The 144,179-nt window shown below is 36.3% G+C and overlaps 1 protein-coding gene, 2 long non-coding RNA genes and 1 pseudogene across 4 annotated transcripts; 2 read left to right on the forward strand and 2 right to left on the reverse strand.

The window, feature by feature from the left end:
- Nucleotides 1-16,338: 16,338 nt before the first annotated feature.
- On the reverse strand, nt 16,339-22,664 carry LOC140497000 (glyceraldehyde-3-phosphate dehydrogenase-like; annotated as a pseudogene).
- On the forward strand, nt 18,467-93,139 carry LOC140497001 (uncharacterized). The gene is made up of 4 exons (XR_011964496.1): nt 18,467-18,505; nt 40,030-40,125; nt 81,949-82,088; nt 88,247-93,139. It is a non-coding gene; the product is annotated as an uncharacterized lncRNA (long non-coding RNA).
- Nucleotides 47,585-70,719, reverse strand: LOC140531684 (uncharacterized). The gene is made up of 5 exons (XR_011976400.1): nt 70,676-70,719; nt 69,247-69,414; nt 68,835-68,935; nt 62,154-62,339; nt 47,585-47,689 (listed from the first exon to the last, which is right to left on the reverse strand). It is a non-coding gene; the product is annotated as an uncharacterized lncRNA (long non-coding RNA).
- Nucleotides 93,140-119,114: 25,975 nt separating the features above from the next.
- On the forward strand, nt 119,115-139,866 carry ANXA1 (annexin A1). Of its 2 annotated transcripts, none has more exons than XM_072597459.1 (13): nt 119,115-119,369; nt 124,515-124,594; nt 124,879-124,987; nt 126,137-126,231; nt 128,409-128,522; nt 129,459-129,549; nt 131,451-131,530; nt 131,734-131,790; nt 133,014-133,107; nt 133,635-133,730; nt 136,088-136,146; nt 138,044-138,166; nt 139,493-139,866. In XM_072597459.1, exons 2-13 carry the CDS (start codon nt 124,529-124,531, stop codon nt 139,547-139,549), a joined length of 1,041 nt encoding a protein of 346 aa, XP_072453560.1. In that variant the 5' UTR covers nt 119,115-119,369; nt 124,515-124,528; the 3' UTR covers nt 139,550-139,866. The 2 variants fall into 2 exon arrangements, with proteins under 2 accessions (XP_072453560.1, XP_072453561.1); XM_072597460.1 differs by lacking the exon at nt 119,115-119,369 and adding an exon at nt 121,703-121,812.
- Nucleotides 139,867-144,179: the final 4,313 nt, after the last annotated feature.

Genomic DNA, 144,179 nt, shown 5'->3' on the forward strand with positions numbered 1-144,179 from the left:
TGGAGAAGTTTTGAATGCTGTGGGTAAGTTCAGTTACCTTGGTAGTGTGTTTTCCAGGGGTATGCACATTGACAATGAGTTTGACGCACACGTTACCAAAACTAGCTCAGTGTCTGGGAAGCTCCAAAGAAAAGTATGGGAGAGAACAGGTATTAGGCTGACTACCAAACTGAAAGTCTATAGAGCTGTTGTGCTGATCTCCTTGTTTTACGCTTATGAAACATGGACAGTCTACCAGGGCCATGCCAGAAAACTGAATCGCTTCCATTTGGACTGTCTTAGGAAGATTCTGAAGATCACCTGGCAGGATAAGGTACCAGACACTGAGGTCCTTGCTCAAACTGAACTGCCAAGCATTCAAATTACAGTTCAGAGAGTGCAACTCTGATGGGCTGGCCACGTTGCTTGAGTGCAAAATGTCAAAATTGTCAAAAAGACTGTTTTATGGAGAACTCACATGGGGCAGGTGATCACATGGTGATCAGAAGAAGCAATACAAGGACACTCTCAAGGTCTCCCTCAAGAACTTTGAATTTGATTGTGCAACGTGGGAGACACTAGCACAGCACCACTCAGCATGGCGTGTCCACATCAGAAAGGGTGCAGTGCTTTATGACCAAAGCAGAATTGAAGCAGCACAAAGGAAACGCAGGATGCACAAATATGGAGTACCCACTCCAAATCACACCGACTATCTGTGCTCAATCTGTGGTAGAGCATTCCTAGGCCTTATTGGTCTGATCAGCCACTTCACTTTATCATGGTGATGACATTTTGGTCCTCTTTGAGAATGAAGGACAACAACCAACCAACCAACCATTCTGGCATATCCTAATTTGTATAACTTCTCTGATTTCTTTTTGCACTTTACTTGAGGAAGTGGGTTTCTTCACAATTTGCTATTTGGGATGGTTTTTTGTATAACAAATATTTAGTGGGAAGTAGCCAGGGCATGGCCCCTTTAATGAGGCAGAGAAAAGAAAGACATCAAGTTAGGAGGGAAACAGCAACAGTTACTATTGATAATCACTCTAAAGCCAGGAGGTCCCAGAAGAGCCCTCAGGCAGGGGTCCATTGACATCCCAGCTTCAGAGTGCAGTAGGTTTAAGGCTTTGGGGAAGGCAAGGAAGGAAAGGGGAGGCGAGGGGAGGGGAGGAGAGGGAAGGGAAAGGAAGGGAAGGGAAGGGTAGGGAAGGGAAGGGAAGGGAAGGGAAGGGAAGGGAAGGGAAGGGAAGGGAAGGGAAGGGAAGGGAAGGGAAGGGAAGGGAAGGGAAGGGAAGAAATTTCCTCACAAGATTGATAGCTCTGGAGGAGAAGTGAGGCTGGTGACCTGCACAGCCCTCCCTCACTCAAAATAAAGTCAAGTGTAAGTCATGTCATCATTTCTCTGGTGGCATGGTCTTTGGGCAGAGAAGGATGAATGAAATTTTGCGAGAAGTAATCAAACTAACAACTGTGAGTTAACACCGTGTGGGCAAGCAGGTAGCTTTTATTTTGAACCAAAATTATGCTTTTATATCAGCAATATTTAGGAAAAAGACTGATATAATTTTATTCCGGTGCTCCTTTTAGAATTAGTGGCCAGCCTTATGGCGTTTTGTCTACTTTCTTCAGTAGGAATTATAGTCTCTCTTGAAGACAAGTAGAAGATATCTATCAATGCTTCCCTCAAGTTGCATTTAGACAATGTGAATAATTATTTTTTTACATAGGCATACATATGCATATTACAATCCTGTGATACAATCTCAATCAGTGGAGTATACTAGTATGGACACATAGATTTCATACTTCCTCCATTTCCTTGTTCAAAGTGTAAAGACAGTAGCCCTTAATTACCTGATCCTCATTCTGAAAAATAATCTCCCTTACTCTTCTGTCTGGGTATCTTCCTTGCCTTTATTACCTTCTTCTGTTATAGCTCACTTATTTGAGAAAGGAAAGACAGCAAAGGGAAAGGAAACAAAAAGAAATGTGAAAAGAATATAATAATTTGAGTTGAGATGAGTTCAAATTACTAGCTGTGTGAACACTTTGTCTCTCAGCTTGTTTTCTCATAAGTAAAATGAGGTTAATAATATTTGTACTTCTGATATTTTAAGAACAGTATAAGAAGAGTTTTTAAACATTAAAACTATATAAATGTGAACTAATTTTTCATTGTTGTAGTCCCCAAGCTGAGCATAGTACCTTGCATATAACAGAAAATTGATACATAATTTAGAATTGCATTGAACTGAATGGGTAGAAAGCTAAGGCTCTTGTGGTTCCAGCAATCAATCAATAAGGACTTATTAAGTAGTTACTACATGCTGGGCACTATGCTAAATTATGGGGATATAAAGAGGAATCTAAAAAAATGCAGACTGAAGAGTTTTTTTAAAAATTTTATTATTCTTGGAGAAGGGTGGTTTGGTTTGCATTTTTTGGAAACATGACTCTTATGAAAATGTTTTGTATGACTGCACATGTATAATCTATATCAAATTGTTTGCCTTCTCAAGGAGAAATGAGGAACAGAAAGGAAGAAGAAAATTTGGAGCTCAAAATTTAAGAAAAAAGGTAATTTTTTTTGTTTTCATGTAATTGAGAAAAATGGAATAAACAAATGTAAAAAATAAAACAAAATAAATTTTAAAAAGAGAAGCACACAAGGAAGCACTTTTATAATGGTAGGGGAGATATAGTTAAGGCTTGAATCTCATTCACATCTAAATTGGTTTAAAGAGGGAATATATATACATATATGTGTATTTACATACACATATATGTATATACATACTCAATTGGTGATAGAAATCTATCTTACCCAATAAATAAGAGGGCAAGGAGATAGAGCAAAGGAGGGGATATAAAAAGTAGGGCAAATACAAGAAGGCAGTGGTTAGAAGCAAAACAGACTTTACAAGAGGAGCAGGACAAAAAGAGAGAGAGAGAGAAGGATAAACAGAAAAAAAAATAGAATAGAGAGAAACGTGCAGTTAGGAACCATAACAATGATTGTGAATGGGATGAGCTCACCCATAAAAGGGAAGCAGAGAGCAGTATGAATTAGAAACCAGAACCCAATAATATGTCATTCACAAGAAACACACTTGAATAAGAGAGACATAAAGAGAGTTAAAAAAAGGAGCTGGATTAGAATCTATTATGTTTCAGCTGAAGTAAAAACAGCAGGGGTAGCAATCATGATCTCAGACAAAGCAAAATCAAAAAAAAAAAAAGACCTAAGTAAAAGAGAGAATCAGGGAAAATGATATCTTGCTAAATGGAACTGCAGACAATGAAATCATATCAATCCTAAATATATATGAACCAAATAGCACAGTATCCAAATTCTTAGAAGAAAAATTGAGTGAGTTACAGGAGAAAATAGACAGTAAAACTGTATTGGTGTGGTACCTTAATTTTCCCCTCTCAGAGCTAGATAAATAAAATCATAAAGTAAATAAGAAATCAAGGAGATGAATAGAATCCTAGAAAAGTTAGATAGATCTTTGAAGAAAACTGAAGTGGAATAGAAAGGAATTTAGTTTTTCTTAACTATATATGGCACCTTCCACAAAAATTTATTAAAAAATGCGATAAACAAATGTTGAAAAAATAATACACCCTTTTCAGATCATAATGTAATAAAAGTTACATTTAGTAATAGGTCATGGAAGCATAGGTTAAAAAAATAATTGGAAACTAAATAATCTAATCCTAAAGAATGAGTAGATCAAAGAACAAATCATAGAAACAAATAATAAATTTGTTAAAGAGAATGACAATGATGAGACAACATTCCAAAATTTGTGGGATGCAGCTAAAACAGGACTGAGCAGAAAATTTGTATCTTTAAATGCATAAATAAAAAAAAAGAGAAAGAATAGATCAAAGAATTGGGCATGCAACTAAAAAAAACCTAGAAAAAGAACAAATAAAAATTCTCCAATTAAATACCAAAATGTTAATCCTGAATATCAAAAGAGAGATTAATAAAAATTAGCTTTAAAAAAACTGAACAAATAAATAAAACTAGGAATGGAATTTATGAAAAAAATTAATAAAATAGATAATTGGATAATTCAATATTTAAAAAGAGAAGAAAGTCAAATTACTAGAACCAAAAATGAATAGAGTGAAATCACCACCAATGAAGAAGAAATTAAGGCAATTATTGGGTGTAATTTTGACCAGTTATATGCCAGCAAAACTGACAATCTAAGTGAAATTGACGGATGATTACAAAAGCATTAATTGCCTAGTTTAACAAAAAGAAGTAATAAAATACTTAAATAACCCCACTTTAGAAAAAAAAATTGAGCAAGTGATCACTGAGCTCCATAGGAAAAAATCCCCAAGACTAGATGGATTTACAAGTGAATCCTATCAAACCTTTAAGGAACAATCAATGCCAATAGCATGTAAACTATTTGCAAAAATAAGTAAAGAAGAGTCCTACCAAATTCATTTTATGACACAAACATGGTTTTGATACCCAAATCCAGGCAGGAAAAAATATAGAAAGGAAACTATAGACTAATTTCCTTTATGAATGCAAGAAATTTAAATAAAATGTTAGCAAGGAAATTGCAATAATGTATCACTAATGTCATATACTATGACCAGGTGGGATTTGCACTAGAAATACAGAGCTGGTTCAATATTAGGAAAATCCCAAAATTCCCAAAAGGAAAATTAGCAGTGTAATTGACCATATTAATAGTAAAAATCATACAATCATGTCAATAGATGAAGAAAAAAATCTTTGAAAAAATAAAAATCATTGCCAAGATGGCAGAGTAGAAGGATGGACCTACTGTAGCTCTGTCCCCCATAGACCATAAAATATGTGTAAAAAATGACTCTAAACAAATTCTGGAGCAGCAGAAGCCACAAAATGACAGAGTGAAAGAGATTTCCAGCCCAAGACAGCCTGGAAGGACAACAAGAAATGTCTATCACACCAAGCTCAGAGCTGAGCACAACCCAGCCTTGGCCACAAGGTATGGCACAGACAGGACTGGAACAGGCTTCAGAGTACAGAATCATGGGTAGCAACTGCGGTTCTCAGATTTCTCAATCTTAAATGCCAAAGACAGCTTCAAAGGTCAGTGAGAAATCTCTTTCATCTGGGTGACAAGGGAGTGGTGTTGGCCCCAGCCTTAATCTCAGGGTGGCAGCAGCATCCATTTTTGGAGTGCTCTACCTAAAGACCCTGGGGTAATTGAGCAGCAGATTTGAGTCTCAGACCTGAGTGGCAGTGGTGGGATGAGGAGGAGCACTGGCATGGTGGAGCTGGTAGAGGCTCTGGAGAGGGAATCCTACTCACAGATCCCGGGCAGCAAGTGCTTGTGGTTACTTCTAGATCAGAGTGCAGGCCAAGAGAGGAGTAAACTCCTCTCCCTTGATTGTGCCACCTTGGAGGAACTGAGAATTTGTAGGTTCCTAGAGTATACCCTCTACTTGACAAAGGACTCAAAAGTCAAGTAACTGGCTGGGAAAATGCTCAAAATAAGGGGAAAAAAATAAGACTATAGAAGGTTACCTTATTGGTGAAAAGGTATTTTCTTCCACCATTTTGGATGAGGTAGAACAAAACATACCATCAGAGGAAGACATTAAAGTCAAGGATTCTGCATCCAAAACCTCCAAAAAAAATATGCAATTGTCTCAGGTCATAGAAGAGCTCAAAAAGTATTTTGAAAGTCAAATTAGAGAGTTGGAGGAAAAATTGGGAAGAGAAATGAGAGTGATGCAAGAAAATCATGAAAAGCCAGTCAACAACTTGCTAAAGGAGACCCCAAAAATGTTGAAGAAAATAACACCTTTAAAAATAGGCTAACCCAAACAGCAAAAGAGGTCCAAAAAGCCAATGAGGAGAAGAATGCTTTGAAAAGCAGAATTAGCCAACTGGAAAAGGAGGTTCAAAAAGTCAAAGAAAATAATTCTTTAAAAATTAGAATGGAGCAAATGGAAGCTAATGACTTTATGAGAAACCAAGAAACTATAAAACAAAACCCAAAGAATGAAAAAATAGAAGACAATGTGAAATATCTTATTGGAAAAACAACTGACCTGGAAAATAGATCCAGGAGAGATAATTTAAAAATTATTGGACTACCTGAAAGGCATGATCAAAAAAAGAGCCTAGACAACATCTTCCAAAAAATTATCAAGGAAAACTGCCCTGATAGACTAAAACCTGAGGGTAAGATAGATATTGAAAGAATCCACCATTCACCTCTTGAAAGAGATCCCAAAAGGAAAACTCCTAGGAATATTGTAGCCAAATTCAAGAGTTTCCAGGCCAAGGAGAAAATATTACAAGTGCCCAGAAAGAAACAATTCAGGTGTTGTGGAAATACTATCAGGATAACATAGGATTTAGCAGCTTCTACACTACGGGATCAAAGGGCTTGGAATATGATATTCCAGAGATAAAAGGAAAAAGGATTAAAACCAAGAATCAACTACCCAGAAAAACTGAGTATAATACTTTGGGGGAAAAGTGGAATTTCAATGAAGTGGAGGACTTCCAAACATTCTTGTTCAAAAGGCCAGAGCTGAATAGAAAATTTGACTTTCAAATACAAGAATCAAGAGAAACATGAAAGGGTAAATGGGAAAGAGAATTCTTAAGGTACTCATTAAAATTGAACTGCTTGCATTTTTACATGGAAAGATGTTACTTGTAACTCATGAGACCATTTTCAGTATTAGGGTAATTAGAGGGAATATATGCACACACATACACACATGTAGGTGTGTATGGATATGTATGTAGGTGTGTATTATATATGTATAGATATATATGTACATGTATGCATGCATATATGTGTGTGTTTATATACTTAGAGGGTATTAGGTGAGCTGAATATGAAGGGAGAATACCTAAAAAAATAAAATTTGCTTTTGAATGGAATGTACTAAGAGTAAGAGAAAGGGAGAGGTAGAATGTAGGAAATCATCTCACATACAACAGGAAAGAAAGAGCTTCTACAATGGGGGGGGGAAGAAGGGGAAGATGAAAGAAAATAATTGAGTCTTACTCTCATGCAATTTGACTTAAGGAGGAATAACACATGCTTAATTGGATATGGGAATCTATTTTACCCTGCAGAAGGCAAAGGGGAAGGGGATAGGAAAGGGAAGATAATAGAAGGGACAGCAAGTTGGGGAAAGGGATAATCAAAAGGAAACACAAGTCAAGGGAGAAAATGGAATAAATGAAGGGCAGGATAGGACAGGGGGAAATGTGCTTAGTCTTTTACAATATAAATATTATGGAAGTGCTTTTCATTGTAACACATGTATGACCTATATGGAATCGCTTGTTTTCTCAATGAAGGTGGGTGAGGAGGGAGGGAGAGAATATGGAACTCAAAGCCTTAAGAATGAATGTTAAAAATTGTTTTAGCATGCAACTGGAATGTTAAAAAAAAGAAGAAAAAAGAAAAAGTAAAAATACAAGTCATTTCTATTAAAAAAAAACACTAAGAAGCATAGTAATAAATGAATCCTTTCTTAAAATATGCACTATCTATCTAAAATCAAGAGGAAGCATTATCTGTAATAGGAATGAGCTTGAAACTTCCCAATAAATGAAAGAGGAAGGAAAAATGTTTATTATCACTATTATTCTATATGGTACTAGAAATGTTAGCTACAGGAAAAAGATGAGAAAAAGAATTTGTAGGGTCTTTGAGTGCAAGTAGCATGCCTTCTACATTTCTGTTCCCAATGGCACAATCACAATGCTTGCAAATAATCATGTCAGCTGTAGAGTAGTGAAAATGGCTGGTTTTTGATTAAGAAGATCAAGGCTAAATTCCTAACTTATTTACTAACTATGGCACTGGGCAAAACCTTTCATCCTTCTGAGGCTCAGTTTCTTTATCTGTAAAATGGAGATAGTGATAATTATTGCTATAGAGCTCAAATGAGATCATGTAGGCAGAGTATTTGATAAGCCTTAAAGTACAGTATGTATACACACACATATATGTTATTATCATGATTTGGCAGCTAGGTAGCACAATTGATGGAGTGTGGATTCTGGAATCAGGCTGACTTATCTTCATGAATTCAAATGTGACTCCAGATACTTACTAGCTATGGTACCCTGGCCTGACTATTTAACCTTCTTTACCTCAGTTTCCTGATCTGTAAAATGAGGTGAAGATACCACAGTATCTCTGCCAAGAAAATCCTAACTGGGTCATGAAGAGTTGGACACCACTGGAAAACAACTGTACATCATCATTATTATGAAAAGTATCTTCCCAAATATTTTTGATTGGCTAAACCTGAGTTCTTTATGTGAACACATGACTTCCATTTTAATTATGGATGCATCTGTATTTATAGGTTGTGAGCAGAGAAAAAGTAGTAAAAAATCAGTTAATAGTCAAGATCTATGTTATTAATAGGGCAGCTAAGTGGCTCAGTGAGTAGAACACCAGGCTTGGAGTCAGGAAAACCTGAAATAAAATCTTGGACACTAGTTACGTGTTTGTGGACAGATCCCTTAAGCTTGGTGGCCTCAGTTTCCTCATCTGTAAAGTGATCTGGAGAAGGAAATGGCAAACCACTCAAAAACTCTGCTAAGAAAAACAAATGGGGTTTCATGACTCACCACCCTCACCATCAACAATATAATTAATAGGTTTGTTCCAAATGAACTCAATGACATACCGAGGAATGAAAACATTAGTGTTTCATTCATTAGCAAGTTTATTACTTAATATTGGCAAAAATATTTAAAAATTGAATTTTCTAGGCCATCTAGGGTCTATAATGCTTCCTGGAAATATGTGAGACTTGTCTAGGAAACATACTAACTCTAGGATATTTCCAAAGTATTAGTGCAGTTTTAAGCTGGGTCTTCTTGTGTATCAAAACATTAAGGTATCATTCAGCATACTGGAGCTATTCAGTTTTAAAAAATAGCTAAATTACAACCAGGGAGAATTTTTTTCTCATTATGGACTGATTAGAATGAACTCAACCTGAATATTTTACCCTATAAGCTGCTGCAAAGATTAATTTGAAATTGAATATGTCTTGACAATTTTTTGCAGGTAGAGTGGTATTTATAGGATGTCAAAAGTCACCTGTCTATTTGAATTGATATGATGAATTCAGGCAAGTAACTGGTCAATTCAGTAAGGGAGAAAAAGGTTAAACCTCTGGCTTAGCCGAATTGATAGATCATTTTAATGTCATTCAGTCAGCTAATATTTTTTAAGTATTTCCTATGTGCCAGGGGCAGTGCTAAGTGGTAAGAAATACACAAATACATTATCTCCACCTTTAAAGGGCTCACATTCTAATGGAAACAACTAGGTACATATAAGAGGACGATCAAATGCCAATTTAGTGGCCATATATACAGGGCAGTCAAACAGCTTGGCCAACTAGTCCAGTGAGGCCTGAATCTCAGCAATCACTTCATTGGTGATAATGTCTCTATATGTTCTAGGAGAAGATTTTGAGGGATTTGTATTTTGAATAGTGATAGAACAAAGATTCTATGCTTCATTGTATCATGGTCCCCTTTGGAAGTTTGCTGAAGCTTACGTGGACCTTTCTCAGAATATTTTAAAATACATAAAGGACATACTATTACAAAGAAAAGCAATTAGTTGAAATTACTCAAAATATGAAAAAAAGTTTACAGATCCAAGTTAAAAACTCTTACCGTAAAAGCTTGTCTTTTAATGAATAAGTAGATTAGGTTTTAAAAAGCTTATTTTTAAACCAATTTATTATTTACTTCCCATACCCTAAATTGTGCATGAAATATATATTTAAAATTTATATACTATTGATCTGTTTTAACTAAGAAGAGACAAACATAATATGACCAAGGCATGATATTTATTCACTGTTCATTTCCAATCATATCCATGAAATGCACACATATTTCAAAAGTTTAAACCAGATTATCCCCAGTATTTTGAGAAGCTCCTCTTTGGAGAATTCTTAGATGCCATGGACAGGAATTACACAGGATTGAAATTCATGGGTTATTTGCAATCTCCACCAGCAGGGGGAGGCTTCACTTGCCTATAATCATGAATTGAGAGTTTTGATGTATCCTGTACTTGTTTAAAGAAAAAAAAGCTACTGATTCATTTTGACAGGTCTTATGAAACTCCTTGGGTTCTCATGCCCTCTGTTTCTATAAACTGTAGACAGTTCCTTGAAGTATTGAGATTCATGTGACAATTCTGTTGTATATATCAACTGGCTTGCTGAAAAGATACTAAATAACAGTTCAAGAAAGAGAAAAACATCTCTCACTTGTCAGAGAAGGTGGTAAACTCTCTGTGATGATCCATTCAGGGATTTTGTCATTTCTAGTGCAATCCAGGGATATTTTCTCAATTTCATTGTGATTCAGCTTAGATTTCGTTGTCATAAAATTTCTAAAAAAAGATTTAGCAAAAAGCCAGGGTTAAGTGACTTGTCCAGGGTCACACAGCTAATGTCAGAAACAAGACTTGAACCCAGGTCTTTCTGACCTGACAAGCTCTCTAACCATCATACCACACTGTCCTGTGAATTTAAGCAGTAAAGGAATATGATAAGTAATTATCATATTCATTCTAATTAAAACATACTGAACTCTAATTTTTTTAAGTGAGGTTAAAATGTCAGAGACATAATGCTTACGTAGAATCAAAATGAATATCAAAATTTAGAGAACTGGACAAATTTCTATATACAAATCTATAATCAGGTCCAAAGTCCTTAACATGCCCTTTGCTTACAGAATCAAAGATTTAATATCTATAAGGAATTGTAGAAGCCATTGGTACATTCTTTGAATTAGTCAAGATCAGATTGTAGATTTCTTGATGAGAGGCATTACTTTTGCCCTTTTTTTGTATCCCAACATTTAGCAGAGTGTCTGTCACATATTAAGTACTTACTAACCACTTGATGACTTAATGATTTAAAGGTAAAGTAAATATCAGGGTACTGAAATAATTGACATCTATGATTGCTGAGTCATCGTCAAAAATCTCTAAAAGACTGAGAATGGGAGAGTTGCTGCAGTATTGGAAAATGACACTATGCTGTCCCTAGTTTCCGAAAAGGGAAAGGTATAGAGTCTTTAAGATAAAGACATTTGAGCTGGACATCGATTCCTGGCAAAATAATATAATGTGTTACTGAGGAGATAGTCTTGAACATTTTCCTGACTTACATTTTTGATCCCATGGTCTAAAAATGTAAGTGTTGATCACAAAAACCATCATGTCTTCAACAACAGGTAGTGGCAGTTTAACTTCATTTACTTCTTTAAAAAAAGGTTATTAGAGTAACATTAAGAAATAATACCAGACATTAATTTTACTTAAACATTAAGAAAATATTCAGCAAAGTCCTTCTTTCTATTCTTGTAGAACATGTGGAGAGATGAAAGATAGATGACAGTGTAATTAGGCAAATTTGGATCTGGGATGAATGATTAGAAGAAAGACATGGTGTGCAAAACCAATGAGGTGGTGGGACCTTTATCCTTTGCTTTGGCTGAAATATCTGAAGTATTATGTTCAATTCTTGAGATCACATTGAAGAAACACATCTATAGACTAGAGAGCTTCCAAAGGAGAGTAGTCAAAATGGAGATGGATCTCTAGATCATGATATATAAGGATTGCTTGAAGAAATTAGTAATGTTTAAGACTTGATTGGAGGTGAAGAAAATATTTATAGCTACCTTCAAGGGTCAGAGGGGCAACTTGTGGTGCAATAGATGGAGTGTTAGACCTGGAGTCAGGAAGACCTGAATTCAACTCTGGTCTCAGACACTTACTAGCTATGTGACCCAAAGCAAATCACTTACTCCTATTTGCCTCCGTTTCCTTATCTATAAAATGAGCTAGAGAAGGAAATGGCAAAACACTCCAGAATCTCTGCCAAGAAAACCCCCCAAAGGGTCACAAAGAACTGAATGCAACTGACCAACAAAAATATCAAGGGTCAGAAGGGCTATTATATGTAAGAAGGACTAAGTGTATTTCACTTGATCCCAGAAGGAAGAGCTAGAGGCAATGTTTAGTTTGAAAAAGGAAAATTTAGACTTGATTTCAGAAAAATATTACATTTATATTAAATATGTTTGTATTAGATATCTATATTTATATTAATGTTATTCAAAATGGAATGAACTTCTTTAGGAGATAATGGGATCCTCTTCATTGGAGGTGTTTAAACCAAGGTTGAATCACCACTTGTCAAGCATGTTCTAGATGGGATTTTTAGGTATAAATATGGCTACATGACCTTTGAATTCTATTTCATTTTTTAGGTTCTATAATTCTTTTATTACTCATACTCAAATTCAAAGTGGGATTAGTTAGAAACTTAACTTTAAAACTCTGAAGTTGGGAACTGCTTATGCTTTAGTTCATTTTGAAAATGTCTATATAAAATTCTATATAAATGTCTATATAAAAATTCAAATTCTAGAATAAGGAATTGCTTGTTCTAAATACTTTTCATGGTCTTCTGGCTTATGCCTACAGATTGCTTCACAGGAAAAGGTGCTTTTCTGTTCATTCTTAAATGTTTCTTGATGGTCAATTCTTTCTTCATCATTTATTTGGAGTAACTGTTGAATACTTTCCTGAACAAGCAATATATTACAGTACATAATACAGATCTAAAGTTGACTATAAATAAATTATTGTTATAGGAAATTTGGAACATTTTAAAAATATTATTTCATAAGATCACAGAATTATATAGATCTGAGAGAGATCCTAAGGGTAATCTAGTCCAACCCCCTCATTTTACAATAGAAGAAACTGAGGCACAGTGTAAGTGTGTAGGAGTAGGGATTATATAAATTATTGTATTTATATTCTCAGTGCTTAGTATAGTGCTTGGCATATAGTGGATGATTAAGAAATATCTGTCAATTGTCTGCAGAAATTTATATAAACAGTAGCTATAAGAACCAGACCTCAAACTCAGGTCTGCTGAATCCAAATCCAGTCCTCTTTTCACTGCACTGTGGAACTTTCTTCATTTTTAGTATACATTTTCATTAACTTGTTTCTGTTGCTCATTTTTCAGTTGCAAAGAATAAATATGACTTAGTAGACCTCTAATGAGGACAATATTGTACTTATATAGATCAAATAATGTTGCTATTGTACTAAAAAAACAAAGTGGCTCACTATTGCCAGGCAATTCCCTTGCCTGATATGCAAGGCCCTCCACAATCTGTAGTCTTCTCTTCTTTTTTCATGCTATTACCTTCCATATACTGTCTGGTCTAATCTCCAGCCTCACCTCTGTATCTCTTCTGTACCCTTGTGCTTTCTTGTCTCTCTGTCTTTTGGTCATGTTATTTCTTTGTATGTCATATTTTTACTGCTTCTCTTTGCCTACAAAACTGTAACCTATCTCAAGCCCATCTTGAATTTACCTCCTATTTAAAGCAATTTCTAATATTCTCTCGAGAAGGCATTCCTTGACTTCTGCTCAGTCATCTTACCAATAACATTTCTTCCTTCTGCTGGTCTAGGTTTCACTCTTGAGTTTCCTCCTAGACTTTTTCTACAACGACCCAGAAGCCTCTCCACCTTGTGGTCCTTCTCTCTGATAGGCTGTTTCCATTTAGAACCTCCATTTTAAGGATGATGTCCAGGCCACTTATATCTTCAATCCTTTCTAGTCTGCACTATTGACTCTCCTCTTGAACATTCTCTAAAATGCCACATAGGTACCTTCATCTCCCCCACCTCCAGTTTCCTTTTCTGTGTTGTCTTCCTGGACTAGAAAGCAAACTCGTTGGGGCAGACTATTGTTCTTCATGTTTTTCCTTGTACTCCTAGCACTTTGTGTATGGCACATAGTACATGCTTATTAAATTCTTATTGTTTGTGGCCATTGATAGCTCTCTATTTTTATCATCTATTCATTTGTTTTTATTTTTCAGCATTCATTTCCTCAAGATTTTGAGTTCCAAATGTTCTCCCCATCTCTCCTCGTCCCCATCCCGAGATGGCATGCATTCTTATTACCCCTTCCTTGAGCCTGTTCCCTTTTATCATCCCCCTCTCTTATCCCCTTAACCTTTACTTTCTTGAAGAGCAAGATGGATCTGTACACTCCATGATCATATTCCCATTTGTGTGTAAAAACAATTTTTAACACTTGTTTTTAAAACTTTGAGTTTCAAATTCTTTCCCTTCTTCCCTCCCTATGCACCCCCATTGAGAAGGCAAACAATTCAATATAGGTTATACATGTGTGTTTATGCAAAATACTTCCATGATAGTCATGTTGTGAAAGACTAACTATATTTCCCTCCATCCTATCCCACCCCCACTTATTCTATTTTCTCCTTTGACCCTGTCCCTTTTTAAAAGTGTTTGCTTCTGACTATCCCCTCCTCCAATATACCCTCCCTTCTATCATCCCCCTCTCTTATCCCTTTCCCTTCTACTTTGCTGTAGGGTAAGATACCCAATTGAGTGTTTTTGTTATTCCATCCTTAAGCCAAATTCGATGAAAGTAAGGTTCACTCATTCCTTCTCACCCCCCTCCTCTTCTCCTCCATTGTGAAACGATTTTTTTTGCCTCTTTTATGTGAGATAATTCATCTCATTCTATCTCTCCCTGTCTCTTTCTCCTAATATATTTCTCTTTCACCCCTTAATTTTATTTCTTAGATATCATCCCTTCGTATTCAACTCACCCAGTGCCATCTATCTATCTATCTATCTATCTATCTATCTATCTATCTATCTATCTCTCTCTCTCTCTCTCTCTCTATCTATCTATCTGTCTGTCTGTCTGTCTGTCTGTCTCTTTGTCTCTCTGTCTCTCTGTCTATCTATCTCCTCCAACTACCCTAATACTGAGAATGGTCTCATGGTTACAAATATCATCTTTGCATACATCAGTGTAAACAGTTCAATGTCAATAAGTCTCTTATGATTTCTCTTTCCTGTTTACCTTTTCATGCTTCTTTTGATTCTTGTATTTGAAAGTCAAATTGTCTATTTACCTCTGGTATTTTCAAAAAGAACGTTTTAAAGTCTTCTATTTCATTGAATATCTATTTTTCCCCTGAAAGAGTATACTCAGTTTTTCTAGGCAGATGATTCTTGGTTTTAATTCTAGCTCCTCTCTCCTCCAGAATATTATCTTCCAAGCCCTTTGATCCCTTCATGTAGAAACTGCTAGATCTTGTGTTATACGGACTATATTTCCACAATTCTCAGATTGTTTCTTTCTGGCGGCATGCAATATTTTCTCCTTGGCCTGGGACATCTGGAATTCTCCTAGGAGCTTTCCTTTTAGGATCTCTTTCCAGAGGCAATTGATGAAGTCTTTTCATTTCTATTTTACCCTGTGGTTCCAGGATATCAGGGCAGTTATCTTTGATAATTTCTTGGAAACTGATGTCTAGGTTCTTTTTTCGATCATGGCTTTCAGGTGGTCTGAAAATGTTTAAATTATCACTCCAGGATCTATTTTTCAGGTCAGTGATTTTTTCAGTGAGTTATTTCAGATTGTCTTCTATTTTTTCATTCTTTTGGTTCTGTTTTATAATTTCTTGATTTTTCATAAATCCATTAGCTTCCATTTTCTCCATTCTAATTTTGAAGGAATTATTTTCTTCAATAAGCTTTTGGACCACCTTTTTAATTTGGCCAATTCTACTTTTATTTATTTTTTGTTACATTAACTGTTGATTTATTTATTTGGTTTTTCTTTTTCATTTACATTGTTGTTATTGTGCATATTTTAGGGAATTTATTTAATTCATCTTGTATCAGTTCATATAGATCTTTTTATGCTTCTCTCTGTTCATCACACTTATCATGTCTTCAAATTTTTAATATGTAATTTATTTATTTTTCAGTTTTCAACATGATTGAATGTACTTTTTTCCCTCCTGAAGTATTATACTCAGTTTTGCTGGGTAAGTGATTCTTGGTTTTATTCTTAGCTCCTTTGACCTTCAGAATATCATATTTCAAGCCCTTTGATCCCTTAGTGCAGAAGCTTCTAGATCTGGTACTATGCTGATTGTGTTTCCACAATACTTGAATTGATTCTTTCTGAATGATTGCAATATTTTCTCCTTGAACTGGAAACTCTTGAATCTGGCTACAATATTCCTAGGAGTTTTCCTTTAGGTAACTCTTTCAAGAGGTGACCAGTGAATTATTTCCATTTCTATTTTACCCTGTGGTATCAGGGCAGTTTTCATTGATAATTTCTTGAAAGCTGCCTTCTAGGTTCTTTTTTGATCATAGTTTTCAGGTAGAGCAATAATTTTAAAATTATCTCTCCAGGATCTATTTCCAGGTCAGTTGTTCATTTTGAGGGTTCTGTATGAGTATGGTTATAGCAACAGCTTCTCCTCCCTATTACAGGGATTCTCTGGAACAAGGATGTGAACGGGACATGGGATTCCCAGTATGGGAATATGGGATCCCCAGTAGTGAATCTCCTTTATCTTTGTCTGTGGATGAAGGTTCATGGCTTTCCACTTTACTCCTTGGAGGCTATGTAGACCATGAGGTCTACCATGCTGTTGCTGTAATCATACACATTGTCATTCAAAGAAATGAGTTTGACAAAATGGTTGTTGAGGGCAATACCAGTGCCAACATCAAAGGTAGAAGAGTGAGTGTTGCTGCTAAAGTCACATGATACAACCAGGTCCTCTGTGTAGCCTCAAATGCCCTTCAAGGTTCCCTCTGATGTTTGCTTCACCACTTTCTTGATATCATCATATTTGGCAGATTTCTCTGGGCATCGGGTCAGATCCACAACAGGTACAGTGAGAGTAGGAACATGCAAGGCCATGACTGTGAGCTTCCCATTCAGCTTCAGTATAACCTTGCCTGCAACATTAGTAGCACCAGTGGAAGCAGGGATTTTGTTTTAGGCAGCACCATGTCCTGCATCATGCCACAGCTTACCACAGGGGCTGTGTATTGTCTTCTGGGTAGCAGTAATGGCATGGAATGTAGTCATGAGTTCTTCCACAATGCCAAATTTGCCATGAATGATCTTGACCAAAGGGGCTAAGCAGTTGGTTGTACAGCAGGCATTACTGACAATCTTAAGGGAATTATCATAATTCTCATGGTTCATTCCCATCATGAACATTGAGGCATTAACAGATGGGCAGGGATGATGTTGTGATTGACTCCACCCTTCAAATGAACCCGAGCCTTTTTCATAGTGGTAAAGACTCCAGTGAACTTGATAACATACTCGGCTCTAGCATCTCCCCAATTAATATTGGTTGGATCCTGCTCCTGGAAGATGATAATGGCTTTTCCATTGATCACCAGCTTCCCATTTTCAGTGCCCTTGAATTTGCCATGAGTAGAATGATATTGAAACATATCAACCATGTAGTTGAGTTCAATGAAAGGGTCTTTGATAGCCATGATGTCTATTCCACCTGAGGTGAATGCAACCCTAGTCACCAGGTGTCAGATCCATTGACTCCAGTCTTCACCATCTTGTTTCAGAGATGTGATTGAATGAAGCAGCAGGACCTGGCACCAAGCTTGGGAGCAAAGTAGCATTTTGCATTGTTGAGAGTATGCTTGTTAAATTATATTAGCTGTGCATTTCTTTTATCTCCTACTAGACTATTTGTACCTAAAAGGCAAGGCCTCTATTTAAAATTAGTATTTCTACCAATATCCATAGTAGTTTTGCAAACAAGAGGGGCTTATTCAATGTTTGTTAAATTTGCTGAATCTAGCATATGTCCTTTTTTCATTCATTCCTCACCAAATTTAAAATGTGTGTGGTATGGCAGATTGCCATGCCTGTTAGGCCATATTGCATTGCTTTTAAATTGCTCCATTTTAAGGGGAATTCTGATCTCCACAAAATTCTGAACTATTCAATGATTTGTTTTACTCCATGTTCCATGCTCATGACAGATCCAGAAATGAAACAGATAACTGTATTTTAGATTCCTTACATTTGTGTCTAAGTCATTAAAAAGTCTTTATCTGCTTGGGAAAATCCTCATTCACATTGTTTACCTTGTTCACTAAAATATTTACCATCCTGGTGGTTGAGACTTGAGGGATGTCCACTCCTCTACATTCATTTCCATTTTTAATAATATCATAAATCTCACTTTCCTGTTTTTGTAATGACTGTTTGACTTTTTCCAGTAGCTCCAATGTTCTTCTTATTTTTTCCTCTAGTAGCAAGTTTCCTTGATCCTCTGTTTTGCTAATTCCCTGTAAGAAAATAACATAGACTTAGTTTTTATTTACAAGGAAAAACTAATAACTTTCTTTTCTTTTTTAAAGAGATGGAGAAACAGCAAAGTTGAGACATTTTTGGGCAAAAGAGCAATTGTGAAATGTTCACAACAAAGAAATATTCTAATTATGTAAGATGTAAAATATTTAAGCCCTTAGAAATATGTTACAGATTGAAGGGAAAAAAAGTTGTGCCAGTAATATTTTGTGAAGTAGCGTGGGATCTTAAAATGAATGTAAGTTTGAGTTTGAATTCATTTTGGGGAGGGGGAGGGCTTTTCATGGAAATTTCATTTAAAATATAAAAATAATTCTTTAAAGGATGTTCCAAAGTTGGTCCATCACTCTCTTTAGAGAATTAAACTGGATTGAGAGACAATTTATAGTTTCTTTTCCATTTCAAAAGCTGTCAATGGTCAAAAAATTAATTGACTGATGGCTCACTTTATGCTAATGATTCTGATCACATTTGGCTAGGTCTCTTCTTGAAAGACAAAGACAATCCAATGCTTGGCACAGTGTCATACACACAATAAGGACTTTATGTTTATTGACTGAATAAGAATGAGAAAAACTTGAAAATGACTTATCGAGACTTTATTTTGATAGCAATATATATTTTTTTAAATAACAGTCTTTGCCTAGGAGTTGGCATTCTAATGAGAGCTTTCAAGTAGGAAAGTAATGAATTTTGAATTCTTGCATTTATACATGATTTAAAAATATAAATATATCATATGGAAAAAAATATCATGCTATTTCAATTATTATGCAATAATATTATAGGAAGGTTACTCTAAATTTTGTTCTTTGACATTATCATCTATCAAGACTACTGCAGTAGCTAGCATTTATTTAATAGATCACTGTTTACAAAGTGCTTTACATATAATGTCGTTTGATCGTCACAACAAATCTGTAAAGTAAATACTGTGATTATCCCAATTTACAGATCAGACAAAATTATGTTATCTCTAAGCTTCAGACATTAAATTTTTTAAAGCTATTTCACAACTTTCAGTGTACCAAAAATTCTGCTGGATAAGAAAGTGTGGAAGGACCAGTATTGGTGGTGATAAAGGAGGTAGGGACCAGAACTGCCCACCCTGATAAAATCATGGAATTATCAAAGAAGTTCAAAAAGTCTCCATCTTTCCAGCATCTTCCTATGCCTGATTTTCCTTTGGCAGAGATAAGCCAGTGTAATGCAGCAAAGAGTCTGCTGTCCTCAGAGTCCAGAAGATCTGGTCAATTACCCCTAGATATTTATGAACTGTGAGACCCTAGACAACTCTCTTAAACACTGCGAACCTCAGTTGCATCTGTAAAATGGGAATAATAATAGTACTAACTTTACAGGATTGTTAGGAAAAAAGAATCATGTATATAGAGCTCTTTTTAAACTTTAAATAATTCTATATAATAGGATATTATTATCTTTAGCAACATAAAAAGGAAGTACTGAACTGATGCTTTGGAAAAAGCATTAATGGACATAAAAAGTCTGTCAATTTTTTTTCCTAATCATAAACATTCCTCTTAGTGTTTGTGCTAACGTTAATATTTTCAAAGGGATACACACCAGAAGTTTGTGTGGAAAGTATCTCTGATTTTTCTATGTGCTTCATCTGCCACAAAAAGAATTATTACCTGGTGCTTCCACCAGGTTAGCAGTTCATTTGTAATTTTATTACAATATATAGGATCACAGATCTAGATCTGGAAGGAACTTCACAGGTCATTTGTGAGTTCACAACCCCTCATTTTACAGATGAGGAAACTGAGGCAAATAAGATTAAGTGACTTATCCAAGGTCACACAGCTAGTGTCTGAGGTGAATTTTGAACTCAGGCCTTCCTGACTCCAGGTCTCGTGCTCTACTCACTGTACTTCTAGCTGCCCTAACTACTATAGGGTTTCCATAAGGTGGAGAAATGATTTAGGAAATTGGACAAGTATTGATTTGGTGCCTGTTAGGTACTAAGCATCTAAGGCAGAAAAGAAGTCTGACCAAAAATATTGTTCACAACAGGACATTCGTTTGAGTAAGTAACAATTTCAGAACTTGTGTTGAACATGGAACAAAGGGGATGTGATGAATAGAAGTTAAGCTGCTTGAGAGCAAGGACTGTTTTTGCTTGCCTTACATTCCCAGAGCTTAGCACCTCATCTGTTTTTTTGGAAGTGCTTCATAAGTGGTTACTAAATTGAACTGGAAAAGAGTAAATAAGCAATTACTGAATATTTCTACAGAAGCCCATTGCCACAATCTCATTTGTAATCCAAATCCCTTACTGATTTTGCCTTTTTCATTGTTGTTATTTAACATCAGATTTGTCACAGACGACTTTGTAAATAATGTCACTCTTTGACCCACTTGTCAAAAGTGCATCTTGGCAACATTAGACTTTTCAACTTGGATTTTACTCCTCTTTTTACGAAGATACCGATACAATAATGGACGAAGACAAGGAAATAAACTGATGTAATAGCATTGATTGAGTAACTAATATGTGCTTAGAGTCATGCTTCATGATTGGTTAGAAAACTCAAGCTCCCAAAGAGCTTCTAATTAAGTTGGGCAACCAAGAATTGTCAGTAATTAATTATCCAAGAACGTTTAATTAAGTTACTGCTATAAGCTATTATAGAGTGAAAGACTTTTTCTTTTTTGAGTGGAAAGAGGCTCTACCTCTGACTAACCATCAGACCACACTCAATAATCCTGATGCCCTTAATTCCTGACCTGACCAGCCCTCTTTCCCCACCCATGCCAACCCTGCCTGATTGGCAGCTACCTCAGTTCCCTACGACATGTAATCTCCTATGGTCGTTCCTCACTTTATTCTCCCCTACCACTAGCCACCAAACTATTCTCCTTCTCTCCCCAAAGTTAACACTTTCCCATTCTATAAAAAGAACCAAATTAATTATCATTGCTATTGGAAAAGATGTGTCTCTGTTCACCATTCTCCTAACTTTCAAAACCAAAACATCCCTCCTTGGCCACCACTCCCTGTGTGTGTTCGGTTTTCAAAATTTACATACGTTAAAGACAGTCTGGACTGTCTTTTAGTTTTCCAGTTTGTATCTCCAGTGTTTAACATAATGCCAGGCACATAGGAAATGCTTAATAAATGACTTTCATTCATTCATCCATTCCAAAAAGTTCTAAGCTATAGTTTTATAACTTTGAACAAAGATGTTAAAACCCTATAAACAAGAAGATCAAGTGAGGTCGACAGAAGGCTAGACTTGGAATCACTTGTGTTGGAGTCAGGAAGACTTGCGTCTAAGTCCTACTCACTATATACTTATTAATTGTGTGATCCTGGCTGAGTTGCTTAAACTTTCTGAGACTCAGTTTACTCATTTACAAAATAACATCAATATCATAAAGTTGTTCTAAGGATCAAATCATTATTAAGTTAAAAACAAAAAGCATTTATTAAATACTTACTATGTGCCAGTCACTATACTAGGCAATGAAGATGCAAAAACAAATAAAAAAGAAAACAAAGCAATACTTGTTCTCAAGGAGCTTATAGTTTAATGGAGGAAATAACACGGAAACAACTAAGTACCAACAGGTTTTATATATATGTAATACATACACACATATGTATGCATATATTTGTACATGTGAAAATTGGAGATGATATCAGAGGGAATATACTAATATTAAGGGAGAATGAGAAAGGTTTCTTGTGGAGGATAAAATTTTAGCTGGGATTTGAAGGAAGTCAAGGAAGAAAGGAGATGGTCTGAGAAGGGAGATAATTTCAGGTGTGTGAGACAGCCAGTAAAAATTCAGAGTTTTGGGAGCTGGAGGGGCCTCCTGATAGGAAAAGCAGCAAGGTCAGTGTCACTGGATTTCAGCATATATAGAGGTAAGTAAGGTGTAAGGATAGAAAGACAGAAAAGAACCATGTTGTGAAAGGTTTTATAAAACTGAGTAGAGGATGTAACTTTTGATCCTGTAGGTAAGAAGGAACCATGGAAGTTTAATGAGTGGGAGATAGTCAGGATCAAATGTGATAGCATTTCTAAAGTACTTTACAAGTCTCGAAGTATTGTTACCTGCACATTTTGTTGTTAATAGTCTCACTTTCAGTATACACCATTAATTACATTCTATTAAAAACCCTAACACCACAAGGATACTTAAATGATGTGGGCCTGGCCTCAAAGCCCCTTTAACTTATTTGGATTATTTGCAAGACTATAAAAAAAAAATTACTTTTTCAAAACCATCTGCTAATTCTGGCTCTGCTTCAGTGCTGGAAATCCAGGATATAACTTTTTCTGATGATAGGCTTTCATTTTTCTGGACATTTGGAAATTTCAAAATCTCCTGGATATTTTCAAGTGCCAGTCTGGTCGCCTTGATTTTTTGTACAGCTAAATTGAAAGGAAAGAAGCAAAATAAAATGGAAGAAATAATCAGATGAAAAATTTGCATAGCATTTAGAGGTTTGCCATTCATGAAAATGTCTCCATCTAGAATTTAGTCACACATACTGATGTCTGGCACATAGAAGGTGCTTAATGAGTACTTATTAACATTGGCTTATTTCTAAGGCTAAAAAAATTCAATAAATTTAATTCACTACATATTTATCAAGTACTTACTATGTGTCAGGCATTGTGCTAAATGCTGGGGAAACAAATAGGAAAAAGGGACCGTTTCTGTCTTCAAAGATCTTACTGTCTAATGGGAGAAAACAATCAACAACTGGAAGCTGAAAAAGGGTTGGGGGTAGATGCTACCAGGGAGTACCCTACACAGGGCCATGCTGTTCTATGGTGTGGAGCCAAAGCCAAATAAAGATGCTGATGAAAAATGGGGTTACCAGGAAGGTTATGAGCATTCTATAAAGAAAGGCTTTGGGAGGAGTTCAGTGCTGAGCCCTTGAGCTCTCCAAGCAGAGTGTACAGACAGCTAAGGGTGAACTGAGAAGATGTTGGACATCAAAACCTGAGTCAGTCTTTTTGTGATGATGAGATTTCAGGCAATTAGCTTATATCCTGGGCAGGGCATGTAGTTCCCTGGAGTTGAAGTCATATTTGAAAAAGATGGCAATGATAATTTACTTTACATTGAGACTGCTCTCTAAATACCTCTCTCATGCAGAGAGTTTATTCTCTATTGTCATAGAATATAAAACAGGGAAAGACTGTATTATAAGGAAAAATAAGAATTATGTCTATTATTATTTATTAACACAACACATTATTTATTAACATGCTGACATATTCTATTGTCATAGAATGTAAAATGGGGAAAGACATGGAAATGTCATGTAAAGAAGAAGAAGAATCATACCTATTATCATTATTTATTGATTTATTACTTGATAAGGTTAAAACATCTGGTTTAAAAAAGGCTATATTCCCTGTCCTCTAGGAGTTTATGCTCCTGGGAGAAACAGTGAAGGACACCTTCCCTTCCCCATCCCCAATACAGAAATTACTTTGTGTTCCTTTTTTTACTCCTCTGTTTTATACAATATGTTCCAACCTTACTTTCTAGCCTTACTATATTATTCTCTGTGCACAATGTGGTTCAGTTAAACTGACCTACTTACTATGGACCTACATACTTGCTTCAAATATGACATGACATCAAAGGGTCAGTAAACTCAGATAAGTATACTACGAAGCTGGAAGCAGTGGAGACAAAAGAGAGATCCAGACAAAATCCATCCCCAGCTACAGGGAAATAAGAGGAGAAAGTATCTAAGACTACTAAACACTTTCAGACTTACTAATTTTTTACCTGACTTCCCATTATTTCTTTAAAATATTACTTAGCACCTTAAGTTCTGTGAGTAAGAGAACACACAGCAAAACAAAAATTAATATTATAAAACTTACTAAATAAAAGCTTTTAATAGAGGAGGCTATGGTGTAGTTGGGAATACAGTACAATTGAATTCAAGTCTCACCTCTGAAACTTTTTAGTTCTGTGATCTCAGCAAAGCATATAATTTCTCTGAACTTCAGTTTCCTCATGTGACAAGTGAAAATAATGCTACATGTACAATTTACCTCCTCCCAGGGCTGTTGTGAGGATGACGTGAGCTCATATATGTGGTATGCTATATATACGTCAGGTATTACTATTACGTTATTATGCAATATTAAATTGTTGTGCAGTTCTAAGGGATAAGGAATGTAGATGAACCACTAAAAATAGTCCTTCAATGGTGGGAAAAATCATAGGTTTGGTACAAAGAACTCATTGAAGAAATTGCAACGTATAGACTTTACTTACTCACAGCATGGTGAGTATGTAGAAGATCCAGTTTCTGAGCAAAAGTTTCCAGCAGCCAACTCTGTAGAAGACATATTTCAAAAGAATGTAGTTGAAATGTAATTATGTTACTGCTCCTTCCAGATGAAATTCTTAGCATCATAATTTTTAAACCACACTCAAATCTAATTTTGAAATCGAATTCTACTTGAATATAATGTATCATATTTTATCTTAGCATTCTTTAGGTCAGAGTTTCAACTGATTTTTTTGCTTTCTGGTTTTAAGCCAATCCATATCTAAATACTATACAATGATTGCTTTTTGCCCCTGGCTAGAATATTGTGTGCTGAGATTTTGAGTAGAGTGACAAGTTGATGGTAACGTTTCTACTAGTTTTATTTTTAGTCAAGGTAAAGAAGGGATAGAGGGTGATCAATCATTCCTCACAAGCTCTTGCACATAGAGAAGCTTTGATTCTCACTACAAAATCCCCTTTGACTGGGTTTTGATTGTCACTGTTTAGGCATTTTTAAATCCTATTGAAAATACTGTACTAAACCCAATAGGCCCTTTAGTATCTGAAAACAAATGAATAAAAAGATGAATATCTTGGCTGTGTATGGCTACGTTAATCCTTCTCAGATGCTTTTTTTCAGGGCCAGTCCTAGGCAAATTACAAAGTAAAACATAGTCATCTTTAAAAGTCCTGACTTCCTATTTTCTGGTCCCTATCATGTTTTTTGGAATTCTTTTTCTTTTCTCATTCCACTACTCACTGGCATGCCTAATGCCCTGATGCTTTGACTATTACTTTCCTTGTACATCAGATAAATCACTAAAACAGGTTTGGTTTTTTTCCCATACCTATAATTATATGTGTGAAGAACTCCTAGCGTGGAAACTCTCCTCTTCAATGCAGATCAGGAGCGCATCTGTTATTTAGATTGTTTCATGCACTTACAGGTTAAATAACTTGCCCACGGTCAAAAACATAGTATGCATTCAAGGCAGGACTTGAACCTAGATCTTCCTGACATGTGAGCCAGAGTCAGCCCTTTGTCTGTTATTCCATGTTGATTCTTACTAGAAACTTAATGTAATTTAATATGCTTAGCCAGTTAGGAGTAAATATATTTTTGGAAAAAAGAATATTCTTTAATAGTGAAATTTCTGCCACTGTACCACTCAAGAAAGTCTGTCTTCACAGCGCCACTGAAGTCACAGCATGCATACGACCACCTATTCTACCTACACATAAAAAAGTAGATTTGTCACATACTTATTTTAAAAAATACTTACTAGAGGAAAATATTTGTGGAATTATTTTATTATAGCACTATAGAAGAATATTATGTTCACATGTGCATTATGTTCTAATGAAATATCAAATCATAAATACCTCTTTTTTTCTTTCTCTTTCTTTCTTTTTCTTTCTCTTTCTTTCTTTTTCTTTCTCTTTCTTTCTTTTTCTTCCTTCCTTCCTTCCTTCCTTCCTTCCTTCCTTCCTTCCTTCCTTCCTTCCTTCCTTCCTTCCTTTTTTCTTTTCTTTCTTTCTTCCTTTCTTTCTTTCCCTCCTTTTTACTGTGATAGGATAACTGAGTTTTGAAAGCAGTATCTTTTAAACTTAAGACCCATTTGAAAATTCTATGAAAGGATTTTTTTCAATCAATATGGGTTTCTAAGTTGGAAACATGCAAAATAGCCTGTGGAATTCTTGAAGAGTGTATGTGAGAAGCAAGCTACAATGCAATGATCACAGTCTTTTAAAATGCAGTTTCATGATTCTATTTCTCAACTCTTTCTAAATAGTGAATAGGGAAAAGTAAATTTTTGAGGCAACCCAATTCTGTTTTGTAATATGTTACAAACAACGTTACTTGCAAAAGTATTTTGCCTGGCAGCTTGATAAAAATAGAGTCAGAAGATCTTCATTTGAGTCCTGAATTCTTATTTTTCCTTATTATTATTGTATGTGTATCTTTGGCAAGTGATATCATCTTCTGAATTGTAGTTTCTTCTCTACAAAATGGAGACTTTATGTTTGCTGTTTCTAGGGTTATTTTGAGGACCAAATTAGACCATATATGTAAATAAGGGATTATATAAATTTAAATTAATAGTAAGAGTAGTGATAACATTCAGCTCTCTAAGACTGGGTTTTCTGATCTGTAACATGGATATTTGCACTATCACCTTCATAAAGTAATATGAGGAAAGCTCCCTATAGATACTATAGTGATAACAGAAATATAAATTATTATTGCCATCAACCATCATGATATTTCTTATAAATATCCCAGTGAGTCTGTCTTATTTCATGTGATTCAGTTGTTAAAGACAAGTTTTAAAATATATCTTTCTGCTGTACAATTTGTCCTCAGCTCCCTGTCAGATTCTGCACTGATCAAATCTAGCAGTGCTGGTAACAACTTAGAATAAACCAATAAACACAAAATATGTATTCCTAAAGATTTTATTAGGTAGCAAAGTTCTCTTAACTAAGAAGTTTCTTCTATTCTAGCAACCTCTCCATCACACGCATGCACACATGCTCACACATACCCCATTACATACACTCATTCATCAGATAGAGGGAGGGAAGGAAGGCATTCAAGAGAGGGAACAGTTCGTTCATTATGATGTCAGTGTTCAAAAAGACACCTTAATGAAGAAAGGACACATTTTCAAATTCTCCTTAATGCTTCTAATAAGGTGTTCCAAGTTCATTTGGCTACTTCTTTCCAGGTATGCATCTCAACAAATGGTAGTTAATAGCTGAGGCCACTTTCTTCCATACCTGTTCCTCTTCTAAATCTCAGGTTCAATCCATTGGTGAGATCACACAGCAAAGTCAAATCCTGAATCTGAGGACTGCCAGTAGCTGGTGAGACTAAATAGACATATTTGCACAGTCTTTTACAGTTAATAGAATTCAGTCAGCTCTCTTGCAATCTTGTCTCTTTGAGATGTCTTCTATCTTATCCTTTTTTCTGGGCCTCAACATCTAGCTGTCATAGTCTGACTGCAGTTTTTCTGTCTTTATCTGTTCACTTATTAAGGTTACTTCCACAGATCTTTCACAACCATAGCCACATACACACCCCACCCCTCCTACCTCTCCACGCCAAAAAAATCTAATCTGACTCTGTATCACACAAACTCATGAAGATCTTTGAGCATTTCAATCTAAACAGTTTTTAACTTGCCCTTAACGTGTACTTTTAAGTCAACTATTAAAAAAAAAATCAATCTTAGTTGACATAAACATTCTTCTGTAAAATCATGGAATTTAGAGATGAGAAACAGCATAGAAGTCATTTAGTTAAGCTACTTTATTTTACAGTTGAGGCAACTAAGGTCTGGATGGGTTAAATAACTTGCCACTGGTCATAGAAGCAATTAATTTCAAAACCAGGATTTGAACTCATCTACTTGGGTTCAAAATCCCAAAGCAAGCATTGCCTCCCTCTACTTAAGTTATCCTCCATTTTCTCATTGTGGCAAAAAAATGATCTTGTGTTCTTCAAGACTGTTTAAATAGGATCTAAATTCTGGCAGGTCATTCTAAGTTGTAAAAGCAGGAGCTATGGGCCTAGATCCTATGCTCAGTATCAGAGATACAAATAAAAGTGCTTTACATAGCTCATCTCCTCAAGAAACTTATATTCTAATGGGAAAAGACAATATATATATATATATATGAAAATGAATATATAGATAGATATAGATATGGATATAGGAGGATACAGGAGAAGGGAGGAAAATACAAGACCTTGCGTTGTGGCTAGAGATGTCTAGGGATTGCTAGAGATGCCGGAACCAATCAAGATAAATCCAAATCTTTGAAAGTTTCTCTAAAATCATTATTCTACTTTATTATGCATATCTGTTAGAAAGCTTTTTTCTTTTTTTTTTTAAATAGAAGTGTGAGTGGGAGAGAAATGAATCCTTGTTAATTTAAACCAAAGCAGCATAACAGGGGCCCACCAAAGGATTCTGGGTGGCTGGTGAATAATGTAGAGGCTGTAACTGTGGTTCAGATCATCCTCAGGCCCCAAGACAGAGCTAATAGGGCTCACTGGACCTTTAAGATGTGATTTAAGAGGCCTGATACCCTTCAGCAGACCTGCACAATGTACTACCTACAGGCAGTGTGTCATACAGGCCTGATTTAAACAAAACAAAAATACAAGGTCAAAATTTGGCCTAGGAGAGCACAAGGAGATTCCAGGGCCTTTATCTAAGGGCTGGCCTAGTAAAATTTAGAGAAGCCCATCAGGTTATGAAATTTAGGGACCACGGTACAGCCTAGTCATGAAACTACTGTTTCTTGTATTTACCCCTGACATATCAAAATTACTTTTTAATTCCCTATAGTATGTGCTTAATAGAAACTTATCGATTGATTGATCTAATCATAATCTTCCTACTGAGAAACAGTAGTCAGGACGACCCGTGTTCTAAACCCACCTCTCCCATATTACTACTGGCTCTAGGTGCCATTTATTTTTCTCTCCCGGTCAGTGCTGTCTAAATTGCAGAACAACATTAGTAGAGAGCTTTTTGAGTTGTATTCCTCCATACCAGTAATATCACAGATCAGTCTAAAAAAAATCATCGTAACTATCAATTGTGAGTCAAACCAGCTAGTGATTGTTCTCCACAATAGTTCCCACAAAAATAAAGTTATCCTCAGTTTGAGATAAGATAAAGAATATGTAGACAAAGCAGAACAAAGCAATATTTTACTTTTTCTTACAAAGGTTTTTTCTTTATTCTTCTCAGTGGAGAGGAAGAGAAAGTAAATGCTTGTTCACAGTTTTAAATTGTGTGTAGAGAAATAAAAGGTATAAAATCCATCTAAAGACAGGGTAAGCTTCTCTTTTATTGGGTTACTAAGTAAAGTCAGGCTTTTGATCTAAATATGTTTGTTGAATTGTTGTCTTTGGTATATCTGAATTCTGTGTTAAAGTACCATGATGTATCAGGCAGATTCTACTGTATGAAAAATGAAAACTTAGTTACATGCTACATGAAAAAAATCAGTTTCATGGTAGAATTGATATTTACTATTGAATTACCTTTTCTATTTCCCATTTCTCTTTTTCTTGTTTAACTTGCAGGAGGAGTTTGTGCTTTTCTTGCATCAGTTCATCTGTTTTCTCCACCAAAATCTGCACATTTGGGGAGAAAAGGAAGGGAAGAAAGCATGGTACATTAACCTTTTGTTCTTCTAAAGTTAGGTGAATAAAGTTGTTCTTTAGCTTATCCCTCACCCTCTCCCCAAGGTTGTATAATAAACTAATTAACATCTCTAAAAGAATACAAAGCAAAATCTCTTGTAAATAAAGGCAATTAGGTGGGAACGTTGGACTTGAGTCTGAATCCTTCTTTAGACATTTACTAGCTTTACAATTCTGGGCAAGATTTTTCTCCTCCGCTTCCAACTCCTCATCTCCTTTTCCCTCTCAATGAATTTAAATTCCAAATCTGTATCTCCAGTCTCAACCTCTTTTCTGATGTTCAGACACATACAGACAGCTAAAGGATATCTCCAACTCAGTGATCCCCAAGCACTTCAAAGTCAACATTATTTAGAGTGAAAAGAGCACTGGAATTAGGCTAACAAGAACTGAGTATGAATATCACTTTGGTTATTTAGTAATTGTGTTTCTTTGGGAAAATCACTTCTTCTCTCTGGCCTCAGTTTCCTCGTAAGTAATATGAGAGGACTGTACCAACTGACCATTACGGTACAGTTCCATTTAGCTTTAGAAGTATGGCTAAGGCTTTTATATTGATCTTTGAAATGATTTGCTTCCTGACACAAGCCATAATGAACAATTTTGGAACCTGGTACAAACATTCAAACAAGGGCAAAAAACATAAAAGATATCCTCATATAAACTTTAAAAAACAAATTCAACATAGCATATTGTCAGAAGGAGGCTTTTTAGGGGGATACTTCAGACCTTGGGATAGAAGACCCCAAATAGACCAGAATTCCAGAATACTTCTAAATAGGGAGGAGCCACAAACCTTGAGAAATCACCTGTTCTTGGGGGTCATCAGAGAAGGAACTAGTTGGAGGCATGTCTGAGAAGCCTGCCTAGGATGTGGTCTTGGTGGGTGGATGGGAGGAAGTGCCCCACCAGTAGCCTATTTAAATGATAACCCTTTCAAACTAAGTTCCAAGCTCAGTTGTTTCTAACTGCTGATGTGGCAAAAATGTCATCAGGTTCCCTCAACTTCTGATGCCATAGTACAAAACTGTCCCACCCTAGTTAACACTCTGCTTTTGACATCACTAATCCTGGAAATGGAAGCGTCTTTCACCCTGCCTCCCATGTTTGAAACCTTTATGTTATCTTTGCTTCTTCTTACTTGCACTAACCACATCAAATCTAATGTTACCAAATCCAGTGAATTCTGTCTCAAGATTATTTGTCATACTCCTTCCTTCTTCCTTTTCATGTATTAACAGGTCTTTGTTATCCTCTACTAATAGCCTCCTAACAGATCTTTCTTCCTTCCCCATCCAAACTTCATACTATTGCCAGGCTAATCTTCATTATGTATCATATCACTCCTTTGCTTAAATATTTTTCATTGGCTACTTACTTCAAATTCCATTCTCATTCATGACTGTCTAGTCCATCAGGCAGACTGTCAATCACTAAGAATTTATTAAACACAATGGGCCAGGCATAGTGCTAAGTTAGGTCTTACAGAGAAAGGCAAAAACACTATCCCGGTCCTAAAGGACAATCTAAAGGGGTAAGGGAAGGAGGGGGAAGTAAAGGAATTTGAAATTGCAATCTTTCTCTGCTGTCTATTAGCCTGTGTAGAGTGAAAGTCATTAAGTAGTTATTAAATGCCTAGTACATACCAGGCACTGTGCTAGCTAAGCACTAGAAACACAAAACAAAGTAAGAGACAGTCCATATTTTCTTGGAGCTCACAGTCTCATGGGGGAGACAACATGCAAATAAATATGTGCAAGCAAGATTTATGTAGGATAAATTGGAAATAAACACAGGGAAGGCACTAGAATTAAGGGGCAGTGGGAAAAACTTCCTGTAGAAGGTAGGATTTTATCTGTGACTTGAAACCAGGAGGTGATTATGAGAATGGAGACTCTTCCAGGCAAGGGAGACAGACAGTGAAAATTCAGACAGTGAAGTATCCTACTGAGGAACATCAAGGAGACCAGTGTCAATGGATTGCATATTACAAGCCAAGGCTTAAAGTGTAATAAAACTGGAAAGATGGAGAGCAGAGGCAGATTATAAAAGGCTTTGAACCCCAAATGGAAGATTTTATATTTGATTCTGGTGACAATAGGAAGCCACAGGAGTTTATTGAGTATGGAAGTGATACTGTACTTCAGGAAGATCACTTGGGCAGCAGAATGGAGGATGGACAGGAGCAGAGAGAGCCTTGTGGCAGGCAGATCCACCAGCAGGCTATTGCCAAAGTCCAGGAGAGAGGGGACGGGGCCTGCAGTAAGGTGGTGTTGGTCAGAGGAGAGAAGGGACATAAGTGAGAGCTATTATGAAGGTAAAATTGAAAGACCTTGGCAACAGATTAGATTTAAGAGGTGAGAGAGATTTAAGAGGTGAGGAATTGAGAATGACACCTAGATGAGCCTAGAAAACAGGGCAGAGTGGCTAGAGAATCAACCTTGTAAGGAAGACTATCTGGGTCAAAGTTTGACCTCTGACATTTATTGGTTAGGTAACCGTGGATATCTCACTTAACTTCTCAATGCTCTGGGCAATACTTTTAGAGAAAATCCAGACTTGCAAAAGTAGAGATATTATCTTTACCTGGGAGTTCTCCGTACCAATGAAATCACAGGTTCATTGCCTATGCCTATATATGTTTACACAATTTAATGGCACTTGAAAATAAAAGGTTTCCTTTGCTCTCCTGGGTGAAGTTTACATGCTTACTTTACCTTTATTGTATCTTGCCAGGATCTGTTTTTCTTGTCAACTTGCTCCTGGTATGCTTCGAATCTCCCTCTTAGTGTCTTTATCTTGCTGCTGAAGACATTCTTTAGAGCAGAAAAAATATTTCAGAGCCTTCCCATTGCAATAGCCTGGAACTGTTTGTTATTCGTTTTGACAGGCTGGCTATAAGCTATCACTTAATAGGATCCTATAGGACCCTTTATGAATGCCCTGGCATCTTAACCTAATAGGTAACAACACTCAGAGTTAAAAATGACTTCTAACCTTTCTCTTTTCTACATTGATGTTAGCCCATTTCCTTTTTATTGTTCTACTGCAAGTGACAATGAAGAGAAGTTATTAACTCTGTACCTCCTAACACTCCATGTACTTGAAGATGAAGAGTAAGTCACTCTTCAGCCAAACTGTAATCACCACCTGCCTTAAAATAAATAGTAACAGGAGAGGGCATCTCTTGTTTTAATCAATGTGCACACATATCAGACTTGGAAAGGTTACCTTTTGGCTTCAAAAATCTAATCTGAGTAGCTTAAACACAGAGCTTTAACAGAAGTTAACATTAAACATAAAACCCCAACAGTCCTCTGTACACATGTATTTTGGTTCTGATGATCTTTCTTGCTCTTTCAAAACTCAAGGGATTTTTCCTTAAATCACATTTTATTTAGTAATTCTCTTTAACTCCTTGTGAGTAAGTAGAGTGATGAATGTGGTGACCAAAACAGTCCACACTTGAGTAGGATGTGAAAAGTCCAAGATCTTTGTAGGCAAATGTTCTATTCATTTTAGTACCCCAGTGACCCTTACACTGATGCATGCTTCTCAGTCTTCTTCCCTTATTTTTTCTTGACTCTTAGCAAAGTTAAATAATATCACAGAATAACAGAATTTGAGAGTTGGAAGGGATCTCAGAGACAATTTAGTCAAACTAATATCTCAATATAAAATATTTAAGTGATCATTGAGTTTCTGTTGAAGAGGGGAACCCCCTCCTTCTCTAGAGAGTCCATTCCACTTTGGACAGCTCTAATTGAGGAATTTGAAGTTTAATTCAGTAAACAATCACAGAATCACAGTGACAGAATTTGAGAGTTGGAAGGGAATTTAGTAGTCATCTAGTCTAACTTATTTACAAAAACAAAAACATTCCCATTCTAATATTGCTGAACAGTGATCATCCAGCCTTTGTTAGGAGATCTCCAAGGAGGAAGAAGCCACCACGTCTCTTGGAAATCCATTTCATTTTTGAACAGCTCTAATTGTTCTGAATTCTTTTATATCAAATCAAAATTTACTTTTTTGTAACTTTCCTTCTATTTTTCCATTTATCTATCATCTATCTATCTATCTATCTATCTATCTATCTATCTATCTATCTATCTATCTATCTATCTAATTCTGCCCTTTAGGGTCAAATAAACACATCTAAGCCCTCCTTCAAATGATAGCCTTTCAAATATTTGAAGCACCCTTGAATCTTTTCATCATATCATGATACTTTAATATATAACAGAACCATCAGGGTTTTTTTTTTTAATTTTCTGTTAAAGAAGGAATTAACAAAAAGAAAGCATTAAAGAATCATATGAGACAATTTTAGAATCACAAAATTTCAGTTTTGAAAAGGATTCCAGTAGCCATCCAGTCTTCTGATATCATGCCTGAAAAATAATTTCCTTTACTATATATATGTATAATAGTAAGGGAATTTGAAGATCTTCCCTGCCCTGTAATAGGTCCATGTGACCTATTTTGAGCTCTAGCCCAGCCAATAGCTTGAGTTCCATGGTGGGAGGAGTTTGCTGAATAGGTGGAGCAGGAAGGGTTCAGCAGGAAGAGAGAGTGAGGCAGAGCTGAGAGAGCAGAGCAGAGCAGCTAGCATGAGTGAGAGAGGGAGTGATTTTGCCTAAGGGAGTTTGTGGGGAGGTATGAGGGAGGGAAGGCTTGGGGATGGCCATGCTTCCTGTATTGATCATATGTATAGAGTTCTTTATTACTGTGATGGATCTGGCTTTCTGGTATCTGAATAAATCTTTTAGCTTTGTCTTTGAGGAAGAGAGTTTATATTTTGGGAATTTACCCTGGAAATATGCCTGCATTTCCATAGCATCTACAGTATGTATCACATTGATGCTACAATAGGACAAATGGTCAGTCAGTTTTGGCTTGAAGACTTCTTTCTGATGGGGGTGGAGGGTAGGGGACTTGCTGCTTCCCTGGGCAGTCCATCCCACTTTTAGATAACTTCAAATGTTAGGTAATCTTGCATTAACCTCTTTGAAACTTCTCACCCATGGCTCCCACATCTGTCTTCTAGGACCAAACAGAAAAGACAAATTTCTTTACCAAGGGATAATCTCTTTAAATACGTGAAGACAGTGATGATGTATTCTTAATTTGAAGATGGGGAAACTAAGATACATTAAGGGGAAACTTCTCAAAATGATCCAATTAATAAATAGCAGAGCCAAGAAATGAGCCAAGCCCCTTTTTGAAATTAATTGGTTTACATGTTTTTATCTGGAGTACTTCACAGAATAGTCAATATAGCCAATACACACACATATTATATATATATGTTATATTACATATATATATGTATGTATATGTATACGTAGCTTCTAGTTATTTACTGTCTCAATGTCCTTGGAGAAATCACTACGACAGTTTTTTCACTTTTTACATGAAAGTGTTAGGCTCTAAAATTTCAAAAATTTATGAACTCATTTAATCCTATGCCAATGTAAATATGTCTGTTTTTGGGGTGTATGGGTGGACATTTCCCATATGACAATGAAAAGAGCAATATTTCCAATGGCTAAATGCCACCCCATCTTAGGAACTTACAGAATAGTCTCAACTTTAAAGGACTTAGTATAGTATCTGGCATATAGCAAGTGCTTAATAAAAGCTATTTCAACCTTATGGAAAGCTAGGTGGTGCAGTGGTTAGAGCATTAAGTTTGGAGTAAGAAGATTTGAATTCAGACATGGCTTCAGATTTTTTCAGACAGAGCAAGTCATTTATCCTCCTGTTTATTTCAGTTTCTTCTGAGGATAATAACAACACCTACTCCATGGGGTTGCTATGAGGATCAAATGAGAAAATATAAATTGCCAGGCATATAGTAAGCACTATATAAATGCTTATTCTCTCCCCCCCCTTCCTTCTTAATTTGTCATATTTGTCATACACACACAGAAGCTTTCATCTGTCACTATAACATGTCTGAGATTATATAAAAATCCACTATAAATAAATGAATCATATGCCCATTTTCTTAACTTTTACTTAAAACAAATTTCAATCTTACTGGAAGGTTACTTTAACTGAGGACAGCAAAAATATGTCCACTCAAAATATACTCAGGTTATTCTTTTTAGTAGTCTGAGAAACAATTTGTCTTCCACTTTTCCTCAGCTAGGCAGTGAAGTGGAATAATGAATAGAGTGCTGGATCTAGAGTCAGGAAGACCTATATTCAAATCTAGCCTCATAAATTTTCAGCCATGTGATCCTGGGGAGCCTCAGTTTTCTCACAGATAAAATGGGGATAATAGTAGCACCAGTGTTATGAGGATGAAATGGGATAATATTTGTAAGCCACAGTGCAAACTTTCAAGTGCAATATAAATCCTTGCTATTATGATTATTTTTGCTCTTACTAATAGCATTCATCATAAGCCTCAACTATTCCTGAACTTTGCTTGCTGATGCTCCTCTTATACAGCACCTTGTCACTGTATTGCATTTGTCCTCAGGCAGCTGCCTTCATTTCTATCTCTTGTACATCACCACATAATGCATGTACTGCCCCCAGGTAGTCATTCTACTTTTGGACAGCTCTGATAGGAAGGTGTTCCTTAGTTCTTCTTCCTCTTTGGATGTCTTCAAGTAGAAGTTAGATGATGATTTGCCAAGGATGCTGCTAAAACTTTGATTTAGAGATGGGTTGGCCTAAATGGATTCTGAGGTCCTTCCTAACTTCCAAATAAATATAGCTCTTCAAAGAAGAAATGGACTGCTTTGGGAGGTTATGGGTTCTCCACTACTACAGGTCTTAGGGTAAAGACTAGATGTCATGTTGGGAATTTTATAAAAAGAGATCTTATTCACATGTCAGTTTGAGTTTGTTGGAGGCTTCTGAGGCCCAAGATTCAGTGATTATATAAGCTAGAATAGTAATTTGAGGACACATTACATTGTGAAGTCTACAATAAGTATAATTTAAGGTAAATTTTATGCTACCTAATAAATTAGACTAAAGTTATAAAGGAGTTCTAATTCTTACTACAGTATACCAATTGTTTTCATCAGTTACCTTCTCCTCTCTTCTTATTAGCTCGACTTTTTTGGCAATTTGTACATATTTGAGTTGCATTTGGTGCATGTCCTTTGTCATCTGCAAAGATTCAGAAGACACAATATAGGCATGTGTAGCTGAAAAAATACTATAAGACTGTAAACCATGGCCACCAAAATATCTTTCTGTAATCTCATTCAATTCAACCAATATGCACATAGCCCATTTTCACCATATACCTGATGAAGATGAATTTTTTTCTCCCTTCTCAGTTCCCAGAGTTGACTTTTGGGAAAAAACTCTTAAACAATTTGAAGGCAAAGGATACTGCTATCATCAAAAGAATTGTTCTTCCCTGGATACTGAGAGAACCTGGAAAAACTGGCTACCCTGTTTTATTCTGCCATGTTATGTAAACTTTAGTTCTAGAGGCTTGAAGTGGTCAGTGACAGGAATATCAGGAAAAGCAGAGACACTGAAAAGTTAGATCATCAATAAACTGGTTATGGAACAATGAAAATATGCACAAAACATGACTCTTTCTTCCCTGTTGATGTTGATTTTAACTTAAATATGATATACCATAAATATAATTATGGTATTCTAGGAATGTTTATATTTTGTTGGGAAACAATTGACTGTATCAATATTGTGGTCAATATTAATCTTATTATTCATACTCTATAATCAGCTTTTGGTGATATGAAACACAGTACTATTCGGATTAGTGAAGCCCAATTACCTAACTATAATAGGGACTACTGAGCTATTCCATTGAAGATAATGATATGTGAGACATTTTGTAATAGGAAGATTCTGTATCAGTTATTCCATACTGATATCTTAGCGTGGAATATTTATATTAATATTTTTTTAAAACATATTTACCAAAGTGTTTTTCCTCTAATAATGAGGCTCTCATACCTAACAATATCTATACTAGAAATGATAAAACCTGGACTATGATTGCTAATGCTGGGATAATATAATCATTTAAACACAAGCGGAAAATAAATACTATTTGGCTTTACACCACACCAAACAATCAAAAACCAGCCGGTGTCTGCTCACCTCACTCATTATTTACCTTGTTGTTTTTTTTTTTAATTGAATTTTTTTAATCAACAAAAATATGCCTTGGCTCCTTTTCCCCTTCCCCCACTAAAAAAGAAATAAAAAGAAAACATATATTATAAAACATGTGCAGTCAAGCAAAAGAAATTTCTGTGTGGGCTATTTTCCACATGTACACACATATGACTAAAAAAACTACATATGCATGTATATATGTGAATATGTACATATGTATATCCACATATACATAATTATGCATATATATGTGTCATACTTTAAATCTTTCCATTTTCTCTAAGGGGTTAGGTAGCATGCCTCATCCTTAGTCCTCTGGAATTGTGTTTTTTTATTATGCTGATCAATTTCGTAAGTCTTTACAATATTGTTATCATTGTATAAATTCTTCTCCTAGCTCTGCTCCTTTAATTCTGCATCAGTTCATACAAGTCTTCCAGTTTTCTCTGAAACCATCCCTTTCTCATCATTTCTTATAGTACAATAGTATTCCACCATATTTATATGTCCTTTTTATTCAGAAAAACCCCAAACTCTCCCAGTTTTCAATTCTGTGATACTTCAGAAAGGATTATGAATATTTTTGAACATCTTTATTTTGAGTTTATTTTGCTTAGGGCTATTGCCTTCCTTTATCTGCCTGCACTCTAAGTTTCCCTTCTCCCTTTCCCCTCCCCTTCCTATTTCCTTATTGAGTGAAATGCATTTCTGTACCCATTCTGTGTGTGTGTATTCTTTCCTTTTCTGATGAGTTCATATAAAACTGAGGTTCAAGTATCAGCAGCCCCACCTCCTTATCCTTTCCCTCCTTTATGTAGAGTTCTACAATAAAGTGAAATGATTTTCCCTAACCTTCTCTCTTCTCTCCCGTACCACATTTTTATTCCCCTCTTTTCATTCTTTTTCTAAGAACATCAAGTCACGGTGGAACCACTCCCAGGTTTACTGCTTAATTATACTTCTTCTATGACCGGTGATGATGATGTCATCACAAAGGGGACAGATGTAATTTCTTTTCATGTTATTTTATAAGCACTTTATCTTTCTTTAGTCATTCAGGATTGTTCATCATCCCCTTTAGAGAAAAACAAAATCCAGGATATGCTTGTAAATGACCAGACCTGTTTTGACAGGGCCCATCCTGACATTTTTGCACGGTAGTATGTTTAAAAGAAAAATAGACTGATTCGATACACCTGACAGCTTGTTCCAGCTTTGTTTCTGATTACTTGTATGACTAGTTAAGTTGCAACATTTCTTAGTGTTTTAACTTCCTTCTCTGAGAAAGAAGGTTTGGATGAGACGCCCTTAAAATTTCCTTTCACAACACTTGCAACAGCAACAGTTACTATTGATGATCACTGTAAAGGTAGCAGGCTCAAGGTTCAGGGAAGGGAAGGGAAGGGAAGGGAAGGGAAGGGAAGGGAGATTAGCCAATAAAAACCCAAGTCAATTGGGCATCTTTTGGCCATCCAAACTTACCTTCCTTTGAAGAGGAAAAGGAAGGGGAGGGGAGACAGATAGGAGAGGAGAGCTGAGTACATAAAATTATATTATTCTATATATGACAGGAAATTTCCTTCAACTGTAAAATCTGCAAAAGCTAAATGAAAGCACCTTGGCTAAATTTGGTTTTACCACACTATGTTCACCAAAGGTTGGTCATCAAATATGAATGTCACACCCTCTGAATTTAAGGAACTTACCATGTCCAATTTCAGAAAATAGTTTAAATCGACATCAATTTTCCTTCAGTTACTAAGAAAAAAATGAGTCACTGAACAATAACTCCTAGAAAGTCAGGACCATTGTCTTTATAATATATCCTATTCTCCAGAGCCTAGTAAAGTATTTCATACATGCACAATTGTCAGTAAATGTTTATCGACTAAATTGGAATTTTAATAATTGGCTAATTCAAATACCTGTGGTTTAGTTACAGGTGTGTATGTTTTGCATAGTCCTTTATCAACAATTGATGTATTGTGGCATTGTTAAAATTATTTATGTAAGGGTGAACTTATGAAAGAAGAGTTTTCCTGTAGCATTTTCTACTCTGGGCAGAAGCAAAGAATCTATAAATCTTAACAAAAATTGTTCCGACTTTTAAATAAAGTTTCAACTCTTTTGGCAGGTATTCAAGTGGAACCACCACAAGAAACCGTACTATTTTTTTAGCCTTCTCTCCTTTTGTTCCTCTCCATGTTCTACAGTCCCATCTGGAACACCCGTAAATACGTGCTTGCCCTGGCTTACAAAGTCCTGTCTCAGCCTTCATTGTTTGTTGAATTTCTAATCCTCCTTTAAAATTCAACCCTAATGCTACCTTCCCCATTAAAGCTTTCCTTAATCCTCCTTGTCCTTAATGTAATATACTATACTATACTATATATATATATATATATATATATATATATATATATATATATATATATATATATTATCTGCCTTGATAGAATATAAACTATTTGAGGGAAAGATAGTTTCGCTTTTGCTATAGTATCCTGAGTATCTGGCATAATACTGAATCTCACAACATAATTGGGTTGTGTTCATCCTTCATTGCTAGTGAAGACCATGCCATCAGAGAAATGATGACATGATTTGCACTTGACTTTGTTTTGAGTGAGGGAGGGCTGTGCAGGTTCTCCTCCAGAGCCAGTGACCTGATATTCCTCAGAATGACTAGAGATGACCCAGAATGCACTGGGAGACCTTGGCCCCTTTAGGCCAAGGTCTATTCAGGTACTCACTTAGGATGAGGTAAGGCTCATTCATTGAATAGACCTGTTTAAGAAGTAGCCAGGGCATGACCCCTCTAATGAGGCAAGGAAAAGAAAGACATCAGGCTGGGAGGGCAACAGCAACAGTTACCATTGATAATCACTGTGAAGGTAGCAGGCTCAAGGTTCAGGGAAGGAAGTGGAAGGAAGGAAAGGGAAAGGAAGGGAAGAGTAGGGAAGGGAAGGGAAGGGAAGGGAAGGGAAGGGAAGGGAAGGGAAGGGAAGGGAAGGGAAGGGAAGGGAAGGGAAGGGAAGGGAGATTAGCCAATAAAAACCCAAGTCAATTGGGCATCTTTTGGCCATCCAAACTTACCTTCCTTTGAAGAAGAGAAGGAAGGGGAGGGGAGACAGATAGGAGAGGAGAGCTGAGTACATAATAAGCCCTTAATAAATGTGTGTTGGTTGAGTAACTGTCCTTATCCACAAATAATCTGTTTTGCAACTTTCTGCTATCTGCGATATTGTGTATTATACTTGTTTGTGTATCTATTTTGTACCTGTACTGGACTATAAACTCCATGAGGTCAGGGCCAGTGTTTTATCCACATTTTAAATTCTGAAGACCAGTGCACAATGCTTTATATTCAGTAGGCAATTAACATGAATGAATGAATGAACGAACTAAAGAAAGTGTGGGTAAATGCAGTCTTTCTTCATGACTCTCAGGTAGACCACAACAGCAAGTGCAACATGGGAGGGACCTTCCTTTAGCTGAGGTCGAAACTAAACTAAGAATCTGTTCCATTTCCTTCAGGACAGCTCCAAATCAAGCTTAAGGACATGAGGGCAGGGCTAAATGAAAATACAGGCCCCAGAGACCTTCTAAGCCTCAGATATTTTCCCTGAACAGTGGTTCAAGAACAGGAGAAATATAATAGCTTTATGTTTCCAAAAAGATGGTGAGAATTGTTGTATAAGCAATTTGGCTTACATATGAAAATTCACGGAGAGGTACAAGACATGTTATAATTTTTCTACAGATAGGAACAAATTCTCTAGCGACCTACTACAAATAATTTAACACTCTACCAAAACCTCCCTCTTGGCCTCCATGGGACTTAGCTTAGAATGTACATAAACATTTACTATTAGATTTCTCTGCTTGTATACTATGCCTGTAAATGCTTCAGTTCAAAATATCTACATCCCATTTTATGTATGTAAGTTTGTTTAGAATCACCTTTATTTATGTTTGCTTCTTTCAAAATTATTATTGCCCAAAGTCACTTATTAAACCCTCTACTTTTTTTGCCTTTACCTTGGTGATATAAACTTTAGCCAACGCATATGGAATATATGGCTGCTTGGTTGGGAAGACGTTGAGCTCAACTGGCCTCTGGTTTCCTTCATCAGTTATTCCGAAATTGTTCTGAGTTTCTCCAGATGACATAAAATTATAAATGAATTAGTACATGGTAATATTTATTAGGTGCTTCGTATTTGCAAAGCAATGTATATTTCATAGGAAATATATTTATATGCAACATTTCCTATTGTTTGAGAACAATGTATAGTAGAAATTTACAAAGAAAATTATATAGAAAGATTTTTAAAAAGACAAAAAACCAGAAATTCATGTTTAAATATGTTGGTTTCCTTCTTATTCAAATCATCTCCCAGATGGTATTAAAATATACATTACTCAGATTTTGATAGATATCATTGCTGCAAATGAATAAATGGTGAATCATAAATCTAAATTCATTAATATGTTCATGATTAGATTTTTGGAGACTTGGAATTTAAATTATTCTGTTTAGTTGTTACTCCAAGGGAAAAATTAATAGAAGACTTTAAAATAACTCAATTTTTTTCTTCTGATAACTAGATCAGAATAGAATTCTCTTCTCTAGAATTGTAAAATTATTGCATTTTTAAAGTTTACAGATTTGGTATTGGTACCCCCTCACTTTTCTGGTGATAAAATTAAAAGGTCATATGCATATCTAGAATTGTCTATAGACATATCTATCTATGTTCATGACATATAATTTGAAATTTAACAATTATAGGTGGCTATCTGAATTCATATTCCTTTCAAATTAAACTAGTGGTAGCTTTGGCTTATCTAAAATAGACATTTCTTTTGGAACTGTGACACTCTACTGCCATTTGTGGTGATTTTGTGATTTCCTAGTCCATTTAAAATGTATTACATGGTATGCATACACATACACACAAAGACACAGAATCACAGAATGTCAGGGATAAGAAAGGACCTTTATTCTCAGCCAACTTTGAAAAACAACAGTAATAACAGCTAACATTTCCATAGTGCTTACTATGTGCCAGGCACTGTGCTAAGTGCTTTATAATTGCTATCTCATTTAATCTTCACAATAACCCTAGGAGGTAGGTGCTATTATTATCCCCATCTTACAGTTGAGGAAAAGGAGGCAAACAGAGGTTAAATGACTTGCCCAGGGTCACACCGTTAGTAGGTATCTAAGGCTGGATTTGAACTGAGGTCTTCTGATTCCAGGTGTAGCCCTCTGTACTGCCTAGCTGCTCTATATCAGTTTTATGGATCAGGCCAGACTTTAACTCAGGAAGACGAGTCTTCCTGACTCCAGGACTGGCACTCTATCCACTGAGCCACCCAACTGCCCAACATTTACATTCTTACATTTCTGTTTTATCATGTTGGGCAGTTCGATGGCACAGTGAATAAAGAGCTAGGTCTAGAGTCAGGAAGACCTGAGTTCGAATGTGGCCAAAGATTTACTAGCTGTGCGACCCTGAGCAAGTCACATAATCCTATTTTACTCAGTTTCCTCATCTGTAAAATGGCTGGAGAAGGAAATGGCAAACCATTCTAGTATCTTAGCCAAAGAAATCCCAAATAGGATTATGAAGAGTTGGAGATGACTGCAACGTAATTCAACAACAATAAAAATGTGGTTTGAAAAATACTCTTTTCTCCCTGCTTTTGATGAAAGAACCAACAGTTCCAAGTGGAGAGAAGGGTGTCTGACTTCTCCAGAGGCTACAAGATTTTGCCTCTTAGAAGTAAAACTGGCATTGGAATCAGAATCTGATTTTATGTGCCAATAGCATCATAGTTTTGTGACTTCATTTTCTAGGTATCAGTTCATTTGTCTATGCAGTGGAGGGATTGCACTGGTTGACCTCTAAGCTTTCTAACTTTAAAAACATTATTACACATAGGATTATAGATCGATACCTGGAAGGAACCTTAGACATCTAGTCCAATACATTTGTTTTACTTATGAGAAAACTAAAGCCCAGACAAGTTAAGTAAAATAGCTAGTCAATGATACATGGGCACACAAAACCAGATCTGACCCTAAGGTCAGAGAGGCAGCAAAAAGGAAAGCCAGGATTATGAACCCACATCTCCAGACCCTAAATCTATTGCTCATTATATGACCCCACACTATGACTCTGTGATGATTTTCTTTAGGTTGTTCTCACCTAGGCTTTATTTATTTATTTTTTATTAATTTATTTAACTTTTAACATTCATTTTCACAAAATTTTGGGTTCCAATTTTTCTCCCCATTTGTCCCCTCTCCCACCCCAAAACACCGAGCATTCTAATTGCCCCTATCACCAATCTGCCCTCTCTTCTATCATCCCTCCCTTCCCTTGTCCCCATCTTCTCTTTTGTCCTGTAGGGCAAGATAACTTTCTATACCCCTTTACCTGTATTTCTTATTTCCTAGTAGCAAGAACAGTACTCAACAGCTGTTCCTAATACTTTGAGTTCCAACTTCTCCTCATCCCTCCCTCCCCACCCATCCCCTTTGGAAGGTAAGCAATTCAATATAGTACATATCTGTGTAGTTTTGCAAATGACTTCCATAATAGTCATGTTGTGTAAGACTAACTATATTTCCCTTCTGTCCCTGAAGCCTGCTCAGATCTGCTCCTCTTGGTGCCGTGCGGCCAAGGCAGGGATAGGCTCTGCTCCGGGTCTGGTGCACTATGGACCTTTTTGCATCAGGTTTTCAGGTCTCTCTGGAACAGAAATCTCCTCTCTTCCATTGTTCTGTGGCTTCTGCTGCTCCTGAATTTGTTGGGAGTTCTTCTTTACAGATATTTTATGGGCTGTGGGTTCAGAGCTAGCATATGTGTGTCTTTCTACTCCTCCATCTTGGCTCCTCCCCCGCCTAGGCTTTTTTTTAACCCTTTGCTTGAATATATCTGCTGATTCTGTCAATGTGAATCAAAGCAGATCACAATACATCCATCACAATTCATGTGACATTCTATTCTAAGACTTCTCCCAAATGTTCCATAGATAATCTAAATATTGCTTTGCTTTGGAAACTTTTATGTCATCCTGCGTATTCATTTTATTTCTTTCAATTTTTGTAGCATCACTGAACCACCTTTCATATATCTCCTGGATAATCATCATCATCATCGTCATCATCATCATCATCATCATCATCTCTCTTTCTTTGTCTCATTCCCTGTGTTTCCCCCGCCCCTTCTCTTTCTATCTCCCCCCCCCATTTTTCCTCCATCTCTCTCTCTGTCTCTCTCTGGCACATGTTTATTGTTTGCATTTTCTCAAAAAAGTAAGCATGAATTCTGCCTGCCGACCACAAGTTACTGGACTTGAGTTAACTTTCATCCTGAAAGAATGAAGATGTAGACACCAACATTCTCATTTCATAATACTGTCATTCTATAATTTACATAAAATTAAGCTGCAAGATTTATGTTTCTGGAAATGTAATGGTCTTTCACAACATTTTTGATGTCTTCCCTCTAAGATTATCTCCATTTTTTATGCCTATATCTTGTTAGTGCATATTTGTTTGCATTTTTTTCTCCAACTTTAGATTGTAAAAATCCTTAGGAAAAGGATCTGTTTTGCTTTTCTTTGCATTCTCAATGCTTAACACATTATCTGGCACATAGTCCTGGTCCTTAATACATGCTTGTAGATATGACTTATTGACTTTTATTTTAAGTTAAAAGGTCAAAAACCTGGAATATAGTCATTGTTCTATTTGTTAAAAATTGAATCTCCTACTCTCCCCCCACTTCCTTTGCCATTTTTCTGAATTAATTCTCTTTTTTTGTTTCCTTAACTCTAAGGAAGGAGTCTTTAACCATTCTTGTCATGCATCCCTTTGACAGCTGGGTAAAGTCTGTGGATTCCTTCTCACAATAATGCTTTTAAATGCATAAAATAAAATATATATGATTACAAAGGAAATAAATTACATTGTAAAAGTTACTAAAATATTTTAAAGTTTACGAACACCAGATTGAGACCATTGCTGTAAGGGAATGTGAGAGGACTTGATAAATTGTGGTCAGAAGACTCCAATCCACTCTCAGACAATTTCTCCTCCCCATTAAGTTTTACTCAGGTGATCTGAATATACAACTTCATAGAATAAGTTATCAGTTAATTTTTCTATGAGTTGATTTTGTCTTAAATATCCAAAGAATCTTGATTACAACAGTGATTTTGGCAAAGATCTTAGAAGAAATATAAAAATCACTGTGTATATATGTATGTGTATTTATGTACACATATATGTATAAAGACAAGTAGATATGGATATATACACACATAGATCTATTCTGAATTTTTAATGTTGGACATTCTTGGATTCTACCAGACAATAGCACTGGATGTGCAAAGTTACAAAACGTTGTCCACTTGACCTACCTTAGCTCTTTTTAATATAATTCAAGTTTCTTCTAGGCCTAGAAATCTTTAATGCTAAATGTGATACCCACGTTATTGTATTAGGGTTGAATTGACTAGGCATGATATCTGAAGGCTAATTATCTTCTATTTGGGGATTATACTGACAGCTATGATAGCTGCACCTTGTGGCAGTGCTGCTATTCAGAGAATGTAGGGATAGGGAAAGAGACCAACCATGTGGTTTCATTGGCAAAGTGTCCTCCTGGATAAGAAAACTCCTTTTAGTGATGCAGATCAGCTCTAGACTTGCCTAGGAGACTGAGAGATGGGCCTATAACTCAGAATTAGGATTTGTCAGGGACAGGATTTGGACTGATATCTTCCTGGTTCTTTTCTCTTTCCTATTCAAAATGATATTCAAGGTGGATTCTGCCACTTGTAGAAAAATGTTTCTCATATAGTCAGACCTATGGCCATAAGCATAATCTCATGAGTAGTTTTTGAAAGAGTTAACTCTTAATTTTCCATATGTAATTTGTCCCCAGTATATCTTGATACATGATGGGTTCATAGCTTCCCTTCAGTAGAAGCTGGACAATATATGTTCAGCGAATACAGATTCATTTTTATATTAGTCTAATCAAAACATAATTAGGGAAGGCAAATGTTCTGGAAAAAATAATACCAAATAAAGCACTTTCCCTTTTTGATTTATTCATTTTTATCTTCATTGAAGTGGATTGCTAAGAATTATTGTATTCTAGACACTTAATACTTCTGGGGCACTTAGGAGTATCAAATTTCTTCTTTCTTACTGTATAGTATATTTATTTGACATAATATAATGATTGTTTTAAAAAAATTCTCTGCATTTAAAAGTATAATTATAATAACTGATACTTATATAAGGCTCTGTAGTGTGCAAAACATTTTAATGGAATATCTTTTTTGAGCCACACAACAGCGTTGTGAGATAGATACTGCAAGTGTTATCATTTCTATTTTGCAGAAAAGAAAATTGAGATTTAAATTGATGAATTGACTTGCCCATGGTCACACAGTTATTATATTCTACATAGGTAGGATTTGTATGTAGGTCTACCTTCATCCAAGAGATTGCAACAGGTGCTTCATTGTGTTATCTTCATTAAGATAGTTGGATAGGAAACTTCTGTAGTGATATTGACTCAGGTTGTGGGAACATTTTCCAAACCTGTTCTACAACACATCAAGAATATCTGCCACCATATATGTTGAAATACCTTTTTCCACAGCTATGTTGTTTCTTTTCCATCCAAAAATCCATTTGAAAGAAAATATCCTCTTTCTGATGCCAAATCTGTCCATCCAGGGTACCCGCTCTTCTTCTTCACCTTCAAAGGATGCAAACAAAACAAAATAATAACAAGAGAATTACAGATCCAGAACTTGAAGATCTTTGGGTTGAACTCCTTGACTTTACAAATGAAGACTAAGACCTGCAGAGGCTTAACAACATGCTCAGTATTATATAAGTAGAAAGAAATAGAATTGGGATTCAAAATCAAAGCCCTGTGTCTCTGTGTTCAGTGAGCTGTTCACTGAGACACACTATCATAATAATATGGAAGAAGAAACCTTCAGGAGGACCTGAGTTCAAGTTTTGCCTCTGACACACCCCAGCCGCGTGATCATGGGTAAGTCACTTAACCTCTCAATGTCCCAGGCAACTCTCTAAGGTCTCTAAGTTAGAGAGTCATCATCAGTATTCCTTACATCACTGTAATGATAGGTGGAGATAATCATAAAAAGAACAAAAGAAATTGACATTTGTAGAAAACTTCAAAGTTTATAAAAGCCTTGGCCTGGGATTTGGCCAGGTGTAGCTGTGACACTTCTCTCTCCTCAATCTCAGTCATATACTTATGCTCTCACTAGAGTAAGGAAATTCTCTAAGTGCTATGGAAATTTCACTATATATAAAGAAAGATATTTAATTCTAGGAAAGCAGGAACAAAGATGGCTGTAAAATAAGGCTGGGAGAAGTCTAGGGATATAACAGCTCTAACCCACAAAGAAGATTTTTGAGAATAGCCCTGAGTGACCTTTCTCACCCCCAGGCTGAGATGGTATTCAACTTTTAAGACATAAAATCAACTTGTGGAGAGGGAATCATTGCTCTCTAGATGTGGTGAGACACTTAACATTTGTGCTGGCTGCTGTTTTTAAAACTAAATGCTTGACTTTGTGGAGGAAGAAGGGAGGCATGAGCAGCCAAATCCAAATGAAGCTGTGTCCAATTCTCCACATGTATCCTTGACTGCTAAGTTCCCTATATCCTTTGGTGATGTTAGTAAAGATATAATGAACAGATGAAGACAAGATGATGAGTTAGAGGTCACCACTCACCCAACGGAATTCTTCCTACACTCCCTTCTAAAGAACTTCAAAATAACTCCTTAAATCAAATTTTGGAGCTGCAGAGCCAACACAAAGTCAGTGAGATATTTTTTCCTCCCAGACTAAGACAACTTAGGAAGTTGGAATGAAAGGTCTGTAACACCCAGAACATATCAGCAGCAGCAGCTGTTGGCCTTGGAGGTGGCTGTTGTAGCAGTGATGGCAGCAACAGTAGCTTTGGGAGCTCTCAGCCCAAAGATGGCAAGAGTGTTGGATGACTTGTCAGAAACAGATTACAGGGGACCCTGTGCTGGCATTGGGTCCAGCTGGCACAGACTGGCACCTCCATTGCCCATATGCAGTTATGGGTCACAATTTCTGCTCTCAGTTTCAGGGTGGAGAAGGACATTTGTGGTCTGTCACAAGGGAGTAAGCCACTATTTTCAAGGTATAGAAAAGCATTAGATAAGGCAGCTTCTGGAGAGCAGGGGACCTGGTAATAGTTTCAAGGAAGAGAGGAGCACTAGTGCTTATGTCTGTAAGAGAGTAGAGGCCCTAATCACAGTTCAAGGGTCAACAGGAGCAGTAAAATATGAAGCTGCAGGGGAGCAGGGTAAAGGCCAGAATACAGAATAAAAAAAAAAATGGACCATATCTCTCCTCAGATCATACCACTTTGAGAACACCAAAAATTTGTAGAGTCCCAGAACTAGCTCTGAAAATAGCAGCATGAAAAAGTCTAAAGCTTGGCACAGTGCCTCCTCACTCCCAGGTGAGCAGAACTCAACTTCAATATAATATTCAAAGTCTAGAAATAGGCTGGGAAAAATGAGAAAACAAAAAAGAATTTGACCATAAAAAACTACTCTGGTGTAAGGGGAAGACCAAGATATAAATTTTGGATAAAGACAATAATGTGAAAACATCTGTAAGCAAAACCTCAAAGAAAAATGCTAATTGGACCCAAACCCAACCAGAATTCCTAGAAGAGTTGATAAAAGAAATAAGAGTGATGGAGGAAACAACAAGGAAAGAAATGAGAGTGATGCAAGAAAATTAATAAAAGAGAATTAATAACTTTATAAAAGGCACAAAAATAGCTGAAGAAAATAATACTTTAAAAACCAGAATTGACCTAATGGTAAAAGAGGCACAAAAATTCTCTGAAGAACAGAACTCCTTAAAAATCAGAATTGACCAAATGGAAAAAGAAGTACAACACTGAAGAAAATGATTACTTAAAATTAGACTTGGGTAAATGGAAGATTTGGATAAGAATTATTGGGGAAGGTGATAAAAGGGAGGAAATATTATGAAAGGCAGTGGTCAAACAGACTTTTGAGGAGGGACAAGATAAAAAGAGAGAGAGAAGGATAAACAGAAGAAAATAAGTTGAAGGGAAAAACAAATTTAGTAATCATAAATGAATGTGAATGGGATGTGCTCATCCATAAAATGGAAGCAGAGAGCAGAATGGAATAGAAACCAGAGTACAGCAATGCATTGTTTGTAGGAGATACACTTGAGACAGAAAGACATACACACATTTTTAAAACAAAGGACTGGAGCACAACCTATGATGCTTCAGGTGAGGTAAAAAAGGGCAGGGATAGCAATCATGATGTCAGAAAAAAAAGCAAAAATAGATCTAATTAAATAAGATAATCAGGGAAATTACATTTTGCTAAAAGGTACCATAGACAATAAAATAATATCTTACCATTTTAAGAGTAAATTAAAGACCTCTTTTCTCAAATATGTAGAGAATTGAGTAAAAAAAAAGTAAGAGCTATTCTCCAATTGATAAATTGTCAGAGGATATAAATAGGGAGTTTTCAGAAGAAGAAATCCATACTATCTATAGCCATGTGGAAGAGTGCTCTAAATCACTATTGATGAGAGAGATGCAAATTAAAACAACTTTGAGGTACCACCCCACACATATCAGAAAAGAGAAATCTTAGATGGCATGAGGGAAAATAGGTAGACTAATAAACTGTTGGCGGAATTGTGAACTGGTCCAATCATTCTGGAGAGCAATTTGGAATTATGCCCAAAGAGCTATAAAACTCTATACCTTTTGACCTGGCAGTACCACTATTAGGTTCGTATTCCCAAAAAGAGCAAAGGAAAAAGAAAATGATCTACATGTACAAAAATATTTATGGCAGCTTTTTATGTGATGGCAAAGAATTGGAAATTGAGGGTAGGCTCATCAGTTGGGGAATGGTTGAACAAGCGGTGGCACATGATTGTGATGGAGAACTATAAGAAATGATGAGGTGAGTGATTTCAGAAAAAAAAGAACAAACAAACATGGCAATACCTATATAAACAGAGGCAAATTGAAGTGAGACGGACTGGGACATGATTCTGTACCGTAGTAGCAATGATGGTCAACTATGAAAGACTTGGTTACTCTGATCAATACAATAATCCAAGACAATTCCAAAGAAGTCATGCTGAAAAAGTGTTATCCGTTTCCAAAGAACTGATGAACTCTGAAGACAAATTGAAGTAAAATTTTCTAACTTAATTTTTCTTGATTTTTTAATGAAATTACTAACATAAAAATATTTCACATGATTTCATATGTAGAGAAAATTGAAAAAAGAACTAAAAAAAATATACAAGCATAATTATGTTCCAAGACTCATGCACTTGGTGGAACCTCAAAATTGAGCACATTCAGGGGTAATTCAGTCCTTTCCATATATTGTCTCATTTAAGAAATGAAAAGATCTTCATGGCCCTCTAGTCTCCCATCTTCCTCCCTTGAGTGATGATGAAATGAGTTCTAAATTATATAGTACCAACAAAAATGCTCCTCTAACTCATATTATGTGTTTCTTACCTTGATGAGGCTAGCAGACAGACTGATAAATACTTAAGTCCAACCACAGAACAGTAGCAGAATGTGAAATAGAAAAAAAAAAAACCACTTTCTAGAGGATGAAGTAGAAGGGAGTGCTGCTTTAAACTATAATTTCTCACCATTATTCCAAACATGCCCAGGGTTGCATTTAGACAGCAGGAACTAACACTAATGCAAGCTGCCCTCGATTTTGTTGGCAACCTCTCAGGTTTTTACATTTCCATTTTCCAGCTGGCAGTATGAAAAATGTGAGCCTCCTGACCCATGCAAAGCTCTGCTCCTGGGCTAAGAAAGTATCTGAATATAGTCAGGATATTGTTGTCAAACTTTGAAATAAGTTAGCTATTACATAAGTTAGCTATTGAATCTAAGTGCTAGCAAACATCCTGAACTTCTTTTAGGAATAGATGATTTTTCTCTGTCTATAACTGGGCAGTTCTATCTTTGGAGGCGTGAACTACTCAATAAATTGAATGAAAGGTATCATAAAAGATACCCTAAATATAAAGGGTGCCACAAAAGGGATCATAAATGATTTCTATTGACAGTTTACAAAGAAATCCTCTCCTTCACTTTTGGCAGGAAAAAAAATATGTACCTCTAAATATTTCTCTCCTGACTCTGTTACAGTCAATCAAATAGAATAACTGTGTAATTTGGAAATATATGAAGAATTGAAATAGACAAGGAAAATGCTAAGGTGATAGAAGAGCTGAAAAAGGAAATAACTAACAAAGTCAGGCTCTAGTTACGGCAATAAACTAACTCCTAAATTATGCTATAATAAAGGCATATTACAAAGCATATTACAGAAGGCTACTATAAATGTGTCTTAAAATATTTCTAGAAGTCAATGAGGGTATCCTTTGGGTTTCTAGACCTCTATTACATGGTGCTTTCCTACTCCTTCCATGTCTGCTTGTTGGTATAGTACATGAAGAGCTGGGCCTGGAGTCAAGAAGATCTGTACTGAATATATACATAGATCTACAAAGACATCTACATGCACATGAATGTCGTATGTATGTATGTCATACATATGTGTATACATGTATCTTTTTTAGTGTGCATATGTACATGTTCACATATACAGACACATGAATGTATGCATTTATGTATGTGTAGTGGGACAGGCCTGGAATCAGGAAGATTTGAGTTCAAATCCAGACTCAGGCTCTTACCAGCTGAATGACCCTAATCAAGCTACTTTACCTCTTTTTTTTGACCTCAGTTTCCTCATCTATAAAATCAGGATTATAATAACACCTACCCTCTATGGTTATTGTGAGGATCAAATGAGATAGCTATCAGGTACTTCCCATAGTGTCTAGGCTATAATAAGTGCTAGATAAAGGGTTATTTTTTTTCTTCTTATTTACACAATGATTAATCAGGGAGTTTGTAAGTACATTACTTCTGGTGATGCTACACTTGAGTTTTTTCGCCGGTGATAGGGGATCCTCACTATAAAGACTATATGAAACTAGTATGACAAGAAGAAAAAATTGGTTCCTTGAAGCTAGAGATTGTAGCTGGGAACTGCAGTGCCTTAAGGGGTAGGCGTGTTGAGATTTGCCATAGTCTGTGCTTCTGCTATAGCATTCTTGATCAACTTAGTAGAGACAAAGCAGGATGAAGTACAAATAATGCTTCATTTGGAGTCAGCGGACCTAGTTGGAATTCCTAACTCTTTCTCTTACTACTTGTCTGACCCGGAGAACGGCAACGTTCAACTTTACAAGAAGCAGTGTTCTGTTGCAGGGGCCCTGGTCAAGAGTGATAGACAACCACCAGCTTAGGGTCTGGGCAGGCAAAGAAGTTCTGTTTTTGTTTTGGCAGAACAGCCCCGATGGAAATTCTAAAGGAGTACATGCTTTGGACAAAAGGTCAAGCTCATCCTTGTTCTAGACCATAAACCATAGTTGTTCTAAACCTAACAACCATGTCCCCTAAGTAGACTCCACCAGTTCCTTCTAGTTATCAGGTTTGTAACCTCAGAGTCATCTCTGACTCTTCCTTCTGACTCACACATTCTGATCAGTCAATAAACCAATTCTAACCATACGATGTTTCTTATATCTGTGTTTCTTTCCATTTACATGACCTCCACCTTAGTTTAAGTCCTCATTATCTCTTAGTTAACTATTGCAATAGCCTCCTATTGGTCCCCTCACTCTATACATTCCCTTGTACATGGCTACCAAAGCAATCTTCCTGAATCCATTCTGACCATGTCTTGGTTCATGTTTCATATTATCCCCCTTCACATTCTCCACAATTCAGCAATGTGAAATTGACCTCGGACGTGATAAGAATAAGGGATGGCATGGCTGCATCTATGCTTTAGGAAGATCAGTTTGACAGCTGTGCTAAGCCCTTTACAAATATCTCCTTTGATCCTCACAACGATCCTGTGAGGTAAGCGCTATTATTACCATTATTTCACATTTTAGGAAATTGAGGCTACCTTCCTGCCCTTTCAAAAGTTAATATGGTCAGTACAAAGATACTTGAATACTCATACCAATGAGTTAGCTAGATAGAAGTGATTTTAATTTGGGAGGAACCAGCATTAGGCACACTTTAAGAAATGTATGAATGAAGAGTTATGGCGGTTATGAAAACATAATTGAATTTGCCTTTCTTCTGAGACAACACTTTTACAATAACCTCTCCTAATTCCTCCCTTTGCTCCTGGAGAAAAAGCACAATTTGAAAGACAAAATGGTGGATGAGTATTATGACATTCCAGGCCTTTGCATTAACTGTCAGGGGTTGAATGCAATTACCATTTGCTACTATATTATTTTTCAGAGATTTTTGCAAAGTTTATAGACAATTGGAGTTAGACCAAACCAAATCTGAGAGGGCCTTTTAATCTCCTGAGAACCAGGTCAGAAAAGAATAGAAGACAGTCTTTCAGACGTGATTTTGTCACTGTCAGTACCTAATCATGCCTTTGGGCATGGTTAATGCAGTTGCAACTTTTCAATACTTTATTCCTGAAGTCCTGATAGATCTACTGAATCAATAAGTCACAGCTTAGCTGGATGAAATGTTGTTTTGCCTTTGTCCATATTCTCTTCCTCCTCTTCCCCAGAGTAAGCATGAACACATGCCCTTAGTTTGTAAAGCACTTATTTGCTCCAGTATGGATTACATTATAGATTTGAAGAGTTGGTTTTCCACAAATGCTAGGCAACCTTCTTGGAGCTTGTGATGGGTCCAGCAGGAGTACAAATGGTGGATGAGTTATACTGGCTTTAACCAGGAAAAATGAAGGTCCTACTGTCACTAAATTGGATTTTCAAGAAGTTGACAATTGATTCTGGAGTTCTTGGGACTAATTTAACATGAACGACATTTACTGAAAAGAGAAATATTATATATGTGGGAATCTAAGCAGGAGAGGGCCATCTTTCCATTAAGAAGAGAGTTTATAATGTTTCCTTTGCTTCAATATCCCCACCCTGAAAGTTCATTGTAGAGACATGCATCAGGGTTGTCTCCTGGGAGAATGTTGATTAAGAACAGAGGATTTTAAAGAGTGAGGAGGCAGTGACTTTCCTGGTTGGGTAACATTCCTGCTACTTGACTTTGGAAGAGAGTAGAGGTTCTTAACACGGGATCTTTGGAATTTCAAAAGGTCTATAGGTAGAAAGGAGGTAGTTTGTGAAATTTAAAAAAGCTATATTTCTGTATAGTTTATTTCTTTTGTAATTTTTTACTTTTATTTTATTTATTTAAAATGTTATTCTCAAAGTGGGTCCACAGGCTTCATTAGACTGCCAAAAGACCTACAGAAGAGTTGAAATCATACATTGATGCAATGAGTACTCTTCAACCACAAGGGTTTCCTAGATACCTGGGGATATAATTTGGAAAGAGAAACAGCTTCAGTCAAAATCTTAATGGGTCATAAAAATTTGCTATACTTTAAGGATGCCTACCTCTACCTTGCCCAAAGGACATTGTTTTTCATGATTTTTCTAATGATGGTAATAAGTAGCATTTATATAGCAATTTAAAACTTGCAAAATGTTTTACATATGTTATCTCATTTAATTAAAACAAAAAAATCAAAAAAACCTTTCCCGATGTATGAGGCCAAAATCTGGAACCATGATGAACTCAGCCTTTACCATGGGATATGATATGTCCCACAAACATCAAGAGCGGCAGCTAGATATGGATAGAGCACTAGCCTTGGAGTCAGGAAGACCTGAGCTCAAATTCGGTCTCAGACATTAGCTGTGTGACCTTGGGCAAGTCACTTTAACCCTATTTGCCTAGGAGAGACCCCAGCAACCTCAAGAGATACAGTGCTAAGCCTAGAGTTAGGAAGAGTCGAATTCAAATCGAGTCTCAGGTATTTACTAGCAGTGTGACAGGGGGGCAAGTCAGTTAACTTCTGCCTTAATCCATTGGAGAAGAAAATGGGAAATGACTCCACTATCTTTGCCAAGAAAAGTCCATGAACAGTATGGTCTATGGGGTCACAAAAAGTTGGACATGGATGACACAGCTGCACCATAACACAAACACAAAGAACAACAAAATAGGTATCCCTTCTTTATCACTTTAGTGTTTATAAAGAATTTTTACATACATTTCCTCACTTCAGACTCACAATAACCCTGTGATACTGCCACTTTACAGATGATCAAACTGAGGCTGAGAGAGATTTAGTACTTGGCCCAAGATCACATAGTCCCAGAAATGAATCAAACTTAGGTCTTCCCAGACTCCGTTCTCGGAACTGTATCTACTGTACCACCTACCCGCCAAAGAAGAGGGAATTTCTCTGATATTGTATTCCTGACAGTGGGTTTTCATTCCAAAAGCTGTAGAGATACTTTACAGGGTCAACTTGGAATTCTATTAGCTGGACAGCCTGGGAAAATAGTGAATTAAACTTGAATTTGGTGATATTATTGTAGTGCTACCTAGTCATGAGATAGCTTATTTATAAAAAGTCTATGACCAGTACCAACATACCAAATGATCTTTATAAAAACCACAGGGACTTTTATAAACATTGGCAGTACTTCCCTAACCATGGTTTTGAGTGGACTTTAATGGCAGCTAGATCCTGATTAGCGATAATATTAGAAACTTACGAAGGTTCACAATGTTCAGATTCATGTTGCATATTTCCAGTGGGCTGGAGCCAATGACAATATTTAATATATAGTTATAACTTTGAATAGTTATTCAAATAACAATATTATTTGAATAGCAAGTCAAATAATGCACCTCTTTGTGGGATTCATTATTCTCACTTGGGACCTAGCTGTATATAATGTCTAGGATTTATTCTTGTTGGAAAAACACAGTTATCCTTATAGTTGCGGACGAAATGTGCCACCTGATTCTACCCTGAATTCAAATCTTTTAAGATGTCCGTACATAAATGTTTCCTGTACAGATTTTTTTTTAATAAAGTCTTCCAGTTTGCCACCAGGAAGTACAAGTGCCTGCAACAGAATTGTAGATATTTCTCACCATTGCTTACTGCCCCCTGGGCTAATGGACATGGTGAAACAAGAAAGGTGGTGTATTGAGTAATATCTGTATTACAATTCAGCACAATTGTAGCAGAACTGGTTGAGTTCCTTTCAGGAATCAAGAGGCTTGCCACAGAACCTCAGAGACTAGGTGTGGTTTAAGGACATATATATCTTCTGATGTGTAGTCGCTTCCAGTACTCAGGACCATTTATCACTATCCAAATTATGTAATTTCTCATAGCCTCAATTTTTTTTTTTCATTTACAAAATGGATATCATTTTGTTAGAGTCTCTTAACTTCCTCACAGGGTTATGAGGCCCAAATGAGATAATGTACATAAAGTGGGCTTTACAAATTTTGAAATATTATATAAACAGTAGCATTATTGTTGGAAACAGATTTACATCAGGTAGGGACCTCAGAGATCATCTGGTCTCTCCTTTTCACTTTATAGGTAGGGAAATAGACCCAGTGACATAAAGCTACTTCCCCAAGATTACAAGGTCAAAGAGCAAAGGTGGGATTTGGACCCAGTTCTTTTGCTTCAAGAGCCAATACTGATTATTTTTGTGACCTAGGAACTGGGTGGATCCGCCCAGTGCTTCACCTATCTTATCTCAAGTCAGAACATCCCTCTGAATTCTCCCACAATAGCAACAAGAGTGCCTAGATACCGTGTGGGGGCAGGTTTGAAGAATGAATAATACATAAGAGGAGATCAGGTGTGTCCAGCAGTAGGGAGGATAGCAGAATTATTTAATTTGTTGGATTAGATATAGCCCAGAGGACCATAACTGGAAGTCATGAGAGAATGTTTATGTTTTCTGCTTGGTTAAGCTATTTCATCAGAAGTCCCAAAGAACTTTCCCCAGGGAGCTGCAAAATTTTACTCTTTACTCTTAAGAAGCAGGATAGAAACAGAAGGAGAGTGTAAGCTTTTCATCTACACAGAACCAGCCAAAATTCCCATCTGGTTGCCTCCATATTTCTGCTATCATTATAGGCAGAGCAGGATGACATAGGGTAGTGAATTTAAGGAAGAGGCAGAGTGATGTTTCCTCATTGGGGTCTGCACTGTGGGGCTTCTCTGGTATCTTCCTTTGTATCATTAGCTCCCCTCCCTCAGGAATCCAACTTCTGGGAAGGCAGCTCTAGAATCTTGGTACTACCTGGGTCCTCCCTTTCCCTTTCTCTCTCCCTTCTCCTTCACTTCATCCTTGTAACTGTGGAGGAGGTTAGTACAACTCCACTGGCTAAGATTATTCTTCTGGTATTAGGATGGTGATGGAGAGAAATGTGGTTGTCTTAGCCATAGAAAGGGAGAAGTATGGAGGAGAAGGGATAGAGATTCTAAAGTCCTTTTGAGCTCTAGACCCTATGACACCCCACTAGATAGTTTAACAACTGTCATCATTGTAGGATCATAGGATGGTAGATCCAGGGCAAGAAGGCACTTTAAAGGCCATCTAATGGAACCTCTTCATTTTATAGATGAGAAAACTGAGGTCCAGACAGGTTTAGAGATTTGTCCAAGGTAACAGTGGTAGTAAGTGATAAAACTCAAATTTGAACTCGGTCCTTTGCTTCTATACTTGATATTCTTTTCACTGCACTATGACCTAACATTCTGTGCCTTACTCTAGTCAGCTGAACACCCAGTCAAGAAACACTTTACTTTTTACTGTGGTTAGGAAGCTCCTGGGTTCTTCTTTCCTCATTCCTGTGATTCAGAGTTGCTATTTACATGGTGAAAACCTCCCTTTCTTGCTCCCTCTATCCTTAATCTCACCCTAATTAGCTCATTCCTAATATCGTTGTCCTCTGGGATGCCCTTTCTATTATTAACTACCGCTTCTTCATCCTAAAAATTTTCCCTTCATTTTCTTGTCATTGTATTTCTAGCACCTAGCAGAATGCAAAGCAAACCACAGGGGATTAATAAATGCTTGTTGGTTGATTGATTGAGCGAATACTTCTCACGCTGAGGAAAAGCTGGTTTTCTCTGAATGACCCCTCATGCATGGTCACCTTCTTTCAAGCCTGGATTTTCCTTCTCTCATGACCTAACAATATACCAAAGTCCAGAGTTGGTGTTATGGTGAGGGAGGACAGGATGCATGGAATCTAGGAAATAAATCACGAGGAGTTTTGCCTTTGCAGTTACTCCTGGTGCCTGGGTGGGTTTCTGCCAGGCCTAGAGGCCTGTGGGCTACCCGAGTCTGCTTACCTCACCTCTCGAGGTCTTCGGTTGGCCAGACTGGATGCTCGTATGAGAGAAAGGACGTTCCAGAGTCGAACAAGGGTTGAGCTTTATTTCAGGGTCTAGTTACAAGTGCAGGGGAATACTTCCTTAGGAGGGAGCGAAGAATCTCCCAAGGAGGCAAAGATCTTACAATAAGAGATTGGAAGTAGAAGTATAAGCGGGGAGAGAGGGGGAGGGGAGAGAAGAGAGAGGAAAAGCGGAGCCTTGTTGTCCTGTCCGCTCTGCGCCCCTCTGCCCAAGAGAGCTTTCAGGCTTTCCTGATCCTACTTAAACTCTTCAGCAGCATAGTTTGCATCTGAATACCGTGCTGTTAGATAACAATAGTGTGCCCAGATCCGGGACAATCTCGAGGGTGGGGAGAGCTCTCTCCCATCACGTCTCTCACGGGAAGAGGCGGAAATACACGAGATAGCTCGGTTCACCTCGATTCCCAGCCGTTTCCTGGGGGGTCTCGTGAGAACTCTAAGATTTAGAAGTTCCCACCTTTACCCGCCCAAGACTGTCCACATGGAATTGAGCTTCCAACCCTAGCAGGTTTCCGTTATAATCTTCCTAAAGAACCTCTGCAAGGCACAAGTAGAGGGATGAGATGGAGAAAAAAGGTAGAGTAGTTGCATTGGAGACATGCACACGATTGACTGTGGGAGGAAAAAAAGATACCACTTATCTTCCCATCCTTTTATTAGCTGGTTACACACCCTTTGGGATCAAAACCACAGCCCCTATTTTGGAGACCACTCATCTAGTCCAGTTCCCTCTTGTAATAGATGAGGAAACTGTGCCGCAAAGAAGGTAAATGACTTGTCCAAGAACACACAGGTAGAAAGTGGAACAGTTGGTATTTGAACTCAGGTCCTTTGACTCCAAATCTATCCAGATGGAGTTATCTCTTCTTCAATGACTCACTGTACAAGATGCCCACAACTTCCTCTTCTATCTCTGAGTAACACAGTTCAATTTAAATAAATTCAACAAGCATATGTTAAACATTTACTATGTGGGAGGCATTGGGAATGCTAAGAAAAAAACAACCTGGCCATCAAAAATTTTACATTCCTTTGAGTGGAGGAGAGAACAATCCAATCCAATTCTTTCTATCAATATTTACTCCTGGCCTCTGGCAGACTTCTTTAAAATAAACACATAAAAGAACTTCTTTATTAAAGGAACTACACCTATATCTCCTTTCTAATTAAAAAAAATCATTTAGAACACAGCTAAATATTTAATTAGATATAGTGACTATATATCTGACCATTGGGTTTATCTGAACAATAGGAAAACATTTAAATGGACACATTTGCTTCAATTTGTTGTTCAGCCATTTCAGACTCTTCATGCTCCTTTTAGAAATTTCTTGGCAAAGATACTGAAGTGGTTTGCCATTTTCTTCTCCATCTCACTTTATAGATGAGGAAACAGAGGCAAATAGATTTAAGTCACTTGCCCAATATCACACAGCCAGTAAGTGTCTGGGGCCAGATTTGAACTCGCAAAGATGAGTCTTCCTGACTTCAGGCCCAGCACTCAATTTACTGTGCCACCTAACTGCCCCAGGTATGAAAGAGGAAACTAGTCAGGTGCAATGTTTTTGTTTGTTTTTCAAATGAAGCATTTATTGGAAAGAATGGAGCAGCATCCTATCTTATAGTGAAGAAACTCTTGTGTTCCCTTCCAAGTGTTTGCCAAAAAAAATTTGTTTACCATTTTGTAAACCCAACCTAAGTATACTTTAGGTTGGTCTTTAAAAGGGAGGTGGCAGGTATATAGTTAAAGGTAAGTTAATGAATGATCTTATCTTGGTAATTTTTGAATCCCCTGTTTGAAACAAGTCTTAGAATCTAGAAATCAACTGGAAAAAAATATCTAATTTTGCACAAGAGGAAACTAAGGATTTTCCAGAGGGTAGGGGTTTTCCCCAGTTCAAAGATGTTGCAAGGAATAGATCTAGGTCTGATCCCAGATATTTTGACAGCATTTCTGGTGCTCTTTCTTCTGAAAGCTGTTACTCTTAAACATGCCCTGCATCCACAAAGCAACATAACTTTCACTAAAAGATAGCACCAAATCAAAAGGACAGTGTCTAATGTTTCTTCTATCTTTTAATGCAGGATAATCACTATGGGTAGAGGTGCTTGTGCCCATCTTACAACTAGGAGATACATTGATATTTACAATGCAAATCTGTGACAAGACAACCAGACAGGTGGTCCCCACAACCCATCTATAACTTAGATACAATTGACTGAGTCTCAGAAACATTAAGAAATTCAGCCATAGTCACACAGCAGTTATCTGTGGCAGGATTTGAATCTGGCTCTGCCTTACTGATTCTATCCACTACATACACCAACTTTCATGGCATAGAATGCATTTTCCTGTAGACCTGGTAACTAATTTATAATTAATCATTTCATTGGTAATTGGTTGATTGATATTCCGCAGTCCAGACTGTGGAATACTTTGCCCAACTCTGACTCACTTAAATCCAATTGATATGCAAGTCAAACTATCACCCTCATGATGTCATTGGTCCTCTTCCAAAACAAAGGATGAACGACAAAAACAAGAAGAAGGAATAGAATTGCTTCTCAGCTATTGACTATAGGGTTTGAGAAAAAGAAATCAAACTCAGATCATTCTTGGGAAGAAAAAAAAATGTGTGACTGTAGTTTTAGAAAAGAAAATGATTACTTAGTTAAAAAAACAACAAAATGAATAGTCTAAATGATTGATAAGCATTAAGTGCAACTCTTCATATACATTTAGCATTATTTTAAAATCCCACTAAGCAAGAGTGCTAGCTTACCTTTTCCGTGTTCCTCATCAATTTTATCCACACTGGAAAGATGGGCTTGCGTTTCCTGGGGAATAGCTCCTGGCAATGGGATATCAAAAAGAGTGCTTGTAGGTGTCATCACTTTTATATCATTCCTTTTCAGTGAATCTTGAGGAAGTTGAGTGCTGGGAGGTGTGCCTTGTGGTTCACAAACTTCTGAAATAAGATCAAATATTTATAATACAGTGAAATTAAAATGTGTACAGAATTTTGACTGCTGTTGTCCAATTGTTTCCAAATCATTGTGACCTCTTTTGCTTGTTTGTTTTTTTGGCAAAGATACTGGAATGGTTTGCCATTTCCTTCTCCAGTTCTTTTTACAGATGAGGAAACTGAGCCAATGGGATGAAGTCACTTGGTCAGCCCATAAGTATCTGAGGCCAGATTTGAACTCAGTGAGATGAGTCTTCCTGACTGCAGGTCTGACGCTGTATTCACTGAGTCACCTAAGTATCCTGTGCCAAATTAGAGTAATAACAATATTAATGATAATAGTAGTTAATATTACATAGCATTTAAAAGTTCTCAAAAGTTATAAAGTTCTGATCTCTTGGAAATGACATTACGGGTTCTTTAAAACATGTATTTAATTTTAAACTTTATATTTTAATTATACAATAGGAAGACTACTGTGAATTTTTAAATTTGGTTTAAGTATACGTTATATAGAAAACTATTACTTTTAATAATGCAAATAGAACTAGAACTAGAGTGGAAACAACTGGGGATCTGTCCAGGGTCTCTAAATTTAAGGGCTTCTGACAGCACTTGCAAATATTCTTCAGCAACACAGAGACAGCAAAACTTAGTATCCAATTAGCAGCAGTACTAATTTAAAATAGAAAGCTACCAGGTTGTATACCAGGGGCTTGCACCTCTTCTTGGGGGTTTCTGCTTCCATTTTCATTAAGAGGTGTTAATGCATCCCCCCTACACCCAAGAAGTGTTTTGTTCTTTTTTGACATTTCTGCATAATTTTCTAAATAAAACTTTCTATAAAAATCAGAGTAAATGGTGCTTTGTTTCCCTGACTTCAGGAGCTACTTCATTTGGTACAATTTAACAATTTGGCTATTGATTGAGCTGTGTGATAACCCTAAAAAATGCCCACCTTTTCCTTGTTCAGTTTGATACCAACTGAGTTGTTTCTCAGGAAGATCTGGTGAAAGACAAGATTTCTCAGATTCCATGCTTCAAAAATTCTGATTAAAGGATAAGCTAGGATCAGTCTGGATAATGCAGTGGAAAGAGAGCTGAATACAGGGTTCAGAGACCTGGGTTCACCTCCTAGTCTGATACTTAGGATGACATTCTACCATAGTCATATTATTTAACCTCTGTGAATTGAATTATCTCATTTGTAAAATGTGGATTTATGGTGAAGAAAATATTCTATAAATCTTAAAGTATGTGAAAGTAGTCACTGGAGACCCTGGAGTGCTTTTGCCATTTTCTTCTCCAGACCATTTTACAGATGAGAAGACAGACAAATGGGGTAAAACTTGCCCAGGTTCACATAGTTAGTAAGTGTCTTAGGCTAGGTATGAACTTATGAAGCTGAATCTTTCTGATTCCAAGCCCAGAGCTCCTTCCACTGCACCATCTAGATGCCATAGAAGACTCCTGAGTTCAAGTGTAGTCTCAGACACTTACAAGCTGTGTGATTCTGGGAAAGTTACTTAACAGTCTCAATTTCCTTATCTGTAAAATGAGCTGGGGAAGAAAATAGCAAAAACTCAATATCTTTGCAAAGAAAACCCCAAATGGGGTTATAAAGATTCAGACACAATTGAAATGACTGAACAACGACATAATAATGAAAAGCCTCAGAAACTGTGCCAGGAAAGGTGAGATGTCATTTGCAAATCTGACACAGGAAAGAACAATTACAGATAATATCATCCACAAAGAAAAATGTAAATAAAAACCAAGCTTCTATCTAGTTCCAGAAGTCAGCCTCACTGTTTGTCCTCCCATTTATTTTGACATGTAGAAGTTGGACTGAAGAATAAAAATAAATTGAAGAATGATCTCGTAAAATTTGAGTGCCCCCAAATTCAGATATGTATCATCACAGGAGGGTTGGCAGTTTTTGCTGGTATCTTATGTTTTAATATCATGATTATGTTTTAAAGGAAAAAAACAGGTAAGGTAAGCTGAGCAATACAGTGATTCCTTTGGATAGTGCCTATAATATTTTGAGCTATTGTCTCCAACTTCATTTATGAAAACAAAGAGGTACATTTCCTCCTTTTTTTTTGCTAGAACCAATATTGTTAATTATAATCATACAATGTTCACTTTGGTTTTTCATGTTCTTTTAATTTACATTATTTTAATTGTTGTGTATATTATTTTCCTTGTTCCTTGTTTCCGTGACTCTAGTCTAAGGCAAAGTCCAACTTTTTTTTATATTACTACATTTTCATCTTAGTTTCCTCATCTGTAAAACAGAAGTAATGATACTGTTTTCACAGAGTCACAGATCTAGAGTCTTAAGGAATCTCAGAGATCTTCTAGTTCCTCTCATTTTTCTGATGAGGATGGTGAGGCTCAGGTGACTTGCCCAAGCATGCAGGTAATAAGATTAGTGATGGTATCCGAACCCAGTTCCTCTGATTCCATAGCCAGTGGTCTTTCCATTGTACCATGCTGCCTCAAAGTTTAGAATAAATAAGTAATTCCCTGAAGTGGTAGAATTATTCAAATTTGCATGCATATTTCTACTAAGGCGGAACCAATTGCCATATTTCATATAAACATAAACTTCAAATAGTACAGATTTGAATACATGCTGCCACTTCAGGGGATTCATTATTTGCAACAACATTGTTGTCTGTTCTTCGTTCTTGAAGAGGACCATGGCATCAGCAAGATGATGCCATGACATGCAAGTGAATTGAATTGAAGTGAGGGAGGGCTGTGCAAAGTCACCAGCCTCACTTTCTCCTCTGGAGTCATCTGGGTCCAGTGGTGAAATGACTAGATGGCCCTGGATGCAGTGGGAGACCTTGACCTTTTTTAAGCTAAGGTCTTTCCTGGGTCTCAGTTTGACTGAGGCAATGGCCATTCAGTGATTAAGGCTAGGTGAGAAATGAGACAAAGAATGGCCTCTTTTACCTAGTCAAAAAAAATCAATCTGGGAGGGAAAGACCCTGAGAATTTCTGGCCAAAATAGAAATAATTGCTATTTATTCACAGTAATCGGTATCTGACTGTATTATTAATATATGAGGTTTAGATGTCATGATAAAATGTTTTTTAAATGAAGTAACACTAAAATTCAATAGAAAAGTCTATAAAATACATCTGAAACTAACATCAAAAGAGTCTCTCATGTAGCATAATGCATAATTCATTTAGATGTTGACTTTAGGCCTTTGAAAGAATTTTGATGATTATCTGTTATGAGCTGAGGTTCTCTGTTAAATAATTTTCATCTCCCAGTAATTCACTGATGCTTTCAAATAGATGCATTAATTCAGTTAACCTCCAGCTCTATTTTTCATGTTAATTTTCTCATTCTCATCTCTCTGTTGGAATTAAAAATGAAATTCTCAAACATCAGAAGGCGATGTGTGTGCATGCAAATACACATGTTACACATACACACACACACACACACACACACACACTGATAACCCATATTTTCCACTATTTATTATGCCTTTTTACACCACAATAACTTTCCCATATGTATCCACTTCCCTTAATACCATTTCTAGGCAGAACTCAACCAACAACATGTCTGTGTCTTCTAGCATATGCAACATTTCACATCAGTAACGTTCCATTGCCATTTTGGGGAGAGCACCATTGCTTTCTCCTCTTGGCTCTGGGCTCGAGGATGGTCTCTTCAAACAATCTGAGCATTGCCCATAATAACATTCCTTGTAGGCTCATGAAGAAGTAGTCTACATTACAGTGTTGTGAAACCCAAATAGAAACAGATGTCTGCAGGCACCATTCTAACTTAGAAAACCACAAGTTCACATTACACTAAATTGCATTTTCATTTCTTTTGTTAATCATTTCCCAATTACATTTTAACGGTGTTCTGACCCATTCTCCACTTGGGAGTTTTGCTGGCTCCTTGCCTCTCTGGGGTGGCAAATATATAATACAATCTCTGAGTTACAATGTATCGATTTACCAGAAGCATTCCCTAATTTGGAAGTGCATAGTAACTGACACTTATAGAGAACTTTAAGGTTTGCAAAGTGCTTCAAAATATTGTCTCATTTAACTCTCGTAGTAACCCTAAAAAGTAGGTACCATTTTTATACCCATGTTAAAGATGAGGAAACTAAGACAGGCAGCACTTAAATGACTTCACCTGGGTCACACAGCTAGTTAAGAGTCAGAGACAGGATCTGAATTCAGATGTTCCTAATTTCATGCCCAGCACTCTATCCTCTGTGCTATCTAGCTGCTTCTAAATCCATTATGAGAGCTGACTTATTATTTGTCCCTGGTAGCTAGTGGTATCAGTGGATAGAGCAGATAGAGATCTGGGCTCAGAGTAAAGAAGACCTCAGTTTAGATGCAGCCTTTGACATTTACTAGCTGTGTGACCCTGGGCAATTCACTTAACCTCTGTTTGCCTTAATCCAACTGAGAAGGAAATGGCAAACCACTCCCATATCTTTGGCAAGAAACCCCATGGACAGCATTTGTGTACCATGTTTCCCTGGGTCATGAAGTGTTGAACACGACTAATTGACTGAACAATAATAAAAACATGGATATAAAGAATCCCCAAAGTCTTAGAGCAGTTCAGAGCTTTAATAGCTTAAAGCACTTATTTTAATGGATTATTTTAATTTAATAGCTTAATTTAATGACAAAAGGCTTACTTTAAGCATTAGTAGTTTAAAACTTCACTAAGGCTATTGTGACACCCAATATATAAAAAAGAAAACCATTTCAGGAAACACATAGAATTAATTGCCATTATCTGGTATTTATTCACAAAAACACAAATGCAAAGAGCCATTCAGGATTAATAAAGTCATCTTGGTCATGGACTTTGGGAGTGAAAAAAAGACTCCTAATGTCTTGTCTTAACTATTCACAATGAAAATATAAAGAGAAAACCCAGACAAGGTGAAAAGAGTTCTTGAGCAGTGAAATCATGAAATGTGATGTATAAATAATAATAATAGTTTTATTTATAATTATTTAGCGCTCAGTATAGATTGCTGCATTTTATCTCACAGTAGCCTTGTTATTAGTATTCCCATTTTCCCCTTTGTCTTTTTTAATTTTTAAAAATATTTTATTCATTTTATTTGAATTTATGGAATAAGACACTCAGTTCCATACCACAGTATAATAAGATACTTATACTTTGAAACTGCAAATCTATTAGGTATAATTTGCTATTCCTTTAAAAAAATATAATAAAAGTATCATGTAAATTTTTCCCCTTTTTTAATTTCCTCCTCCCCTGCCCTAAAGATTGCCAAATATAATACTAACTAAAAGATGACAATAATATATCACAAAGATTATATATTATAATCAAGTGGGATTTATACTAGGAATGCAGGGATGTTTTAATATAAGGAAAACTATTAATATAATTATGTCAGTAATTAAAGTAAAAAAGTCATAGGATTATAACAATAGATACAGAAAAAGCTTTTGACAAAACACTATCAGGGGTGGGGAACCTGCAACCTCCAGGCCACATGTGGCCCTCTGAGTCCTCAAGTGCAGCCTTTTGACTGAATCTAACCTGTGCAGAACAAATCCCCTTAATAAAAGGATCTATTCTGTAAAACTTGGAGTCAGTCAAAAGGTCACACTCAAGGACCTAGAAGGCCATATGTGGCCTCAAGTTCCTCCTCCTCCGCACCCTGGTTGCACTCATTTTTATTTAAAACACTTGAAAATATTGGTATAAATGGATTTTTTCTTAAATTGATAAAAAAACACTTATCTAAAACTATCAACATTCCCATTTTAATAATTACAACAACGACAACTAGTAATTCTGTCCTCTACTATGTGCTATGCATTGTGTTAGGTGCTTTACAGATGATCTAATTTCATCCTCACAACAACTCTGTAAGGTAGGTGTTATTACTACCACCATTTTATAAATGAGGAAACTGAGGCAGAGGTTAGCTGGTTTACCCAGAGTCACATCTAGAAAACATCTAGAAAAGACTAGATCCAAACTCAGACTTTTCTGACACTCTACCAACTAGCTACCTTCCAGATTAGAAAACTGAGGCTGGGAAAAATTAAAGTGAATTGCCCAGAATCATAATAATATTAAGCATCTGAGGCAGTTTCTAATTTCAAGCCCAAAAGTCTATTTACTCTGCCCCCTAATTGCCTTAAAAATGCATATGGAGCCTAAAATCCTCATTAAAGAGTAAACCCTCATTATATATCTACATCAAATCATATGTCCAAAATATAACACTAAATTCTTCAGGAATCTGTGTTTTTGTAGGCATTGAAAAAAAATTTTCTCCACTGATGCAGTTCACTTCCCCTTTGGGTTTTTGTAGTTGATTTAGTTCAGTGATTCTTAAACTGGTGTCCATGGATCTATTCTAGGGCACCTATTCTAGGGGATCTATTGATTTAGGTTTATTTTCAATGAAATTTAATTTTTAAGAAATGTATTTATTTTACCCAAAATTGAGCATTTCCTTCAGTGAGGAATGTAGGCAGCAAACGTTGTTCTGAGAAGGTGTCCATAGGCTTCCCCAGACTTCCAAAGGTGTTCAGGCTTCCTTTCCCAAAAAATAGATTAAGAACCTCTAATTTAGTAAGCTATCACATCTGTAAGTAACTAATCAACAATAAGTAATGAGCGATGAGTGGCTAAACCACTGATGATGAGTGTCTGTGAACCAACCTAAGCTGGTGGTCTGAAGAAAGTAGTCTGTCTTTTCAAGGGGTGCATGGGTAAATATATAACAACCAGCTCATCAAAAGAAAAAAAGCATAAATGATGGACTTTTAAATTTAATCTGCATGATTAACATTTTCACCACTTTTCTTAATTCTATATGGTCACCAAAACAATAAATCAAATCCTTACTTGTAGTGCTTGCTGACTTCTGAGGTATGAATATTCGAAAAATTTTAACAGCCAGTGCTTGAGAATCACTGGCTTCAGCATACCCCTGCCTTTACTCCAAGTCTTTCTGTCTTAGTAGGACCTTCCAGAACTGGTGACAAACTGTCCAAAATGAGGAAACAAAGGAGTCTGATGGAAGACAAACAAATGAATAGTTAGAATTACGCTAGTTAGAATTTTTGGTGTGTTAGTCCTGTCTCCCACAAGCTGTTCTGATTCCAGAAGGATCTTACTATTGTTACTGTAGATGTTGGAATATCCCTTGCCCTTGATAAAAGATTATAACATGGTAGATTCAAAGACTGATAGGGAAATATCATACGACAGCTCATTCCACCTGCCTTTTAGATAGTTTTTGAGGAAAGATACATCCTTACATTTTGCAAGGGAGCAAACTGTAATGGAAAGAGATCTGGAGAGTTAGGCTCAAAAGGCAGCTTGGTTTAGTGGAAAGTGCTAAATTTGGATTGAGAGGATCTGAGTTTGGATCTTAGCTCTGCCACTATCTAGCTGTGTGACATAGAAAAGTTGCTTCACCTCGGGACTTAGTTTCCTCAATTCTAAAATGAGGATGTTGGAATAGGTGACCTCTCAGGTCTGTTACTACTCTAAAGCTGTAATCCTGAATATTGACCTTACAACTAAATAGATTTATGAAAGGGAGCAAGTGACAACCTTTCTGGGTCTTCTGTGCCCCTCTTTTTTTTGTACAATGAATATACTTAACTAGATAATCCATAATTTCCTCCAGGGTTATAACCCAATTCATTTATTTCTAACTTCCAATAAAGATTTATGATCTAAATAAGCCATTTCTAAAACTTGCTCTAACAAAAGATTACACAAACTTTTGCAAATTCTCAGAAACCATGAAAGAAGTATAATTTTTTGCTAGTTTATGTATTTCCCAATCAAGACTAGAAGGAAGACACTTTGGCAAGGTTGAGGACAAAGATGCTTGATTTTTGTAGGACCTGCTCAAACTAAGGAACTGTTTCTGAATCTGGTTTGGGTCTTTGATAGCATTGGTGACCTAAGTCCATTATCTACTGTCTCATTTTCCCGGTTTCCTCTTCCCACTCCACCCCTGCCCCCTGTCTCCTGCCTGACACAAAATTCTCCAGTATCCCAGGTTTGTAGTTATACTTCAGGTTAAAATGATGAATCACACTCAAAAAGCTCCCTTTTGCATAGCGCTTTGTTTTCCTCACAATGGCACTATGAGAGAAATATTAGGAGCATCATTATGTGGCGGATATCAAAATGATGACCATAGGAATAACCTAATAACTTAATCATGAACACTGAAAACATAGGCTTGTGACATGGGATTATAAAAACCAACGTTTGAAGCAACTAGAGGATTAGTAAATCTGCAAATATCGTTTACCTCATTTGGACAGTTGACATCTGTTGGACAGCCTATTGATGTCTGTCAAAACAATAAAAATGTTAAGAACTGTTCCATTTCAGACCCTTAGAATGGAGCAAAATCTTTTTTAAGGCTGTGTTAATACCCTCCAACAACAATTTGACTCTCTTGACTTGAGCTATTTGACTTGTTTGTCTTAACTGTCATGTAAGTTAGTTAAAACTAGAATGGAACATTCAAAACTTTAACCTGGGGTGCCAACATCTAGAGGGGGTATGCTTACTTTACTTTATGGTTCTTTAGTCCACCAGCCTTGCTACATAATCCAACCATCCCAGCTCCCTCAACTGGCCCTTGGCAGCCACTCTGAGGTGCTTATTATCCTTTGGGTCACATTTCATGCGTACAACTGCCACATGCCCCTTTCTGTATCCTTCTACCTCTCCAGAGGTGGGTCATCTCTTTCCCCAATACGACTGCTTTCAACTGAAGGGACTGGCACTATGCCCTTTACGGGGGATGCCTATAACATCCTTCACATTCATAGAAGATATTGTGAGACCTATGTCTACCCCAAACCCAACATAGCATCCCAGAGTCTTTTTCCTGATGAGGTCCAGGTTCTCCTCCCTCCCACATTGCCATAGTTGCTAGCATGATAGCAAACATGGCACAATGGAAAGAGCACCAATTTTGAAGTTGGAGGACAGGCACTCAAATCTTATCTCTGCCATTATCTGCCTGACATTGAGTAAATCCCTTAACCTTTCTGGGTCTAAGGTTTCTCTTCGGTAAAATAAAGTTGATTCTGATGGTCTCTAAATTTCCTTCAAGCTCTAACTCTGATCTCTGGTTAAAACAACAACAAATAATCATTTTAAACCTTCACATTTTTTAGCTATTTACTTTCCTCACTTCAGTCTACTGAGCTAAATCATACAAACATCATTGTTCTCACTTAACAGATGATATATCTGAAGTTGGGAAAACTTAAATAATTTGTCCATATTCTCAGCAGAGAGAACTAAGAGTCTTCCAGAGCCTTCCAACCCTAACTCCACTGTTATTTCTAATTTATCACACTGCTTCTTAGACAAAATCTTGAAGAGGCTATGTTTGGTCTGTATTAGAATAAAAGGTCTAGACTATATCAGAGATTCCTGTTTCACCCTTCCTTCTCCACCCCTTCCTGTTCCTTGTGAGTAGACTCATAACTCAGACTCATGTGACTCAGGCTTCCACATGACTTAAGCAGTTCACATGGACCTATTAATGAATGAGAAAGATCTTGCCATTTAAATTGCCACTACAATAGGGTAGGCATTGTTATTCCCAGTTTTCAGAGGAGGAAACTGAACTACAGGAAAGTCATACCTTGCCCATTGTTGAAAGATTGGCCAATAATAGACATGGAATTTGGAATGCACTCATAAGATGATGTAATAGTAATTTAAATGGGAAGATCTTTCCCATTCATTAATAGACCTATGTGACCTGCTTAAATCTCATGGAAGCCTAACTCACATGTGATGAGAGGAGCTTGCTGAATGGGTGGAACAGGAAGAGTGGGGCAGAACTGAGAGGAAGTTGGTGAGAGCAGTTAGGGTGAAGAGAGAGAGGATATAGGCAAGCAGACAGCTAGACTTCTGAGTGTTTGTTTGTGGGAGGAGCCCCAGGGGTGAGGGGGAGGCTTGGGAATGGCTTTGTCCCCTGCCTTGATAATGTGTATTGGCTTCTTGGCTACTATTATGGATTTGGTTTCTGGTTTTGGGATTTGGTTTTCTGGTGTCTGAATAAATGTTTTTCTTTTACCTTCTATATGTAGAATCTGTTATACTTTGCTACTGAGAACTTTACCAGCATATTCATAGTCACCACTAGACCTGTGAATATTGCCTTGGTGATACAGATGACAGAGTAGTAGACATAACTTAATGAGTCTGTTGACTCTAAGTTTACAAACCAATTAACTACAGCACAGAAAGGTTAAGTGACTTTCCCAGGGTCACACAGCTTGTAACAGTCAAAGGCAGGATTCAAACTCACTTCTTCCAGACTCCAGTTGGCTGTCATCTAGCATTTATAATGCAACTGTTACATGCTCAATATTGGGCTAAGCATTGGGGATACAAAGAAAGGTAAAAAACTGAGATGCATATACGATAAATTTGAGATAATCTCAGAGAAAAGGCACTAAGATTAATGAGGATGATGAAAGTCTTCTTGGAGAAGAGAGATTTCAGCTGAAACATGAAGGTAGCCAAGGAAGCTATGAGGTAGAGACAAGGATGGCTCTAACCACTACTTTTTAGGAGTATTTTGATAAAATTTTCACCATATCACCTTACATGTCCATAAAACACCACATCGTTCCTGAGATGAATGACATCAAGTTACCATTATCAGTAATGAAGAAGATTTACATAATGACTAGGTAATGTCGGCAGGGCTTCTTTGAGCAATGTAACTATTTTAAACATAATTATTCCAATACCGCAACGGTCTGTAAAATTATTCAGCGTGGGTCTGCCCTCCATCAATACAGATCAATATCAGCTTCATGCCAGGTCATGAAAGAGGTATCGTAAAGTCTCAAGTAGAAGTTAGTAATATATTTGAAATCTATTGTCAAAGTACATGTAGTTGATTCCCAAAAGGAGCTAGCTTGGGCTTTGGACAACAGGCATAAAATGCCTCACAGACTTCTAACTGAGCCTTTCCAAAGTTTTGCTCCACTAACCTGGTCTCTGAGGGCTCCGTATCAGCTTCATGCCATGCCATGAAGAGATTACAGGAAAGGGGTTATACTAATGATAAAGTATGTCTAGGTAATTCCTTCAACTCACTGCTTCATACTGGCCCCCAAAAATTAGCCATAGTGTTTTCTGCCCCCCACAAGTAAATTAATTTGCTTTCAGTCTTCAATAATCACTTTCATAAGTTCAAATTTTTTCCCCCTCCTTCACTCTTTCCTGAAGATTGCATGCAATCTTATCATGGGTTCTACACATGCATTCCTGTTAAACACATTTTCACAAGTCACATTGCATTGAAGAATTAAAATGAAGGGGAGAAGCCATGAGAAAAATGAAACATAACAAAGGATAAAATAGTCTGCTTAATTCTGCATTCTGACTCTGTAGTTCTTTCAATGTGGATGGCATTTTGCATCCTGAGTCCTTTGGAAATGTTTTAATTCCTTGTATTGCTATGAAGAGATAAGTCTATCAAAAATAGCCCTTGCACTGTGGCTGTTACTGTGTCTAATTTCTCCTGGTCCTGCTCACTTCACTCAGCATCAGTTCATATAAGTCCTTCCAGGTTTTTCTGAAGTTTGCCTGTTCATCATTTCTTATAGCACAATAGTATTCCATTGCATTCACATACCACAAGTTGTTCAACCATTCCCCAATTGATGGGCATTCCCTTGATTTCCAGTTCTTGGATACCACAAAAGGAGCTGCTACAAATATTTTTGTACATGTGAATGCTTTTCCCATTTTTATGATCTCTTTGGTAAAACCCTAGAAACAGTATTGCTAGTACAAAGAGTATACACATTTTTATAGTCCTTTGGACATAGTTCCAAATTGCTGTCCAGAAGAATGGCTGTTATCTTACAGCTCCATCAATAATAAATTAATATTCCTACTCTCCCACATCTTCTCCAGCATTTATCATTTTCCTGTTTTATCATGTCAGTCAATCTGATATGTGTGATGTGGTACCTCAGAGTTGTTTTGATTTGCATTTCTCTAATCAATAGTGATTTAGAGCATTTTTTTCATGACTATAGATAGCTTTAATTTCTTCTCTGAAAACTGCCTTTTCATATTCTTTGATCTTTTATCGACTGGGGAATTAGCCATAGTATTTTCTTAAAAAACTTAGGGAATACAACTGAGAAAATTTGAAAGAATAAAAAGAAAACCAGTCTACCTTTCTAAATCTATCATCCATTACTCTCCCAAATTCTTAGCACAATGCCTGCCATGGGAACAATTAATGCTTGTTGACTTGATTTGAATCCATGAATTCTACAGTTCAGTCATATTGATTTACTTGTTGACCATCACATACAACATTGCATCTCCCATATGCAAGCTTTGCATAGGCTATCTCCCATACCTGGAATATATTCTCTCCTGGTTTCAAATTCATAGTTTTTCATTGTTCAGCTTAAGGTCCACCTCCTAAAAGAGGTTTTTTTCCTAATTGTCCTAGTGACCAGTGCCTCTTTGTACCTCCACCATTAAGTAACCCTGTATTTACTTTGCATATATCTGTATAATTGTATTTAATTATATGGATTTACGTATTTTCCATGATAGAATGTGAACTTTTTGAGAGCAGAGACTGTTGTTTTTATATTGTCTACACTTAGCTTAGTGCCTGACATATGATTAACAGATGTTTATCGATTGATTAATTGATTTGTAGTCTTAGAGACCAAAGTTAAATTGAATCCTTGAGTGTAAGATGATGGCTCAGTTTCTTATGGTCATTCAGTAATATATTAAACAGGATTACATGTAACCTTCCTTCCTTTCCTTCCCCCAGAAGTTCTGGCCCCTCTCCTTCCTGTTTTTTTCCTTTGTTTTTTCTTTATTTCTTTTGTTTGTAAACCACCATCAAGAAGTCTTTATTTTCACCTGTAAAAGCGCTGAAGTGGCTCTTCATCAATTAGAATAGCCTGGCACACTTGAGAGATGGAATTCTAGAATCACCTACTGCCAACAAAATTTCATCATATTTTATTTGTATTTAGAATGTTGCCATACTTTAAGTACCTGAGCTTTTCTGCTGATAAAATTATTGCTATTTGAGTCTCTATGCCCATCATTAACATGCTATAAGCCTCTTCCCCAATCTTTTTATTTCATACTCATTAACCACATCTACTGCACTAGTCTTAGACTTCTTCCTTCTATATCTTTCTATCTAGTCATTCCTGCAAGTATTCTATTCACTAAACTACCTGTTTCAAAGTCTGTAGACTCACATTTAAAGAACTGCATAATTTGGTCCTAACATATCTGTCCAAACTTACCACATATAACACCCCTTTTACATATTCTAGACTCCAGTTAAACTTGACTAGTCACAATCCTCCCAATATATCTCACATTTCCCTGTCTCTGTTCTATTCCTAACTGTCTTCTATATACTTTACAAAAAAATTCATCTTATATCTATAATGTTAAAATCTTTCATAGCTCCAGTGTGAATGGAAATATCTTTTCATTTCCCTAGTGAGAAATAATCTTTCTATTATATTTCATTTTCTCTCATATTTTATGCAGCAATATACTTATTTACATACTCAAATTATTTCTCTTATTATATTGTAAACTTCTTAGTCATAGTAGTAACAGAAGTAGTAACAGTAGTTTGTTTTTATTGTTTTGATGTTTACCCTAGAAATGAGCATAATGCCTTCTCCATGATAGGAAATTGACAATGTTTGACAAATTAATAAAGACATCTTAAACTTGGAGCTTCACAAATTTATCATCTGTATCATTCACTTGAGCAGCTTGGTGGCACAGTGAACAGAGTGCTTGGCTTGGAGTTAGGAAGACTCATGCTCCTGAGTTCATGTCCAGTCTCAGACACTTTCCAGCTATGTGATCCTGGGCAAGTCTCTTAACCCTGTTTGCCTCAGTTTCCTCCTCTGTAAAATGACTTGAAGAAGGAAAAGGAAGACCACTCTAATATCTTTGATAAGAAAGTTTCAAATAGGATCATGAAGAGTTGTACATAGAAAAATAACCGAAACAACAAAGTCATTCATTTAGCATCCATATATAATTATCTCATTTCTTTTTATTGTACAAAAGGCAATATGATGCTATCAAGTCAAGTCAACATGAAATTATTAAGTGCTTATTATGTCTTAGGCAACTATGCTAAGTGTTACTGATGCAAAGAAAAGCAAAAACAGTCCTTTCCATCAAGGAATTCCTGGTCCAGTGCTGTAGTGGGAAGTACATTAGATGTAAAATGCTGAGTTCAATTTATAACTATGACACATACTAACTACGTGCCTATGGGCAAATCAGTTTAGATCTCCTAGCTTTGATTTCCTTATTTGTAAAAGAAAGACGAAAGATGAAAGTAGCTGATATTAATATTTGCACTAGCTATCTCAAAGAGTTATGATGATCAGATAGAATAATATTCACAAAGTGCTTTGCAAATCTTAAAGTGAATAATAGTCATAATGTGAATAATAGTCATTATGTTTGTTATTCAGGGGTGGGGCCAAGATGAAGGAGTAAAAGCATGGACTTGCTAGAGCTCTCCCCTCCAACCCAGCCAAATACCTGTAAAAAATGACTCTAAGCAAATTCTGAAGCTACAGAATCCATAGAATGACAGAGTGAAGTAAATCTCCAGCCCAAGACAGCTTGAAAGGTCAATGGGAAGTATCTAGCTCATGACTCCGGGAGCAGAATGCAGTTCAGTTTGGGCAATGCCAGCACAGACGGGACCTGAGCAAGCCTTGGGGGGACTGAATCTCTGGTGCTTGTGGTGGTTTCCAGATCACACAACCCCAAAACACCAAGGACAAATTGGAAGGTCAGTGGAAAAAACAGTGGGACCTGTGTTGAGAGAGTAGAGTGGTCCAGCTCCAGCACCAGGGAGCAGAGGGGGTGGAGGAACCAGTGGCAGCCACAGTAGCAGGAGTAGCAGGAGCAGCAGCAGTGGTTGTTTCTGAATCTCTAGGCTCAAAGATTGTTGGGGGATAGAGGGGCTGATAGTACATACCCCAACCCCACTGAAAGCAGAGAACTACCTTGCAAAAGAGCTCAAAAGTCAAGTAAATTGCTGGGGAGAAGAGCAAAAACCAGGAAAAAGAATCAGACTATAGACTCATATATTGGTAACTAGGAAGACCAAAATATACAAACTGGAGAAGACCACAAAATCAGAGCTCCTACATCCAAAGCCTCCAAGAAAAATATTAGGCCATGGAAGAGATCAAAAAGGATTTTGAAAAGCAAGCAAGAGAAGTAGAGGAAAAATTGGGAAGATAAATGAGAGTGATGCAAGAAAATAATGAAAAATGAGTCAACTCCTTGCTAAAGGGAACCCAAAAAATGCTGAAGAAAATAATACCTTGAAAAATAGACGAAGCCAAATGACAAAAGGGGTCCAAAAAGCCAATGAAGAAAAGAGTGTCTTTAACAACAGAATTGGTCAGATGGAAAAGGAGGCCCTAAAGCTCACTGAAGAAAATAATTCCTTAAAGATTAAAATGGAGGAGATGGAAGCTAATGACTTTATGAAAAACCAAGAAATTATAAAACAAAATGAAAGAATAACAGACAATGTGAAATATGTCTTTAGAAAAACAACTCACCTGGAAAATAGATCCAGGAGAGATAATTTAAAAATCATTGGACTACTTGCAAACCATGATCAAAAAAAGAGCCTAGACATCATCTTTCAAGGAATTATCAAGGAAAACTACCCTGACATTCTAGAATCAGAAGGTAAAATGGATATTGAAAGAACCCACTGATCACCTCCTGAAAGAGATCCCCAACGGAAAACTCCTAGGAATGCTGTAGCCAAATTCTAGAGCTCCCAGGTCAAGGAGGAAATATTGCAAGCATCCAGAAAGAAACAATTAAAGTACAGTGGAAACACCATCAGGATAACACAAGATCTAGCAACATCTACATTAAGGGATTGAAGGGCTTGGAATATTATATTCCAGAGGTCAAAGGAGGTAGGATTAAAACCAAGAATCACCTAGTCAGCAAAACTGAGTATAATACTTCAGGGGAAAATAATGGACATTCAATCAAATGGAGGAATAGATTATATAGATATATATAGATATATATATAGATTTGTTTTTTTCATAGATTTTATGAATCTGAGGCAGCCAGGTATTCCAACAGACACAGATTCTGGAGTCAGGAAAAGCTGAATTCAAATTTTTCTTTAGATATTTACTGGGTAGTTGAGCCTGGACAAGTATTTTAACTTCTTTCTGTTCAAGTTTCCCCATCTGTAAAATGGATATCATTATTATGAGAATGAAATGAGATAATATTTTCAGATACTTTACAAACCTTAAAGCATTATATATATTCTATCATCATCATCAATATTATGCACATCAATATTATATTGATTTTGGAGAAGTTTCCTTAATGATATTCATCCAATTTAGGTACAATTTATTTGTGGAACTATCAAAGTATTCAGTATTTGTAGGGCACGGATTTGCCGTCTGTTGGTTTACTAAAGATAGTGAGATTCTTACATATAATTCTAGTCACTAGGCTGTGTTTTGCTTGGTATATTTTAAGTGCTAAATTTTTTCAACTTTTAGTCACATTTTGTAAATCTCCTTTCATTTCCTTGTATAATGTGCATTGATCAACCTGATTTTTAAAAGAATACCCTTTCTGCATTTTCTGATGGTGATGACATGATGCTGAATTGTCTGTATAACACTCTCTAATTATATAAGCAAATTAATAGTACTCAATGATTTATATATTTAAGATGTTCCATGAAAGGAGACCAATAATTATATAAATTCTCTATGGTACTTTGGCATGGCATGGCTATACTAGATTTTGAGTTAGTCTGCCTTGAATTAGTCATGTACTCTAGTACACAGCAGCAATCAGTAATAATATTTTAAGCACATGTTACATGCTAAAATATACATGATATGTGACACTTGCTGTGGATACAAAAAGAAGAGCAAAACAGCTCTTACCCTCAAGGAACCTGTGCTCCTTTCACAGTGTATTCCTCTATGAAACAAAGGAGCTTTTAAAGATGATGTCTATAATTCTAACCATTTTTAAGTTCTATGATAAGATTGATTATCTCTTTTGTCCTTAATCTCAGGAAAGGTGCAACTTGAGGTTTATTTTTGAAAGAAACAAATTGCATTGACAAATTTACTGATACAAAGAGAGAATGCAGTCCATTTACTTTCTTTTCTCTTTAGATTGATTGGGTTAGAATTTGGTAATGTGTGGGTTTTTGCTTATGTTTTATGGAAAGCCAAGTCAGTCAGGACTCATAGAATTAATTTTTAAGATCCAGAAGGTTTTATTGACCCACTATTTCAGAACACTAAACATAAATAGTCACTATTTTCTGTCTCTCAGCAGACTAATGAAAGATGTTACTCATAGAAACTATTCCAACCTTGAGGCTAGCTACAAATGCAAGGACACATGTCAATTTCTCTGCTCTGCTGAAACTGTCAAATCTCCATTTCTGAATCCTTAAATTGCCACCCCCACTGCCTATTCAAATAATAGGTATGATCATAAATCTTATTAACTTTTTCACTATTAGAAACATTTTTAGGAAATTAAAAATATTTCTTTTTTGACATCCATCTGTTCTTCAAACGTGGAGCCCTTACCATAATAATTAGGATCACAGACTCGATCTCAGAATTAAAGAGGACCTCCTTGTGTAGCAACTCACCAGGGCAATGGCACGATTCCTTGGAGTTAAAATAGAAAGGACCAGGAGGAATCATTGAATGACAGTCTTGAGGTTCAGGTCTGGAATTAAGTTTTGTGTTGGGGTTACCATAATAATCAATGCTATATAAAACAAGGATAGAGCACTGGGCCTGGAGTCAGAAAGATATGATTTCAAATCTAAGCTCAGATGTTTTTTGACCCTGGGGAAGTCACTTGACCTCTCTCTGCCTCAATTACCTCATTCACAAAATGGAACAATAATGGCACCCACTTCTCAGGCTCATTGTTATGAGCAAATGAGATATTTGAGAAGAGCTTAGTGTGATGCCTGGCATGCTAAGCATTTTTCAAATATTACTCCAAATGTTTGCTGTAATCCTGGTCCTTGTCCCTCTACCTCGTCCATTCTCTAGTACCCTTACTATGTCTACACAATATTACAATACCTTCTGAGGCTCTCTATAGAAAAGAGGTCACTTTCTTCCCCTCTAGTTCCTTCTTGCTATGCTATATACCAAGTATATTGTGTAACTCACACTTTCAACACAAACTAGGAAATATTTGTTCCAAATAGTAACTTGCAAATGTAATTAAGAAAACTAAGAGAATAAATAATTCACTTGCCTAACTTAAAATAAGACAAAACTCTTCTGACTCATTTTCTGTAAGATTAGAGCTCTTTCAAGGAACATTTTTATCTATTTTGTGTTTTAATCATACAGAAGAGGTTCTGAGGAGGATGAGAGGAAACATCAAAGCAAATTATACTTCCAATGATGTGTGATTTTAATTTCATTGAAGGAAACCAGATTATTTCCCAAAGAAAGTTATGTTTTTCTTACATGAAAAAAATAATTAGCATTTACTAAAAAATCAATACCGATCTTGTCTCATTTGGAATATATCATTACCTTTTAAATATCTGTTTTAATGTGCCCTAAGTGAATCCCAGCCTTACCCTTATTCCTGTGATGTTTAGTTACATAGAACATTTACTTTGAGAAGCTAAAATCATTTCCCCATATAAGAAGTTTCCCCTGCCAATTTGTATCAGTACATGTTTTGAAACTTATAGTCTTAGTGAATTGCTTGAGGCACTAGGAGTTTGACTAACTTTCCCAAGGTCACATGCTAAATATGTGTTTAAGACAAGACTTGAACCTAGGTCTTCTTATATCTGAATATGGCACTGCTACCTCTTTAGTTATGAACTTTTAAAAAATACAGCATTCTAACTTGGACATTGACCAAATTAGATGAGAAAGTAATGGCACTATTCCTATTTTATAGACTGGGAAAACTGAATCACAGATTTGAAGTTACTTTCTTAAAGGCACACAGGCTAAAAGGAGTCCATATTTTCCTGGATGATCAGTCAAGGATCACTTGTTGTTGTGTTTGTCTTTCATTTCCAAGAAGACCATGACATCAGCAAATGATGCCATAACTTGCAGCTGATTTTGATTTGAATGAGGGAAGGCTGTGCAAGGTCACTAGTCTCACTTTCTCCTCCGGAGTCATCCAGTGACCAGATATTCATCTGGATCACTTACAGTCTCTGCAAACCTCTAAGTGTTTTCTTAAAGTATTCTTTGAATAAATCCTCTTAATATGGCTAAAAGGCAGGGCCAAGTAGGAGGACCATTACAGAATGGATTAATATGACTTCACCAAAGCATTTTTTTTTTGACAAATCAAGGAGATGGATATATTAGACACATCCACTTTGGCTTCAAGCTTTCCAAATGGGATTGGCTACTCAATCTACAGTAACAATTTTTGTTTTTTGTTTGTTTGTTTGTTTGTTTGTTTTAGCGTACCTTATTTTGGATCAACAAGGACTAAGCAAGATTGAACTTTGGAAAGATTTCTTTTGAGTCCTTGTCATTTTAAGTTCCAGCTAATGAATGGAGAAGGAAATGGGTATTAAGTATTTACTATGTACTAGGCTCTGGGTAAGTAATATACATATATTATTTCATTTAATCCTCACCAGAACCAAGGGGAAGTAAAGAGTGTTATTATCATTTAATAGCTGAAGAAACCCAGCAAATGGAGGTTGTGACTTGCCTCAGATCACATAGCTAGAGTACAATGCTAATATGAATATGTCTACGAATCAACCTGTTTTCAAATGTATTCATCTTAGTCCACTAAGGTGGTTTGTGTAATGGAGGAAAAAGCATTTAGAATCAGAGAACCTGCATTCAAACCACAACTTTGTCATTTACTATCTGTATACTTGGGGCAAGTCCATTGACCTCTTACACTTCGATATCTTCAACTACAAATTAAGGTGGTTTGATGAGATGACATTTTCATTCCCTTATAACTCAGGTCTTCCTGACTCCAAGCCCCATGTTCTATCCACCATGCCATCTAGCTGCCTCTATTTGCTAACCTCACTTCTGGAAACTCCACTGTACAGTAGTTCAGGTAAATTCAATGATATTATGATGAATGTGGTCCCCACACCCACTCCTTATCTTCTTCCCAAACCGGTTCAACCTTTGTACTATTGAGGTTTAAACCCAGGGACACCAAAAACTGCTGAGGTTTCATGATGTGTTGTGGTGGAACCGTCTCAAAGAATTCAGTCAGACCACCCCTAATCCAAGTATAGGCATTAGTACTTCTGACTGTTCCAGTAATAGGCTTAACCTCAATACTGACATGAAGGAGAGAGTATTGTTACCTATCCTGATGAGCATTTACTAATTGTACTAGAAGCCTTAAAATGAATCACAAAGTATTAAAGTCTTTCTTCACTGTGTGTTCCAGTGCCTCTGGCAAAAAGGAAAAAAAAAATTACTTGATGTTGAATGTTACAGATGAGATGTGTATAAATTGCTGTTTGGGTTAACTGACATCACAGCTCCACCCTACTGAGCCAGTTTTAGCAAGCTGCGAGTCTGTGCCCTACTGATGTTAAGGCTTTTGCTCATCAAAGCAGTATTCATTGTTCATTATTCTCCTAGTGACAGTTCAGAATTCAGATACATGCCTCCTAAACTCTTGACACCGATACTCTTTGCTTCCTCCTGTATATTCTGAGGGAAAGGGAATGAGGCCTAAAGCTCTCAGAGAGAACATCATCATTGCACCAGCTATGTTTCATATAGATGACACAAGTTATTCCCAGTGTTTCTTAAACATGCTATTCTTCTAGGAAATAGTGTTGAAATATAGGTCAATGTTCATGCTTTTAGAAATCTGTCCTTCCACGGGTTTCCTGAAGCTTTCTAATTTGGGGTTGATTATTTTCTCTCACATATTGCTTTTTTCCTTTCTAAAAAGGAGAACAACTGATATATTCAAACTTTTAACTTACCCATTTTGTATTGGTGTTCAGTAGTTGGAAAAACAGCATTATTTTTTTTCTTCTTCCAGATCCCAGTTCTGGCTGATAATGGGCTCTTTTCTTCTGAAGTGAGGTTCATAGCTAGAGAAAAATGTTAGTTGAATAATTAAATATTTCTTTTTCCACATCTAGCAGAATATGTAGTGAAGGGAATTCTTAAATTTTCTTCAGAAATATCACATTTAAGTCCCCAGTGTAAGAAAGACATTCTTTTGGTGGTATTATTCATTAGAATGATAATTAAAACATGAAGTTCTATGCTAAATAGAACAGTACTACATGCTTCACAGGATAAATATTATAGCCCAAACTATTTAAGATATTGCTCTGACATACAAGCACAATGCATCTATGAATCAATCCTAAATCAAATGTATTCATTTTAATCCATGAGGCAGCATGTGCAATGAGAGGGGGAATTTCAATGCAGAGAACCTGGGTTAAAATCATAACTCTGCCACTTATGACCTATGTGACTTGAGAGAAGTAATTTGACATGTTAGACTTCAGTTACTCAACTACAAAATAAGTTTGTAAGGCTAGATGGTATTTGAGGTCCCTTGTTGCTTTAAATCTATGCTCCTTTGATTTTAGTGATGAATAATTAGGAATCAGGAATCCACACATCTAGTAAGCTCTTTTCATGCTTCCCATGATTTGTCTCTTTCTTCTCTAATTCATCCTTGATGTAGCTGCCCTATTGACTTTCCTTAAGCATAGATCTGCCTGTTTTACTCCTCTGTTCAATAAACTCCACAAGCTTCTTATTGCCTCCAGGATACAATATAAACTACTCTTTTTAGCATTTAAAGCTCTCTTTAACGTATAGACCTGTTTTTCCAACTTAGCTATCATTCTAGCCTTATTGTACCTTGCTCCCCCATTGCACTGTTATTCATCCAAATTGTCCTCTTTGTTCCTCACATCCAGCACTTTATCTCCCATTTCCATGTCTTTGCACTAGTATGTCCTCCATGCCTAGGATATACTGCTTCTTGAACTCCACCTTACAGAATCCTCTTCCTTCAGGACCCAAATCAAAGACCTCTTTTGACCTACTTTCCTTATCTCCCTTGCTATCCATATTGTTAATTCCCTCACTCTTAACTACTTTTTACTTAGCTACCTTAAATGTATTTATATTTATTCTGAACATTTTTACAAATATACCTGCTATCTCCCTTATTGTAAGTTCCTTGCTGACAAGTATAATTTCATCCTTTGAATTTGTATCTTCACTATCTATCACAGTGCCTGGAACATAGTAGGCAAGCATTTAGTAAATGCTAGTTAATTGATTTTTTGCATGTGTTTTGTATCAAAGATGAAAGGTTGTATTTTGTATTACATTTGCTAGAATCAATAAAGCATACTTGTCTTCTAGGGATGATAATACCTATTGTTAAATGAACTCATTCATTTCCTTCCCCCCCCCCCCCTTATGTCCTAGCATCATACTAAGCACAATGATTACGAGAAATTCCTTCTTCACTCTTAGAAGCTGAGGGGCTTAGTAGTATCTAGGGAATTAAAAATTAGTATCACTCAGAGGTCAATATTAAGTGTGAACAGGTTACAAAATGGAGCAAATTAGGAATCTTGAAGCATAATAACAGTAAAGCCTGCCACACTGAATATAGATGATTGAAAAAGAAAAGCTGGTGATGGGGGAAGAGGAAGAGATAACTGGTGGGCAGCCTATGTACTCCATTGGTATCCTTGTGAAATTTGTAGGAAGGAAGAAAGGCTCTCAGAACTTTGGATAGATCCCCTGGACGAACTTATAGACAAGACAGACAAAACTCAGAAAGGATGGATAGGTAAAGCTCTAATCTACATTATTGGAGGGTATAGTCAAATCTGTCACAAATAGATTACAAGCCCATTTCAGTTTTTCACTAAGCACACACTGTCCAAATGAATAGAGCCAAAGAGGGAGAAAGAAGAAATTCAGGAAGAAAGACAATAGTGGAGAGAATCTCAGGCGCCCAGATTAGTGATAAAATCTAAGAGGAGCATAAAAAATTGCTGTGAATTCAAGAGTAACTACAGAGATCATTCAGAAACGTTATTACATAGCTGGAGTGGTTTCCTGTCATTGTAAGCAGTAGCAGTAAATCAAAATGTTTCATTGTTTCATGATCTAGATTCCTTCACCCTGTCAATTAAAAAAAAAAAAATTGCTAGGCAGAGCAAAAGCTTTCTCAAAGAAATAGCTGACCACATCTTAAATGTGAATTGTAGACAAGTTCATTAGTAAAGAACAAAGAGGAAACGAAATGATAAAATGGCTAATAGGGTCACAGGTTTAATTTTGAGCCACTTTGTCCTTTACCCTAGGAAGCAGGAAGGGAGCAGCAGCATCTGTGTACTGACAAGGTAGATGTGAGGCTTAGCATTAAGTTACTGGTTGAGTGGGTTTTGCATGGAAAAGGATGTTTAAAATGCTAGGAGGAGGAGGTGTGTACACAAGGATGTCACAGAGGCTTTGTTCTGGGTTCTTTTTTTTTTTTTTTTGATTATCTAATTTTCAATTCACCATTTTGAACTTCTGAAGTAATTTCTGTCATGTAACCACTGACTCTGACCTATTGTACATGCCCAGACCTCCAAACATAACATTATGATCTGAATTTTGGATTACACTTTCACTTTCTTTCCATTATTTTTTAGTACTAAGAGATTTTTCAGTTGTGTACTAGTGAAGGAAATATTAGCCACAGTTGAATATATTTACATATGCTTCCATTTCTGTCAGATTGTGAGTCAGTTCAAGAGAAGATATGGCCCTAGGAAATCAGAGTAATGGACTTCATTGTCACAACTACTTAGCTCAAATAGGGGATGTTTTCTGTTTTGTTTTTGGCTGAGTCTTTTAAAAATATATGTGTAATATGAAATTACAGTAAATATGTTTCTTAATGGAGACCCTATCTAGTTTTCAATAGCTATAATTCTCAGTGTCATCAGGCATGTGTTAGAGTGTTATTGGGAAAAGTAGGCACTGTATTAAGTACTTTACAGATATTATTAACTGATTTTATCCTCACAACTCTGGAATGCAGATGTTGTTATTATACCAGTTTTACAGATGAGGAAACTGAGGCAGAAGTTAAGTGACTTGGTTAAGGGTCACATAGCTAGAAAATGTATATAGCTGGATTTATCCTCAGGTCTTCCTAATCATAGGCTTTGCACTCTATCCACTGCACCAACCACACTAAATTAAATATGTTTTCATAATTATTTTGTGAACTGTATTATGATTAGTTTCAGTTACCTTCTCCCTTTAGAGCTGGGCCCAGGCTGTCCATTCATTGGGTCCTCCAGCTATATTTGACTTTCTGAACTTCAGCACCAAGTTCTGTGCTCTTTTTTTAGGACATAAACTCTTTGAGGGCAAGTGTCAGACTATGTATCTATCTTTTTGCTTGTCTTTGTTCATCCAGGGCTTAGCACTGTACTAGCACATTGCTGTTCAGTCATTTCAGTCACATCTAACTCTATGATCCCATTTAGGGTTTTCTTGGCAAGGATGCTAGAGTGCTTTGCTGTTTCCTTCTCCAACTCATTTTTACAGATGAGGAAACTGAGGAAAACAGGGTTAAGTGACTTGCCCAGGGTCACACAACTAGTAAGTAAATGTGAGTCAGATTTGAACTTAGGAAGATGAATCGCCCTGACTCCAGGTCCAGCAATCTATCCACTGTGCCACCTAGCTGGCAGACCTGGCACATAGTAAGTACCTAATAAATAATTGTTGCATGTCTACCTGTCAAACTGTAGTGAATCTTGTGTTTGGTGAGAGGAGCTTAAGTAATGACAGAGACTACAGGAGAATATGTAAAAGTTGCAAAGAAGCCTTAATTTAAGGGAAAATTCATACCAATAGAAATGCTGAAAAATAAAAGTGGCTGACTTGAAACATAGTCTTCATCACTAACCATCTTCTAGGTGAGGTTGTATGAGTACCAACAAGGCATGTGGCAAGTGCCTATTCCTGGGCATTCAGTTTAGCAAGTGTATTAAGTACCTACTAGATGCAAAATTGTTGTTCAATAAAAAACAAACAAGAAAGGATCCCATGACCTCCAGGACCTTACACTATACAATACTACCAAGAAAAGTTAGGGAAGGAAGGAAAACAGGCAGAGAGCAGCCAAAGCACTCTTAAAAAAAAAAACCCAAAACTCAAAGAATAAAGAATCTGAGATACCTAGAAAGCCTTACAAATGAAGTGGTCCCTAAAGTTGTCTTTAGGGAAATAAAAGAATTATAAAAATAGTAAACATGGTAAAGGAACCTATTCAAGTGTAATGGGTGAGGGCTTAGTCTATAGAGAATGTGTTATATACACTTCATGGTGACAACCCAAATGAAGGCCTTTTGGCCACTTTCTGGTGTGTTTCAAAGAAGAGCACTCCCTCCCTCCCTCTCTGTCTCTCTGTCTCTCTCTTTCTCTCTCTCTCTCTGTCTGTCTCTCTGGCTCTGTCTCTGTCTCTCTGTCTCTCTCTCTCCCTCTCCTTACCCTTCTCCCTCTCCCTCCCTCCATTTCAGAATAATGGTAGATATTTTCTGATTGTTTCCTATCTGAATGCTTTGTGGTGATAAAAACAAGACAAAACAAAAGAAGCAACAAAAATCTTTGGTTTCTGAATCTGAATGAAGACTGCATTTAAAAGTTTTGAGCAGATAATGTGTGGTTCCCTTCCATGATGATTTTTGAAAAAGATCTGTTGCTATTCCCTTTAGGTGTGTGTGTTCATCCTTTGTTGCTGAAGAAGACCACGCCATCAGAGAAATAATGACATGACTTGCACCTGACTTCATTTTGAATGAGAGAGGGCTGTGCAGGTTACCAGCCTCACTTCTCCTCCAGAGCCATCTGATTCCAGAGACCAGATACTCATCAGGATGACTAGAGATGACCCAAGATGAGGCAATTGGGGTTAAGTGACTTGCCCAAGGTCACGCAGCTAATGTGTCAAGTGTGTGAGGTGAGATTTGAACTTCTGCACTGGTGCTCTATTTACTGCACCACCTAGCTGCTCTATAACCTTTAGGTGGAAGGAGGGGTAGTAGCTCCAGGGACCACCAGACTTGTCCTTGAATGCATGCCACCTGTGCTCCAGGTCGTCCTCTTCTTAGGTGAATGCCTGCTCTGAGATGGGCATGCCCAGTGACTGAAGAGACTGGGAGCTCCATCATGGAGAATTTCCAGGAAACCAACAAGACTGAGACATCCATCAAAGCTTTTTGAAGTCCTTCTAACAATTGAAGTCTTGATGATAGTTGCAGCAGCACCTTATTGACAGTCTGCTTTTCCTACTCCCCTTAGTCTTCTGGAAATGTGAATTATCCTTTAAAGAAAGAGGAAGAAGAGGAGGAGGAGAAAAAAAAGGAAGAAAAGAAGATGATGATGAAAGAAAGAAAGAAGGAAGGAAAAAGAAAAGAAGGAAAAAAGAGAAAGGAAGAAAAGAAGGAAAGAGAAAGAAATAATAATAATAAAAGCCTCTATGATTACATTGTCCTGCCTCCCAGGAAACGGTATCCTGCAATGTTTTGATTTTCTAAGTCATGACTGTTGAGTGAGCTGTAGTATCAGTAGTGAGAATATTAGAGGAACCAAAAAAAAAGCTAAGTCCTGTCTCTATTCTTATTTGAAAGAGAATTAAATCACTTCCAAGGGAAATGCTCCAGGATCCCATTAAAATAAGGCAGATATTAACAATGTATTTATTACTATGCCTATCCTTCTGGCCTCCTGTGACCTTCTTAGCTGCATCCCAAACTGGATAAGAAGTTATGTTCCTTCTCTCAAAAATGTTTTCAGGGGAGGCATTTCTCTCTATTCACTTTGATAAATCTAGTCCAAATCTGATAATGATTGTATCCTTCATTTTTTAAAATATTGCTCAGAATTAGAATTTCAGAGTTGGATGTAACCTCAGGCTTAACCAGGACTCCCCATAAACACACTTTTCTTCCCTTTCATCTTTGTATGATCAGGTGACATTGGGTACCTTTTGTTTAGTTGAGGAAGTAGAGCCAAAGGAAAATTCTCTCAACTGAAACCAGGATTAGATTTCATTCTCACTGAGTTGTCATTCTATTGAGTAATCCCAGTGACTTTGCTGAATTAGAAAAATAGCTTGGTATCGACCTGCCTTATCCTGTCCAGATGGTCCTAATTGGCTTCCTTTTTGGCTACTAAATCTGAAACATTGCCAGCTACCTAATCCTGGAGTAGTTCTCAGGGTGTACAACCTGGTTACCTTGGACTAAAATAGTGGTGAAAATTTTAAAGGGAAAAAAAACAAACACATGTATCCTAGAATCAGTTTATTTTCTGTCATCCTTCTAATTCTATAGAACATGTGAATGAGAATTTAATTTCAATCAGATATTAAATGCTTCCTCTGTTTTTGGCATGATCCAAGACTTTACAAGGGATACAAAATATATAAAGGACTAGTATGGTGTAATGGGAAGGAATTGGTCTTGGAGTGAGGAAGACCTGAGACCATGTCCAAGTCCTGGCACTAATACTTAATGGGTGCATGACACTGGGTAGGCAAGCCTCAGGGCTTCAGGAAACTCTTGAAAACTATAAGTTTCAGAGATAATGCTATCCTTCAGTACTTAGCACCATGCCTGCTACACATTAGGCCCTTAATAAATGTCTATTGATTAATCTGTATAAATAGAGGAAGTTCTTAGAAATTTCTTACATTGATAAAATCATTGGACTCTTCAAAAATTAAAACTAAAAAGTACAAGACATTATTACTGTTCTCAAAGACTGCACATTTTCATTGGTAGATGAGATAACCCTATGAAACAGTCAAGTAAAAAAGAAAAGAAAAAGCAATAGATACTAGACCTGGGATTTCATTCAGGGAACTCCCAGATGAGAAAATTCTATAAATTCAGGTTGTCACCTTCCCTGAAACTTGGTCTTGAAGTAATGCCTAGGGCATTGAACTGTTAAGTGTCTTACTCAGAGTCATATAGCCAGTACCTGTCAGAAGCAGGAATCAAACCTATGCTTCCTGGCTTCATGACCAGTTACCTCTCTAACCATTATGCCACATTATACAAATATAAAGTAGTACATTATGAAATGACAAAATGATCATTAAAATCAGTGAATTCAAAGAAAGGACCCTATGGCTATCATGAAAAACTAAAACAATGTCATCTCTGAGAGCTCTAATTGGAGTGTAACCAGAAGCTTAAGGATATGTAGATTTTGGATAAGCACATTTCAGGGATGGGTCTACATGGACAAAAGTACAGAGGTATTATAATCAAGGCACAATGAGAAAACTGGCCAGTGTGGGGAGGAAAATTGACGTTAGGAAGAAAAGAAGGGTCATGCACAGTAGAGGACCTTAAAAACAGGGCAGAGTTCTATGGGGAAACCATTACACTGGAAATTTAGAGTTGGGAATTTCAGTCCTGTTGTTGCTACAAAATGATGTTGACTATGGTCGTCACTTAATTCTTTATGGTGTTAGTTTGTAAACAAGTGTGTTGTTGAAGATGATCTCTAAGTTCCTCCCAGCTTGTATAATTCTATAATGCTTTATATTTAGAATGTTTTGTATATGGGATGTTAGATGGTAAGAGCAGCTATAATAATGGCAAAAAAATTATATGTTTCTTTAAATACATTTTTTAACATACTTAAATTTGCAAAGAACTCTAGATACATTATCTTATTTTATCCTCACAACAAGGAGGTGGGTGCTATTATTATGCCCAATGTGTAGATGAGGACACTGAGGTAGATAGAGGCAGACGTGACTGACAGTCATTTAAGGTTACCAATAGCATTTAGCATCATGAGAGAAACAGTTAAAATGCATTCATGAAATGTTTCTTTCCCCCTGCTTTGGATAGTTATGTGAGTTCAACTCAACAAATATTTCTTGAGTATCTTTCTTATACATGACCATATACTAGTCTTGGAAATACAAAAGCAATAATGAAATAATCTCTTCTCTCAAGGTGCCTATTAAGTGGTTTAATGTGTATATAAGAGGTAAATTAAAAAAAAAAAAGTGATTTGAGAAGGAAGAGAGCATGACCAGCTAAGGAATGAGGGAAGAATTCATGAAAAAAGTGGCTTCTGAGCTGAGTCTTGAAGGAAGATTAGAATTTTCATGGGGCAGAGGTGACAATATATATCAGGCATATGGGAAGGTTTGTGTAAATCAATAATGATTTTGAAGTCTCTAAAGAAGAATAATGTAAAAAAAAAATCTTAAAAAGTATATTGATGCCAGGTTTTAGAGGGCCTTAAATGACAGTCTAAGGCATTTGTAATTTGTCATAAAGTCAATAGAAATTCACTGAATATTTTTGAGCAGAGAATGGCATATCTCACCTATACCTTTGGAGATTATTTTGGCAACTGTGTAGAGTATGGTCTGGAGCAGAATGATGCAGAAATTAAGACCATTAGGAGGTAATTACAGGAATCTATGCAAGAGATGATGAGAGTAAGAATTGTAGCGGTGGCCATATGAGCAAAGATAAAAGTTGAGATGTCTGACTCAAAGGAACTTGGCAACTGATGGGATGACTGAGAGAAAAATGTCAAAAAGTACTTCAAGATATCTTACCCCTCTGACTGGGGAGAAGAGTAGTACCCTGAATAGAAATAGGGTAGCTAGGAAGAGGGGTGAGTTTAGGGAATACAGTGAATTCTATTTTGGATATATTGACTCTGTGATGCCAATGATTCATCAGATGGAGATGTCTGGGAGACAAATCATATCACTGGACTACAGTTCAAGATAGAGAGAGATTAGGGTTAGATATCTACATTTTGAAGGCATCTATGTAGAAATTATTGTTGAATCAGTAAGAATGAACAGGATTATCAGGGAAGAGAGTGCAAAGACAGAGGAGGATAACATAGAATATTAAGAGACAGCTATGCTGAAGAAGTAGAAAATTAAAGATGACCCTCCTCAAAAAGGGGGGACAAGGATCAGATCAACACGTGGAAAAATTAGTAGAGAACTCCAATATGGAAGCTAGTGGAGGAGACACTTTATAGGAGAAATTGTAGCCAACCATATCAAAAGTTGTCATAAGATCAAAGAGTTCAAGGACTCAGAAAATGACTTGAGATTTAGACATCATATCATTGGCAATATTGAAAAGAATAATTTCTATGTAGCAGTTGAGATCAGAAGTCACAAAAAAAAGTGTCAAAGGGTGGTCAGGAAGCTGAGAAAGAGTAAGAAAAGGACTTCAAGTGAGGGGCAGAAAAGATAGTTAATAAACCTGAGAAAATGGTAGGGTGAAGATTTTGTTTAATGTAGAAGAGACCTAAGTATTTTTTGGTGCCATTGGGGAAATCAGTAAAAAGGGAGAGTTTGAAATATAGGCAGAGAAGAATGGAGAAGATGATGAAGGAAAGATGGAGATGATAGGAAGAGTGAAAAGAAAAAAGAGGAAAAAAGGAGACAAGAGAAAGGGAGGGGAGAGAAAGAGGTAGAGAGAAAAAGTGAAAGAGAAAGAGAGAGAGGGAAAGAGAGAGATAGAAAGGGAGAGAGAGAGAGAGAGAGAGAGAGAGAGAGAGAGAGAGAGAGAGAGAGAGAGAGAGAGAGAGAAAGAGAGAGAGAGAGAAGTTGGGAAAGGATGTAATGAAGGCCACCAAAAGAAAGGATATTCCTGACAGAAGAAAAGGGTCATTTCTTCCTCAAAGGCTAGAACAAAGGAGAGGAAAAGTGAAGATTACTACAGTTTTGTTTTGGAGACTGGGTCTCCCTATCTTGCCCAGGGCAGGAGTACACCAACCACTCAAAGTCTAAGCCTAGTGTTGATCATCACTTAAACTTTGATCTGTTCCATTTCTGAGCCAGGGTACTTTGTTTTCCATGAGGCTGCCTTTTGACTATTACCCTCAGCTCCAGGGGGAGGGCTCACTGTATTGATGCCAAACACCTGATCAGTTTGAGCCCTCCTGTAGGTCAGAACTCCTGAACTCAAGATCCTTCCAGTGCTTAGCATAGTGACTGGTGCCTAGTAGCCACTTAATAAATGCTTATCGGATTGGATTGGATTGGATCCACTAGCCTTAGCCAGCCCCAATAGGATGAATTACAGGCACCACAACCCCTGGCTGCTATAGATTTCATTGAAGGGCACTCGGATTAATTAGTACATCATCATCTGCAACTAGGAATATTTGAAGGACTTTTCCATCAATGAGGATTCATTCTTTGGTTTGGACTTTACATGGTACATCTCCCTGATAATATTTCATAGAAAATATAGCTTCCTATCTGACCCTGTATCTAATATAAATATGTGTGGAGGATGTGGATTGAGTAGTTGGGGAGAGCTGATTCATATCTTTCCCTCTGCCTTTCCTAGCCATCTGAATAGTCAAGTTGCATATCGGCTTTCTGTTTCTATATTGGTAGGAGTGAATTCCCTTTGAGGAATTTGTGTTACTGTATTGATATAAATTAATAATTCAGTTTCTTGAATACTTGTTGAATGCAGAGCTGTGAGCTACTTGGAAAAGAGTTCACTTTTTAGTAGAAGAATAAGAAATATTCAGAGATTGTTTTCATTAGAAGGCAGTTTATTGAAATTTGAAAAAGACTGGATCTGGAGTGTGGAGACTCAGGTTTAAATCCCAGATCCACTTAATTTCTCAGTTTTTGCTTCTTCAACAACAAAATAGTTATGATAATGATAATTCCATCAATTTCATAGGGTTACTATAGGAAAATCACTTTGTTAACCTCAGAGTGCTATGTAAATGTCAGCTCTTAATTACTACTATATGTGAAAAATGTACCCAGGATATAAAACACTGTGACCTAAAAGGAAAGATTACCCACAGGGCTGAAGCAGGTTATCTCATTTTGGAGATTTCATTTCACTAAGTCAAGATGGCTGTCCCTTAGGCAACAACATACAAGTGTGATCATTTTTTGTTGTTTGTTAATACATATTCTTTATCTCTGCCCTCAGCACCATCTGCAGATGGGATTATGTATACTACAAAAGTCCTGAAAAAAATAAAATGAAACAAACCAATAGATAGACAACCATGTCTGTTTCCTACCAGAGACACTCCCTGAAGCCATAATCTTTTCTTTATGACATGGCCAATTACTAGCTGACTTTGAAGGTAATTCTGTGTCATGGAGGATAATGACTACAGGCAGGAAAAAGGCATCAAGAAGAGATTATTAATAGGAATATAAAATCTTTGGGGGTAAATATCCTTTTGCAAACTAGAAGGAATAACAAAGCTGACTGCTTTTATCAACAGAATAAGGTCTATTTCTCATGAAAGAAGGGAGGAGGGAATAAATGTATTCTTCTTTAGAAGAAAATCTAAAACCAGAATTACCTTCTCAGTATCAAAGCCCATGTACCTAGTAATTACTTTTTCATCCTTAGGGCCTGGATCCAACTTCCTTCTGGAACCATCAATATATGGCAGCTACTTCTTAAAGAGATAACCAGAGAACAGTTTGAATGGGTTCCCAGAGGCTAAGGGTATTGTCTTATAGCCTTGTTGTCTTATACCCTTATAGCTAAGGGTATTGTCTTATTTAGGCTTGTCTTGGGTTCTAGAAACTTAGCTGAGTTTTCATCTAAGATTATCTGTTGGTATGTTCCTTTCCTGGTAGGCAATCTCTGCAGTAGATACATAACGAGTAGGATACGCTTTATTAGTGCCTGTGGTAGGCTAATGAGATTCTGAGAAAACAGTTATGTGATTCCACTAGACGATACTCAACCCAATGCCCCAATCCACTCTTCTTTGACTAGGATCATTTCCCCCCTACTAATAAACTCTACAACATGATTACCTAGAACTCTTTATTTCTTACTGCACCAAGTTCTTATTTTTTACTTAGTTTCTCTTTTCACATGTTTAGCTTATATGACAGAATAAATATACCTATGTGGTGCAATGGGGAGAGCTACTTCTACAATATCTCTCACATTCATCTCTTCTCCTACTTATTCTACTACTACTCTAATTTAAATTCTTGTCAACTCTTACTGAATTATTGCAAAAACTTCCTAATTTGCCTTTCATGCATCCAGCTTGTCCTCCAATTCATCCTTCATGAAGTTATCATACTGATATTCAAAACATATGGGCCCTACAAAGTAACTCTTTTACTCAACAGACTTTAATGGCTCCCAGTTTCCTCTAGGATAAGATAAGCCTCTTCTGTTTAGTATTTAAAACCCTTCACAATTTGATTCCAGCCTATCCTTCCCAGGCTAATTACACATATACACGAACTGTCCTACATTCTATTCCCTATACATTACACACACATACACACACACACATTCTTTAACTTTTTTTATTCTGACCTTGATAAACATCAAATAATATGGTCATTTACACACACCATGTTGAAAAGAAAAGAGGATTATACAAGAAGCCATGAATTTATTATGTATAGCTTGCCTGTTTTTTCTAACATATGTAATCCATTCAACATGTGCCTTTTCAAAGATTGTCACACTTGGCATTCCGTCCCTTGTCTTTATTCCTTTGCATTGTCACTCTCCCATACTGGGGATGCTTCTCCTTGTCTCCTCTTAGAAACCTTTGCTTCTTTCAAGGCTTAAGTACCATTTCCTTCAAGAGGCCTCTCTGACTTCCTAGAGTTGTTAGTGTTCTCTTTAAAACTACTTTCTATTTTTTTGTATACACTTTGCATTGATTTTATTTTTTTGGAAAAAGCAACCCTGCCCCTGACCCACAGGACAATATTATCTCCTTCAGGTCAGGGACCAGTTTTCAATCTTTTTATATGCAGTACCTGACATAGTATTCTCCTCATAACAACCTGTGAGGTAGATAGTGCAACGTCCCTAATACCAACAGAAATAAACTGAGTCAAGAAAAATGATATTCGTGATGAATATAACAATGTAAATGGAATGAGTAGCCATACTCACAAAAAGTCAAATGTGGCAAAACATGAACAAGGATGGCTTAAAAGAAGAGCCATGATGTCTTCTCATGTCTCCTCTCCTTTGTGTAGGTGCTATATATATGCTATATATATTTTTAAACTTTTTGAATGCATAGTTCAGTCATGCTGATTATTCCTTTTCTTCCCCCATTCCCTATTAAAGCACTATTTATTATATGGGATGGATCTTTAGGAGAGGGTAGTAGAGGGATACTGGGGAAAACTATGGTGTTCAAAAATAAAATTTTTAAAAATAAAAGAAGTATTATTTGTCTTATTTTACGGATGAAGAAACTGAGATTATCAAAGATCAAGTGACTTACAGTGACACAGCTACCAAATTTCTGAGACAGCATTTGCAATTGATTAGCCTGTTATTCGTTACTTTTCATGATTGTCTAGCTAGCATTAATAGAGAGCTTTAATGTTTGTAAAGTACTGTTTACAAATATCTCATTTTATTTTCACAATAATCTTGATGGAATAATTGTTCCCATTTTACAGAGGTGAAAATTGAGGCTGAGTTTAAGTGACTTGTTCAAGTCACTGTTAATAAGTGGGACCAGATTTTAACTCAGGTCTTCATGACTCCTGATCCACAGCTCTTAGCATTGTGTCATATAGCTACTGGTTTTCATATGGAAGAGAAAATCAACTGATCCTGTCTAATTCTAGAAGGTGGAAGTACTGAAAGAGATTTGTATGTAAGTTGTCAAGAGGCTTACACAGGGTTGGAGGTATCTGGAAGTGGAATTCCCCATTCCTCTTCTGAGGCAGTGAGTTTCTCATTCTTTTGAGATGTCAAAGATAGAAGGGGTTACCACCTGAAGGGGAGATATTTAGTTAGGTAGTGGTTGCATCATATGGTCCTTGAGGTCCTTGAAGTATTGAAAGAGAATAGGGTCTGATCCTGTCTGGCCTGGTTGTTAGATCAGTGTCTCAGTATTTACCTAATAGATTTAGACTGGAGAAGTTTTCAGATGTCTTAGACAGGTGATGTCAAACTCAAATAAGAATAGGGAGCACAAAAATGAACATAAGAATCCCTGTGGGTTGAATATTGACTTTGTTTTAAAATATAATATTATCTATATTTTATTTTTATTTATTTTGCTAAGTATTTCTCACATTTTAATCTAATTCTGGTGGTACTTAGTATTGTGGCTATATGTTTGACAGCTCTATATCAGACTCTCTAAAATATGTTCCTTCAAGCATTACCTTTGGGTATGAGAACCACAGGACTGAAGTAGACAATTCTCCTCCCCTACACCTCAGATGACTCCTTTCCAAGATGGCTTGCAAATACCCTACAGTTGCCATCTTCATACTCAAAACTCTAGCCATGGCCTTGTGTAAGAACAGCAATTTTTGTTTCCTAGCTCTTTACATGGGTAAAGTTCTTCCTTCTCCAGTGTTAGGTTTCAAATTTTCTATGATTTTTTTTAGATACTAGTTTATCTTCCTGGGATTTCAAAGACTCTAGTCTTAGGTTCCCATTTGATCTTTTTGATACATAATGATTAAATGAAGCAATTTCAATATTTAGTGGAAATAACTGCTTCTGGCATGACAAAATTGCAATGAACTTAGGGGAGAAAGAGAATGAAGAAGGGCTATATAGTCCCTACTATATGCCAGACATTATGCTCAGCACTTATTATAAATATTTTTTATTTGTTTTTTTAAATGTTTCCTAATTATATTACCTAGTGGTTCTAGTATATCAGAGCCCTTTTTTTCTTGATAATTTCCTGAAATATCATATCTAGATACTTTCTTTGATCATAGGCTTTCAGGTAGTCTAATAACTCTTAAATTATCCCTTAATCTATTTTCCAGGTGAGTTGTTTTTCTAATGAGATATTTCACATTTTCTTCTACAGTTTTATTGTATTTTGATGTCTTATGAAGTCATTAGCTTCCACTTACTCAATTCTAATTTTAAAAGAATTAGCTTGAACTCTATGTTAATGTTAGGATTTCTTCTGGGGAGGGGAGGAGAGGACCACTGTCTCAAGCTTCAGTTTTTTTTGTGCTACTATTTTCAGAGCTTGGGGATTTAGAGGTTTTGGGTGTTTCTAAGGTAGTTTGATCTGGGGGTCAAAATGAAGTGCTCTTCTGGACTACATTGTGGTCCTTACCCAGGAAGGGTCCCTACTTGCTTGGATTAAAATCATTACTGCTCCTCAGGACCCTGCTCCCTTTGGACCAGAAGTGATTCTCTTCCTCAGGGATCCTGATCCCATGCTATCAAAAGTAATACTTCCCCTCAGGCCTTCCATTCTCTATTAAGCATTTTTTTTACAAACATCTAATTTCATCCTCATAACAACCCTGTGAGGTAGACACTATTATTATCTCCATTTTTTTTTTTTTACAGTTGAGGAAACTGTGACAAACAGAGGGTTGGTATCTTGCCCAGGGTCACGTAGCTAGTCAATGTCTGAGGTCAAATTTGAACTAAACTATTTCTGACTCCAATGTTGTATCCATTGTTCCATTAGGTACTTCTGTACCTATCACAGTGCCTGGCATATAAAATATGTATAATGCTCCCTAACATCTACATAATGTAAAATGAAGTAAACATGAACAGGAAAAGAATATATAGCACCAGCTATATATTCTATATATACATATATATATATTTATACTACATATATAGAATAGCACAATGAATATGCAAGCATAGAGAATGATAGCAAGTCAAAATGGTATGTGCAAAATTATGACTATGTTGGTCTCCAAAAATAAATGTGAGAAAACACTATCACACAGTTCTTTGCAGAGGTGGTGGACTATGTGTGTGCGACACTGGATATAACGACTGACTTATTTGATTTACTTTGCTGAACAGTTTTCTCCTTCAATTTTCTAAAAAAATTCTTCACTATGGGGAATGTTTCTCTTTGAGGAAGAGAGGAGTTATTGGGAAATATAGGTGATAAATCAATAACATTTTATTTATAATAAATATTAAATAATAAAAATAAATTTAAAAATTCTTCTTTTTTACTTTTTGATCAAACTAACTTTCCTCTCCTTATTGCCCTAGATCAGCCTTTGAGGCCCTAAGCTATAGAAATCACATAAACTTCAAACCAAATAAATTAGTCTATTATGATCTCCTTCCCTAAGCTCATGTCCCTGTGCTGCCTCCATTCCAGGTTCCCCTCTTTCTTGAGCTTTTCCTTTTGTAGCACCAAGGAAATATTCACTGGGACTATGGCAGATACGAATATGCCAGGACAGTTCTGAATTGCAAAATATAATAGACTCACCACATGGAAGACAGAACCAAAACATTTATCCAAACACCAGAAAGCTGAATCCTAGCACTGGAAAACCAAATCCATCATAGCAACAAAGAAAGCTATACACAATAACAACGTAGGGAGCAATTCCAACCTCAAGCCTTCCCTCTATTAGGCTTCCCACACAAATTACAAACAGGCTCAGAAAAAAGCTCTCTCCCACTCATGCTAGTTGGGGCCCCAGCTGACTGCTTTCTCTGTCCTTCCCAGCTCGGACTAGTCTGACCAACTTCCTCTCAGCTCTGCTTCACCTTTCCCATGCCACCTGTTCAGCAAACTCCTCTCGTCACATGTGACTTAGACTTCCATGTGAGTTAAGTAGTTCACATGCGCCTATTAATGAATGGGAAAGATTTTCCCATTTCAATTACTGTTGCACCTTTCTGTCTAATCATGAATGAATTCCCAGATTCCTGTTTTCAGAATCCTCTGGCTCCCAGATAATACTCCTAGAAGCCAATAAACACCTCGCATTTTTTTCTGTCCTTTTTATTGCTCTACTTGCTCTCAAGTTAGGGAGTTAGAGCTGAAAGGAATGTTAAAGACTGTCTATTCAAAGTTATTCATTTTATATTGAAGTCCTAGGAGGGGATGTTAACTGTGTAGATAATAAGGAGCAGATCCAGAAATCAAAACCTACATCTGTGATTCCAAATCCAGTGCTATTTCCCAGTCATGATTAGGAATTGTTGTACCTGGAGGCAAGCAGCATTAAAGCCACTCTCAGTTGAAAACATGGTGGAGACCATCCGGTAGGAAGAGATAAAGGCATCAAGAAAGTATAAGGCCACTTCTATAAAGTCTCCTCCCTCACTAAAATCTTCCCCCTAAGAAGTAACAGGCCATTTGGTAGCTTCCTATTTTAAGTAATCATTCTTCATAACAAGGTGTTAATATCAGTTGTTTCTTTACAGCTGAACTCAGGAAGCCTGATTATAGGGGTGGGAGTCAATATGTAGTGGTGACCCTCAGGACCAAAAGAGAAATACTTTAGGAGAAGAGGCTGAACATGGGCTGGAAGTCAATCTCCTTCCTTCCTCTCCCTTTGTAAACTTTTAAATGATCACTTTAGGGCTGAAAGGGATCTTAGGGATCAATTAATTCAGCTCCTTGATATGACACAAGGGAAAACTCTGGCCTCAGAAATGGGAAGTTACTAATATCACAAATATCACAGAAGAGCATAGAATTAGATCAGAAAGAGAACAAGATTTTCAATATCCTCATCTTACAGAGAATTAAACTGAGAGACAAGGGAGAGATTAGATTTCTGGTCTTCTGACATAGTGTCCAACCTCTTTTCTCTTTTCATGGACACACTGATAATTAGACTTAGAAGGTACATTATAGACTCCCTTGTCTAATCTTTTTGTAAGGAAGAAAAGTTGACCTAGAGTTAGTATCAAACAAGGACCAGAGTCCAGGCCTTCTGATTCCTAGTTTAGGGATCTTTTAGCCACATTGTTGAAATATGTTCACTTTCAGAGGTACAGGAGCACTGTTCATCCTAGAGCAGCAATCTTTAATCTCCTGACTAAAGACAAATGGTCAAGAAAGAGACTGTGGGCTTTCTAATTTCCTTTTGGCTGAAAACTCACTCCCTACCTCCTCATCTTCTGCTTCATGAGAAAGTTTGAAGGTGTTCGGAATGTAAAGCTTCCAGGCAAAGATAATGTTTCCAGGATCAGGGAGCAAGGGCATCTGTGAAAGTATGGCCTTTGAGCAAGTTCTAGGGGCTATGTGCCTCTCTGACTTGGGATCACAGGAAATCCATCTCCCATCTCATTGTCCCTCTCCCATGTTCAGAAACAGCTACAACCAAGTATAAGGAAAGCAAAAAATTTCCTCTTCTTGAGCCCCATATTTCATATGGCTCAGAAATGCTCCCCTCTGAGTTCAACCCAGTTGTCCTGACCAACAAGTTTGAGAAGAGGAGAATGTAAAACTTCAAAGGAAAGGAAAGATCACCAAGTTTGGAGAGATAAAGGCTAATGAAGGAAGGCCTGACCCTCTAACATGAATAGGAATCACCATCCACTTTCCTTTTCTTTTGCTGCCTGAAGTACTCCCACTCTCCAGGGGGAACATTGATGAAGCCAATTTCTTAGGCCACAAATAGCCCAACAACTTGTTTCTTAGCACACCAATAGCTCACCATACCCTGGGCTCCAGGATTGCTAGGCAGTTTTCCTTTTTCTATCCATGTAGTGAGTAATGTTTTGAGACATCCTTTACCCTGATAAGCCAACAAGATCTCCACTGAAAGGACCTAACTCACTGGGCTCGGGTCAGGGCCAGGTTACTTTCTTCACTTTAATGCTAGTTCTAACTCACTTTTAATCTTCTATAATCTCTGCCATTCCTAGGAAACACTGAAAGATTTTTGGGTTGTGCCCAACAATATATCATCCTGTATAACTCTACCTCCATCACCAAGCCCAACCCATCTCATCAGGTTCTGCTTTCATCTTCCTTAAAAAAAGTACATGTACTATCACTGACCCTTTTATTTCCTTCCCTGTGGCAAATTTCTTTCTCTGGATCAAATCCTTTTCCATGAGAAAAAGCCCCAATTGTCCTCTCATAGTTACAGTCTGTTCTTTTCACTAAAACATGCTGCTTTCCTGGGAAACAGACTTTCTAGAATACAGGCTTTACAATTAAAAAAATATTTAAGCATTTCAAAACACAGTAACAAACAATGGTCCCCTCTCTATAAAAGCGGGACTTGGTTCTACAGGCTGACTTTGGCATTAAAGTTTCTTCAGAGAGTATTCATTTTATGTGAACCTCAGAATCGAACATCCGCAGGCTAGGCTTCCAAGCTGGGCTCTACAAAATGTCAAACACTAGTAACATTTTTCTTCTAGGATATGAAGCTTCTATTATACAGCAATAAGTTGACTTCTTGAGCATGGCATCTGATCTCCTGTTATCTTCAGCAGCAGCACATAGCCTAACAGAGAATTGAGCTTGTTCATACTAAAGAGGGGAAAAGGCATTATTTTTCTTCTGCCCTCTTTTTAGTAACTAAATGATTTGCTAAAACCATTTTAATGGAAGTTGATAAATCGAATTCAATGATTAATTCAGATCACTGCATGATAGAGCTCAGTGATTGGATGACAAACTAACATTGAATAGAGTTCCACAGAAAGAACTGAACAAAACAGCAAACCTAGTAACTGCAGGTAAACATTCTCTAGGCTTTATTTATCCACTTCATGATACCATTTTTAGTTTAAGGAAGGAGAAAATAATGTGAAACATTTTTACGTATCTCATTTTATTTTGCTATTTTTCATTGATTTGACTCGGAGATTATTTCCCTTAAGATACTGAAATTTCCTCACGATATTTTCTTTAACAAGTAAATTTTATAAAGTATAAATGTTACATTTTTTAAAACATCACATTCAATTTGACTCAACGAAATCACTTTGAGTTTTAATTTATTTTATTGTGAAAGTTCACATTGGTAAAATGACATTGAATTCAAAGTCAGAAAATCCTGAGTTCAAATTCCAGCCTGGATGATCTTAGATACTTCACTTAATGATGCCTGGACCCAGTTTCATTGTCTTTAAAATGAGGGAATGAAATTCTAAGCTTTATTCTACCTTTAAATCCCATACTTCAATGCTTTGAGATAAAGATTTTATGTATTCCAAGATGTGATATTCAGTTTTTCTGGTCTTGTTCTGAATGATTATTTGCCATTTTTACAAAGGTATTCTACAAGTAGAGTTATATAGATAACTTGTTTTTACATTGCCTGAATTTAAACCTTTCTCCTTTCTCCCTGTCTTATTCCAGAGACATAACAAAAATTTAAAGGCATATTTGCTATGCATCTCCTCTTCTTTGTAATGGGAATGACAATAACACCATAAGCATTTTAAGGTTTACACAGTGTTCATCATAACAACCCTGTGAAATAGCTAGTGAAATCATTATTTTATTTTATAGAAAAGAAAACTAGGTCTCAAAGACATCCACTGATTTTCCCATTCTGGGGTCACATTCTTTGTGGTAGAACCCAAGATTTGATTCTAAAAGTTGTAATTTTTAATACAGTGTCCTGACCATTAAGCTCATGTGCCTTTCATACTACTACCTTGGCTAGTTTAATTATTTTGTATATTTTGCAGTGCAAGTGAAATCTTTGTAACAGTAAAGTACCACTATCATCGCCATCATTATTTGAGTGGCAGTTTAATGGAAATAAAGGCTAACTTCACAGTCAAAACCCACTGGAATCAAGTCCTGTCCCTGAGACATACAAATTATGATCTTAGACAAGTTAGTGACCTAGTCTCTGAATATAAATTGTAGAGCATTTATCTGATGATATAACACATCTGGAAAAAAGAGCTGTTCTCATTTATGTTAAAAAGAGCTGTTATTTCATCTGAGTGGGAACTCCCTCCACTAATGATTTCACATGTCTTAGGAAATGATTTCATGAGTTACTATGTCCAAAAATTTTTTCATCACCTGATGGCTTATCTGATGATAATGGTGATGATGATGATGATGAGGAGGAGGAGGAGGATGATGACAGCAATGTTTGGGTGGTTAGGATGACTGCAGTGCAGGAGGGCAGGTACTAATTCACTTTGCATCTGTGTTTCTGGCACTTAGCATAGTGCCTGGCACATAATGTGTGATCATTAAATTGTGGTTGATTAAGAGGAAGCATGGCATAGGAGCTAAGATCCTTGACTTGAAGTCAGGCAGATCTGGGTTGAAATACCACCTCAGATACTTATCAATTTTGTGACCCTTGGCAAGGAGGTTGGATCTCAAACAGGGATTTAAGAGGAAAGAAAGAAAGAGTAGGAACCTGGGATAAAGGTCTTTGTGAGTGAAAGAGAGAAGGTACTAGGTAGCAGAAGCAGATTTTACTAAGATTAGAGCATAGGTTTTGGATGTACTTCTTCTTGCCCGCTACTCTCTCCTACTTTGAAAATAAGGGGCAGGAAAGAAAGAGATTAAAACATAAAAGAGAATAGGGTGGATTATGGAAATAAGCAATTAAGAGTTTTGAATTTGAATGTAATGAACTCATTCATAAAATGGATGAATATAGAAGAATTGATCTGAAAGCAGAATTCTAACAATATTTTGTTTTCAAGATCATAGTGATACACACACATACATGTATACATATGAACATATACAATACACAGAGAATTGTTGCATTTTAAGGACCAATGAAAAAAGGATTAAAAATTAATTGGAAACTAAATAACTTAATCCTAAAGAATCAGTAGGTCAATGATTAAACTATGGGAATGATAGTTAATTTCACTCTTAAAAAAAATGACAACAGTGAGAAATCATACCAAAAATTATTGGATATAGTCAAATCAATCTTCAGCAGAAAATTTTAACTCCAACAAAAGGGAAAGAATGAATTGACAAATAGGACACATGCAAAAAAAAAACAAACCAGAAATGATTCCAATTTTTTAAAATATAATTTCTAAAATTAAAGAAAAATAGATTAAATTGAAAACAAAAATTCTCTTGAATTAATAATGTAAATGGAAAAGACAGACAACAACATAGATACACAAATAACTAATTTGATTTTTTTAAAAAGGAAGAAGGAAATCAAATTACTCTAATGGTAATTATGAGAGTTAAATATCTTCCCCACTCATTAATGGGCCTGCACATTAAGGGAAGCTTGTTTAGGGGAGGCTTGCACCTTTTGTTAATTACTAATGAGGCACTGGTTCTCAAGGGCTGTGATGCCCTCTGGCTCTAAAAAGTGTGTAAATATTCTGAGGTGAGGTTTTACTTTGGAGCTTACTCGTTGGAAGTGTTTGTTTGGTCAGACAAGACTCTGGGCAGCTGCCAAGGAGCCCCCTGGCTTTGAAAACCAAGATGTTGGTGCTTTTCTCTCTGGTAACTATGCATATGTGGTCAGTCATCTGGATCTGTCTGTTGATCTGGGATATATGTATTGCTTACAGTCAGACAGTTGGAAGCTCCATCTATTGATTATTATTTCTTTGTATTTCCTCTGAAGTTCAAGGTGCTGACTTTTTCTCCTGAATTAAGTGAATGATATATGTGCTTGATTAAACTGATTGTTGACCCCTGGGAAGTTGCTGTCTTTTTAGAAAAGTAGATCTAAGAACCTGTACAGCAGGCCCTCCTGTGTATGCTGGGGTTCTTGCTGTTATAATTACCAGTGCCGAAAAAGGAAAGAAGCAAATTCACAACAAAAGAAGAAGAAATAAAAGAAACTATTAGAAATCTTTTTATTCAATTATGTAACATAAATATCATATAAAACTCACAACCTAAATGGATATTTAAAAAATGGACATTTTAAAAAAGAAAACTTAAAATGTATAGATTAACAGAAGAAAAAGAAAGTTTAAATTACTCAATCTCAGAAAAAATAAATCGAACAGTATAAATGATATTCCAAAACAGAGTAAGAGGTGGAGAGGGAGAACAGGAGCAGATGGATTCACAAGTGAATTCTATGAAATTTTCATAGAACAATTAACCAAAAATTACTTATGATCTTTGAAAAAATTATAAAACATCAGCAAATCAGTAAACATTTATTAATGTGTCTACTGTGTGCTAGGCACTATGATTAGCACCAGATAAAAAGAAATACAAAAGACAGTTTCTGCGACTGAGAAGCTGAGTATCTAATGGAAGAAGGCAACACATAAAAAGAAGTTGAAAAGGGGAGGAGGGATGCCATGATGAAGTCCTGAAGTTGGGTAGGAAATGATAAGGTGGTAGCTCTGGACACTCTCCTTAAAAGGTGGATCTTAGAGGAGCTCTCCACAGTCTACCCTCCACCTTCTCCAGTCAGAAAGAGGGAAGTACCTTAGGGTTTGGGGGTAGGAAAGAAGTGAGAATTACAGATCTGATGCAAACTTTGAGGAGGATGAGTTTTTGGAAACTCCTCCTAGAAACAAGAGTTACTATGTAGGAAAATAATGAGTTCTGGACTGTGCCTGATTCAGACCAGTGTCCTTGTAGTTTAGATTTGATGTTGAAATAAAATGAGACACACGTAGATCATTCAACTGTTAAAAAAGAAGGATTTACTTAGCCATAACGGGAGATGAATATTCAACAAGGATTGGTAATAAGGATCTCTTGTATTGATTCATCTGAATGAAGCTCCTTTAAAGATCTACCAGCCAAGCATCTGAGAACTCCTCCAGCTCTAAATAACTACTTTGTACTCAGATGATGAGAAAGAGGCACTAACAATCTGAACCTTTAGTCCCCTGAGCCAATAAAGTCTCAAGGGATATCTCAATACCATTTAAGGGAAAAAGAATTAAAACTAAAACTAGCGTAACCTGCATTGAGGAATGAAGTAGGCTATTTCTTCTATAATAAAAGGAGTCCTTCCAAATTCTTTCCATGATCTTGATACCTTTACCAGGCAGACTTAAATGAGAGAAAGAAAATCATTGCTTAGCAGTTATAATAAACATTGACAGAAGCATTTTAAATAAAATATTAGTAAAGAAGTAAGTGCAACATACGAATAAGATAGCACACTTTGACCAGGATGAATTATAACTAGAATGCAGGATTGATTCCGTATTGGCAAAACTATCAGCCTAAAAGATTTTATCAGTAACAATGACAGCAAGAACACATGACTTTATTAAGAGAAGCAGAAAAAAACCCCAATTTTTTGACAAAATACGTTACACATTTCTCTTAAAAACACCAGAAAACATAGTACTAAATGGACATTTTCTTAATAAGATAAGTAGCATCTATCTAAAAGTGAGATCCATAATTATTTATAATTGGGATACATTGGAGACATTTCTAATAAGATCAGGGTTAAAGCAAGTATATTCATCATCAATACTTCTATTTGACATAGTGCCAGAAATGTATAAGAAAGGAAACTGATAAAAAAAGCAAAGAGGAAATGAAACTTTGTTTTTGTTTTTTTGCAGATAATATGATAGTTTACTTAGAGAACCAGAAGTCACCTAAAAATTATTTGAAACAATAAGCTGAAAATTGCAGGATATAAAATATATCTATATTAATCATCAGCATTTAGGTATATTACCAATAAAACTCAGCAGAAAGAATGAAAGAGAAATTTCTTTCAAAATTATTACATAACATATAAAATATTTAGGAATCTAAGCATAAATCTTCAGAGAGTATATAAATTTAACTACAAAATGTTCTTTTAGAAATAAAAGAACAGATCTAAATATTTATAAAAAAAAACGAGTTGTTCATTGGAAGGTCATGCCAATAGCAAAAACAAAGACAAAAACAATACTATCTTAATTAATTTACTTATTCAAGGTTATACTAATCAAAAAATTTCTTAATACAGCTGGGAAAAAATGAAATTCATCTGGAGCAACGAGGGCAAGTATCTCAAGGAAAAATTGAGGGTAAGAAGGGACAATAGTAGTGAAACTTTCTACAAAGATACAATCCCCAAATAATTTTTTACCAGTTAAAAAAAATAGGCTGAACAGTGGGAAAACATAGTGAAGCAGAGGAAGAGAGTAGCCTAGTGTTTGATAAATCCAAAGACTCCAACTACTAGGAAAAAAACTCAGTATTTGACCAAAAAATAAAAACACAAAACCCTGATTTCCAAGAAAAACTGGAAAGCAGTCTGACAGAAATTTAGTATAGATCAACATCTCATACCATCTACCAAAATAAGTTGATTATATATGGTTATATATAGATATATTCCTGTTACATGTGTATGTAGATATTTTAAGGAAAAAACCCTAAAAACTAGCCTAACCTGCATTGGGGAATGAGGTAGGCTATTTCTTGTATAATATGCATATCTGTTACATATATGTATGTATAGATATATGTATGTTACATGCAGTGATATTGATACATTTTAATCAACTTTGCAAGTCTTATGGCAGTGGAATAAAACATTAGAGTTGTTTTAATTTGCATTTGTCCATTAGCTATTTGAAATATTTTTTCACATAACATGATAACTTGGATATCTTCTTATAAGAACTGTCCATTCATATCTTTGAGTATTTGTTAATTGAAGAAAGGTTTTTATTCTTATAAATTTGAATAATTCATTATATAATAGAAATTATACCTTTATCTGAGAACTTGCTGCAAAGATTCCTCTCTCCCATTTAAGTATTTCCTTTCTGGTCTTATATATAATCACATACATGCATTCATGCATATGTGTGTGCATATGTGCGTATGTGTGTGTGTGTGTGTGTGTGTGTGTGTGTTTATGCAGCTACCTGGTAAAGTGGATAGAGTGCTGGATCTTCTGTCAGGAAGCCCTGAGTTCACATCTGTCTTCAGAAGCTTCCTAGCTTTGTGACCCTGGGCAAATCACTGAACCCTGTTTGCTTCAGTTCCCTCATCTGTAAAATAAGCTGGAGAAAGAAATGGCAAAGCAATATGTCTGAAAGCTTTCATTTAAAACAGTAATAGAATAGATGATTATATACTAAATCCATTTAATTTCTTTTTTAAAATTTCTTTTATTTTTAATTTTTGAAATGAAGAATTTCTATAACATAGTATAATAAAAAAGATGATCACATGTAAAACTACAAATTTACTATCTTGCCACTCCTCTTATATATACAGCAAAGTTATCATGTAAATTTCTTTTCTCCTTTTATTTCTATCCTCCCCTGCCTCAGAGATGGCCACCATTAGACACAAATAAGTATATCTCTATTTAAATCTGCCTCTATAGCTATATCCACATGCCTCAAATCTTGTCTTTATACTTGTCAAATACAACATTATCATGTTTATTTGCTACTATAAGTTGTATGTCTATTCTATTTCATTGATCTAGCTTTCTATTTCTTAGCCAGTTGCAAATAGTTTTGATAATTGCTGCCTTATAACATAGTTTAAGATGCGATACTACTTAACCTCCTTCCTGTACATTTTTTTTCACTTTTTCTTTTGGATTTAGACAAGATTTCCAAGTGTGTGATTGGGCTAAGATACCTTCGCATTTCAACTTCACAATTTTTCCTTCTGGCTACTTATAATCACTCAGTGTTTTGAACTACCCAGGTGTATCCTTGCTAACGCTAGCTGTTATTCAACATCTTTGTATCATGTTTTATTCTTATCAAAATGTGCCTATCCAACATTTATTCCCTCAACACGTAACTCGTTGATTTTAGGGCAGTATTTTATAATAGAAATAATACTAGTCACAAAGTCAGAAAACCTGGCTTCTCGCTATGTATCTTCTACTTTTTCACTATGTGATTTTAAGGCAATCAATTACCCTTTCACTGTTTCATCCAAAATTTGGACTCAGTAATTCCCAAGTGCCAGAAATGAAATGAATTTCTGATGGTAAAAAATTCTCTCACTGCAGAATTGAGGGACATATTTTAAGGTTGGAGGTCTCTGGCATGTAAACCCAGCTTTTATTTTAAAGGACCCTGTAAATGCAGCTTTCTGTACAGCACACCAGCTTTCTGTAGCTTTAATTAAAGTGAATTTTTTTCAAAGTTTCTATGAATCAAATGACTTGATTAATATTCTTTTAAATAGAAAAAATGATTGTACCACTCTCTGTAATGGCAGAAAATAAGAGGGAAAAAAAATCTAGGATTTCTGAACTGGGGGTTGCAATTTTACCACAGAAGGGAAATAATATCAAATACTGCATCACTTGTAAGCAGGTCACCTGAAGGTCATTTATTCATGGGCAGCAGTGTCCTTCTCTCTTTATAGAGAAAGTCTTCCCAAAAAATTGTCTTTCTAAATTTATAGGGCAAACAAATCCTTAAAAAGACCAGACAGATGGTGGAAATGTAATTTCTCTGCAGCTTGAAACAACTGATTTGTTTTAATCTTCTAAAAACTTTTTAAATTCTTAAACTTGTGTCCATTTAAGTAATTGTATAGGTGCTATCGTATGAAATGTGGTTTCAGTGCCTTTTTTTTCCTACAAAATTATTCATTTAAAAAGCTAGTACAGCAGCCTTGGGGACTACAGACTTAAGATGGAATTCCAGTTTCCTAGTTTGAGCTGGGACCAGTTAAACTTGAAAAAAAAAAAAAGAGGCCCCACCCATCAAAGGGAAATGTTACACTAAGAACATGATCTATTTAGAGATACTCCCATTATTTAGTTCTGGCCAAAATGATTCAAATCCTCCTCTTCCCCTCTTCCCTTCTCCCCCTGCAAATGACAAACCTTTGAGTCATCAAAGTCAGACTTCTTGAACTTTCTCAAGGAAAGTAACAGCTCACAAAACTGGTTTCCTTTCTTGATCGATTTCCTTCTGTTGTAGTATCTATATTTAAGTCTTTTCTCCCATCCTTGTATTTAAGGCATCAGTTGTATAAAGACTTTAAAAGTAACAAATGCCCCATAGCTACATTTAACTCAGTATAGTGTATCCATATATAAATGTAGCAAGCTAAAACCTTATAGTTGAGAGGAAGTGCAGTGAAACTTTTCCCTTAGCAATGTCCATGAGATTGTTCTCTTGCTCTGCATTTAATTTCCATATTGCAAATATCAAATGCTTTGGACAATATTTGTACAACCCATCTTTTCAATCCCAGGATGTTTTACATGCTCTCCTGCTGCCCCCAGACTAATCTTTTATCCCTTTCAGGCAGAGAGTACTTTAAGTAAATTTACCTGGGTCCATAGTAAACAAACCACAGCTCGAGGCAGCTGACTTCTTGTTCACCCAGATGGAAATGAAACTGAAATGTGGATAATGCAGGCACCTGCCATAGTCTTCTTAAAAATGCAAGACCTTCACCAGGCAACAGGGTCCTATTTCAAATAGAGAGAAAAGCCTATGAAGGGTCATAGAATTGCTCACTCCCTAAGTTATCAAATGCCAGGTCACTCACTTCATTGTTTTGGGGATTTCCTCCCTCCATGTGGAGACTTCATCTGAAATCCTAGTAACTCTAGTAAATGTTCCTTTTCTTTTCCTTCCTTCCTTCCTTCCTTCCTTCCTTCCTTCCTTCCTTCCTTCCTTCCTTCCTTCCTTCCTTCCTTCCTTCCTTCTTTCCTTGCATGTTTTTTTATTCTCCTTTCATTTCTTTTTTTCCCCTGGAAACACTCACGGCTAGATATCAGAATTAGTAAAAATGTTACACTACATATGTTTGTTATTCAAAGCCTTAGGGAAAACTACTTGAAATCTCTGTGTTTCAGGGGGCATTCAGTCACCAAATGTGTGTTAAGTTATTGTGTCCAGACACTGTGCTAGGTACTGGGAATACAGAGACAAAAATGAAACATCTCTGATCCCAAAGAACTTGTATTTTATTGAAGAAGATGGCATATCCATGCATAAAGTTCCTACAAAATAAGTACAAGGTGAGGTAGAGAGGCTGGTACTAGTAACTAGGGAAATCAGGGAAGGCCTCATGTAAGCTGTAGCACTTAAACTGAACTTTGAAGAACATTTCTATAAGCCTTCTAAAAGAAAGAAGAGATGTAGGAGCATATTCCTTACTTGTAAAATGAAGGGCCTAGAAGGACCCTTCTCACTCCAAACTTATGATTATATTCGATGAAGGGAATTTCAGAGTTCATGATGGTGAGAAGAATAAAAAATATTTTCGCTGCTATAGGTAACTGGGTTAGCAAGAAGCAAAGATCATAGGAATTGAGAAAATGGATGATAAAGGAAGTCAAGATGCGAAGTCACTAACTGTATGGGAGTTAGAGAGAGACCCTTAAGAATGTCCCAGAGGTTAATAGATCACAACCACCATGTTCTGAGCCACTTGATATAGATCTGCATCTCAGAGGATGGAATGTAAACTTATAGAAGCAGATAGTTTGGAAACAGAAGTGAGGGGCAAGAGCATTCTCACCTCTCTTTCACCAGCATTAAGTGGTTAAATGTCACTCATTTGGGAGTTCTTTCTATGTCTTTGTTGGAGTACTCATTGGAAATAGCTAGTTTGTACTGCTTCTTCCTGTCCCACTTTTCCATTTTGACTGTTTTTAAAAATTATTCACCACCTTTTCTTTCTAGATACTCTCTCTTTCTTTGGCTTCTGTGAAACTTCACTCCCCAGGTTCTCTCTACTTTTTGCCAATCTTAACTCTCCTTTTCTATATTATCAACTATGTGCTGCCTGCTACTCTTAGGTGTCCCCCAAGGCTCTAATCTGTCCCTCTTCTTGGTATTCTTAATACACTTTACCTTCATGAGTTCATGCACTCCAAAGGATTCAATGATCTTCTCTATGAAAATGACTCACATATCTACTTATTTTTATCTAATATTAATCTTGAGCTCAAGTTTTACACTCCTCTTCCCCTTTTTTTGAGGAAATTAGAGTTAAACGTCTTGCTCAGAGTCACACAACTAGTAAGTATCAGAGACTGTATTTGAACTCAGGTCCTTCTAACTCCAGGGCCAGTGCTCTATCCCTTCTATCACCTGGATGCCCTAACCTGTTCCTTCTTGGACAGCTCCTACTTAGAAATCCCATCAAAATCTTATATAAAATATGTCCAAAAGGCAATGCATTGTTTGCTCCCCCTAAAGCTGCCTCTTCTTTAAATTTCCCTTTTTCTGTTTCAGACACCAGTGTCTTTCCAATCAGTCAAGTACATCAATTTTAATTTCCTTCCCCTTTCCCCTTCTAATATCCAATCAGGTTCTAACTCTTGACCATTCTACATTCCAGTTAAAATCAACAATTAGCTGTTCCCTCAATTCCATAAACTTTTCCTTTTTGCACTTGCTATTTTATATTACTAGATTTTAGTGAATGGAAAGACCTTGGAGTCTGAAACAGAAAAAGGAAAATTTGAAAGGTGAGCAACATTGTTAATTTTATTTTCAAATCCTTAGCAACCAGCCCAAGACTAAGTTGATGGCACTTTCTGCTCATTTCTGCCTCCCAGAACCTTTATCTTCTTTTATAGCTCATTTTAAACACCTCTTCTCTGAGTATCTTTTACTGACCCTATATGTTGTTACCACTCTTTTTCTTTCCAAATCTTCTCATATTTATTTATCTTTTAGTATGCTTTCACCGGAAGTATGTTCTTTTCAAGGAAATATAGTGTCATTTTTGTCTTTGTATGCCCAAAACCTATACATTGCACATATTAATTGCCTACCTTTTCCTATAATGTTGGAACCATGATTAAATCAGCTCTGCCTTTATTCCTGGACAAGATGTGTCAGTCTATTCCCCTATGGCTTCACTCACCATCTCTATAATCTTTCAGACTAAATCTCCCCTTTCTGTTTGTCACTCTCCTATGTGTGGTTCTTTCCCCATTTCAACACTTGCTCTTTGAGGGTAAGAATGTTCTTTGCTTTTGTATTTGTATCCCCAGAGCTTAGCACAGCTTGACATGTAGCAGATGCTTAATAGATTCCCCTCATTCCTTTCATTCATTGAAATTTATCAGTGAGATGGTATAATAGAGTATGGGGATTCTTAGCCTAGGTTTCTGAGTTTCTTTAAAAAAAATATTTTGATAACTATTTCAAAATATTTGACTTCCTTTGAATTCTCCATATTTTAATTTATGATTTAAAAATATTATTCTGATAAGGGGTCCATAGATTTCATTAGACTGCCAAAAAGATTCATCATATACGAAAAGGTTAAGGACCCCTATTGTTGTATAAAGGAAATTGGATTTATAATCAGAGACCTTGGATTCAAATTCTCCCAGTTATAACCTGTGTTACCCCTGTGGTTTTGGTTTTCTCAGCCCCCAATTTATATATTGGACTAGATGGTCTCTAAAAGGCCTTTTCAGTGTCATGTCCTATGAAAACATTACTTTGTATTTTCCATAAATACAATATTTCACTATGCTATAGCCAGAACATGATGAAACTAACTTAGGTGCCAAGAATGATGAACTGTTATAGGACATTAATTTGCATAAAAAACAAACAAACAAAAAACTCATTGAAGCTACAATTATAAAGCATGAACTTTCACAATGTTTGTACATGGAATAATTTTTTCTTACTGAACTTGGGAGCAAAAACATCAGGCCACACCTCACCTTTAGTGGCAACTTTTGAAAGGAGAGATTTGGAATGAAATTAATCATAATGACTAATAAAGGGCATGATGTAATTTTATGTTCTTTGTTTTTTGGCTTACCTATAGAGGAAAACAGATGCTCTAATCATCAATAACAAAGGATTTTTTGAAATATTATCTTGTTAATTCTCACCTCATCCCTCTATTGGGAAGTGTCTTTTATGAATCACCAAAAGGGTTGAGTGACTTATCCAAAATCATACTAGGACTTAGGTACAGAGATGCCACTGGAATAGGGATTATTAAGTTTCTAATAGTATACTCCATTTTGGGAAATGGCAGGATGTGATCTCATCACAGGTATGGCAACCTTCCCTACCACTCCCATAGTTCAGGGAAACAAAACAAGAAAGTGGAGGGTGAGAGCAGGAAAAGTGTACATAAAGAATGAACATTCAAAATGTTAGCTGATTAACCCATTAACAGTTTGATTGGTAGGCATGACTGAAGTCACTTATAGATTTTGTGTTCAGCAACCCCTTCTTTAGACAGCTCAACTGTCCTCCTTAAAAACATTTGCTGAATTTTATACAAAGCACCAAGGATGTCATGATATCCACCCAAGAATTTTAAAAGAACTCAAGAATGGAAATGTGAAAAAGTTGGCCAAAAATATTTTTAGTTCTTTATACTGATGTCTGGAAAACATTAATATTAATGAACTGACTTCTATCTAAGGGTTCTAGAGTGGGTGATATGCTCAGGGCACACCACCACACACGCTACTGAAAGTAAGTTGCTCATAGTTCTGACCTCTGTTTGGCAGCAAGTTGAAATCATCTACTTTAATAATGCATCATCCCCAATTAAGTATGGACACTCTGCCCAGCAGTGCTAGCAAGTGAATGGAGTTGTATGCTATTAGCTGCAATTAGCCTCAGGCCATATTTCATTCTTTGTCATTAAATTCAGTTTGTCCTAATTTTTTTTGTAGCCTTCATGTAATTCATCAGACTATTTTGGAAAGGGGCTTTAATTTCTGTATTGGGGCTGTTTTCCCCCTCTATGTTTACTAGATTTCGTCATTTATTCTGACACTAGAATCTCTGTGTCTTCATCCTTTTGTACTGTTGGGATAACTGAGACATTGTATATATGAATAATAATACCTTTCCAAGAAATAACCCTAGAAAAATTGTTTGGAATAATTTAACAGTACACTTGGACTTTTAGTAAATCTCTTTCCTGAATTTTCTAAGGTTTCCTTATACAAGGTTTTGCTAAATCACTGTTAGTGAACTGTTATGTTACTCTACATTATCAGACTTTTGTATATGGAATACATAGAAGCACTAGAAAGGGAAAAAGTTATCAAGATGTGACATTCTGTTACCAGTATTCTTTCTTTCTTTCTTTTTTAAGTGGATGGAATTATAACTGAGTCATCATCATTCAGAACCAGAATAGGGATGAATCAGTCCTCAAGATGTTATCTAGCGTTTCACTCTAACGACGTAGGGAAGCCACAATTGGTCTTTAAGTGTGTATGTTGGCATCAGTTATGTTTTCATTCATTTCTGCCAACATGTCTGTTATTTTTTCTTGTTTTAAAACATGCTAATAATCTATCACTAGGATAATTAGTAGGTCTTTTTTTCTTTCTTTAAGAGTGGGAGTTTCATTTTACAATGGTGTGACTTTATCTTGCAATTGTATCTGGTTGTTTAGAAAATAAAGCCTTTCCATTTTGTTTAATTTTTAAGTATTAATTTTTAAGTATTATACACTCGCAGATTTTCCAATACAATTTGAATCCAAAAGTATAAGCCACACCCTTGAGATTTTATGCTTATCTTCTCAGAACAGCAGTGATAACATTAATAATCCCAATAATAAGTGATCAGTGCATTTGCTTACATCTTTGTTTTATGTTTTTGTCATTTTTCTGGATAGCTGTCAGGTGCCTTCAGTCTTGCCCCAGATATGTATCCTATATATATATGACACTGAGCAAGTCACTTCCTCTTTCTTAGTCACCATTTCCTCATCTGTAAAGTGGGGGACATCACTGTAGCATTTCTCTCCTATGGCTGTTTTAAAGGTCAAAGAAGATCATACATGTAAAATACATTGCCGATTTTGAAGTAGGAAGGAAATAAACATTTTTAAAAAATAAAGTGCCTACTCTGTGCCAGGAATTGTACTAATTTGTGTTACACATATTTCATCTGATCTTTGTAATAACCCTGGGAGTCTGGTACTATCATTATTCTCATTTTTACATTTGAGGAAACTGATGCATACAGTGGTTAAGTGACTGGCTAAGGGCTACATAGCAAATACTCGAGGCCAGACTTGGACTCACGTCTTCATGACTCCAGATATGACATTCTATGCACTACACCACCTAGCTTACTCTGGTACTACATAAATATCAGTCATAATCATGTTAACTTTGTAAATCCTATTTTATAATTATATTTTAATTAGTAGTCATTTATATTTCCAGGTAATCATTTAAAAAAAAAACCTAACACCTGAATCACTATTGATGTTATGACAAAATCTCTGGCCTTACATCATACAGGAAACTTCTTAGAATACCTGTTCTGTGATACTTCATCATCTTTTCATACACCTTACAATCCTACTTCCCTGTTCGTGATTATCTGCACATTTACCAAATTGCCAAGAATTCTTTTGGTTTAGAGTTAGCATGTAACTGAATCCATACAAAAGAGGTTACACAGACAGATGTTGTAGATCACTTCCTTAAGCTTTTCCAGGTAGAGATGCAATATAGAGATCACTATTCTCAACAGATAGCAAATTTCTCATGAATCAAAGCCACAGGCTCAAATTTATAGTAGCAAAATATGAACTTGAAACAAAACAAGGCCCCAAAGAATAATGCCATGAGCACAGTGTTTTACAGAATTTATGCATTTAAGAAAAATTTGTTTGAAACACTGAGACCAACTTGTCATTATGGCATTATACAGTTTACAAAAATGATCAAAAATTATTTTCTACAATAATTCAGGAATTTAAAAACTTTGGCACAAACAAATTGTGCTACCTTATAGGTCAGCCTTTCTTCCTCAAATCCTACTGGCAAAAAAACCAAAAACTAAAATGAAAAACAAAATAAAACAAACAAACATTCAAAAAACTGAGTAAAGCCTATAAAAAGAATGATTCCCCTCCCACCCCCCAAAGTATTCCTAGATTTCTTTTTTCTTTTTTTGGGGAGAGATGGGTGGATTGTATATTCAGCTTGAAATGGCAGATAGTTAAAATAGTTAACATTTCAACTGGTCATGGATGGGGGAAGAAGAAGAGAAACACTAGGTATCAAACCAGCTTCTCTTTCCTAAGCTTCTTAGCTTGGCAGGGAAGGACACTGGAAGAGAATCTATCTGCTGATTGTCTCACTTCTCTAGACAGGATAATGGACTCTACTTAAACATAAGTGTAATGTTTCTCAAATTGTGCTTTCAGGAATCTTGAAATACCTCAAGTATGCATGTGTGCAGATGTGTTCATTGAACCTTGGTTTGTTGTTAAAATGCATTGACAAACTGATTTCAGAGAATTTTACTGTGAAACTTATGCCAAAGTTTAGTTTTAACTGAAGGGTTCTATCCATCACTATGGAAAAGTTTGAGAAATACTGTTATAGAACCTTCTTTGCCTTTCCCTTTGATCCCTGCTCCTAACCTGCCTCTTTAAGGGATTATTCCAACAGCATTCTCTAGATCCTTTGGAAGGGAAATGAAAACCAAGAGAAGTGATAAATTGTAGAGGCATTCACATTCATCCTGCGGGGATTAAAATAGGATCACAGATTGAAAGCTGGAATCCAAAATTCATATTTTACAAATAAAGACACTGAGGTCCAGTGACATGGCCAAGGTAATCCAAGTAGGAGGGAAAGCAGGGATTTGAACCTAAATCCTTTGACTATATGAGGACTTGCCAAGCCAAGCCACAGACGTCAAATCTTGGAACTTAAGCTTAGTAGAACATAAGAACATAAGCTAGGGGCAGGGACATTTTACTTTTTTCCTTTGTATCCTCAATCTACATTACAGCAGTTTGAACTTTGCAGGCAATTAATAAATGTTTTTGGAAATGGATTGTCTCTGGGTTTTCCTCTGTAACATTGCATATCTAGAAATTTTCCCACCTCCCAATCCCCCCTCCTCCCCACCATGAAATCAAAAAGTAAAAAGAAAATATAAGAAAAAAAATTAAGTGACATGTTCATACTTCCTAATCTTCTGTTCTCCTTCCTTTTTTTTTTTTTTTTTTGACTAGTCAGTTATGAGTTGGCTGCCTTTGCAAGCCTGATTGCATTTAGTTAGGAGGAGGACTTAGTCATGTCCTAGACAAAAGGCAGCCAATCACTGGAGTTTATACTACAACTTCTGTTGCTAGGTGTGGTCAGTCCTTCCAAATATATAAAAATTACAAGCTCTGGTGTTGCACTTCCAGCTTGAAACTTTCCCTGAAGGTTCTTTCATTAGCTGTTTGGGAGAAAGAAAAAAGGTGAGTTTTCATTTCCCCCTTAGGAGCTGTACCTTGCTAAATCCCCTATCCCCTAAAACTTAGCTTTTTGAAGAAGCTGGCTTTGGAATTTACAGGATAGGTGGGTGTGACTTGCCGTTTTTTAAAAGTTCTTGTTTTGTAAAAGTGTTTATGCCGTTACATTCAGAAACAAGGTGTTGAAATTGACAACATTGTTTGTTTACTTTTGCTGTCCACTGGATAGAAGAATAAAATAGAAAGAATGGCATGTGGCCAGTTTACTTGGTGTTAGAACCCTACACTTTTTGGTTAGTTACCATGGAAATGAGTGGTTTTTTTTTCCCTTCCCCTGCAAGTTTTGAGTTTCTACCAAAGTTATGCATGCCTTTTATGGACAGGAAAGGGAGGGGAAGGGAAGAGGGAGCCTGTGGTTTTCTGTGAGTCTCCGAGAAAAGAGGAGGCAATTCATAGTTTATTGCAGCTGGAAGCCAAAAGTTTAACCAAATTTGAATTCACAATAGCAGCAATTGTTTCTAATTAAGGCATTTTGAAATTCATACTTTTGTTTTACTTGTCCTTCACAAGCTACCCATAAGCTTCTCACCACTTTTCTTTTTCAAGGGTGTGGTCACATTCCTTTTCCAGGTAGTTCATGTGCTAACCTGTTTCTCAATTGCTTTATATCTCGCTGGAGGGGAAAGAAAATAGATGATTTCCTGGGTGGTGTACTGTAATGGTATATCCTGAAGAACTGGGAGATGGGGCCTCTAAAGCCTTCCTCATTCTAGGGACCATTGCCACTGAAGAAATTAATGGGTGGGGCATGTGAGAAGAAAAGAGTCATTTTGGAGGTAGCTTTCTTTCTTATAATGGAGAGAAAGCTGGCTTGGAATTTGTATCTTTAAGTCCTAGTTCTGTTTTTTACTACCCGTTTTACTGTGGGCAAGTTACTTAAATACTCTGTGTCTCAGTTTTTTTTAATCTTCTCAGAGGGAGCCTGGCATAGTGGTTCAAAAATCAAACTGGGTTCGGGTCCTGACTTTGCTACATACTTGTTGTGTGACTCACACCTCTTAGTGGTGCCTGCAACTCTCCAACACTAAAGCACCAATTTGTATTGGTAGAGGGAGTTCCTGGTATTCCAGGCCCTGTTCCAAAAATCCCCTAAGCAAATCCCCTCCCCCCCCAAAATATCTGAATTACGTGATCTCTACATTGTCCTTTCTGTTCAAAATGTATAATCTTAATGAAATTCTTTGAGACTTAGAAGTACTGGGGCTGCATTACATTGGGGCTGTTCATTGTCTCAAACTATCTTTCAAAGATGATTGCAGAAATCTTTTTGTGAATGTTCAGTTTATAAACAATTGGTAAAAGAGTTTCTAATAAATACCATGGGCATAATTAAGCACTGGATTAGTTTAAGTTTAGGATGCTCGTACAAATCTTCCTCTACTTTCACTTTTGGAAGATTCATGTTGAAAATAATTTAAAAGTGGTGAAATTCTTTTTCGGTCATATTCTTAATAGTATAATTTTGGCTTAACCATATGTGCTACCTCATTTGGAAGGTAGGGAATTAAACCTGGTTAAGTTGGTACTTTACAGGTAATTAATAATGACTTCATTGTCTAATCTAATAATTATTTTGTTAAACATTAAATTGTATATTTATTTAGGAGCTCCCTAAAGAAAGTAAGTTTGTTAGAAATCTAGACCAGGTGAACTGAGTACCTCCTAGTTGCATTATTCAATTCAATAGGCATTTTTTAAGTGCCTATGATGGTAAAGTGAATGATTGCACAAGGTAACATGAGAGACAACATGACTTGGTGGAAAGAAGGCTGCCTTTAAAGTCAGGAAGACCTGGCCTCAAGTTCCTTCTCAGATACATACCATCTGTGTGACCACAGACCACAGTTAACCTAGTTAACTTTTCTCAATGTCCCAAAGAACTGAATTCTAAGACCTTAAGTTAAAGGTGAGTTGCTGATCTGCTTTATCAGTCGATGAAGTTTCCACCAGAGGAGTTTCCTAAAGGGATTAAATTATAGATTAGGACCATTTCGCCTTCCCTCCTTCCTTCTCTTTCTTACTCTCTCTCCCCCCTTTTTCTTTCTCGCTCTTCCTGTCTCTGTCTCCCCAGGCTTGGAGGGCAGTACACAGAAACTAGATGTATGCCAAGGGAAGGCAGAATTTGGGGAAGAACAGTTAGATCAGTTTGACTGAAACATAGACTATTTGCAGAAGAATAATGTGAAAGAAATCTTCAAAGATAGAGTGAGGTTAGATTGTGATAGGCTTTAGATATTAAAGAAAGTAATTTGTGTTTTCTCCTGGTATCTACAGGAAATTGCTGAAGATTCTTGCAAAGAGGGCTGACGTGATCAGATTTATACTTTGATAGGATTGCTTTGGCAACTGTGTTTATCTTCAAACTAAGATTTGTGTTTGAAATAAACTGGTAGTATATTTTTTTTTCCTGTAAGAACACTAATCTGAGAGTGCATAAACCTGAGGCCCTGCTGTATCACTAGCTAACTAAATAATCCTGTAATTCAAGGAAATTGAGAGTTTTAGTGACTTGACTGAAATCACATTGTGGGTTTCCTTCCCATAAGCTTACTTGCTCAAAACTGAAATCTTAGCAATTAATAGAGTAGTCTTTTCACTACATCAATTAACAAGCATTAAAATACCTACTATGTGGAGGCAACTAAGTGGTACAGTAAATAAATAGTATACTGGGTCTAGGATCAGGAAGGCTTGAATTCAAATCTGGTCTCAGACACGTATTAGTTTTGTGACTGCAGGGTCAAGTTTCTTAAACCTCAGTTTCCTCATCTGTAAAATGAGATAATGGCACTACTGTCCAGTGAAGATAACAATGAGGTTGTATTTATAAACCAAACCTGCATGTGCTGTTATCACTTTTGTTCCTACTGTGTGACAGGAACTGTGTTAGGTGCTGATTGGTTTTGGGGGAATGGAGCAAAATTAAATTATCTACAGTGTTTTGTGATTGTCTATGTATAAAAAACATGATTTTCCAAAAATATTAGGTAATTCACATTTTCAGGAGTGAACCTCTCATAGCTTGGTATTTGTAGAAAGGTAGACTGACTGTCTTTCTCAATTACATAGGTAGGTATGGAAGATTGTTGTAGTTAAGAAATAATAGGGCAGAGGTTGACAGAATTTTTTAATCCACCCCCAAGTGCCTTTAGAAATTTCCCACTTACTGACTTAGTCTCCAGTGAGCATATGCTTTCATTTTACATGAATTTGAATTGCAAGTGGAAATATTACATCAACAATTGAGTTGCAGAATGCCCTAGGCCCTGGAATTGTGATGGGTTCCATATTTGAATTATATTCTAGTTTTGGCCAGTCATTAGGATGATTTTCTAGTCCCACCTGAAGTTTATCGTGTGCATTCATTAGATAGTGAGAGCAGACAGTAATCAGAAAGGAAAACAGTTAACATGTTAAAAACTTGAAAAATTTCAAGGTCTATTATATTCAAGTAAGTTGTCTAGTACTATTAATATCTTTCTTCTGGAATGTTCTTATCTCAATTTATCCTTAAAGGGTGTTCTTTGTTTATTTGGTTGGCTTTAATATTGCTTAATAAAGCAATTATTTGCCTTGTCCAAATATTCCTCCCTGCAAAAACTGAACAAAGGTCTCTCTGGACATGCAAATACAGAAGCATCACTAATCTCTAGAAATTGACATACTCAGCAACAGATATCCTAGGATTAGTAGACAGTGATTGTTCAGTAAACTTATTAAAGAGAAGAGATATGTATTGCTGCTGCTCCTGTGGCAAGGGAGGCTTTACACTCTACAATGAAAACAGCCGGTCTGCAAAGGGACTGACTTGTCTCGATATGAGAACCAATGAAGCACAGAGAAGCTTTATTTCTGGGTTATAAGAAAAAGTTAGGGTTTTGTCAGTGTTTTTATAAAGAATGCTGAATTTGGAGTCAGAGCAACTGGGTTCAAATTCTGGCTCTGTCACTGTCATTCTGGGAAAGTCACTAAACCTCTCAGCCATTATACATTTCTGTAAAATGGGGGAGCTGGACAAGATGACTATTAAAGTTTCTTCCAACTTTAAATCTTTGGATCCTTTGAGGTACTGACTATATTGCCATGGGCAAGACACTTATCTTCTCAGTGCCCCAAACTTTCAAAGCTAGGCTATTAATGATGCCTTGAGGTCAGAAGACCAAAAAAATCACAGCCTCAAACCCAAATCCTAAGTTCTTCAAGTATTTTCAAGGCATAAGACACTCTGCATGAACGAATATTGCAGATGCTATTGTAGATATTTTTTATTTAAAAAAAATAGTTTGAATGTTCAGTTAAAAAATTATGGTCATTTGATAGGAAGAAAACAAGGCATTTCTGTCTCCTTGGAATATATCAGATAATTCAACCTTTGCTTCATAATTTATATATATATATATGTACATATATATATCATAAAAATGTATTTAAACACGTACGCATACATATCAAAAATGCACATACACACATGCGCGTGTATATACATGATACACACATATGTATAAATATATATACATGTCACTGTTAGAATAATACATTGTTGCCTTCAAGGGAATATGTGTTGCATATGTATACACATGCATATATGTATGTATATGCATTCATAGGAGCGTGTTTATATATGTACATTTTTGTCCTCAGGGGTTATTTGCCCTTATAAAGCTGAAAGTTCTGACTTTTCCATGAAGGTTACCTTTCAAGTCTCACTCTCAGAGTACTTGCTTCTAATTGACTCCTCATCTCTTTATTTGACTTATAATTCTCTATAAATATGAAAGTAGATATTCAGGATTATTGGAATGTTGAGTCAATGAGAAACTATACTAAGGGCAATTCTAACTGAAAGAAGTGCATGAGCTTTGTGAAAGACATAGGATGAATTATCTCTTGTTCAGATTGTTATCTTTGCGCTCTGATAGAACCGCTCACCTCTATCAAAGTGAAGGGTGCTTAGAAAGCTTTGTGGTGTGTAGTTTACCTCAGCTACTAGTTCCAATTGGATTTGTGGCAAAATACTCCAGGAAAATGAGTATCAAAATGCTAAGAGCTGTTTCCCCTTCATTTTAACTTTTACCTATGTTTTCTTTTCAGACACTTCTTTGAAAATGGCTATGGTAGCAGAATTCCTCAAGCAGGCCTGGTTTATAGACAATGAAGAACAGGAGTATGTAGTAAGTACAGACGTAGTGGTTTATTAGAACTGTGGTGTCTTCTGCCACCTCCTATTCCCCTCTTCTTTATATGTTGCATTCGCACATTAGAATGGAAGTTCTCTTGAGGGGAGGCACTGCTTTGTATCCTTATATTTGCTTCTCCCTGCCTATAGTGCTTCACACAATGCCTTACCACAGTGTTCACTTAGTGAGCAACTAAGAAATGATGTGCTTATCTATCAATATTTCACCCAAATCTGGGTATTTAGAAACAAATTTCTTTATTTTTCTCTCCCCTTTAGAAAACTGTGAAGGGGTCAAAAGGAGGACCTGGGCCATCAGTTAATACCTACCCTAACTTCAACCCATCTTCTGATGTTGCTGCATTGGATAAAGCTCTAACTGTGAAAGGTATTTATGCCATGTCAGAATATTCCCCTTTGGAAAATGTGTGGATACATAATCTGTAAACAATTATCTATGACGCTAAGACTTATCAGAAAGTTTTTCTTCTTTGTTGCCCACTACGAAGGTGGCCACAAATAAGTATGTGTTTGAATTGAAACAAATGGGAGGAAATTCTACTTCTATTTCAAAGTTGAGGGATTTTCTGGTGAAATAAAGTTGCACTTTATTAGTAGGAGGTGCTTTATTTCTTATTGATGCTTTCAGATTTGTAGAATCATAGGCTCTAAAGTTGGAGGAGATAGTAGTGTCTTAAGGGTTGGTATGAGAAAGAATAACATTACTCTTCCTCTCTAAACATTGTCTGGTCCAAGTTTGGGCTGCAGATACAAAGAATCAGGATTGAAATTTCTCTATTCTTGCTGTCCAGCCACAACTCTGTCTGAGAATTACAAATTGGGGAAGAGAGGGAGCTATTTTACCTTTTTCCCTATTCAAGAGATGTTGAATGACATAGTAGGTCTCAAAGCTATGAAAACCTAGGTTCACATCTTGCCTCTAATAAATACATGGCTGTGTGACCCCAGTAATTCATTTAATATGTCAGGGCTCTAGACAGCTCTTTGACACTATAAGTTGCAGAGAAAAGGCCAACTTGCATTGGTAGAAGGGATTTCCTCACCAGGGAGTTTCATTGGCCTATGAAATTGTAAGTCCAGTCTCTGTTCTCTTTCTCTGCTATTCTATTAGTCTGGAAAAGATTTATCTGTTGACTTCAGGAAGCTATTCCTACAACATGCCTTCAAGATTAAAAGAAGAATAATTTTGAGCTATCATTTTAGCTACTGCTTTGATAAATATACTTGGAAATTTTGCTCTATGGCTTTGGGAAATAATTGTTAAGCTAAAACACAATGTAAAAGAGTTCAGAATTTAGTAACGTCCCTTGGGTATAATTTAAGCTCACAAGTCTAAGTGGTGAATTGACTTCATAACACAATCTAATCCATATTTTAATGTCTGGGAGAGCTTTTTTTTCAGAGGAAAATGAAATGGATTGTTTATCTGACATTTTGACATTATAGCATATACAACCTAACAAATAACATCCAAGATAAGAACATAATTCTGAAAGTGGTTGTCCATCAATTTTAGGTGTAGATGAAGCAACCATCATTGATATCTTAACAAAGAGAAACAGTGCTCAACGTCAGAAAATCAAAGAAGCCTATCTCCAGGAAAAAGGAAAGGTAAACGGAAAACTTCTTTATTGAGTTGAAGATCTTGATTGTAGCCTTGCTGGAGGAACTCTGAGGTAACAAGTCAAAAGGGAAAGGGAACTACCTATGAAGAGAGAGGATCCCACTGCTGCTGCTTACTTGTGTTACCTTGGACAATTAACTTAATATATCCAGGCCTTAGTTTTCTCTTCTATAAAAGGAGGTGGTTGGGCTAGGTGACCTTTGAAGTCACTTATGTCTGTAACTCTAGGATCCTGTGACTTTTTAAGCACATTTATAGTCTCACACAATCCTAGGTAAGAAGATAATTAGCCTTCACCCACCATAATTTATCTTGTAGAAATTCAAGTTCAAAAGCAAAGACTAATCAGTTCACACTTCTCACCTCTTTCCCCAGCAAAAATCTTGTTTGCAGCCTAAATAAAAGTACTGTATACCAGCATTATTTGATAGGGACTATTTGAACTGAGGGCAGCGAGGTGGTGCAGTGGATAGAGCACTGGGCTTGGAATTAGGAAGACTCATCTTCATGAATTTAATTCCAGCCTCAGAAACTTACTAGCAGTGGGACTGTGGGCAAGTCCCTTAACCCTGTTTGCCTCAGTTCCTCATCTATAAAATGATCTGGAGAAGGCAATGGCAAACTACTCCATTATATTTGCCAATAAAACCCCAAATGAGGTCGCAAAGAGTTGGACACATCAGCATTTGAACTAGAAGGAAGAGTTTGCTTAATATTCATTGCTGTCCCAAAAGTCTTAGTGTAGTTTTAAGCTTTAATATTATCAGAAATATAAATGTTACAAACTCACAAAAACAAAACTTAAAAGTTTATTTAAATATTTATTCTTATCTAGTTTTGTTGGATAATAAATTTTTATTTTTAATTTTAACAAGGTAGTACACCCTGTCATGCACTGAGTTTCTGTACACTACTTTATCAGACTAGTGCTTCAGTCGAGGCAGTTCTCTTGCTTAGCCACCTCAGTTAAATGATCTATCACCATGAGATGTTTTCTTATAAGGTCAAAACCATCATGTATGCATCAAAACTTTCATTTTTTGGGGGGGTGATCTTCAGGCTAGGATTACAAATACATTTCTTTAAGTCACTAAGCATCATCTGTTTTTGCAAAGTTCAAAGTTCAACTAGAATGATTTAGATTAGCACAAGTTGGTGTTTGTGATAAATTTAATAAGATGCAAATCAATATCTAAGAATTTAAGTAATCAACTTTTAAAATGTTTTTGTAAGTTTATATAGAATTTATGCTTCTGCAATTATTAAAGCTTCAAAATACACTAAGACTTTTGGGACAAGCTGTATGTATATGTACTTATAAAAAATTGTGTATGTGTTAGCACACATTTGATCTCTTAAAACAATAGAATATTGGTGCTGGAAAGAGACATAGATATAGCTGAAAGGAGACTACCCCTTATTTTTTTTTTCAAGTAGATGAGCAAATGGAGACCAAGAGAAAGGAAATTACTCTCCCAAGGTAGTATAAATATGAATGACAGAGCTCAGATTTAAATTGACACCTACTTATCCTAAATCCATTCTACTTTCCACTAGGCCATGTTGTTATTTTAATTTTCTCGCCTGAAATAACATTTCATTTATATAAATAACATTACATTAATAACAATAACACAACATTTATGAAGTCCCTGTTACACTTAGACTTTGTGGAGTCTCAAATGACATGTAGCGAGCTTGGATGTAAGTGTATCAGTTTAACATTTCACTTTGTGTAGATGATTTTTGCCTTCCACAAAGTATGGTGGAATGAACAATGGACTTGGTATCAGGAGATCTGGGATCTTATCCCAGCTTTGACATTTATTACCCTCCCTAGGCCTTAGTTTTCTCAACTGTAGAATGCAGGTGTTGGGCAGAATTGACTTCCCAGGTTTCTTTTAACTCCAAATTCATAATTTCTCTGAAGAAAGTTTCATGAAGATATTAATTCTTTCTTCCCTCAGTGCCCAAAAGAGTTTTGTTAATTTATCAATGCTATTTTATGGATTCTTCCTTAACCTTTAACCCCTTTAGAACGTATGATTTGATTGCTTTGTTTAAGTAACAGTCTACTCCTCCTAGGGAAAAAGTCTTACAACTATAACAAATAACGAGGTGCTTCATAACCTGACCCTCTAATGCCACCTATTCTTTTTCATAGCCCCTGGAGGATGCCCTGAAGAAAGGCCTTACAGGCCACCTGGAGGATGTTGCCCTGGCTCTGTTGAAAACCCCAGCCCAGTTTGATGCTGAGCAGTTGAGGGGTGCTATGAAGGTAATTTATGATGTTTACAAAATGTCTAACTGATGTACTCCTTCTTGGCCAAACCTATAGGACATAATGCACAGACTGGCTCTCAGTAATTTGATCAACAGACATTTTGTAAGTGCTTATTACATGCCAGGCCCTGCGCTACATGCTGGGAATATGAAGAAAGACAAAAATATGGTCTCTGCCCTCAGGGAAGTCACATTATAATCAAGGTGACAGAATGCAAATAACCATGCCCATACAAGATATATACAATGTTCTATCTGCCAAATTTCCAATCAACATGTTAATTCATGTTGTTACGCTGGGATGCTATGATGTAGACCCAGGCAGCTTGCTACCCCAGGCTGTTGTGAACCAGGATATTGTGAAACAGCCCATGAAATTTGAGTTTTTTCCAATTATGGATCCTTTGGAGGAAGCCTATACAGGCTATGCCAAAAGTCTTAGTGCAGCCTTTTCTTCTAAAGTGAAGGGCTGCATTAAAATTTTTGGAATGTCTTTTCTAAGGATTGCTTTCTATCCTGAGGCTTCCAAAATCTTTAGAAAATTCCTTGCTGACCACTTTTACCTGGGAATCACTGAATGTGTTTTAATTAAATCACCATTTATATGAACTTTTAGGATCTGAGTGGTTCATTGCAAAGGATGTGGAACCCCTCCTCCAACAGTACAAATTGAATATAATGATTAAAATGCATCATCAAATGATGGAAGAAACCCAGCTAAACAAGTCAGATACTAATAAATGATATTTTAAGGCTAGCCTTTGAGAGTATATTTAATAGTAATGCCTACCTATTCAAATGCTTTCTCATTAAGATTTCTCTCACAATTGGGGAGGGAGGGTAGAGTTAAAATTAATATATCTCAGGCCCTTGAAACAAAGTAAACAGTTATTTTTATTGAATAAGGCCTTTTCTCATGTATTTTGTTCAGGGTCTTGGAACAGATGAAGATACCTTAATTGAAATTTTGGCATCAAGAAATAACAGAGAAATCAGGGAAATCAACAGAGTCTACAGAGAAGGTGAGTCAACAGTAGCTTATACAAACATAATGAGATAGATGAGGAAAATATTATTTTTCCTAAAATTTTAAATTTGTTGGTGCTTATAGACTCTTTGTAAAGTCCATACATTCAAATATTAGGGACAACCAAAAGGGCATCAGGACAGGCAAACTGAGAAAAAAAACAACAAATAAGTTTTGACAATTAAAATCTGTGACTCAAATGAAATCAACACTGATGACAAAGAATTGGTCATTAAATGGCATTCAGAGATGAAATGTGGTAATTATATGCATTTATTGATCGGGTTTTTGTAAATGTAGTCCTTTCCAATGTTTTGAGGCTAGGTTCTGAAGGAGAGCCTTTTCTTTGAAGAGAGCCTGGAAAATGACTCAGCTGCCCTTTTTCCTTTACAAGATGACTTAGCCAAGAGGTTATAACTGACATTATTTTTAATTTTGACTTTTCGTATGTGAGCAAATTGCTACATCTCCAGGGAAGACCAAGAACAATAAATCATTATTTACCTACTGTAAGGACTTGGGAACAGATATTTCTTTCTTTTTAATTTTTCTATTTTTAATTGTTAATTTTACTTTATGGCATTCTGTTAATGATATTTTAGGCATTGGAAAGAGCAGAACTGTAGCAAGAAATTCTTTGGCAGCACTTTGTTTTATTCAGCATCTTTTGTTCCTCAACCTTATAAACAATGCACAGCAGTACAAAAGATTTTCACTGGTGACCACACTTACCACAACACTTTGAGTGGCAGATCTTGAAGGAAGTAGAATATACAGTAGGTTCATAGTATAATTTGATAAAGGAAATCTGAAATCTTATGTTTTGAGATCTCCTGTGAAATCTGGCACCTTGGGCCTTTTGGTGCCAAACAGATATGTCAGTGGCATCCTGTACCAGGGATTGTAAGCTCCTTGTCTACCGGGGCTGTTTAGGCTTTTGGAATTTCATAAAACACTCCCAATTTTAATAAGGACAACAACAAAAGCTAATATCTATATAGCACTTTATAGTTTTCAAGGAAATCTACATATATTTTCTCAATTCAATCCTCACAAGCCTATTGGTTAGGTGCTATTATTATTCCCATTTTATAGATGAGGAAACTGAGGCTCACATTGATTAAGTGACTTACAGAGGATCATACAACTAGTAAGTGTCTGAGGTAGGATCTGAACTTCTATCCTGGCATTTTATTTTTTTGAGCACCTACAAATAATTTGAATTCGGATTTTTGTACATATATTTTATTATCTCTACTTGATCATAATTTTCTCAAGGGCAGGGCCAATATCCCATTTATTTTTGTACCTCATCTGGTACCAAACAGTGCACATAATAGAATATTTTTTCAGTGAATAAACTGTGGTATCAGTAAAGAACAAGAAAACTAAGATTGTTATTCAGCTGTTCAAAACTAAAAAGAAAATACCCACCTCTAGTTTCCATTAAAGTTCCTCATTTCCCTGTATTTTGCAACCTCCATGTATTTTCTAGCATCATATTAATGTTTCCATCTTTTTATATGTTTTTTTATGTAACCAAAAACAATGAATATAAACTGAGTTTTATCCTAGCATCTCACTTTATAATGGGAAAATATTTCTTTTTTTCTCACTTTGCCTGCATAGATTTAAGGAACACACATTGCTGAATGGATTACCCATTTAATGGGTGTCTGTGTGGTTTAATTCTGCTAGCGATACAAACCAGCCCCTGAATTTCTCTGATGGTGATGAAGCAATGTGGCATTCTCTCATTTACTGTTGCTTTATTGAACAAATGACTTTGGTGATGCAAAGCCATACTTACCTTGGGTCTACTATTATGTAGAGATGGATAAGTTTTTTTTCTCACTTAAAGTATAACTTCTTTTATTTTTCAATTTTGTAATACAGAACTTAAGAGAGATCTGGCCAAAGACATCGCTTCAGATACATCTGGAGATTTTCAGAAGGCTTTGCTTTCTTTGGCCAAGGTATGTGATTGCTTTAAGTAACTTCACTGAATGCCGCCTTTTGAAAAGTATAATTTTGAGATCTTCCAAGAAATTATCTTCCTTCCTTTTGTGTATTATTCCTAAAACTTTTATGAAAAAAATTATAAAAATGCTTTTGGGTTATGTTGGAGAAAATAAATTTTAAAAGAAGAATAATGGTATTTTCCCTCCCCTCCCACCAGGGTGACCGAAGTGAAGATGTTGGCGTGAATGATGATCTGGCTGATAATGATGCCAGGGTAAGAATGCACTTATCACTGTGAATTTTCTTTTCTGATGTCCTGTCCTTGCTGTAACTACCTTTTCTGGACAGAATTTTCCCATTTTCTTTATGTATGCGTGTTTCTCATGACTTTCTTTTAATGTTGACTAACATTAAAGACTAACTAAAATCTGATGCTTTCCTTCATCTCTATTCTTCTGTATTTTGAGTAAAGCAGGAATTAATGAAGGGGAATTAATGAGGCTACATGCCAGGCCCTGTACTAATCACTATTAGTACAAATCTAAGCAAGTGAGGAAGTCCTTGTCCTCAAGGAGCTAACATCCTGATAGAGGAAAACAGCATGGAGTTGGAAACGAGGGGAACGGGTAAGGCAAAGCTTAGTGACAGTCAAGAAGTGGTGTCATCCTGAGATTATTCGGGATAAAGTGAAAGGTTATGGATCAGAGTCCAAGGCTCCAGGGAGCCAAGAATTGAGTTACAAATCTGATGCTGGAAGGGATCTCAGAGGCCAGCCAGTCTAACCCCTTCATTTCAGAGTAAGAAATTGAGTCTCACTGTAGTAAAGTATTTGCCCAAAGTCATAGAGGTAATAATATCAGGGGGAGATACAAGGTCAAGTCCTCTAATGCTAGAATCAGTATTTTTTTTTCTCTGTACTATGTGTTTTTTATATTAAATAAATAAGGTAATGAAAATAGACCTTTATTTGGTACTCTTTATTTGTGTAAAAAGTTTTTTTCATACATTCTTGCTGATTCCACTAGTATTTTTAAAGGGTAATATTTAACTTTGGAATAAGTCCCCTTAATTGAAAACATTTGTTACTGGTCACATGAGGTTGGCTTTATGTTGTTTCAAAGTCAGTGATAACCTGTGATATGACAAGTGTATTCAAGGAGAAGAGATCAAAGGTACTAGAGATAGGGGCTATTCTGAATTTGCAGTATCAGTCGGGGTTAATAAGTATTGAAAAAATAATGAAGCTTCAGATGACGTCATCTTATTGCAACCAACTAAAGGATATTTTTATGTAGCCTTTACCCATAATGCTGGGTACATAGTAACCACTCAACAAATATCTATTGAGTAATCGATAGAATCAGTGGAAGCATACTATACTTTCTACTTCTCCAAGTGGGTAGAAATCCAGTTTCTGACTTGGTTAGTTTTTATCTGAAATTTTTATTTGAACAACATTTAAGGAGAATTTGCTGTTTATTTTCTACTTTACAACAGGCTTTGTATGAGGCAGGAGAGAGAAGAAAAGGAACGGATGTGAATGTATTTAATACTATCCTTACCACAAGAAGCTACCCTCATCTTCGCCGTGGTAAGTAGAAGACAGTTTTTTGGAAGGGATGGGGTAAGAAATGGAGTATATTACTTTTAAGAGTTGGACACAGAGAAGAACTTCCCTGGAAACAGAGTAACCATATTGGAGAAATAGAATCAAGCTTATAGTCATTCTTTTCATTTGTTCTCAAATGAAAGGAAACAAATTTTTTTCAAGATCATTCCTATATTCCATGGTACTGTAAGTATGGAGCCCTTTACGTAGTAATCTTTCTCATGTCTTTTCTGACTACTTTTTCAAAAGTGCAGCATTTTTTAAAGCACAAATTTAATCCATTTTATAACTTTGTCGTGTGATTTGAATTAAGAATTTAGGGTCTTAAGTGAAGGTGAACTGTCTGCATCATTCTTGGTAATTGATAATGAGATAGCTTGCACTCTGTATTTCCTCATGCCTGGTTCTTGCCCCCCTCTTCCAACAGCTTGTTTCTTCCCTTAGCCATAAATTTGGCTTTGGGGGTGAGGAAATAGATCATTTAGCCCAATTTTATTTTTCTCTTTTAGTGTTTCAGAAGTATTGCAAATATAGCAAGCATGACATGAACAAGGTATTGGACCTGGAACTGAAGGGTGATATCGAGAACTGCTTAACTGCCATTGGTATGTGACCCTGCAGCTTAAATAGGCTGTAGTTTGAAGTTTGAAAATGTTCTTCTTCCTCCAGAGAAATTATCTTTTTATTATATTCTAGTTCTGCTGGAGTAAATCTGTCCACATTCTTGGTAAAGAGCTTTCCTCTTTTCCCCTGTCAAGAGATATCTTTATAAGAATTCCAACACTGCCCTTTTTTCTCAAGTATAGTTGAGGGTAGACAATGCAGATTAGGGGAGGGGGGATGTTTCGGTTCAATCAATTGCTCCTAATTTGTGCTGGGGACTGGGAATATCACTCAAATGTGAGACAGTCTTTGCCCACAAAGATTTTGCACTTACCAGAGGATATAGCATGTTCGAAGGTAAATATTTGAATGATACATACAGAACAAATACACAGTGATTTGGGGAGACGGTACACCACCAACTCTGGGAATCAGGTTCAAGCTTTTGTTATTTTATGATTTGCAGACTGCAATAGAATTTCTTCCCATTTGAGAGGGGACGGGTTCTAGAATGTGCATGCTCAAACCTTGGCGTAACTTCTTTTGGCAAAGAGATGGCTATCCACTTAGAATCATAGAATCTCAGAGTTTGAGGCAATTAGAGTTTCCTATAATCCAGTTTGTAAGTGATAATAACAACTAACATTTAAACAAGTTTGCAAAGGGATTTACAGGTTTTAACTCATTTAATCCTTACAACAACTTTGTTTTGTACATACTACTATCCCCATTTTAAGGTGAGCAAACTGAGGGAGACAGAGGTTAGATAACTTGTCAGAGGTCACCCAGGTGACATTAGGGAAAATTCACACTCAGCTCTTCGTGACTCTAGTTTCTCCATTCTATCCACGGTACCATCTATATCCCTTCTCTGGTTAATATCCCTGGCAGATGTTCATCTGGCTTTTACTTTTAAAGTCTTGATAATGGACACCTACAATTTACAAGGGAGTGCATTTCACTGGACAATAGAAACATTTCTTTACTTTGTGATCTACAATCCATCTCCTTGAATCTTCTCATTGACCCTAATTTTACTAGCTTCTGGAGCCACACAGTGTGTTTAATTTCTTTTCCAGAAAACAGCTCCTCTTGTATTTAACATCAGGTATCATCTCCTCCTTAAATTTTGCTATCTCAAACATCCTAGGCATCTTTGACTATTCTTCCTAAAACATCATTTCAGCATGCTCTCATACAGATGCTCTCAATTTTTAATGCCCTTGAAAGATGACACCTGGAACCGAATACCATACTCCATATGTGATCTAGCAACCTTTGTAATTTATTATTCCTTTGTTTGGGAAATAATGTTTTTATTAATATAGTCTTTCAGCTTTTATTTTTCAGCTTTCACATGTGGTGCATTCACTCATGTTGAGTTTATTGTTACCTAATCTTGCAACCTTCTCCATATGAATTCTTTCTTACCTTTTCCAATATTTGTACAGTTGAGATTTTTATCCTCATGTTGTATTTTACATTTATCATTACTAAATATAGTCTTTTTAGTTTGCTCCTCATCTTTTTCAATGCTCTTGGCTTTCTCCCAGCTAGAACAAAGGAAAATTGCTCCAGTTAGGTGCTGATAAATCTTTAAAATCTACTAATCTCTCCCTTAAGGAAAATGAGCATTCTCATAGCAGCAAAAAGGTGAATGGTTTCATAAAAACACATCTTGAAACAGCATAACAAACACAGACTAGAGCAAACAAAAATCTGCCCAACAATAACAATTAAAGATCTATAAAAGTGTGTTAGACTGCCACCAGAGGTGGGTGTCCCCCTACCCCCACATCACTGATGAGCTTGGATTGGAGATGGTTTTTTGTGGTAGTACATCATGTTTCTTACCTGCATGATAAAACTCATGCCATAGAGTCCTCCACACATCTGTAGGGGCAGGGCAGTTTTGCCTCCATATGCTACAATGGGGAAAGGACTTCACACAAAAGCCATATGGACCATGTGACTGACCATTTATCAATCAGCAAATATTTATAAAACACTTAACTGTGTACCAGGCATTGTGTTAAGTTCTGGGGATATAAGAAAAGTGGATCCTTTTCTCACAGAGGAGGAGAACATATATAAAAGTAAGTGTATATAAAATAAAAAGAGTAGATAGAAGGAAGTCTTTGAGGAATGTTATATAGTATGCTATCTATTATAGGTTGGATTATATCATCTCCAAGGTGCTTTCAAGTTCTAAGAGTCTATAATTCTACATCTGGGAAAGGGCAGATCCTCATTTACCATCCCTCCATAATGTCAACATGATTTTTTCCCCGTGATAAGTATACCAGCTATAAAATATTCATCCTCATTCATTTATTTATTCATTCTCTCTCTCTCTCAGTGAAATGTGCCACAAGCAAACCAGCTTTCTTTGCTGAGAAGCTTCACAAAGCCATGAAGGTATAGTTTACCTAGAATACTTTCTTTTGGGGGAGTCTTACTATTTACAAGTTAAGAAATGATATATCTGTACTAGATTGGAGAAAAAAATACCTTCAATTGAACAACTTTCACTAGGCTGAATCAGTTCTTTCAATAATAAAGAGTTGCTTCACATTTTTGAAAAGCTGTAGTTGGATTTGATATGTTTGAGGTGAATTTTGAGCATGCACACTTGACTTTGTAATTAAAGTCCCTTTATGAGAAACTTCGGTTTGCTTTGACCGTTGCATAAAATTCTAGTGCACATGAAAATTGGGACGTTTTCTTCTTCTTCTTGGCCCTTGCTATTATAGCACTAGTGCAATTGAGGTTATTGATGTTCTAATTTTCCTATGATTAAATTTCATCTTTTAATTATGTATTTCTACTGTCCACAAAGCAGTAGTTGAATTTAAGAAACACAGAGATCAACGCATATTTTAAATTGGCTTTGATTTTTAGAAATTATTTCCAACAACCTTATTTCTACTAAGAAAAAAAGGAGAGATGCTTTGGACTGAGGTGATTTTTGCTGGATTAATAACTTCACAATATCCCTTAACTCATTTGTTTTCTGTTGATCTACCTATTCCATTAATTACCAAGAACCACCAGTGGAATGGAAATCTATGGATGTTTAACAAGTAGTAACTGGTTTCATCTTTTAGTTCCCGTTGATTTTTCCCTGACCCCTTCTTCATGAAAGAAAGGGAAAAAACTCTAAACTATTTCTATGTTTCATTATATGATAATTGTATTGGAAAAAATTTCCACACGTCATATTTTACAACTAGCTGCGATAGAATATTCATATTTATTCATTTATTTTTGTTTCTGTCTCCAAACTTTATTTTCTCCATTTTGCATAATTCTCACAGGGATTTCTATCTTCAAACAGCCTCTTACAATAGAAAAAAATATTGTTGTTTTTGTTCATTGCTAAAGGTTGCTATTCAGAAAACACAGTACAAAGGAACAGGCATATATGTTTATTTGTTTCCATCCATTCACATATCATATATGAATATATGTCAGTTTATAAATGTTCACACATATTCTCTGTTTTAAAAAAATTAAATCACGAAGGAAGATAACAAACAGTGGATACATTCACGAGCCAGCCTCCATCCCCCCATGATAAGAAGTCCAGTCATTATTTCCAAAATAAAGAGGGTGGACTAGACCAGCAGTTCACATACTTTTTTTGATCTTGGTACCTCTTTACACTTTTAAAAATTATTAAGGACTCTCCAAAGAGAGTCCTTTTATTTATATGGGTTATATCTATTGATTTAACATATTAGAAATTAAGATGTCTTAGTATTATTATGAAAATAGATTTGACTTCACAGACCCCCTAAAAAAGGTTTTAGAGATCCAAATGAGTTCCTAGATTATACTTTGAAAATCCTTGGACTGGATGATCTCTAAGTTCTATCCTAGCCCTTAGATTCTGTGAACCTATCAATATTTTCTAAGAGGTAATTCCTTCACATAGTATAGGTCTTTGGAATAGAAAAGGCAGTGATGATTTGAAGAGTAAAACCAAACAGACTTATAAAAAGTATCTCAGACTTTTCCATTGAATGTGAACTCAGGTCTTCTTATTACAAGTCTGAGTTCAGTTCCACAAGAAGTCCTAAATTGTTGCCTTTAGTGCATAGAGATGTGTTCAAGGTTATACAACTAACATCAAACATACAATTTGGACTTGTGTCTTTGAAACCCCAAGATTCCCACTCTATCTACTATGCTACATGGTTTGTATGTGTGTATACTATGCCACAAATTCTTTAAGAAATGAAATTTTACAAATGAGCACAATTTAGTGAGAATGTGATAAGTTAATAGTAACAGTTATACTTGTTTTGAATAGGGTGCTGGAACTCGTCATAAGGATCTTATCAGGATCATGGTTTCTCGTTCTGAAATCGACATGAATGACATCAAGGCATACTATCAAAAGATGTATGGCATCTCTCTCTGCCAAGCCATTCTGGTATGTTTTGTCTCTTGTTACAACATTGTTGTAACATGTTGTAACTCTTGTTACAGCGTTGACAGTCAAGAATTCTTTTGGTAGCTTAAAGTATTATTTGTTCCAAGAAGACAGGCAAATATCTGCCTAAGGACTGTGATTTTTAATCATTTGCTGTTTGGAGAACTACTTATTTTTCAATTTAATGGAAAATCAGGCTGATTTTCTTTTTAGGGGAGACATATTTCTAGTTTTTAATGATATTTTCTTGGAATGGGGGCCCATTTGAGAAGCTACTCCCCTAACAATGAAAGACATAATTTTCTCTGTGACAAACATTAGCCCTCATTAGGAGAATTTGATTATTAATTAGGGTAGGGAGAGTTTTGGAGGTTTACTTTGGGGAAGTAGTGCTTGGTTCTGAAAATGGATTCATTTTCTAAGCATTTGTCAGTGAGTGATTAAAGTATGTCTCAATTAACTGTCTTAAAGAAGAGACAAGGGAGGTGTAATTATAATTTCTTTTAATTTATATAACTAGAATGTTGCAAGAATAAATGAATGAGAATTATATTTATAGATGAATTCTATTAAAGTTAAAAACCTTTAATGCCAAATTATACAAAATATTCTCAAATATTAAAAAAGAAAGTACCCTACCAGATTCATAGTTGCCCTATTTTACATTTGAGGGAAGACTAAAGCAAAGAAAGAGAATTATGGACCAATGTCACCTCAAAATGATCAATAAAACTGCCCCCAAAAACCCAACCTTTATTTACAAAGTCATCCACTATGGCTAAATTGTATTTATACTAGAGATGCAAGGATGGTTCAGCATTAGGGAACATAACTGATCATGAACATAATCATATTAAAACAAAAAACATCTAAAATCACATGATTTCATTAATGGATGTATAGAAAAAGGAACGCATGAGAGAATAAATTTCAGAGCTTTTTAAAAGAATTGGCACTAGTTTAATTCAAGCTATATTTTTTTGTTAGGTGACAAAAATCCACCTGATAGAAAGGAGTGGCCAAAGAACTATAACTATCTCTGTTTCTGATGAACTATTATGAACCATTCTAACATGTGATATGGTTAGCTTGATGTCATGTTACATCGAGCCATAATGCATGACTTTGCATTTCACAAAACTTCTGCTTCTTTCACTTTGAAATCTGAAACTAGTTAACTGACTTATTCTGGGAAATAATCAACAAACAATAATTTGTTAAATGCCTACTATGTCAAGAGTATTTAAAGATGAAATATTTTATAATTACGGATGACCTCAAATCATTGTTTTAAGGTAACATTAATTTTTTTTCTTAAATCTGCAGGATGAAACCAAGGGAGATTATGAAAAAATCCTGGTTGCCCTGTGTGGAGGAAACTAAATGGCATTATTATGACATACTCAAACTTTATCATCAGATGATATTATTGCATTTATCTCTACTACTTATAAAATATAGCATAGATTCAGAGAAGTTTTTTTTTAAAGCTTGAATTATCATTCAGTCATCTGCTTTCTGGAAAATTTAGTCTGGAAAACTTATTCTTTTTTATCTCAATGCTGTATAATAGTGTTAAGATTTTTTTAAAAAATATTTATCCAAAAAGCATGTACCCAAAATGTTTACATTTAACAACATTAAAAGGTACAACTAAAGACTTTATATAACATGGAAAAATAAAGCAAATGTAGAAAGGATTGATGTGTCATTGGCCATTTTGTACTATTTTAATTTTTTGCATCAAATATGCATGGATACATACAGGTATTGGTTGAAGACATTTGGACCCAAACTTGAATTACAATATTTTAGTGGAATAGCCATTGAGGTTTCCCATTCTTTGATTGAATAGAATTGGCTTATACTTTAGAAAATAACCACTCAGATCTCAGTATTCTATAGTAGTTTCACAATAGGTAAACTGTTTCCATATTAATGAATTTGTTTAATTTAGAAGTATTTTGAACATTGTACCATTGAATATATTTCAGGAGTTAGTATCAATCAAAAAGACCAAATTAGTAAAATCCTATTTTTGAATTAGGAAGTGGTATACAAATATCATGAAAAATTCTTCCTTATTAATCAAGTTTATTTTTAATATAACAAATAAGACTAAACCAACTACATATACACTGTATGGCCTCCAAAATACCGAAAGAGTAATTGACACAAGTTGTATCTACTGATGCAAGCTTATCCTCTTGTGAAGGAAGAGTGTGTGTTATGACTCCAATAAGAGAGCACCATACTAATGTTGCCCATCAATTTGACCAGATTTTTCTCACCGCTTAATGTTTTCATTTGAATAGTGACACTCTTTTGGTTCTGAATTACTTTATATAAGTCTTCCCATGTGTATTTGTTAGGAAGAGGGCTGAAACTGAGTTTGCATGGAGGTAAAGATTGGAATGGTGGGAAATTATGTATCTTCCTCTCTAACCTTAATAACTGTAAGTTAACATATCTTAATGAAAATCAGAAATAAGGTTAAGAAAAATAGGAAGCTACTGAAGGTGCTTCATGTGGGGTGCACATGACTTTTAAATATTAAACTTTTAATATGACTTTTAAAATGAATGTATATATTTTTATGCAAAAAGTCAGAAGATTCCACTTCCCATGGCATGCAGGTTTTAATTTTCTAAGTCAGGTCACATGTGGATACTTAGACAGAATAAGCACAGGTTTTCAAGGTTGCCACATTTACGTAACTACTTGGCCTGGTTCTGAGCTTTCCTTTTTGTCCAGTACTTTTTTGTTTGTCCAATAACAGGCTTTCTTGAAAACAAGTTTTAGAATTATAGATCTAGAGTTTAAAGATACTTCAGAGCCCCTCTAGTCTAGGCCTCTCATTTTATAGAGGAGGATACTGAGGTCAGGAACAAAAGTGACTTTCAATATATTTCTAAAACCCTGCATTTTCCTAACTTCCATGTACAGCACCACCATCTTCCCATTTAGCTAGGTTTCCAACTGCAGGGTCTTCCTTCATTCCTCACTTCACCCCAGATAGTCAATCTTTTGCCAATATTTCACATAATAACTTCTTTCCTCTGACACTGCTGACATTCTGGTTCAAATCCTTATCACCTCATGCCACGACTACTACCATAGTATTCTGATGGGTCCTTCTGTCTTAAATCCCTTCCCACTCTAATTTATCCTCTACTCAGATGCCAAAGTGACTTTCCTAATGCTCATGTTACCCTCTAACTCAGAAAATATCAGTGACTGCTTATTACCTTCAGGATCACATATAAATTCATGTATTGAGCTTTCAAAGTGTTCAAATATCCAGCTCCTTCCTACCTTTCTAATCTTATTATACTTCCAGCTACACTGGAATTCTTGGACACTCCATATAGGACACTCCATTTTCTGATATGCCTTGTCATTGGCTGTTCCCCATGTCTGGATTGTGCTCCCTCCTCACCTCTACCACTTAGCTTGGCTTCTTTGGCTGCTTTCCAGTCTTACCTCAGATCCTACTTTTTGCAGGAGATCTTTTCCATTCCCTGTGTCTCCTATCCATGTACCCTGCCCTAGGCAACTGCTAGTGCCTTTCCTTTGAATTTATTTCCATTTTAGCAGGTATGTATCTCACTTGTAGGGATGTCTGCCTATTGGCTCCCCCATTAGAATTTTGGCTTCTTGAGGGTAGGATTGCCCTTTTTTGCACCCCTCAGTGCTTAGTATAGTGCCAGGTGCATAATAGATACTCAGTAAATTTCTGAGTCCTAGAACCTATTTACCTTCAGGTAGAATTGACTAGCAGTTCCATAAACCACCACACTATCAAGATTGTTTTTAAGAAGAAAAATCACTTCTTGGGATTATGACCAAGGTGGTGTTGTGAGATGGGCCTGAGGCATCTTGCATAGGGCATAGATCTGAAGGAGTTTTGCCCTTTATGGGTAAGGGAGCAGTGTAATTTTTCCTAAGGCTGAAAGGAGGCAGAAGTACTTAAAAATGGGAGGTGGAAATTCATGGATTTTTGATCTCTCCAAAGAAGAAATGGGTACCAAGTTCAATAGTGGTGAGCCTTTGACAATAAAGTACACTTTTCAGACTTGAGCAGAGTAATGGGAGAAGCATGCTTACTCTAGAAAGAAAATACTAGTTGTAAAGGCAGAAAAGTTTTCATTACATCTATTTTACATTCATTGTGAAAGGGTAACTCCCTAATGGAGTACACTTGCTCAGACAAATGCAAGACTTTTAATGCCCTGTTCCCAATTCAGATTTCAGGCTTTGTTTCCCATTGGCTAGATGCACTTCCTGGACCACCTCTTCTATGTTCTTCTCCTTGATATGTTTCCCCTCAAACAGTTGTTTTAAGCATGTGTACAAGCTTCTCACCTTTTTATTAATCAGAAGCCTGGTTCTTCTAGGTCACAGCTCTGATTAGGTACCTCTGACATATCCTGTTATCACTTAAAGCTGGGAGTAGTTTTAATCCTGTGGAAACAGAATTCCTTCTTTTGTTTTTCACAATAAGAATGAATAAGGGATATTTTCCATCATAATCTGGGAAGCTTCTGCTTTTCTTGTGATTATGGGAAAAGCATTTCTTTTTAGCCCCCTTGCTGATAAGTGGCTATAAGCATAGACTAAATTTATTTGCGTTATTTGACTTAATTTTCTAGCATTTAGGATTCCACATGAAACATTTAGAATGTCTTCAAGGGAATTAGAACCTATCAATCTTTCCTCATTATTATTTTCCCTGTTCTTTCCTTCTTTCCTTTCTGAGAAAGTCTAAACTCATATCTTAGGATACTGGCTTACAATATGTTTAGGGGCAGAGAAGTTTTTGTTTTTTTGAAATATTACTCTTCACTTGAGTCGAAGTCAAGTTTTGGTTTGGTCATCATCCTCTGTGGAAGAATGGCTTATATTCTAAGGTTGTATCTGACAAGTCAGACAGGGAAGGAGAACAAAGGAACTCAAGATGCCAGTTTAGAAAAACAGAGAGAATGTTTTCTTGATGCAGGAAGTTTGATAAGTTACTTGAATAGGAGAAGAGCAAAACAAGTCAGAATAGGCAGAGACTGAAATGTATCACAAGATTAATGGACTGCAGAGGCTCAATGAATACTATTTACGTGATAAGCTCTTTGTTGTTGTTTAGTCATTTCAGTCATTTCTGACTCTTTGTGACCCTATTTGGGGTTTTCTTGGTAAAGATGCTTGCATGGTTTGCTTTTTCCTTATCTAGATCATTTTACAGATGAGGAAATGGAGGCAAGCAAAGTTAAGTGACTTACCCAGGATCACACATCTAGTAAGTGTCTGAGGCCAGATTTGAGCTCATGAAGATGAGTCTGCCTGACTTCAGGTCTAGCACGGTATCCACTGCACTACCTAGTTGCCCTGATGAAGTCTTAGGTAGCATTAAAAAAACTGAAAATTGAAATTTTAGCAAGATTAGTTTATTGATATGCTCATAATTTCTGATCACTCAGTAATTTAGTCAATTATTATTTTTCTTTGACAATTTAACACTCTTCCCCCATGCCCATGTTCCACACAAGGTAGCTTTTGTCTCAGATGTATTACTACTGCAGGTGTGTTTGTAATACACCTCTGTTCTGTTCCCAGAAACCATTATTTGAGTATATCTGTGTTGCTGAAAAAAATTTATGGATGATCCATGTTGCATTCACTCTTAGATTCTGGGCTTTGCATTGTTGAATTGGGTTCCCATGGCATTTACAGCAGAACTTTTCTATTCCAACCAAGTCTTCATCATGTGAATTCAGTCTCATATGTGACCTCCTATTTTCTTCCCACTTCTGGACTAATTTTAACCTGCATATATAGATATAGATACAGCAGTATCCAACTCTCTATGACTCCATTTAGGGTCTTCTTGCAAAGTTACTGGAGTGATTTGCCATTTCCTTTTCTAGATGATGAACTAAAGCAAACATGGTTAAGTGACTTGCCCAGAGTCACATAGCTAGTAAGTATCTGAGGCCAGATTTGAACTCAGGTCCTCCTGCCT

This window comes from Notamacropus eugenii, chromosome 3, assembly GCF_028372415.1.
Source record: "Notamacropus eugenii isolate mMacEug1 chromosome 3, mMacEug1.pri_v2, whole genome shotgun sequence".
Lineage (NCBI taxonomy): Eukaryota > Metazoa > Chordata > Mammalia > Diprotodontia > Macropodidae > Notamacropus > Notamacropus eugenii.

What these genes read in the sequence shown, in the direction of transcription:
- ANXA1 (XM_072597459.1), top strand. Translation starts at nt 124,529, where the DNA reads ATGGCTATGGTAGCAGAATTCCTCAAGCAGGCCTGGTTTATAGACAAT. An exon ending in CTTTGCTTTCTTTGGCCAAG is followed by an intron (nt 131,531 to 131,733) that starts GTATGTGATTGC and finishes CCCTCCCACCAG; the next exon opens with GGTGACCGAAGTGAAGATGT. An exon ending in TGGCTGATAATGATGCCAGG is followed by an intron (nt 131,791 to 133,013) that starts GTAAGAATGCAC and finishes ACTTTACAACAG; the next exon opens with GCTTTGTATGAGGCAGGAGA.